Consider the following 144,179-nt stretch of genomic DNA (forward strand, 5'->3'; position numbering starts at 1 on the left):
CTGCACACAGTACTCCAGGTGTGGTCTCACCAAGGCCCTGTACAACTGTAGTAAGACATCCTTGCTCCTGTACTCAAATCCTCTTGCAATGAAGGCCAACATACCATTTGCCTTCCTAACTGCTTGCTGCTCCTGCATGTTTGCTTTCAGTGACTGGTGTACAAGGACTCCCAGGTCCCTTTGTACGTCAACATTTCCCAATCTATCACCATTTAAATAATACTCTGCCTTTCTGTTTTTCCTACTGGTAGCATAGTGGTTAGGTCACTGGACTAATAATCCAGAGGCCTGGACGAATAATCCGGAGATATGAGTTCAAATCCCACCACGGCAGCTGGGGAAATTAAATGCAGTTAATTAAATAAATCTGGAATAAAAAGCTAGTATCTGAAATAGCGACCATGAAACTACCTGATTGTCATAAAAACGCATCTGGTTCACGAATGTCCTTACCCGGTCTGGCCTATATGTGACTCCAGACCCACAGCAATGTGGTTGACTCTTAACTGCCCTCTGAAATTGCCTAGCAAGTCCCTCAGTTGTAAAAAACCGCTACAAGAAAAGTAAGACGGACCACCTGGCATCGATCTCAGCACTGGCTATGGACATGACAATGGCACACCCAGACCAGTCAACCCATAGAAACATAGAAGATAGGAGCAGGAGTAGGCCATTCGGCCCTTCGAGCCTGCTCCGCCATTCAATGTGATCATGGCTGATCATCCAAATTCAGTACCCTGTCCCTGCCTTTTCCCCATATCCCTTGATCCCTTTAGCCTCAAGAAATATATCCAACTCTTCCTTGAATATATTTAATGAACTAGCCTCCACCGCCCTCTGTGGCAGAGAATTCCACAGGTTCACCACTCTCTGGGTGAAGAAATTCCTCCTCATTTCAGTCCTAAATGGCTTACCCCTTATCCTTAGACTATGACCCCTGGTTCTGGACTCCCCGGCCATCAGAAACATCCTTCCTGCATCTAGTCTGTCCAGACCTGACAGAATTTTATAGGTTTCGATGAGATCCCCTCTCAATCTTCTAAACTCCAGTGAGTATAAGCCCAATCGACACAATCTCTCCTCATACGTCATTCCTGCCATCCCAGGTATCAGCCTGGTGAATCTTCGCTGCACTCCCTCCATGGCAAGAATGTCCTTCCTCAGGTAAGGTGACCAAAACTGCACACAATACTCAAGGTGTGGTCTCACCAAGGCCCTGTACAACTGTAGCAAGACATCCTTGTTCCTGTACTCGAACCCTCTTGCTACGAAGGCCAACATACCATTTGCCTTCTTAACCGCCTGCTGCACCTGCACAAGGACACCCAGGTCTCTTTGCACTTCCCCTTCTCCCAATCTATTGCCATTCAAATAATAATCTGCCTTCCTGTTTTTGCCACCAAAGTGGATAACCTCACATTTATCCACATTATAGCGCATTTGCCATGTTTCTGCCCAATCACCCAACCTGTCCAAATCGTACTGGAGTTTCCCGACATCCTCCTCGCAGCTTACCCTCCTGCCCAGCTTTGTGTCGTCTGCAAATTTGGAGATATTACATCCAATTCCCTCGTCCAGATCATTAATATATATTGTGAACAGCTGGGGTCCTAGGACCGATCCTTGCGGTACCCCACTAGTGACTGCCTGCCACTCGGAAAACGACCCATTTATTCCAACTCTTTGCTTTCTGTCCGCCAACCAGTTCTCTATCCAAGTCAATACCTTGCCCCCAATCCCATGTGCCTTAATTTTGCACGCTAATCTCTTATGTGGGACCTTATCGAAAGCCTTCTGAAAGTCCAAATACACCACATCCACTGGTTCTCCCTTATCTATTTTACCAGTTACATCCTCAAAAAATTCCAGTAGATTAGTCAAGCATGATTTACCTTTTGTAAATCCATGTTGACTTTGTCCGATCCTGTCACTGCTTTCCAAGTGCTCTGCTATTACATCTTTTATAATGGACTCTAACATTTTCCCCACTACCAATGTCAGGCTTACCGGTCTATAATTCCCCGCTTTTTCTCTACCACCTTTTTTGAATAGTGGGGTAACATTAGCTACCCTCCAATCCATGGGTACCATTCCAGAGTCTATCGAGTTCTGGAAGATGACCAGTAATGCATCTACTATCTCTAGGGCCACTTCCTTAAGTACCATGGGATGTAGACCATCAGGCCCTGGGGATTTATCGGCCTTCAGTCCCATCAATTTTCCTAACACCATTTTCCTACAAATACTGATTTCTTTCAGTTCCTCTCTTTCATCAGACCCTATGTTCCCGGCATCTCTGGGAGGTTATTTGTGTCCTCCTTTGTGAAGACAGAACCAAAGTATGTATTTAGTTGGTCTGCCATTTCCTTGTTTCCCATTATAAATTCCCCTGATTCTGACTGTTAAGGGACCTACGCTTGACTTCACCAATCTTTTTCTCTTCACATATCTATAAAAGCTTTTACAGTCAGTTTTTATGTTCCCAGCTAGCTTACTCTCATATTCTATTTTCCCTTTCTTAATAAATCCCTTTGCCCTCCTTTGTTGACTCCTAAACTGCTCCCAATCCTCAGGATTATTGCTTTTTCCAGCCAATTTATATGTCCTCTCCTTGGATCTTATGCTATCCCTAATTTCCCTTGTTAGCCACAGTTGAGTCACCTTTTTTGTCTTATTTTTATGCCAAACTGGGATGAACAAATTCTGTACCTCATCCATTCGGTCTTTGAATGTTTGCCATTGCCTATCCACCGTCAACCCTTTGAGCGCCATTCCCCAATCAATCCTACCCAACTCGCTCCTCAGACCATCGTAGTTTCCTTTATTTAAATTGAGGACCCTTGTCTCTGAGTCAACTACTTCATTCTCCATCTTAATGAAGAATTCGATCATATTATGATCGCTCCGACCCAAGGGGCCTCGTACAACAAGATTGCTAATTAATCCTTTCTCGTTACATAATACCCAGTCTAAGATGGCCTGATCTCTGGTTGGTTCCTCGACATATTGGTCCAGGAAACCATCCCGTAAACACTCCAGGAATTCCTCCTCCGCAGTATTGTTACTAATTTGGTTGGCCCAATCTATATGTAGATTAAAGTCACCCATGATGACTGCTGTGCCCTTATTGCACGCTTCTTTAATTTCCCTTTTAATGCCATCCCCAACCTCCACCTTACTGTTTGGAGGTCTATATACCACTCCCACTAATGTTTTTTTCCCCTTAGTATTTCTCAATTCTACCCATACAAATTCCACATCATCAGAGCTAATATCCTTCATTACAATTGTATTAATCCCTTCTTTAACCAGTAATGCTACCCCACCTCCCTGCAAAGTCCTCCTCGCCAACATCTGGGGGCTTGTGCCAAAATTGGGAGAGCTGTCCCACAAACTAGTCAAGCAACAGCCTGACATAGTCATACTCACAGAATCATACGTTTCAGCCAATGTCCCAAACTCCTCCCTCACCATCTCTGGGTATCTCCTGTCCCACCGGCAGGACAGACCCACCAGGAGTTGCGGCACAGTGGTACACAGTCGGGAAGGAGTGGGAATCCTCAACATTGACTCCGGACCCCATGAAGTCTCATGGCTTCAGGTCAAACATAGGCAAGAAAACTTCCTGCTGATTACCACCTACTACCCTCCCTCAGCTGTTGAATCAGTACTCTGCCATGTTGAGGAGCACTGAGAGTAGCAAGGGCACAGAATGTACTCTGGGTGGGGGATTTCAATGTCCATCACCAAGAGTGGCTCGGTAGCACCGCTACTGATGGAGCTGGCTGAGTCCGGAAGGACATAGCTGCCAGTCTGGGCCTGCGACAGGTAGTGAGAGAACCAACATGAGGGAAAAACTTACTTGGCCTTGTCCTCACCAATCTACCTGTTGCAGATGCATCTGTCCATGACAGCATTGGTAGCAGTGACCACCACACAGTCATTGTGGAGACGAAGTCCCGTCTTCACACTGAAGTCACCCTCCATCGTGTTGTGTGGCACTACCACCATGCTAAATGGGATAGATTCAGAACAGATCTAGCAGCTCAACACTGAGCATCCATGAGGCATTGTGGGCCATCAGCAGCAGCAGAATTGTATTCCAGCACAATCTGTAACCTCATGGCCCGGCATAGCCCTCACTCTACCATTACCATCAAACCAGGGGACCAACCCTGGTTCAATAAGGATTGTAGAAGAGCATGCCAGGAGCAGCACCAGGTGTACCTAAAAATGCAGTGCCAACCTGGGGAAGCTGCAACACAGGACTACATGCATGCTAAAAAGTGGAAGCAGCATGCTATAGACAGGGCAAAGCAATCCCACAATCAACGGATCAGATCAAAGCTCTGCAGTCCTGCCACATCCAGTCGTGAATGGTGGTGGACCATTAAACAACTAACGAGAGGAGAAGGCTCCATGAATATCCCCATCCTCAATGATGGTGGAGCCCAGCACGTGAGTGCAAAAGACAAAGCTGAAGCGTTTGCAACCATCTTGAGCCAGGAGTGCCGAGTGGATGATCCATATCGGCTTCCTCATGAGGTCCTCACCACCACAGAAGCCAGTCTTCAGCCAATTTGATTCACTCCATGTGATATCAAGAAATGGCTGCGCGCACTGGATACAGCAAAGGCTGTGGGCCTCGACAACATCCCGCTTGTCGTGCTGAAGACTTGTGCTCCAGAATTAGCCGTGCCTCGAGCCAAGCTGTTCCAGTACAGCTATAACACTGGCATCTATCCGTCAATGTGGAAAACTGCCCAAGTGTGTCCTGTCCACAAAAAGCAGGACAAATCCAATCTGGCCAATTACCACCCCATCAGTCTACTCTCAATCATCAGCAAAGTGATGGAAGGTGTCGTCGACAGAGCTATCAAGAGGCACTTACTCACCAATAACCTGCTCACTGATGCCCAGTTTGGGTTCCGCCAAACATGGAAAAAAGGAGCTGAATTCCAGAGTTGCGGTGAGAGTGACTGCCCTTGACATCAAGGCAGCATTTGACTGAGTGTGGCATCAAGGAGCCCTAGTAAATCTGAAGTCAATGGGAATCGGTGAGAAAACTCTCCACTGGCTGGAGTGATATCTAGCACAAAGGAAGCTGGTTGTGGTGGTTGGAAGTCAATCATTACAGCCCCAGGACATCGCTGCAGGAGTTCCTCAGGGCAGTGTCCTAGGCCCAACCATCTTCAGCAGCTTCATCAATGACCTTCCCTCCATCATAAGGTCAGAAGTGGGGATGTTTGCTGATGACTGCACAGTGTTCAGTGCCATTCGCAGTAGCATCGCCGAATCTTCCACCATCAACATCCTGGGGGTCACCATTGACCAGAAACTTAACTGGACTAGCCACATAAATACTGTGACAACAAGAACAGGTCAGAGGCTGGGTGTTCTGCAGTGAGTATCTCACCTCCTGACTCCTCAAAGCCTTTCCACCATCTACAAGGCACATGTCAGGAGTGTGATGGAATACTCTCCACTTGCCTGGATGAGTGCAGCTCCAACAACACTCAAGAAGCTCGACACCATCCAAGACAAAGCAGCCCGCTTGATTGGCACCCCATCCACCACCTTAAACATTCACTCCCTCCACCACCAGCGCACCGTGGCTGCAGTGTGTACCATCTACAAGATGCACTGCAGCAACTCGCCAAGGCTTCTTCGGCAGCACCTCCCAAACCCACGACCTCTTCCACCTAGAAGGACAAGGGCAGCAGGTGCATGGGAACACCACCACCTCCATGTTCCCCTCCAAGTCACACACCATCCTGACTTGGAAGTATATCGGCCGTTCCTTCATCATCACTGGGTCAAAATCCTGGAACTCCCTACCTAACAGCACTGTGGGAGTACCTTCACCACATGGACTGCAGTGATTCAAGAAGGCGGCTCACCACCACCTTTTCAAGGGCAACTAGGGATGGGCAATAAATGCTGGCCTTGCCAACGGCGCCCACATCCCATGAACGAATAAAAAAAAACATTTTTAGACATTCCTGACAGATGTGGTGAGGCATTATATATGTGCAAGTGTTGTTATTTTTCATTAATGTTGCGGTGGATGTTTCCAGTCACTGCCTCCAAAAGAAAGAAAGAAAGACTTGCATTTATATAGTGCCTTTTCGACCTCTGGATTTCCCAAGTGCTTTGCAGCCAATTAAGTACTTTTGAAGCGTAGTCGCCATTGTAATATAGGAAACGCGACAGCCAATTTGCACACAGCAAGGTCCCACAAACAGCAATGTGATAATGAGCAGTTAATGTGTGTTTCAGTGATGTTGATTGAAGGATAAATATTGTCCAGAACATCAGGGACAACTCCGCTGCCCTTCATCGAAATAGTACTGTGGAATCTTTCACATCCACTTGAGAGAGCAGACAGGGCCTTGGTTTAACATCTCATCTGAAAGACAGCACTCTCTCAGTACTGCCCTGGAGTGTCAGCCTAGATTTTTGTACTACCAGTCTCTGGAGTGGGACATGAACCCACAACCTTCTAACTCAGAGGCGAGAGTGCTACCAACTGAGCCATGGCTAACAAGACTGAAAAGCAATGATCCTACACTGATTCTGGTACAGGAGATGCAGATATATCAGGTTTAGTCAACGATCAAAATGGTGTGTCCAATGCAGTTCACCAGTTTTCTGAGCAGTCGCCTACCTGGGAGAACAACAGCAGCAACTGGCATTTATATAGCGTCTTTAATGCAGTATAACAGCCCTTAGTGCTTCACAGGAGTGTTATGAAACAAAATTTGACACCGAGGCACATACTAGGACAGGTGACCAAAACCTTGGTTAAAGAGGTAGGTTTTAAGGGGTATCTTAAAGGAGGAGAGGTTTGGGCAACACTCGATAAAAGGGCAGATACACAAGAGCTTATACAGAAGTTCATGAATCAACCCGCCACCATGCGCTGTTCCCAAATGTCGGGTCTGTCAACGCTGAGCAGACCTGACACGCAGCAGCGGGGGAGGCAATTCAGGTCATTATGACCTTGTTAACAGACCATTAAGAACTATTTTGAGCTCACCTTCAGAATTTACCAGGTTACCCACGGGGTCCACGCTACTCGGGGATCATGTCAGGTAAGCAGGTCGGGAGTTGTATGAACATGGAATCATCCCTTTATGTGACAGCTGCAAATGTGCTATAAAAGCTCCCATCTCACAGCTGTTCACTTTCCAAGCTCAGAAGCTGCTGCTTACTGCATTTGTAAGACAGATTGAGCTTTATGCAGGTTGCAAGTGTTTGGAGTAAACTCTCTATCCAGTGTCACCTCATTGGAACAACCTCTCTCACCATTGACAGATCGCTTCTGTCATCTCAGGTTCACCTGCCATCTATTACATCAGCATTGGTACCCTTGAAACCATCTCACCTTGATCCTAAGAATCCCACCACGATCAGCCCCAACACCAGCAGCACCAGGCACACCAGCAGCACCAACAACAACACCAACCTTCTCCACTATCAATTGATGCTGCACAGGACAGAGGACATCAGCAACCGACAACATTGCTGCCTGGGACGCCAGGGATGGCCTCACCATGGTCACATTTACTTCACTTGACGCTGTACACCCTGACTGTCACATGATGTGCCAGGTTGGCACCACCCCACACCAACACCATAAAGCATTCCTACAATGCCCAAGCCATTCCTTTCACACTCATCGCCATTGCGGGGGGTACCGTTATGTCTCACCATTCACTGCAACTCACTAAGCCACTTCCAAAGGTGCACACAGATCTGTCCAAGAATGCAAAGTGTTGAAAATAAAGGTTTCAATGCTTGATAGCACATTAACAGAAACTTCACATGAACATTGGCTAAACACCCAAGTGCCTACCCTTGTGTGTTGTTAGTTGGTATGATTGGACTATGATGAGGGCGAGTGTGAGGGGTGGCTAGTGAGATGGGGAAGTGATAATGTAGCTAGAGAGGGATGGGTGAGTTGGTGTGAGTAAGGATGTGCAGGAGTAGGGTAGGGAAGGCAGAATGATGGGGATGTGATGAGTGGCACAGCAGGATGAGGTTGAGTGTGGCTTTGCAGTAACGTTTCGTGATCTACTGAGATCATTGAAAGTTTTGCACCACTGCAGCCTGGTCCTTCTGATGACATCCCTGCTCATGTCCTCCTGTGCAATGTGCAACCAGGCTGCATTGGTCTCCTGGGGAGGTCCCTTCCACCCATGGGAAGGGAAGAGAACCTCCCTTTGTGCTGTAACTCCCTCCATAAGCATATGGAGGGAGTCATGGGAGAGCCTGGGTGCAGCCATGCACCTCTATGCGGTGCTTGTCAGTGTTTGCAGTACCTCAGTGCTGTAGAACACTGACAGCATAACTATCAAACTCAATTTGTGCATGGTCCCTTTAAGGAAACCGGCTGATGATGCATCATCAAATGACATCATCAGACCCTTCTATTGGCCGGCAAACACACTGGGCGGTAAAACAAGTCCAATCAGAGCAAAATAATTTTGGACAGTGGGCTGGAGCCAGCAGTGAGGTCGGGACCCACCACCGACGTTGCCTGCCATGGACCCTGGTCGCCTAAGTCTGTAGCCTTTGTGGCAATATTGTGCAGTACAGAACATAGTTTTATAATTTTGCTGACTTTTACTGCCCATGTTGCAAGTCCCCCCTCCCTTACCCTGACCAATTCATGCATACTAGAAAAACTGGCTCATATAACTTCACTTCCAATCTGCCATCGCCTCCTTCTGCAGTAAGAAATAACCCATGCCGTGCAGCAAAGAACTCTTCGCTTCTGTCAATCCTAATACTATTTCAAAATCTAGTCCTCCATTCAGCTGACTAACTTGAACTTGGAGCTCAATGCTCCATTTCATTAACATCCCTCCTTCCCCCTGTAATTCTGCACAAGTCGTTCATGATTTAACCAAGGCCTTAACAAGGAAAAGTATTTTTTTTCCTTCATTTATCTCTTCAAATACATTTTTGATTGGAAGTGCGAAATACATAAGTGCTTTGTGCTGATATTTCACCACTGTTTATGAGAATCTACTTTTTTTGTTAAAATAACAAACCGAGAAATATAACCTGGGATGAAGTTCAACGTGTCCTCTGATGGCATTTCAATTTTCTCATGAACATGTATTTTGAAACTGCTTGGTCGATTATGTGACTTTCCACCATCAAAAGCATGTTCCCTTTCAGTGATGGGACAAAGTCCAAAATCATCAACAGCATTTCTGTTTATTTGTGTTCAAAGTAACTTTAAAACATTGGGATGATAATGACCGAATTTTGCTTGTGGCATAATGTAATACCTGGGTACGGATCCCAACATTCGTACAATAGAGCCATTGTCCAAGACAAGTTTATATATTTACTATAATGTAGATTGCCAGACAGGTCACAGGTTCAGAGTAATTGCATTTTGCTTTGCAAATAGGGACCCTAGAGACCGCAGAATGGCACCACATTAATCTACATACCTGCCAACATTTCTCCAAGAAAATCCTGGAAGGCCTACTTTATGTGTATTAAAGTCATCAAAAAATATATTAAGATGTTATATTCCTTTAGTCAAGAACTAATTGGTCAAACACTCCAGTATTTGCCTTACTCTTTAACTCATTGTACAACAGGTTTATAATTCACACTGAATGGAGTTACCACGGGTAGATACCTTGTCAGCTAGCACTGGGTATTTATTACAGAGAATTGTTCATTTGATTATTTGTATCTGCAGATATTTTTTTGTAAGTTGTTGTGTTCTTCAGATTACTGTTAGGGATGTCAGTACTGTAGACTGCAATACTTTCCCACTGCAGACACCAGTAACAGCATCAGACACTCCCAGGCCAGCCATAACAAAGCCAGCCAGTAAAGATCCCTCTACTCTGTTCAACCACGTGTCTATATTTTCATTTCCCACAGCAGCCATGCTTTTAGCCTCTCAGGGTGAGATTGTCTATTAGTCTGCATTCGGAAGATTTTGCTCTGTCTTCACAAAGAAGAACATTGAGACATGACTAAGCATATTTCGCATTTAACCCTTGCAACCAACAAAGAGAGGGGATTTTCATTGAGTCAGCTTAGCCTGGATTAGAAGAGAGGTTCCAGAGGCAAAGTAGTGTGCTATCCCACTGCACCAGCCACAGGTTATACTTTCATGAACTGCAGAAGTGAAGAAAAGGTTGGACTTCCAACTTGGAGAGTTGGTAGGTATAGTGGGGCCTAAACCCAACATCGTTGAGCCTGATTTTCACCAGTAAAACGAGTGCAGTGCTAACCCATGTAGCAGGGCAAAGGTCCTCGCTCTATCCACATGGGCAATCGGGCCGCTGCTAAATTGGTCGGGGCCTTTACTTCGACATCCCTGGCGGTTGCCTGCAATGTGCACAGCCCTCATTTCAATATCAAAAAATAGCTCCAATGACCATTTCAGCCCCGGACTCTGAAAAGCATTTCGGCTAGTTGGATCTTGCAGTGCAGAAACTCTGACTAATATTTCTGGGTCTTGAGCTGCCTAACCAGCTGGAGTCTGCTGAAGGCCACTTAAAACAACTGCGGGCTGCTGCCAACTCGCTGATTACCTCCTCCCCCCACCCGCCCCCCCAGTATATATTAGTTTATTTCTTTAAAATATGTTTGCAATATACATCAAAGCTCTTATTTATGGGAACTGCTGGCAGCTGCCTTGTTGGATTTGTACAATTGTAATGATTTGAAGTGTCTTTGATAGGTGTCAATTAGATTAGAGCAGAGGCCAATCAGGCACCATCAGACAAGTTACCTTCACCAGTAGTTCAGTGAAGGAAGTTTCCAAAGAAGACTAATCGAAATGGTATCTGAAGCTTACCTTTAGTACCTGGAGGTTTTTACCGATCAAGAATTAAATTAAAATGTATGTTATTTTTCCAATAGCCTATATCTGGATGTTTGCAGCCATTACCTCATTTTTTGGAGTGCTGCAGTGCCCTGAGATTACATGGGATGGCATCAATAGACGCCAGTTTAATCCTGCCAATTTAAGCACTGAGCGGAGTAGTCCCTGCAAATAAAGTTTTATTACAATATACTGCCCTCCCGGTGAGCCATACTTTAACACCTTTCCTCTCACTGGAGAACTAGTGAGCCATTACTTCAAAGTCCAACTTTTTTGCCTTTTAGTGCAAAAGTAGCAAAAAGACACACTAATTGCTCGAAAACAGATCGAAGAGCCACAAAAGTGTATTTATGAGTCTATCTCCACTAATCACTAGTCAACACAATGTGCTTGGTCTACCTTTCTCAGTAATCAGCCAATTAGAATACTAGCACGGGCTAATCAGGATTACTATGGGGAAACAGTCCAGACCATATCTCAGTTATTGGTGCATTTGCATTCATTTTTTTCTCCAAAAACTCTACAATTTGTTTTTATTGTGTTAAAGTCTTCATCCTAAGAGATAGGTTCTTTAGCGAATTAAAGGGGAAGGGGTGGATATTCCTCAGGGGTTCCACCCACCTTCCAGCAGAAGACCAGTAGAACCTGCTGGTCAATGCCAGAGTCCCATTGTGCCGGGTCGCTGCTATTTCCAGAAGTTCTTATGGGGTCTCGTAAGGGGCAGAACCTTCATCAACCCCCTTATTTGGGCACACATATCAAAGGGAGCGGGCCCAAGGCTGGGAGTTCCCACATCCTCGGCCTACAGTGGACCCAGCATAGTATCAATACCCAGTACGCCAAAGGAAATGAGGTGTACCAGCTTCCAATCCCAGTGCAAGTGGGCCCTGATGTGGGGTGTCGAGGGTGGGATCAAAGCCTGAACCCCGAAGATGAGGGGAGGATTTCTTCAAAACGCTAGAGTAGCCCCTTACAAAGGGGGCCACGGGGGGTGGGGGGAGGGGGGGGGGAACACAGATTCTGTTTTGCACCCCGTCTCCAAGCCATTTACACTGTAACTTTCTGGTAGGGAGGGCACTCTAGATATAACCCCAAGCACCAAAGGCCCACTTTGTGTGGCCCTGCCCACTGACCCCATCGATTTCAGTGCATTTTTGGGCCCAAAGTTATTGTGTTGCTCACTTTAAAGAACATATAATAGAATCAGTTCAGAGGTGAAGACTTCTGAAAATAGTTTAATCAGTTGCCTTTCTGACCATCCATTTCTGTTCACTTCCAACCAAGGCAACTGCCTGTAAATCTTTTTTTAGAAAGGCATGAATATTTTTGTTGGGAGAGAAAGGGGCACAAAACAAACAACAGGGAAGGGGGCTTGTGCAACTAAACTGCTACAAAGGGAAGGTTTCTCGCCTGCATATTGCCAAAGTTGGTGATGCAATAGCGGAGATGATGAACCAGGAAGTGAGAGCGAAGAGGGCTGTCCTCCATTCCAGAGAAGGGTACCCTCTTCAAACAGAACTGACACAGCAATCCTGACAGACAGGACCTGCATGAGCCAGAGACCCTGGGGCCCAGGACAGAGGCAAATGGCCCTGAAGACAGCTGCCAAGATAAGAACGTAGAAAAACCTCCTATGATAAGTAGCTGCTCCAGGTATGCATTCAACAAACATTTCCATCATAAAACTGACGCTAATTTCTAAGTTGCTTCTGATCCATCTAAAGCATTGATACAACCTTATTCAGTGCAGCCCTGCCATGAGATTAACAGCCAATTTAACGCTTACCATGCAGGCTATAATTCAGCATAGCACAACTACAAGCTGCTCACCATCACTATACTTGCAATGTGTGCCATACTGTATTGCAGACTTTGCCCCCGCACCACCCACCAACCCTGGCACCCGAGGCATGCCTACAACATGCCAATTGTGGGGCTCAATGATATCCCCGATGGGCAAAGTGGACCTTGTCACAGCAGCACCCTGCTTCTGTCCTGTGGTAGCAGACCAATGTTATCAGCCACGGTTTCAGAAGGTAACCTCTCTCCCCCAGGGCCCACCCCTGTCCACTTTCTTTTGATGTACTTATAAAAACATGTCTTCCTACCCTTTATGTTAACTGCCAGGCTTTTTTTTGCCATTCTTTCAGCTCTTCTACTCCTGCTTTCTGAAAAGTTTCAAGGAAACATGTTAAAATGCTTTTGAAATTTAACCCCAAATATTCATGCCATGAAAGTCTGTAAAGAGCTATTGTACTATTGTTTTAATAGACTGAAGATGCATTCTAGCTTTGAGCATGGCCAGATCTAAATATGGGCAGTCTCAATACAATTCCCAGAGCATGGTCCCACAGCACTAAACTAACCCAAATTTAGCATGTTCATTTGGAGCCCTCACAATGATTGATGTGGGAAATGGAAAACATTGTCACACAGGTGCAGTAAAGTAGTGCTCTTCTGAGATTGTGGCTGGGACAAATTAGAATTAGCTTTACTCAGCATCTAAATATATGTATCTCTGCTATGTCTAACTTGAAAATACCTCATGCTGTCACTAGGTGCCTGAAATAGGAAATTTTCCACTTTCCAGCACTGATACTTTTAACTTGAGTGCAAAATTCCCAAAAAGTTTTTTTAAAAACAGATGTTCTATTACCTAGACTTCACAAAACCCATTTTGTCATGGTGAGTATAGTATTGGAACTTTAAGACACTGAACATTTGATTTATAGTCTACTCCAGGAGTGAAGAACTTATGCTGAGTAAATTAATTTGTATATATCTTTATTGTGTAACTGATAACGACTTGGAAATACTGCAGTATTTTATAATATTGTTCTGGGCACTTTTTTTTCTACTCTCCTTACTGTAGATTATATTGGTTTTCATATCTTACATCACTCTCATTAGTAGATCCCAACTATCCATAGCCCTGAGATCTAGATGAGCTTTCAGTAACATGCACGGAATAACAATTAATTACATTTAGGTCTTCAACTTATCCTGTGCCTTCATGGGATAGCTGTTGTCTTCACCGAGCAAATACAGCATCAGACCTTATTTCAAGTTTGAGACCAGTAAGAGATCTCTGTGCTCCTCCAATTCTGGATCATCCTCGATTTCCATCACTCCACCGTTGGTGGCCGTGCCTTCATCTCCCTCAGCCCTAAGTTCTGGAATTCACTCCATATCCCTTTCCGCCACTCTACCTCTCTCTCCTCCTTCAAGACTCTCCTTAAAACCAACTCTTTGACCAAGCCTGTCCTAATATCACCTTACGTGGCTCAGTGTCAGATTGTGTCTGATAACGCTCCTGTGAAGCGTCTTGGGGCGTTTTACTACATTAAAGGCGCTATATAAATGCAAGTTGTTATTGTCGTGAATTTATTTAACAAAAGACAAGCGAGCAAATCAGTAACAGTCAGATAACTATTTTCAGCTGGAACTTTCGTGAGTGTTCTCCCAATCTCCCACCATAATTCCAGCGGAGATCAGTGGTAACCCTGGAGAAATGGAGTGAACAGGTTTTTATACCATTTGGGCAGGATTTATGCTGATCTCCCGCTAAAGTTACAGCCTGGGATCGGGAGAAGTCCACGGAAATTCTCCCCTATATATTTACAGTAGAAATCCTTCCACCTTAGTCCTCAAGTGGAAAAACAATCAAAAGTACTAAACTAATCCTTTGAAAATAACTCTCATATGACACAGTGGTGCTACTGTGGGAGTCTGTATTAATCTGAACTACCTCTCAGAGCCATTCCTCTCCAAGAAATCTTCAGATTGACTCTTTGATGCAGACAGTATGGGGTCAATTTTAACTCGGCGAAAATGGCAGTAACCATTTGCCATTTCCAATTAATTCAATTATAACACATTAAGCTATTTCGGGCAGTGATGGATCAGACTTTTCGTGTTACATGCGTATCCCACAGAATCACTGTTACATTTAGAGATTCTACGACACTTAAATAATCTTGTCGTGAAAGTTATTTCTAATTGTGAGCAGCAGAGATCCGGGGAGCATTGGGGTTGCCTCTTGGCCACAGCTGTCCAATTAGAATTAGCACCTTAAATTATTTCTTCTTTTTGAGAGGACGCTTTCACTTAATGTGACAGCTGCTTTCAAATCTGGATTAGTCCAAATGTAATACTTGTTCCCTTTATTGGATTCAAGTTATTATTGTTACTATAACTGACAATACCAATCAGCTCATTGGAGGCTTTAGACATTATATCAATATAAACGCTACCGGTTTCTTCAGAATTTCGCTAACAGAAACAACATTCCATTCAATTAACAAGCTGAATGATGTCAGAACACAAATTCCGTTATGAAAGATTTGGTCTCTCACTCAATGATTCACCCACGTGAACGCTAGATGCAGTTTTCCCACTGACTTTCCCGGTCGTTTCGGTCGTGAAGTCGGCAAGCGGCTTGTTAATGAGGCCTGGCAGAGCCTGCCAGCCAGCTGCCGCTCCCGGGCGGGCTGGCCGCTCGCTTTACCGAGCCCGTGTTCGTTTATTCGTTAGTCCAGGTGGGCGGGTTTAAAATCTATCAGCGCTTGCAGCGTCGGTTTTTCCAAGTTGGTCTTTCTAGGTATTTAAAGCATATTCCCCACGTGTGGGCGCACAAACAGTAAAAAAATAAATTTGTTATTCTACATTCCACTATTTGAATAACTCAGCTCTAAGAATTGGGACTGTTTTACTAGTCCCTTAGAGCTGAGCCATTAAATTGACTCACTGCGACCCTAAATATGTAGTTTGGGTAAAAAAAAACATTTTAACGGTGAAGCTAGCTCTAGTATTAGGTATTTTCAGTGTAAATTACTTGCCCCCTTTCTGTTCCCATTACTTTCATTCTTCTCACAGAAATTCTTGGTTGAAGGCCTTCTCATTGAATCAACACTCCAGTGATGAGGAGGTGAGGCAGGCATTCAATGATAGGCAGGGTCATCTCCACAGAGCTGCCCCTCGGGCAGTATTGATTTGAAGTTTTGGTTATGGAGTGACAGGGCTGTTGTTAGATTTTTACTCACGTTTTAAAGCTTTCGCTGGTGGTGCTTGCTTTGATACTTCTAGCTTACTTAGAATTCATTCAGAGTGCTGAATCATGACCAAATCGGTTAATGGACTACCCTGATACTATCCAGGGAACGGGTGAGAGGCTGGCTTGAACCTGAGATTCCCTGTTGCTGAGCTCCCACCCCCAGCCGTAGCTATCTGATGGTCTAATGAGATGCTGAGCAGAGGTTGTGAGCTCACTGTAAGGCAGGGAGGAAAACCATCCCAGCCATCTGCTGCAGATCATCATCCACATTCTCTGTAGCCAGGGGCTGACATTTCTTAAGCTTCCACTCAGGGAGCTTAAGAAATGTCAGGTTCCCCCTTTCATCCTCTGGTTTCTTTGTGCTCTGTGTCTCACCATGTGCTTATACTTCCTGATCAATGAGTGCGTTGTTGGACAGCACATTTCCCAGATGTTTGAACTGGATTACAATGGTCAGGTCCGTGCTGTTAGTTTTCTGGATGCCGAGCTGTTTTCCAGAGGCCGCAGCTCTTCACTGTTTCTAGGAATCTGTCAGTGATCAGCTGGGCATCTTTGCTGGTGTGCACAGCTGCAAAGAACAATTCATGGGCAAGGCCTTCCATTGCCATGGTGGATGCATGCTGATCAACTCACCGGGTGTAGAGAAGTGAGTAGACCAGCCTCCTTTAAGACCACTTATGGCATTGTTGAAAATGGCAGTAATAAATCAAGCAAGTAGTGAAATCCTGAAAGTCTCCAGATATAGTTTTACAAGTTTATATCTTACAGTCTCCTCTGAAAGGAACTACTGACAACATTAAACAAAAATGTCCAGAGCAAGAAAAGGCCACATGGCCTATCAGGCCTACTCCATCCTGAGCCCATGTATGATTATTGTGTCATGAACTGTCTCCACTCATCACCACCAGCCATTGATCTCCTACTTTAACACTAAAGGGCTAATTTTCCAAATATGTGTAACCAATGGGGAGCCTTGCCTGCTGCTCATGGCCATGGGGAAAATCTACCCCTTGATTATAAAAAATTGTGGGTGGTGTGCCATGTCTGGCTGGAGGATGAGCTACCCCACCAGTGGTGTGCATTCGGAAAATCAGCTGTTAAGTTCCTCCCCATAGTTCCAGCGTCTTTTAATAAAAACCCTCAATCCTCTATAACCCTTAATTCTCCTTCTCAACAGATATTAATCCAGCTCCTTATTGAAGACGTCAACTGACCCTGAAACAATTACCCTCTCTGGCATGTTCCACATGTCCACTATTTTATGGAAAAATCTAACCTTGTTCAAAGCTTTTGAATTTTGTGCACATGTCCAGTGCTTATCCACCAACTTAAATAGCTCACTTGCTTCAACCATATCTATACCATTATTTTAAAGACCCGTATTATGTTTTCCCTCGGTCTTGTTTTCTTCACAAAAGTAAGTACCAGGGCAGAACAGTATAAATCAGGCAGTGCACTTTACAGCAAAACTTTATGGATTAAAGAGTTAATTATTACATAGGCCAAAATTACAAATTGAACTCCCTCTCGCATTCAGTCGATGGCTATTAATAAAATGTGGCGCTCAGTCACAAGATAGGTCAAGTTGCATTATGTAAAATTAATTTTAAAACAAGGTTCTAAAGACATTTTTAAAACACAACTTGTAAAGACATTTTTGAAATAATAAATGTGGTAAAACGTACAAGACTCTGCTTCCTATCAGGATGGAGTGCCATATATTGTAAAACTCTGCAAGAAGCATAATATTTTTAATTACCTTGGCAGTCCAACTGTTCTAGTGTAAATAATGCCAGATTGATAGTAAAAATGTTCTCAGCTTGAAAACAAAACTTAAATGTATATAATTAGAGCTGTTGCAAAGTGTACAATATAGACCTTTTATAGTAATATTTCCTAATTAGTAAGATCCTCACAGTTAGCTGCTTAACCAGGCAATCAGCCATGATCTTAAAAAGATTTACTTGAGCTATTTGGAAATTAATTTCAAAGTAAACACAAGGTAATTTCATGGTTGTTAGAAGTGAATCTGATAAGATATGGCACCTTTAACTCTTATTTAGTTGGGAACCTGTATCAAAGGCAGGGGGAAAAAAGCACATGGAATTCTTAAAAGTAGATAGTCTAAACACTGTAGCATCTCACCACAACAGTCTTTGCTACACCTTGACCTTTGATACAATACATAACATTTATGATTCCCTCGTTAACAAAGGAACCATATAAAATATCCTGCCTGTAACTCCCGCAAGCAGAGGTGTGAAGTAAACCAAGCACCCACCACACTGCCATGAGGATTGTGAAGCTTTCACTTCATACCCAGCAAATTCAAATACATCTGATTTAAATTAACTGCAGGCAGTTCTGATATTTATTCCTGTTAACATGGCAACTGGCTACTGTTTACAGAGAAGCAAATTCGGTTTGGATTTACAGGCGACACCTGCACCCGTAGTATTACTTTATAAGGTGCAATATTGTAAAAGTGGGTATTCTCACATGAAACTAATTGTCATCATTCTTTTCAGGAGCTTGTTAATTTGAATCCAATGGCCCTTGCGCAATGCAGTACTAGTTTTCATCTTTAAAGATTAAATTGATGTACACTTACCACCTCTCATTCATTAGGTTTTGCTGCACCTCATGAAGCCCTCAAAGCCTGTCCACCATCTCCAAGGCTCAAGTCAGGAGTGTGATGGGACACATCCCACTTGCCTGGATGGGTGCAGCCGCAACAACACTCAGGAACTTGATACCATCCCGGACATAGCATTCCACTTGATCCACACCCCGGTCTCTGAACTCCACATCCACTCCCACCACCACCAGCCCACTGTGGCTGCAGGACATACTGCAACAAATCACCAAGCTTATCCAGACCCTGTGAACTCTACCACCGAGAAAGGCAGGAGCAGCAATGTCATGGGAACACCATTATCTCCAGGTTCCCCTCCGACCATCCCGACTTGGACAGATATTGCCGTATCTTCGTCATGGCTGGGGCAAAATCCTGGAGTATCTTACCTAGCACCATTGTGGAAGCACCACCACTACAAGGACCACAGTGGTTCAAGGCGAAGGTCCACCGCCACCTTTTCAGGACAACTAGGGATGGGCAGTATGTGTGATCTTGCCAGCACCACCCACATCCTGAGAACAAATAAGAAAACTTGCTTTGGTCACTTGGTGGACCCTTGCACAGTAGCAAGTGGAAGACAAAACTGGCAGGGCCAGTGCTATTTTGCAGGAGCGCACTTCCTGTCTGCCAGCAGTGGAACAGCACGGAAATTAGCTTATGGATAAGTGCACCAAATCAGAATGCCTTGCAACTAAAAGGGTAAAAAGCCGAAGTAAATACATCTGCGAAAAATTGTAAAGAGCATGTTTTTTTTCTCACAATTTAACTTGTTCCAGTTTAGAAAGAACTCCTTTGTTCTAACTTACCGGAGACAATGGCTCGGAATTTCCTCTGAGCTGCTCCTGCTCCGCTGTAACTTCACCGCAAATTCAGGAGCAGCTCTGTTTTCGAGCGTAAATGGGGTTTTCCATCGCAATTCCATAAATTAGGGCGGCGGAGCCGGAGCAGCTCCAAGGAAATTCTGGGCCAGTAGCCTAGCAATCAGCGTTGGTAATATTAGTGGACGAGCACCTCATGCCCTTGAATAGCATTCCTTTCACTCTGCTGCACGATTGCAGGTACCAACTTGTTTATTTTAAATGGGTGGCGGCTCAGTTAACAAATAGAAGAATGTCATACAAATGCATTAAGCGTTCATCTGCTGATATTGCCAACAGCAATTTCTACTTCATAGGTTTGATGGAGCTCCTGGTTTGGCTCTTGTCCAGCTAAGAAAAAGATTGGTGCTGTAGTGTGCAAGTATAGTGACTGCATTATATTTTCCTTACCATGATTTCTAAAGAGCATCTGATGAAAAGGTCACCCTACATATCAACCTGTGCATGTAGTTATTCAGGACAAGAGCGAAACTTTCGCACTACAGTCAATGGAATCAGAAATGACTAAAGCGACAGGAGCAAATAAAATTGACTTTTGCAAAAGTCAACTCAAAAAATTGTGCAGCTATCAAGGAATAGTGGACACATATGGATATGTGGCACTTGTCAGTGAAATGGTGTAAATGGTACTTGTCAGTGAAATAGAGTAACACTATTAAAACACAGGTACATAGGAACAGGAGTAAGGCCAGCCTGTTCTGCCATTCAATGAGATCACGGCTGATCTGTACCTCAACTCCATCCATCTGCCTTGAGGCACCACATCCTTTTATACTCTCGTCTAGCAAAAATCTATCGATCTCAAATTTAAAATGATTACAACAATCACAACTAACAAGAAGAAAACAGAATCAGACACTGCCACTCCTGTAAGTGTTTCCAAACTCCCGGATGCAAACACTTGAACGGATCTTGCTGAATTCTTGGTGACTTCTAGCAATGCCATGTGCTGAACCTCTGCTTTCACTGACTATTATAGCCCATATCCGCTATAGAAAATGTCTCATCACAGAAGTACTATTAACCAGCTTGATTAAATTAAGAACAAAGTGCTCTGCATGGTATTCCTCCAGCCTCAGTTGCATAGACAGCACACTGATTACTCAGAATAAACAGGCCTTCTTATCAAGTGCCACCTTACCAGCTGGTTTTGATTTTTACAGAAGCACAAAACAAAACACACGTGTCTGTCTATCTCTTTTATGGTGTCTCTAGCATTAAAGTTGTCCCTTTTAGTGAGAAATTGTGAAACACAAATGTATACCACTGGAATAAGAACATAAGAACATTAGAATTTGGAGCAGAAGTAGGCCATACGGCCCCTCAAGCCTGCTCCACCATTCAATATGATCTTTGACCTCAACTTCACTTTCCCGCCTGATCTCCATATCCTTTGAATCTCAACCAACCACTGTTGAAAGTTAATCAAAGCAGTAGTCATATGGATGTCTATATAATGCATAAAAGTGGTCAATTCAAATAGTATTTCATTCTGCAGTTCAAGTGGGCAAAGGAATTACATAAGAAATTAATGAATAACTAGTCAATGTCCCCTGGTAATGCATACAGGGAGTCACAACAAGTGTAGTCTTCAGGTAAAAGGAGGTTTGAGAGTGGGGCACAATTGAAGAAGGGTGCACAGAATAAGATTCTTATTAAGATATAGATCGATATAAATACAAAATACTCGTCCACCTCCTGCGGCGTTGCACACAGGTAGTCAAGATTAAGTTGAATTTTTCAGGTCAAGCAGGGTTAGTGGGGAATAATGGAAACAATGTGGGAGAAGGGAGAGGAGAGAAGGAGGAGGAGAAGGCAAATAGGAGGAGGAGATGAGGAAGAAGAGTGGCTAAGGACAGAGGGGGAGGGAAGAGGTGATGGGAAAGGAAAAGGAAGGGAGGCGGAAGAGGAAGGGAAGAAAGAGAGGAGAGGAGGCAATGGGGAGAGGGAGAGGGGAACAAGAGGGGAGACGAGAGAGCGAGAGGAGCAGTGGGAGAAGACACTGGGAGGGAAGGGAGAAGACATTGAGAGGGGAAGAGATAGGGAGGCAGAGAGACAGGAAGAGGGAAAAGAAAGGAATGCTAAGAAATGGGAATTCAGCCATTGGAGATGGAGAAATAGAGCCAGTGGGGAATGGGGGAAAGTGCAGTGGGTGAAAATGCAGTCTGGGAGTTTCTGTAAAATGGGAATTGAAGCAGGGTAAGAAAAGTCTGCAAGCAGCAACTGCAGCCAATGGAGTTTGTGATTGACAGCCAATGGATGGTTTGGAACAGGAAATACAGCCAGCGAGGGGGAAAGAAATCAAATTTTGTTCATTGTGGGGTGGGGCTGACATCCTGCTTGTGTGGGGGAGAAGTGAGCCACATCCATGCACGTCATGAAGAGAGGGTCAAAACCTTGCTCAGTGATGAGGGGGTTGGGGGTCCATCATGTAACTTTAGGTGCAACGTCATTGTAATCAATTGTTCTACTAACATTATATTTGCAGGGTCTGCTTCAGGTGCAATACAATCTAGAGATCACTCCACACTTTGTTTATATATTACATAGAATTTACAGCACAGAAACAGGCCATTCAGCCCAACAAGCCTATGCTCCACACGAGCCTCCTCCCACCCGACTTCATCTCACCCTATCACCATATCCTTCTATTCCTTGCTCCCTCATGCACTTATCTAGCTTCCCCTTAAAGGCATCTATTGTATGATAGACATTTGTGTTCAGTCCTCATTTTGAGGTATTACAATATAAAAGTAAGGACAGGTTGTAAGATAATAAGAAATAGGAGCAGGAGTAGGCCATACAGCCCCTCAAGCCTGCTCCGCCATTCAATAAGATCATGAGTGATCTTCTGCCTCAACTCCACTTTCCTGCCCTATCCCCATATCCCTTGATTCCCGTATTTTATTGTGTATTATTACTATTTTTAGTTATGCTGGGAACCATTTTTGCAACTTGGAGTGCAGAGTGGTAGAGTTGGTTGGAGCATTGCAGCTTCTCTCTGGTATGGGCATTGGAGCTGTGGGACGCCAAACTGAGGCACTACAGTGCCACCATTCGTAGTAGTGTGTAATTACAACAGGATGTTTAAGAACCTAAGAAATAGGAGCTGGAGTAGGCCATTCAGCCCCTCGAGCCTGCTCCACCATTAAACAAGATCACAGGTGATCTTCTACCTCAACTGCACCTTCCTGCACTATCCCCATATCCCTTAATTCCCTTAGTTCCCAAAAATTTATCGACCTCTGTCTTGAATATACTCAACGACTGAGGCTCCACAGCCCTCTGGGGTAGAGAATTCCAAAGATTCACCACCCTCTGAGTGAAGAAATTTCTCCTCCTCTCAGTCCTAAATGGCTGACCCCTTATTCTGAGATGGTGACCCCTGGTTCTAGACTCCCCAGCCAGGGGAAACATCCTCCCTGCATCTATCCTGTCAAGCCCTGTAAGAATTTTGTATGTTTCAATGAGATCACCTCTCATTCTTCTAAACTCTAGAGAATGTAGGCCTAGTCTACTCAATCTGTCCTCATAGGACAATCCCCCCATCCCAGGAACCAGTCTGGTGAACCTTTGTTGCACTCCCTCTATGGCAAGTATATCCTTCCTTAGGTAAGGAGACCAAAACTGTACACAACTGTTTGCAGAGGCAGTTTCTATTATAAAGGTGGACGTGGGTAACAATAATAATGGAAATAGTTTTCACAAAAGTGTGACAACATTGTAACGACCGGAAGTACCGTTTTGTAGATGGGGCATGCGCCTAGTAGTATGATTTTAAATACATTATAGGTAGGTCTTGGACTGCATGACCAAGGATGATGTATACTTGCAGTTAAGTGCCAAGCTCAATTTGTAGAATGCTTCTAACAACTGCAGATACCCCAGGACTATATGGAGTAGTTAAAGTAGAATGCACAAGCATCTATTGCACCAAAACAAGTGAACATTTTGTACCTGTTCAAATCTGCACAGAAGTATCAGTACATTGACAAAGTCAACTTTAATATATTGTGCTTTCAATTGGAAACTAAAATAATTCAGTACATATTAAACACAGAACTAGATTGTGTGAGAGCATGCACCATTGTGGAAAAAAACGTGAGGTAATAAACTATTAGGAACTATAAGACAGAAATTACTGTCAGTGATACTATAGTACAAATGCTTCATGTGTTTGATCAAATTGCTTTTTCCACTCTTTAGATGAAGGCAGAAGCCCATTGATTTTAAACTCCTCAGCACTGATGCACTGAGCCACAGATGTCAGGAAGTTCTTAGGTTAGATCCAGGACAGTAGTCAAACTATTAGCTGGTCTTCGAGTTTTGGGATAAGTAGGGGGATATAGAAAGGGTTCCCACTCATGATTGCTGCCTTGTGACATCTGCTGAAAGTGCAAACATGTGGATGCAAAGCTTGAATGTGACAGTTGCTACAATTAGAAATCCCACTGTAACTCATTCTCACATGGGAAATGGTCACTTGGAAATGGAACTGGAGGATTGTTGGTGTCTGAGGGACCACAACCCAACACGAGTTCAGAAACAATAAGGAAAGGAATTTAAAGATACGAAAAAAAAAGAAAAATTTGCAAACCCCTCTAATTAAGTGATGGAAATTAATACATGAAACATGATGTTGCAGATAGTTCCAGGGTTAATTCAACATTGCATCATTGAGGAATCAACACTGAGCAGGTACACCATCCTCATATTGTTATTTCACAGACTTCCTGTATTTGTATCATGGTAACTATTTAATTCATGATGCTTAGAGTGATCGCAATCCATACCATGAAAGTGGCCTCACAGATCGTTAACTATGATGCAGCACAGGGATAAGAACATGAGAACATAAGAAATAGGAATAGGAGCAGGAGTCGGCCATTCAGCCCTTCAAGCCTGCTCTGCCATTCAGTAAGATCATGGCTGATCTTCTACTTCAACTCAACTCCACCTTTCCGCACTATCCCCATATCTCATAAGAACATACTGCACTCTATAATGACCCATAGCATTGATGTCTATTTATTTAGTCAATGTGAGCCTATTGTTAAACTGGAAAGAATCACAAAGGTACTTGAATATAAAAGCAAGGTACTTTAAAAGGGGGAGAAATTCGGTTGGTAGCGCCTCCAATTAGCGCCTAAAGAGGCCGAGAAGTGGGGCGTTAGCCAATTTTCGGCCGGGCGCAGTGAACCCAGCGCCTCGCCCCATATTGAGCATACATTTAGCGCCTGGCGCTAAACTTTGCGCATCGCCAGGACTAGCGCCCCAAACGGGGCTATACCCAATTTCTCCCCTTTGACTTTTCACGGGGCATTAAGTGCTGTAAGAACTATATAATGTACACAAAACTGGGTAAGATAACTGGAGGTAAGGTAAACTCAGCATGCTTAAAATGAGACAAGAGGTGCAAGAGTTTTTTTTCACATAGTAGATTTATTGTTTGAGCTCCCGTCAAAAGATCACTGGCAATCCAATCCTACTGAGTCAATTACCATATTCGCTGTGAAATTAAATCAAACAGGACTGAATAATATAGATTACAATATTAGATTGATATCCTATCTTATTTCTTGATTGTCTTCAGGAGTCAGGCAGAAATTTCACAGACGTTTCTCCTCTTGGAAGATTTACTTGTGAATATTCCTCCTGCTTAATGAAGACAGGTCAAAAGCAGAGTTAAAATAACACACGGAGGCATTAGTCTGGTGGTGTTAAGTGTTCTCACGGGATCAGCAGCAGTCAAAACATACATTTACTTAATTTGGAGAAAATTGCAGATTTTATATGGCCTGCTGCAAATGATACACTTTTTAGGCCAAGTGTTGTTATGTTTGACCTCCAGTTGCATACCATTGCAATGTCATATATCTGAATGCATAATAACCACTGTTGAGTACTAATGTAGCATTATGAAAGCAAGTAACCATGTAAAATGTTTTTAAAACATTTAAGTAAATCATTCAAAAGGTTTCAAGAATTGAGAAGGAACAGAGCCCTGATGTCATGCTACAATTGAAATGTTGAGTATTTGCCTAGAATTTGGAAACTGCACCACTTGTTACCTGTCCTCCACGACCCAATCACAACTTGGTTGCCCATGACTTGAGGCCAGCTTATTCATGGAATAATTTCTGTATCCCACAGCCGACCTTGCAGTATTAACTGGAAAGAGAAAAAGAGAGAGAAAGAGAAAAAGAGAGAAAGAAAGAGAACTAGAGAGAAAGAAAGAAAGAAATCCCCAAGCAGTCACGGCTAATGAATGACATAATGATTATGATATTGTGCAATTGCATTAACCCTTTTATCCAAGATATTAAGGCTTTACCATGAAAAGCACCCAGCCTTAGTTAGATCAGTGGTGGAAGTGCTATACAGAGATAGAGCACTTCTTTAGAGGGTGGGGAGTCAGGCAGTGAGTCACCCCATACCATTCTCACCAGTTGGCTGGATACTGAGCAGAACAACTATAGCTTTCATGTGTGTGACCATGCAGCGAGTGCTGAAGGCTAAAATAAACAGGATAATGCCGTCATTAAAAAGAGAAGCCAAAGTATTATCATATGAACATGTTCAGCATTTGTACAGTAAAATCATCCACAGTCATTTCTATGCGGCAGACTCTAATTGGCCATGGGCTAAGAGTAGATCTTCTGCCCATCTTCGAAAAGGGAGGGGAGGAGTCATGTGTGATGGGAGGAGCCTTTGGGAATTAAATTCTTCCTATTGATAATTTTAATGAAAAAGTCAGCATGAGCACAAAACTGGATTTCTCCCTTTGAGAGAATGACACAGAGATGAGAAATAAAAGAGCTAGAATATCTAAATATATCATACTTATATTATTAAAAATGCATTAAATTTCGCGTAAGTAATTTTCATTTCAAATAAAGATTAATCCGACTGTATTTTACCATTCTGTTGTCTATTCCCATGATTAGTTTGCAGCATTTGAAAGCTCCAGAAATGAAAAAAACATAAAACATCTCTTTTTACACTGCAACAGCAATGATATGTGTGTGGGCCAATGACTGGCAACTATCCCTGAGTTTTGGCACAAAATGCCTATCAACACTGCTTATTATAGCATTATGAACTTACTATCAATGGCATATTAAGACCTGCATGACTAAACAAGCACACAGGCTCAGTCAAGAACACTTCACCATCTGTGTGGCATTCTGTCAATGAAGAATACAAGAAACAGATGCACTCTAATATAGATCAGGACAGAATTATTGAAAAATGTAGATAAATAATAAGCAAATTAAAAAGAGCACCAGCTCAGTCAAAATGTGTAGCTTATTGAGAGGTTTTTTACTAAATCTCGTGACACGGAGTGTAATTCCTTTATAGGAGGAGGATATGAAGTAGGGAGTTTACGGAAAAACAGAACATCAATGAGACACTTGTGAATATATTTAAAAGTGTAACCGGCCTCTTCCCCATTTCCCTGGTTTGGTTGGGTTCCATACTCCTTAAAGGAGGCTTGTGCCTTCATTTGGGTTTATTAGTGGTGGAATCATTAGCATTGCAATCAACACAAACACGCAATTAATTTTTTTCCTTGTAAGTTAGTTAGTTATAAATCAGTCCTCACACTATCTCGACGGGCCGAGATAAGCCAAGACAGGCCAAGTAGCTGCAACTGCGCTCTCCCACCCGTAGACCCTTATTTTCCATGGTGCAGTGGCACATATTCAAGGCTTACTCTTTCAACTGCCACTCCAGCTGGGCTGGAGGTGATTTTTGAAAGGAGGTAAGGCTGATTAAGAAAATTATTTCCCTAATTACTCCATAATAGAATGCAGAATTTAGAACTTTTAAAATAGTCTCATGGGGAAACTTAACTTACACATTTGTTTTAAAATTGAAAGTGAAGATTAACAGTGACTCAGCACCATGGAGGCTAGGATACAAATTCAGGGCTACAATTCCTCACTCAATAAATTTATATTCTTGGCCATGAGGTGGAGAGAGTGAGTAGAGTCCAAGAGATTGACAGTTTTTTGGGGCTTTGCTGGGGATATGTGGAAACGTGATATAAAGAAGTGTACTGAACACAGTAAAGGCTATGGGGCCGAGCCATACTGCTGAATTCCTGTGAACCAGAGCTAGCTGCTCCCCTAGCCAAGCTGTATGACATCTACCCGACAATGTGGACAATCGCCCAGGTATGTCGTATCCATAAAAAAACAGGATAACTTTATCTCAGCCAATTACTGCCCGATCAGTCTCCTCCCAATCGTCAGTAAAGCAATGGAAGAAGTAATCAATTGTGCCATCAAGCAACACATACTCACCAATAACCTGCTCAACAATGCTCAGCTTGGGTTCCACCGGAATCACTGATTCCAGACCTCATCACAGCCTTTGGTCCGGACATGGACGCAAGAACTGAATGCCAGAGGAGAGGTGAGGTTTGCTGCCTTCAACATCAAAGCAGATTTCAACCAAGTATGCCACCAAGGAGCCCCAGCAAAACTGAATTCAATGGGGGTCAAAGGTAAAACCCTCCAGTGGCTGGATTCAATCTCTTACAAAGGATGATGGTTGTGGTTGCTGGAGGCCATTCATCAAACCCACATCCCGAGTGCAAATAAAAAAGTATCATCATGATTGAGAGTCTCCAAACCAACTTACTGAGAAAACCACATAGGTAGAGTTTTGGTTTTCTCAATATGGAGTGCCCATTCCCTCCCTGTAAGGGCACATCCCAGATATCCAAGTCCAGAGAGCCTAAACACAAGTTGGCAACAGCCAAAGTTTAATTAACCCTAATTGGAGCAGTTCTCATTCTCCATAAGAGCTGTGATTGAGCCTGCATTACTAAGCAAGTGCGCCACCTAGCCGCCTACATTTTACTTTCTATGAGTTTCCTCTTTTAAAAAATACTATTCACTATCATTAAACAGGAAATCTAAGCACCACAGAATCATATATGAGCCATATTTACAACAACCAATGGAAAAGATGCTTTTTTCATACATTTAAAAAAAATCATATGTGCATGTTTCTAGATTGTAGGACTGGCTGCATCTTTAACCATGAAATGTGTTTATACTTAAACACTCAATGTGAATTATGAGAAAGGTCTTAATGCCTGTTCAACTCACCCATTTAACAATAGAAAGCTATTGAAAATTACACTGCTGTAAAACAATATACTATTACAGTCTATAGCATTTTAAGTTTTTCTTTCCATTCATGTGACACAGAAATTAGTTTTATGTTCTTTAGAATCAGAAGAATGACATTCAGCCCATCATGCCTTTTTGAAAGAGCTAACCAATTATTCTCACTCCCCTGCTTTTTCCCCCCAGCCATGAAAATGTTTCCTTTTCACATATATATCCAGTTTCCTTTTCAAAGCTACTATTGAATCTGCTTCCACCATCCTTTCAAGCAGTGAGTTCCAGATCATAACAACTCGTTGCGTAAAAAATTGTCTTCCCATCTAGGTTCTTTTGACAATTGTCTTAAATTTATGTCCTCTGTTTACCGACACTCCTGTCAGTGGAAATAGTCTCTCCTCATTTACTCTATCGAAACCCTTCACAGTTTTGAACACCTCTATTAAATCTCCCCTTAGCCTTCCTTGCTCTAAGGAGAACTGTAATGTATATATAGAATGTATATACCTTTAAGGGGGAACTACTTTTTACAGCTCATGTATACTGCAGTACCGGCAGTGACCACACCTGTATATAGCACTGAGTAGTAATCTGTACAGTTCAGTTCCAGAGTGAGCCACGTTGAGTAAACACCTGTTGTACCGTTCTCCTGCAGTCTTGTGTCTTATTACTGACGGACACAACATTGGCGACGAGAAAAATTCGATCCTACCTGCAACTCTGCATCACCTCCCAGGGATTCGTTCCTGGAGACCAGAAGATTGGAGGTCAAGGCCAGAGACACGGGCTTCGACCACGGGCAACCGCCCAGTCATCCATCAGAGCAGCAGAGACTCAAGAATTGCGGGGGAGGCTGTTGAGAGCCAGGCTTGGCTTTCCAGTTGCGGTGGTCCAGCAAAACGGGCTGGCAACAGGTAGTGCGCAGACCCTTCCCGGACAGCGGCGGGCTAGAGCCCGACCGAGCGGCACAGCAAAGGGCCGAGCAGCGTCGACGGGGGAGAGAGAGAGAGGGCAGAGCACACAGGGCGCAGCCGGTGTTCAGGGGCTGAGCAGCGTGGAGGAGAGAGAGAGACGCGCAGAAACCCGCGAGGCGCCGCCGTTGCCACGAGGACCGCCGAGAGCGGCGTTGGCAGCAGCGTAGGAAGGCCCGCGGAAAAACTCATTGGCAGCAGCGGGGGAGGAAGGAAAGCACGGGAGACGCCATTTTAAACCACACCCAAAATGCCGAAGAGTGGCAGTATCACCGCATTTGACAATGGAGTCGGAGATTGGACGACATATGTCGAACGAATAGAGGTATACTGCAAGGCAAATGAGGTGCCAGATGACAAGAAAGCGCTGGTATTGTTAAACTTAATGGGTGCAAAGACGTATGGTTTATTACGAAATCTAGTAACCCCAGCGAAGCCAGTGGAAAAGAGTTTTGGAGACATAGTGACGGTACTACAGGAACATTTAAACCCCACACCGCTGCTGATAGCAGAAAGATTCAAGTTTCACAAACAGAACCAGCATAAGGATGAAAGCAATGCTGAATATTTAACAGAACTGCGCAAACTATCGAAACACTGCCAGTTTGGAACGGGACTGGCAGATACCTTAAGGGACAAGTTTGTGTGTGGGCTTCAAAGTGAAGGAACCCAGAAACGGCTTTTATCTGAAAAGGACCTTACGCTGGACAAGGCTTTCAGCATTGCGGTATCATATGAAGCAGCAGCACGGGGCGCTGCAGAGATACAACAGAGACCGCAAGAATATGGCACAAACGAAATGTCATACAGAACAGAGAAGTGCTATCGCTGCGGCAGAACAACACACAACCACAATGATTGCTGGTTCAAAGACAAAGTGTGCAGACAGTGTGGAAAAGTAGGACACATAGCACGAGTCTGCAGGTCGGGAAAGAAAACCAGCAATAAGAAATCTCCAAAAGAAAAGTACAAGAAGGTACATAAGGTGATGGAGAATAGTTCAGATGAACAAAAGAGTGATACCGACTCCGAAAGCAGGGAGCTGAGTTGTCTGAAACTACATAATGTGATCAAAACGGAGGATCACCGAACCATTTGGGTCACTCTCAAGAAAGGTAAAAATGGAATTGGACACAGGATCAGCCCTAACAGTCATAAACCGACGGGACTATGAGCGGCTATTCCCACACATACCCTTGAGAGACACAAAAATTATTTTGAAGACGTACACGGGGCAAAAAGTCTACCCCAAAGGAAAAATAAGGGTGACCGTTATATATAACGGTAAGGAAACACCAAAACTAGACCTGTATGTATTGCAGGATGGAGGACCACCATTACTGGGACGTGAATGGATCCGGAAAATACAACTGGATTGGCATTCCATACAAGCACTGACTGTGGCTGCCAAAAAGGATGACGACGTCACACCTGGGCGACTGTCAAAGATCCTAACCGACGTGCAAGAAGTGTTCCAGCAAGGACTCGGAACACTAAAAGGCATGACAGCAACAATTAAAATCAAAGAAAATGCAAGCCCAAAATTTTTTAAGGCCAGACCGGTACCTTATGCGATCCGCCCAGCCGTCGAAGCAGAGCTGGAGAGTTTGGAATGTTCAGGAGTACTGTCCAAGGTAGACTGGAGCGAGTGGGCTATGCCCATCGTCCCTGTGATGAAAAAGTCGTTGAGCAGCATGCCTGGGGAACCAAGGAAGGTTCGCATCTGTGGGGACTTTAAGGTAACAGTGAACCCAGTCCTTCACACCGTACAATATCCACTTCCGCGGATTGAAGATATTTTCGCCTCGCTATCTGGAGGGAAACGCTTCACTAAGATTGATCTGGCCCAGGCGTATCTGCAAATGGAGGTAGAAGAAGCATCAAAAAATACCTCACAATCAACACCCATAAAGGTCTCTACCAATACAACCGGCTGGTATTCGGGGTAGCATCAGCTCTGGCTATTTGACAAAGGGCAATGGAACAAGTCCTGCACGGGATCCCAGGGACCCAGTGTTATTTGGACGACATCCTGGTCATGGGCGAAAATGACAGTGATCACCTCGCCAACCTGGAGCAGGTGCTCACTAGATTGAAGGCAATAAAGGCTATGTACAATGACAACATTCCGCTGCAGCATAAGGTGGACAATTTCCTGTTCGCCTACCGGAATGCGACACATGCAGTCACCAACCAGGCCCCAGCCATGATGTTCTTTAACCGAAGGTTAAGATCTCGCCTGGATTTGCTCAGACCAAATGTACGAAGAGATGTTGAGAGTAAGCAATTCCAGCACATCCATGAAAAGCCAACAAGGAGCTTCAATGTAGGGCAACCAGTCTTGGCCCGCGACTACCGAACAGAGAAATGGCAGCCAGGAACGATATGCACACGGCAGGGCCCACTAATGTACACAGTGGACGTTGGGGAGAACATCGTGAGACGCCATGCTGACCAGATCCTAGAGTCACAGGAACAAGTCAACCCCATGTCTCGCCCATACGTACCTGGTGAGGAACCCGACGTACAGGTCGCATCTACCTCAGAAATAGTAGCATCGGAAGCTGATGACCCAACCGACGACAGGGTGCCAGAATCGCCTCCGCACCAAGAGCGAGACACTCGGGAAAGGCGTTATCCAGAAAGGATCAGGAAGCCTCCCCAAAGACTGAATATATAAATGGACTATTTTCAGATAACGTTGTATGTTAAAAGTGTTAATTGTAATTAGTTTGATATTTAATTGTTAAATGAGTGTTATGGTACTGTTAATCTAAAAGGGGAGGAATTGTAATGCATATATAGAATGTATATACCTTTAAGGGGGGAACTACTTTTTACAGCTCATGTATACTGCAGTACCGGCAGTGACCACACTTGTATATAGCACTGAGTAGTAATCTGTACAGTTCAGTTCCAGAGTGAGCCACGTTGAGTAAACTCCTGTTGTACCGTTCTCCTGCAGTCTTGTGTCTTATTACTGACGGACACAACAAGAACAGTCTCAATTTCTTGAGTCTCTCCACATAACTGAATTCCCTCATCCCCAATATCATTCTTGTAAATCTCTTCTGCAACCTCTCCAAGACTTGACATCCTTTAATTGTCAGATGTTAAGGATGATATTGTCTATTGTACCTCCCATGGCAAAAACCTCAGTGCATCGACAACATGATTTATTCAATCTTAAACAAGTTTGAGGCTGAACCAGACTGTTCGTAACCTTGGTGACCTATTTGACCCTGAGCTGAGCTTCTGGCCCCTATCTTCTCCATGACTAAGACCGCCTACTTCAACCTCCATAACATCACCCATCTCCGCTCTTGCCTCAGCTCATCTGCTGCTGAAACCCTCATCCATGCCTTTGTTACCTCTGGCCTCGACTATTCCAATGCACTTCTGGCCATCCGGCCACCTTGCACCCTCCGTAAACCTGACCTCATCCATAAACCTGCTGCCTGTATTAATCTCGCACCAAGTCCCGTTCACCCATCACCCCTGTGCTCACTGACCTGCATTGGCTCCCAGTCCAGCAAAGCCTCGATTTTAAATTTCTCATCCTTGTTTTTAAATCCCTCCATGGCCTTGCCGCTCCCTACCACTGTAACCTCCTCCAGACCTACAACCCTCCGAGATCTCTGCGCTCCTCCAATTGTGGCCTCTCGCGCATCCCCGATTTTCTTTGCTCCACCATTGGCAGCGTTCAGCATTCAGATGCCTAAACTCTAACATTCCCTCCCTAAACCTCTCTGTCTCTTTAACCCTCTCCCCTCATTTAAGACGTTCCTTAAAACCTACCTCTTTGACCACCTGTCCTAATAGCTCCTTATATGACTCGGTGTCAAATTTTGTTTGATAATCAATCCTGTGAAGCGCCTTGGGGAGTTTTACTATGTTAAAGGTGCTATATAAATGCAAGTTGTTGTTGTTTGTTCAAGATCCTCCTGATAGAAAATGTTGATAAGTGGTTATCTGTAAAAACTTAATTTTATCAGTTCTAGATCAGATATTCTACAACACTTTGTTAAAAATACTTCAAAAGGGCTTTGAGAAGACTCTTTAAAGGCCTTTGATTTGAATCCCTGTAACTACAAATCCCAATAGAAGTGCAAAGCATTTTGGCAGTAAAACCTGACATGAACTTCAGAAAGACGTGGCGTAACTGGCAGAGTGAAAGACAAAGCCATTGAGGCTTGCAGTGAGAGTGACCGTTTTTCCACTAAGTACCTTACTGGCAGCCGCACTGCGCTGGCCAAGAGTAGAAACATGTGTGACCTCTAAGCCCTACGTGAGAGTACAAACAACTCCTCACTCTCCAGTGAGTCGCTGACCCACTGGATAACTGGTGTCCTCTGAGGTTCTTTCCTATAGATAATTTAACCCTTTGCATGCCAAATGTACTTTGCCGCTTACAAACTGCACGTTCTCTTACAACGACAGCTGAACTTCTTAAATGTTTTTGTACTGCTCACTGTAAAGGAAAAGCAAGCTGAAGAGGCCATAGAGTATTTCTTCATTCGAAGGATTCGCTGAATAAACCAAAAAAGATTGCTGTTTTTTTTAATTTTAGCGCAAAATATTACTTCATTAAGCCTTGGCAGACTTTACAAACAATTTCTTTTAAAGAAGGCTTTAACCATCGCGGCAGGTATGTTTGATATTAATTGATTGTATCCGATCTTGTGACTTTATCTGGGTAAGCATTCCCATTGCAAATCAATTAATCAGCCATTATTACAGATGTGATACTCACAATGACCTGTGTTGACAATGATATTCATGCTCTGCTTCTGACTCATATGAGGTAATTTCCTAGCTAAACGTTTGTTCCGAGCTGATGGAAACCTGATCTTGGCTGACATCATGTTTGGTTAATTGCCAATTGACTGCAAAATTAATACATTTTTATTATCTTATAATTGTGATTTTTTTTTAAATCAAGGGTCATATGCTGTTGCTGCAATCTGGGGACGTATAGGAACATTTGCTATTTCCTGTGTTCCTATGTTAAGTGCATTAACTACGTTAAGGTCGCTATATAAATGCAAGTTGTTGTTGTTGGGAGCCCAACACACATTCAGCAGGTGTGGAATGCAGAGGTATTTGGAGGGGCAGAGACAGCTACTGGGCACATCTTGGTGTTGAACAGCAAAGGTTTACCAACTTGGAGGGCCAAAGTAAAATAATTTTACCTAAATTTACAAATTCAGAAAGTTTATACCTAAAGAATATTTCTACAATTTTATACGCTTCATTTAATATACATTCGGCACTTGCACAGAATTGCTCATGCAGTTATAAATTTAAAATGTGGTTGAACATTTTCATGCAACATCAAACAGCTATTTGTTTCTCACTGGTACATTAATTGTTCTGCATTCCTATGTTCCTGTAAGCACTCTGAGGCGAGGTAAGCTAACTAAGTGCCACTTAATGGCCATTTCTGGTAAGTAATATTCCCTTGAGATTAAACTGAACATGCCACAGCCCAATTCACATGTGACTCAAACTGTACCAGTGAGAGGAGCTTTTCACTTCCTTTCCCTGTGCCGCATTCAAAGCCCGTTCCCAGCAGGGAAAGGTAGTGACTAAGGGTATGGTCCAAAAAACCTTTACCACCTACTGTTATCTTTCTTTTAAATGCAACTATTAGGTGGGGTTGTGGGGTGGGGATGGTGAGGCATCTTGAATATTCACAGAACTGCCCGAAAAGTTCATTGTGACTTTAGACATCCCTCCCCACCCACAGTGCAGAAGTAGAGTAACAATATAAAATGTTATAAGCAATATATCAAATGGCAATAAATGCAAAATCCTTAGAGGGTGTTCCTAGGAAAGACACGAGCTATGATAACAAAATGCCAACCTCTCATTCAAAGTGCCTGAGTTTAAAGCTCCACCTCAGTTGACGTTCCAATTTGAATTGCATTACGGAGTACGTTTTACCAGTTTTCGGCTGGACTGCTAGATGTGTTATTACATCTCACGGGGAGCAGAGGAGAGAAGTCAACAGGACCAGACCCTGAAAAAATGCATTTCTGAAGCTACCTGGTATCAATTGAATCTTAGAAAACTATTAAAGAGACCTAGATAGTCATTAGGAAATGAACAATAAAATTTTTATGCTTGTCGCAAAGTTAGAATAAACCATATGCCTCACATGTTCAATCAGTTACTTGCCCCAGTGATAGCTATGTTATTGTATTTGTTTTTACTGTTGCACTAACATTGATCCAGAGCAGATAATATTTGGAGGGAGCTGTGCACAAGTCATTCCACTGTGCCTGATTTTTAGCACAGCATTCTTCCGTTATCAGAGTGCACCGGAGCTGAATTGCTCTGGTGTGACCAGCATCAGGTAACACAGGATATAAACTTCAAGATGCAAAGTTGCCTTATTCCAGGAATGCAATACAAGTTGACTGCCCACCAGTGCCCACTCTGTTAGCCAATAGTTTCTTCAGGATGCAATAATCATTGGGGAAGATTTCCTTTGGTCACTATTGATAAATGACATTGGAAACATAGTGGGGAAGTTTCCTACATTTGCCAATTCAAGAGAAATAGTAAATGTATCCGGAAATAAAGCTTGCGTTTTCACTACGAATAGTGATCGCATCCACCAATAAACGAGAAGGCATGTGTGTGTTGGAGTTTTACAGCATTAGTGGTTAATTTGAAATGAGGTTAATTCCAGTGAGTTGATGGACACGGGAGTGATTAAACTCTTTATCCACGTCCACCTTCGAGTTCATTGTTGGCAGGAGTGCAAATAAGAATTGGAGCAGGTTTTTATGGACCAAATGGCCTTTTCTCATTTTTCGCTTCCTGATGTGGTTAAATCTCCCGCCATTGCATAAATGTGCTGCACATCTGTGCAATTGCCTTTCCTCAACTCCTCCCCCAACCCCTCAATTCCAATCCACTCTGGGATTGACGAGTGTGCAGCAGTAAAAAAACAAGTTCACCACAGGAACAATGAAAATATATACAGTATATATACACATACAGTGACATTACTACTTCCTGGTAATATTATAGACACTAAAGGGACAAAATTTGGCTCAGTAGTGCCCGTTTTCTAGGTGCTACAAGACCCCTTAAGTTTCCAAAATGGTGTCCGCAGCACGCCGCACACTTCTGATGCGAAGTGCTCCGGATGCCATATTGGTAAAGGGGTTAGTGTGCACACACTTAACGTCTGCTGCAAGTATGCAGAACATGACATCAATCAGTGTGCAATGCTGATTTGATGCCAGCACTGCCATTTTAGAGCTCCACGCTCCAGCCTACGCCCTCTCTTAACCTCGCACAGCTGAACACGACGTTCAGCAGCATGAAGGACCCCCCATCAGAGTTATTTAAAGGGATCATTAGCTACTTACAGGTTAGTTGCTGGTTGATTTCTTCTGGCCGCTGCTGCAATTCTACATGTGTTTGGTGCTTTTCATAGTTGTTTCAAGTTTCAAAAGTCTACAGGGAGTGGTGCAGCAAATGCTGAAGTACTTTTTGCTGATTTCAAGGCTTCTGCACAAACCAGTTGCTCCCAGACATGGGTGCACTAGTAGGCCTTCCTCTTGGAATCGAGCATGACTGGGAGAATGAGCAGAGGCCACACAGAGCAGGACAAGCTGCTAGAAGAGGGAGGAGGAGGAGGAGAAGGGCTCTCAGCAGGAGGCCATATCCATCCAGGGTGTTCAGGGAGCATTTCTCCTACCTGAACTCCAACGACGACCAATGTTTGGGATGTCCGCGCTTCACTAAGGAGGTTGACACGGAAATCTGCCAACTGCTGCAGCCACAACTCCAACCTCAGAGCAGGACAAGGACTGCATTGCCAGTGGCTGTCAAGGTGACCGTGACGATGGACTTTTATGCGTCTGGCTCCTTCCAGGCTGCTGCTGGAGATATTGGCAACATCTCGCAGTTTGCAGTGCACTGTTGCATAAGGGAAGTCACTGAGGCTCCCTATGCAAGGAGAGAGATAACTTCATTTGATTCCCTCTTGCCAGAGATAAGCAAGTGGAATGAGCACGAGAGTTTGCAAGGATTGCAGGCTTCCCCATGGTGCAGGGCACCATTGACTGCACGTACATTGCTTTGCATGTACCTCATGTCAACTCTGCCATGTACCTGAACTGAAAGGGATTCCACTCAACATGGAGTTGGTGTGTGACCACAGCAGTGCATCATGCAGGTCAATGTCCAGTATCCTGGTGGCAGTCATGATGCCTTCATTCTGTGGCAGTCCTCTGTGCCAGCTGTATTTCAGCCACCACGGCAAAGCAAAGGGTGGCTTCTGGGCGACAGCTATCCGCTGACAACATGGCTCATGACTCCGGTTCGCAACTCATGCACATGTGTGCAGCATGCAGACAATGAGAGCCATGCTGCCACAAGAAATCTGATAGGGCACACCACTGGCATCCTGAAACAACAATTCCGCTGCCTGGACCGCGCTGGAGGAGCCCTACAGTACCCGGCTGAGTGGATCTCAACATTTGTGGTGGTATGCTGTATGCTGAACAACCTTGCCATCGTGAGGGAACAGCCCTTGCCACCACCTATCAAGTGAGAAGCTGAGGAGCAGGAGGACAAGGAGGACGTGGCAGAGGAGGATGAGGAAGAGGAAGGGAGGCTGCAACCTAAACAGCCCCTTTCTGCCCGGGCTGTACGTGAAGAACTAATTCAAGTGAGATACCAGTGACCACAACCCCAATTCCCCATTCACCAACAGTCCCACACTCCTTACCTTCCCTCTGTCACTGACCATCGCATCGTCCTCTTGGCCACAATGCAAAAATAAAAGCCAACACAAAATACACATTACAATCCAAATTTATAAATTAAATCATGCCATATTGCATAAAATTTAACTAATCACCCTTGTGTATTCCCTTAATGCCTGTCTTCCATATGCCTTTGCCTGTCCTAGTGCTTCAACGAAGTGGTACCCCAGTGGCTGCAGCATGCTGGTGGAAGGCTGCTGACTTTCAGTGGAGAAGACTGCAGATGGCCTTGGAGGGCGACCTCGAGCAGCTCTGGGCCTAGAAGGCCCGGCTTCAGACGGCACCATCTCGGCCTGGGCTGCAGCAGTCTGGGCTGGCTTGCTAACAGGCAACAGTAAGGGCACTGGCGGAGTGACAGGGGAGGGAGCACGAATGCTGCCATCCTGAGAGAGGACAACAGGTTTGTGCTCCATGGAACCACTGCCACTTCCCCAGGGCGGTGCCTCAGCAATCCTAGTAATCTGTTGGAGGACAGATTGCATGACTGCTGTGACACCCTGAAAGCCCCTTTGAACACTGGTATCCACAACCATGATGGCAGCAGTCTGAGCTTCCACTGCAGCACTCAGACATTGGGTGGCGGCTGCTTCTGCTGCAATGGAAGCTGAAACATCGGCCATCAGACGCTGCATCATGGTTGGTTCCACAAGTGCATTGATGGAGTTGGCCACCAGTTCCATGCCGGAAAGGATGGGCTCCAACGTCTACACAAAGCCCTGTGCCAAGTTGATGGTGGACTGCTCCATGCTCCTTGACATTGAACGCTGACTTTCTGGCAGGCTTCCCAATGCACCAAGCATTTCATTGTGCATACACGTCAGCCTTTTTCTGTAGCCTAGCCCATCGAAGTCCTCATCTGAGTCCTCTGCAGCAGAACCCGTGGCGAGCTGGCACCTGCGCTATCCTTGCCGCCTGCCCTGGCTGCAGCGCACTTGTGCCCGGTGTCTCACCATGTACAGATCCCGCCTCTATGCTATCCTCTAAGATACGCGCAATGTCAGTATCTGAGCTGATGGCTGCGAGTGTGAAATCGAGTGATGATGCATCTTCAGCATTACTATCTTCCTGCTCTTCCACCACTGTCTGGTCAGGTTGCAGTTCTTGGGTATCTGAAAGGAAAAAGGGACAAGGGTTGAGTTATGGTGAGGGGAGAGGAGAAAGTAAGAAGTGCGTGCTTACACCATCTGCAGCTTGTAAGTCAGAAGAGAGTTAGGGATGAGGGGGAAGTGGGATGTGAGAGGAAGATTAGGTATGAGGATACGTCATCTTCAATGCTGCGGCAACTGTTCTTACTGCCTTCTCATCGTGTGACTGGAGGACCTCCTGCCCCCTGAGGATACAGGACATCTCTCCTCCTTTCCACCTGCTCCACCAAGACCTTCAGTGCAGCGTCCGAAAACCTTAGAGCCCGCTCTCCCATGGTCAGCCATTCTTCACTCTTTCCCAGGTCAGATTTAGTTGCAGAACAACTCCCAGCACCTGCTCCAGCCATAAAGCACCTCCCTTTTAAAAGGTGCAGGCTAGCTTTAACTAGTGCAAGTTACGAATGATATTGGGCCCCCTGCTGATATGTGCAGCCAATGAACGCGCAGTTAGCACTGGCTGCGCACAGAAATCATCATAATGAGCAGGCAGCACAAAGGTCTGCCTGCATTACACTGAACGAGCGCAGGTTAATCGCGCATCGTGATTCCCGCGCCCATTTTCGGGGAGCTATCCAATTTAACCCTCATGCTCTATAAATTTGCAGTAATTATTTCCTAATCATTAACCCTTCAATTTGGATGTTATCACACATCAGTTGTAGATGAATTTACACAAGGACTAGAGGACTCGTTCCATGATCGGGTACTCCCCGGGAGTGGCAGTGTTCACAGGGATTGCAGGTCAGGGAATAATAGGTCCGCGATTCCCTGAGCTGTACTCCTTGTCAGCATTCCTCGTATGAGCATCTGAAAGCAGAATCCATTCTTATCGCTCCACAGTGAAATAAAACGTTCAGCATTCTTTGCTGGAAAATTGATATTGATACCAGTCATAGTAACTGCTGGCTTAACTAAGTGCTTGTAGGATGCCCTAATCAGAAAAATGAGCAAGATCTAAACACTTGTTATCAAGTGCAGAGAAAAGTTTTGAAAGCAATAACGATACTGGCTTTGATTCCTCTTTAATATTAATAGCGGAAATAAGTCATGTTTGTTTATCATCTTTCCTTTTTTTCCATCCTTTGGCCTTTGCACGCTGCTTGATTGAGAGTCCAGTGCTCTGCCCTAACCCTTTACCCTTCTCATGTTTTACACTGGTCGAGTTCAGCTTGGGCTACGCTGATCACCATTTGCTTGTATAATACTGCAGCACAGCAGTGCAGAATTAGGAGCGCCCCTGCTGCCAAGTCTGTAAATAGAAAAGTGAGCAACAGTCACGAAAATTCCACCCCTGTCCCCCTTTTGTGGAAATCATTCAACAAGTAGGAAAAATATGATGAGAAGTAAAGTGAACACTGACATGCAAATATTATAAAATGATAATCTACTGTTGCAAACTTTCGCAGGAAACTTTGTTTGTCTTTTGGAATGCACGCTACAATCTGACAAATATTGTACTCTATTTACTCTTCAAACAAATGAAAGTAAAAGATGCAGGTTAGTTGGTTAACGGCACATAACAACACAAAGACATGTGCTGGCTACGTTGTGTTCGTACCAGAAATTTCTGATCGCAAAGGGCATGCGCATAGTTTTATTTTTCTTCTTTCAGTTGTCTAAGGGATTAAAATGGGACTCGGGCTCCGTGTGGGTTTCATTATCATCGCAGGACTCCTGACCAGTGAGGTACACACACCACAAGCAGATGGCCTCACCGCAGGTCTCAAATTGCAGAAACCTGGTTCAGAACAACTCGATTTCCAGGAGAGCTGCACACAGCCACAACAGCACGGGCGGCATATTCTGTTGCCCCGCAGCTTATGAGTGGCATTTCCTGCGAGAGTGTAATCGGGCTGTTACGCCCATTTAAGCACCTATTTTGCCGATGTCTATTTACACCCAAATTTCCTGCCAACCTCATTAGTATGCGCCGGAACGTAAAAATGGATGTAAACAAGCGGAAATTGGCATGGACGATCGGCGCCAGAGAAAAGCGCTGAACTCACACCCTATACTGCATCTTTCAGTATGAAAATTAAACTATCGTTCACGCACATTAGGCACAGTGCGGTAGCGTTTCAGCCGGTTTTCTCGCCACAATTTGCCTCAAATCGGCGTCACCCGCGCAAAAGATCGCGGAATTTTAAGCGCAAATTACAATCGGCACGAATCAAGTCTCTGCGATCTTCTGCACTAGTTTAAGAAACATCGCACTAGAAGCCAACCCTGCCCACAAAACTGGCCACGCCCCCCCAGATCAAATAAATCACCAGTGGTCAGGCTCCACTAAATGGCGCTTGTTTGCAGGCCTTCGAGGAGGCTCGAAAAGGAAGCTGGTTCTTCTGGGCGCAAGGTCGCTAATAGGCACGTTTCAAAAGTTTTTGGCTGCATTTTTTAAAATGTTCTAAGAAATGGACTACTCTACCCTAATATAACTAGTAAATAGTCTTGTACATTATTTAAAAGTAATTTTCAGTCATTAAAAATAGGGTTACTCACTGGTGGTGGATCGACACTGTGGTTAAAATGCTTATTTTTTGTGTCATAAACCCATTTCAGCCGTATTAACCAAACTGCACCCAGTTACCTCTCTTAAATACATAAATATATTAAAGGAATACTTTTGAAAGCAATTTCTTTTAAAGACGCTGCCCGATTGAGCTGGTTCAAGGCAGATTGTGCGTTTGGCGATATGCAAGTGAGTTTGAGCAGAAACTCAAGAGAGAGAAAAAAACACTTCTCAAAACGGGCTCAACTTTAGGTGCAAATTTGCGCCCAGATCACTGACAGCACCCAAAAGGAAACGTTACCCCAGTATGTTTAAGAACATGCAATCGTGGAAGCTGTTCAATTTTTAATCTGGCTTATACTGATGCCATAAAAATGTATTCAAAGAAATAGAAAATACAGAGCCGGTCTCAGTGAGGATCAATTTTTTTTTTTTAATCGCTCCATAAATCGCAATAAAACACCAGAAAAAAATGACATTTTTCCTGCTTTGCCAAAAAATTCTGGGTTTAATTTTACATCCGCTTTGAACCAGTGTGATTGCGGGAAAGTTGCGTGTACTGCTCTTTAGCCTGGCGCCAACGTTCCCACTAGGCTACACAGCCGTGTGGCTGCGCTGCTGCCTGGAGGTCCCGCGCAGCCCGGGACCCGCTTTTCAAACGTGAGATTTCGCGCCTTTGCACAAAATTTGAATTGGCCGCACAGCCCGTTAAAGGGACCTTGCACCCGAAAAACATTAGGGGGAACATTGCCTGGCGGCGAAGCCATTACAATGAGCTGCGATGTGTTTGCGCACAGGCATCAATAGAAGAACATGAAAGAGCAGGGAATTTCGGGTGCTGCGTAATTAAGTGCGTAACACACTTGCGCCTGAGTTTCCTCAATCTTTTACACTAGGTTTTTGCCTTTCACATGTCTTTGGGCACAAGTATGCTGGAAATTCCAGCCCACCATCTCAACAGCTGAGGGTTCAAAAGAGTTTCACTCTTTGTTTTGACTGGAGCTGGATGGTGACAGAATAATTTTCAGACCTTAAAATCGCTGGGCTGGGCGTGCCAATTTATAACAAATCCATAACATAGAGCACAAAAGGAGGCCATTCAGCGCATCATGTCTGTGTCGGTTCTTTGCCAGAACTAATCCCACTGCCCCACTTTCCTGACATAACCCTATATCTTCCTCTGCTTCAAATATTCAACCACTTTTCCCTTACAAGACGCAATGACCTCGCATTCCCCCTGTGGCAAAGCATCGCCTGCTCCAATGACTCTCCGTGTAACGGCATTGCTTCGAACCTCACTCCTTGAATGACAGTCTTAAATTGATAGCCCCTTGTCACAGACTCACAACCAATGGAAATAATGTAAAAACCTTTATTAAATCTAATCTTAGCCCTCCATGCGCCAGTGGAAACAGTCCTAATGATGTTTAGTTAATCTCTAATAAAAATCAACAAAGCAAATCTTACATGAGAACATTCCCAGCATCTAATGCCAGTTGTTTTCCTATGTGTGTTATTTTATAAGAACAGAAGAGCATAAGAAATAAGAGCAGGAGTCGGCCATTTGGCCCCTTGAGCCTGCTCCGCCATTCAATAAGATCATGGCTGATCATCGACCTCAACTCCACTTTCCCACCCGATCTCCATATCCCTTGATTCCCCTAGAGTCCAAAAATCTATCTGTCTCAGCCTTGAATATACTCAACGACTCAGCATCCACAGCCCTCTGGGGCAGAGAATTCCAAAGATTCACAGCCCGTTGAGTGAAGAAATTCCTCCTCGTCTCAGGCTTAAATGGCCTACTCCTTATCCTGAGACTATGCCCCCTAGTTCTAGACACTCCAGTCAGGGGGAAACAACCTCTCAGCATTTACCCTGTCAATCAGAATCTTGTATGTTTCAATAAGATCACCTCTCATTCTTCTAAACTCTATGTTCTTCTCATGATATCTTGTCTCTGCACACAGAGGGAATATTTTCAAGCAGTGGTCACTTCTGCCACTCGGTTTAGCAAGGACGCATCTTCTCCCTATGTGCACATTTTTCAGGCAATAATAAAACGTTCCCAGGTAAATCAGCAAAATGATCTCCATGTCTTGGAAATCCAAGTTCAATTCAACATTCTCAAGATTGGCTTACTTACCAGAGAGATTGATACTACTTCCCATGACTATAGCACTTGTAAACGATTCTATTGTGGACGTTCTATAATTAGTGCCATCAGTTCTTGGCCTTGTTATTGCACATTTGTCTTTTTACAGGACACTGGGTAATAGAAACTTAGATTTAAAGAGCAGAGCAATCAAAACATCCAAATGACTTCATGTGGAGCTGCACCCTCCCCATCATATTAACATTACTTCACTATTATCCCAGGCAAATTAAACCGATACTGTATGCAGCAACACTCAGACTGTGACTGCTTTGTGCACAACGACCCATCTTCACCTTGGCATGCTGACATCCTGACATTGGGATTTATAGAAAAAGAATCACTGATGCGCAAAACTCAAGTCATCTACATTGCAATGAACTTCAAGGAAAAACTGTCTTTTTGGTTACCAAAAAGGTGGCAGTTGTTAATAAGTAGCATTCGACTCGAAAGCGCAGTGGTCCTCGCTATCCTCTTTACATAGTGGTGCAGAGGCCCTTTGTCCCAGTACTATGATGTTCCCATTTCCGCCAGTCATAGGGTCAAGTGGAGAATCTGTACTACTGAGCACATCCATAGAATTTTCCCATCATTTACCAGTGTTAGGAAGGAGGACGCTGCACTGTATCTACGCCTATGCTGAAGAGTGGTAGAGGCAGGGATTTGATAACATTTCTGCCCTGCCATCTTCCTTTTTCACGGCAACATTTGATCCAAGCACCACACAGAAAAGATCAATAGAAAGTGGTCAGAGAGTGGTTAGAATGTGGAACTCGCTACCACAAGGAGTGGTTGAGGCAAATAGCATAGATGCATTTAAGGGGAAGCAAGATAAACACATGAGGGAGAAAGGAATAGAGCGTTATGCTGATAGGGTTCGATGAAGTAGGGTAGGAGCTGGATCGTGTGGAGCATAAACATCAGCACAGACCAGTTGGGCTGAATGGCCTGTTTCTGTGCTGTACATTCGACGTGATTCTATGTAGAAAGCTATTCACATGTTTCAAAACAGCAAATGTGCTCTTTGTTCTCAAAAATGATGTTTGTACAATATATCCCCTGAAGATAGTCATCGTCAAAGACTCATGGTCTAGTTGTGTACATTAATGCTTTTACACAGACACCAGCTGGCCCCTTCGTTCACTCCTCCTCCGTCCATAGGGTGAGGTATTCCGGCTCATTAATAGCTTTGTGGGCAGCTACTCCTTAGCGAGATGGTTGGGGAGTGTGAGCTGTTAACATTTCCACCCACAAGCACTTCTCCCTCCATCCCTTGACAAGCTGAATGAAACTCACCCTCCAGCATTGAGGATCTGACTTTCTTTGGGTTAAAATTTTGTTTCAAAAGTCTAATTTTTGGGTATTTGTTATGCTGATTCTCAAATGCCACCATTTGGAATTCCATTCCATGGATCATGCAAACGTACCATCAACTTAAGGCCACATACCCTCCTTAACTAGACTACTGGAGATTAGATACATCCTCTGCCGGAAGATAGAATGCCAGCTAGTGATTCAATTAAATGACTTCAACCATCCCCATTTCTCATTACTGGATTGATTAGTTCCTGTGCACAAATATGCATGTTACAGGATATGCCATAAGTTCTTCACCTACACAGAAGCATCATTTTGTCACCATGTTATCATCAGACAGCTATTATTTTTTCCATAGTGATTAACAATGATTGGCAGCTACAATTGTCATTATTATACCCAGTCACATGCAATAATAACTCATTTTCCCATCCAAGAACATCAGCACAATAACCATTTCCTTTCCATTGACTTCCATTGGGGGAAAGGGCGGGGGAGTGGGACTAGCTGAAGCGCTCTTGCAGAGAGCCAGCATGGGCTCGATGGGCTGAATGGCCTCCTTCTGTGCTGTAACCATTCTATGATTCTATGATTCAATCGAACAAGTGCAAGAACAGACTGCCAACTCGCTGTCGCCCATCCCACACTATCCACATGGAGCCTCTGCTGGTGACTTATTCACAAGTATTCACAGATTGAAGTCCCACAATAATATGAAAGCATTGTGATTTGTTCTGATTCTATCAGTGGTGTCGTTTCCTGCTCATTTGACTATCAGATACTTATAAACAAGATCACTGGTTTATGGTGACTGAATAAGTCAATTTTCATTTTTATCATAAGGGATTCTGGTCTTTTGGGGATCTCCTTCAGTAATTGCCTCTGTTTATAATTTGGCCCAGTGGTTTTTATTACATGGTTTTGTGGAATTTTCCAGGATTATCACCAGATCATATTCAGTGATTTCATGCATTTTTCTTTGAAATTTGCAAATCATTGGCTTTGATTATAACAAAGAGCAAAACAGTCTAATCAGATTGAATTCCTGGTAGGTAAATATTCTTTTCTAGTCTTCTTCTTTCCCTTCCGTGCCCTAGCGGCACAGGAACATATGGATATATGACAATGACGGATTGGAAAAGACCCATTGGACCATCCAGCCTGCCCACACAACTGCGATGCCTTGTGCATCATGATACAGACACCCCCCACTCCACTCAAAAGCCATGTGATCTCCTGGGAGAGGCATAAATCTGATCAAAACCCGGGCCCATTAGGGGGGGAAAAAGCTGCAAAATTCCTCTCTGGCCCCGACACAAGGCAACCCATTTCTTCCATCGCTTCTACATCCAACAGACTGCGCTCTGGGTTGTTCCTATAATGGAGACCCCTTTTTCATTTGACCGATTTATTAGCCTGACCTCGGGTGGGGAGGGGAGGACCAGCTAGATGCTTATGGAGGGAAAGGTGGGTGGGGTTGTCACACCACTCCTATCGGACGTGGGTACCCAGTATTCAGAGATCATAACTCACGTCTCCTTCTCCAGAAGGTGAATAAAGTTATGTTTGAAGGATCAGATGCCCTGTGTCTTGAAATGAACAGCAACTTTGAAGAAGAAAAAATTTGAATTGAAGGTAGATGTGGATTTATTCCCAGGCCTTTAATTAACACATCACCTAAAAAAAAAATCACAATACTCTATTTACACCCTATGTGAAAATGAATGGGAATTCCTGTGTTGAATGAGTTCATGAGGAAACACAGAAAGATATCCTGATTTTAATCTGGGTTTAAATTCACTCTTTGTACATCTAATGAAAGCATTTCCACCCTGGCTCCCTTCCACTGGGCTGAATCGCTCGTGAGTCAGAGCCTGAGCTGCAATTAAATCACGGTGACCCAGTAACATTCAACTTGGTTTTTCAACCAGCCCTTTTTATATTAAGAATAATATTATTTCCTGTCCGCACCTTGTCACCTGCACTGTAAAATGTACCCAACAGTAGGGAGATGAGCCTGAATTGTGGATCAGATTGAATATTCAGCTTTATAAAATAACTCCTGATTTTCACTTGACCCTTGTGATAATATTGGTAGCTGGAGGGTGATATCCAGGAACGGACTTGTCAGTGTTGCACTGACACACACGTGATTGATGGCCAGGATATCGTTCGGAGTTTTCTCATGAGCTCATTCAATAGAAGAACTTCCAGTCATTTGTACACAGGGTGTAAATAGGATATTTAACATTGCCTCATCTTTCGATTAGGCACTTTACAGCCTTCTGGACTCAACATCGAGTTCAACAATTTCAGACCATAACCTCGGCCCCTATCTTTTTTTCCATTTTTTCTCTCTCTCTCACATGGCAGCTGTCGATCATTCTGCCAGTGCCATTTACACTTCATCTAGAGTCATCTTCTGTTTCTTAACTTGTCCCATTACCATCTCCTTTGGCCTTGCACCATCATCCCTTTTGTCATTTAATCTCTCCTGCCTTCCACCCTATCACAGACCTTCCCTTTTGTTCTTTCCTCCCCTCCCCCCTTTCCCTGCCCCTACACTTGCTTAAAAACCTGTTCCATCTCCAGCTTTTCCAGTTCTGACGAAGGGTCATCGACCTGAAACGTTAACTCTGTTTCTCTCTCCACAGATGCTGCCTGACCTGCTGAGTATTTCCAGTATTTTCTGTTTTTATTTCAGATTTCCATCATCTGCAGTATTTTGCTTTTGTATTTAACATTGCCTGTTGCACTCATGATTGGTATTCAGTATCTGAATTGCTTGACAGTTCTGGCTCTCCCATAACTACAGGGATCCCTGTATTTTGAATGAACATTGAAAAGAAGGAAAATTGATCATTTGCATAAGAGAAAGACTTGTTGGTGTTCCATTAACAGCCCGTTACCAGTTTGAGGTTGATGGCCCAAGAATGTGTTTAATCCAAGCCTCTGCAAAAGTCTCAATTTAACCAGCATGGCTTTGCCATTTCTCAGACGCTATCTCGGCCTGACATTACAGAATGAATATTAATTGTACCATTGAAGTGCACAGCAACAGAGACCATTCAGGAGGCTAAACTATTTCACTTCAGACTCTCGGCATTAATCACACAGTGGAAAACCATCTGACAGCTATCTGACAATATTCCATTCACATATGGGAGATGAAAAAATTCCAGTGAATGTGCTACCCAGTTATACATATAATGTATGTAAACAAATAGTGTACAAGGTCATAACATTTGGTGTTAAATTTATGACTTTGGGGTTGCAGGAAATAATCCCAGAAAGCAGTTCACTTTTACACCAATCTCCAGGAAAACAACATCAAAATACTGCATGGGAATGCTAAGAAACCGCGTTTTACAAGTACTTCTTTAGTTTTGTTAATTGTGCCAGCTCTTTTGAATTTAGGAAGAACGGATGTAAGACAGGGACCCAATGTCTGACTCAACAAAGGACTTGAAGCGATCCAACTCTCAAAGTCCTGAGCACTGCTTCCCTTCCCAAAAACTTTCAATATCATTTAACATTGTACTGAACTTTCTCCCCAAACAAAAAACAGTCTGGAAATTACATCAGTTCACAGTCCGAGAATTTATACCTAACTGACGTACATAAAATCAAAATAACAATACTCTTTGATAAACAGATTTTTATATTTTTTTCGGTCAGCCAGGTATCTGACACAAGTGGAAACTTATCAATGTGGCTAAGCATCTCCAAACCAAACTTCTAGGAAATCCATTTGCCCAATATGGAATGCACACTTTCTCCCTATGAACCCCACTGCCCTAAGCCCAGACAGTGTAAGCTTAGGTTGGCAAGAGCCTCGTTTCGAGGTTTGGGATGTGGTTTCTCCAACACCCCCACCCCACCCTCAACTGTGTGCAGGATATTGTTGGGAGTTTAACCTGATAAAACTGCCCAGCTTACGAGCACAGAGCTTGCTACTGCTTGTCCAGCTAGGGCAACCCTACCCATGTGGGCATTCGTTCTCAGGATTATTTGGAGTCGAGAAGGAAAAATTCCAGCCGCCAGTAACAGGTCTACTTGTCTATCTCACATTAATAAGCCAGGATGGCTCGTCAATCAACAGCAGCTGCCTGGCCTAGGTACTGGATAACTGAATATGCCAAATGATCTATTTGGTTCCAATCTCTTACTGCCAAGTGTATTCTCCTCAGGAGGATAGTCACTATGATTTTATTTCTCGGATACTGCATTTCAAAGAAAAAGGAGCCGGGGCAATTTAAAATTCTCAAAATGTCTTTATAGCTGGAAATCTTAATGTATAACAGAGCGAAAATGTCTGAATTTTGTAAATAAATCTCTTTTATTAAAAAGAATAACTGAGCTGTTGAAGTTCACGTAAAAAACATTGGAAACTTTTTTTTCCCAAAATTCAAAACAGCAAAAACTTCCAGATGAGGCACACAACTACCTCTTAGGTTGTAATCACCTATGTATCTTTCCATTGTTCTTTCACAGAGGTTGAGTTTATTCTAAAGTTAGTTTGGGTTCTGCTAGGCCGCTGCTGATCTATCCTGAGAGGCAGAATCATCTTGACTTCCATTAAGACTGCCCGTGGCCAGTGTGCAATGGTGCACAAAGCAGGGCAACAGAATCTGAAAGTGTCAACTCTGCAATGGTCTTCAATGTTAATCTGCAATGGGCTTCAATGTTAACCTCCAACAGGCTTCAATGTTAATCTCCAACAGGCTTCAATGTTAACCTCCAACAGGCTTCAATGTTAATCTCCAACAAGTTTCAATGTTAATCTCCAACAGGCTTCAATGTTAATCTCCAATGGGCTTCAATGTTAATCTCCAATAGGCTTCAATGTTAATCTCCAATGGGCTTCAATGCTAATCCACAATGGGCTTCAATGTTAATCTCCAATGGGCTTCAATGTTAATCTGCAATGGGCTTCAGTGTTAATCCGCAATGGGCTTCAATGTTAATCTCCAATGGGCTTCAATGTTAATCCACAATGGGCTTCAGTGTTAATCTCCAATGGGCTTCAGTGTTAATCTCCAATGGGCTTCAATGTTAATCTCCAATGGGCTACAATCTTAATCTCCAATGGGCTTCAATGTTAATCTCCTATGGGCTTCAATCTTAATCTCCAATGGGCTTCAATCTTAATCTCCAATGGGCTACAATGTTAATTTGCAATGGGCTTCAATCTTAATCTCCAATGGGCTACAATGTTAATTTGCAATGGGCTTCAATGTTAATCTGAAATGTGCTTCAATGTTAATCTCCAATGGGCTTCAACGTTAATCTCCAATGGGCTTCAACGTTAATCTCCAATGGGCTTCAATGTTAATCTGCAATGGGCTTCAATGTTAATCTCCAATGGGCTTCAATATTAATCTCCAAGGTGCTTCAATGTTAATCTGAAATGGGCTTCAATGTTAATCTGCAATGGGCTTCAATGTTACTCTTCAATGGGCTTCAATGTTACTCTCCAATGGGCTTCAATGTTAATTTCCAATGGGCTTCAATGTTAATCTGCAATGGGCTTCAGTGCTAATCTCCAATGGGCTTCAATGTTAATCTCCAATTGACCTTCAATATTAATCTCCAATTGACCTTCAATGTTAATCTCCAATGGGCTTCAATGTTAATCTCCAATGGGCTTCAATGTTAATTTGCAATGGGCTTCAATGTTAATCTGCAATGGGCTTCAATGTTAATTTGCAATGGGCTTCAATGTTAATCTGCAATGGGCTTCAATGTTAATTTGCAATGGGCTTCAATGTTAATCTCCAATAGGCTTCAATGTTAATCTGCAATGGGTTTCAATATTAATCTGCAATGGGCTTCAATGTTAATCTGCAATGGGATTCAATGTTAATCTACAATGGGCTTCAATGTTAATCTCCAATGGGTTTCAATGTTAATCTCCATTGGGCTTCAATGTTAATCTCCAATAGGCTTCAATGTTAATCTGTTATGGACTTCATTGTTAATCTGCAATGGGCTTCAATGTTATTTTCCAATGTGCTTCAATGTTAATCTGCAATGGGCTTCAATGTTGATCTCAAACGGGCTTCAATGTTAATTTCCAATGGGCTTTAATGTTAATCTGCAAGGGGCTGCAATGTTAACCTCCATTGGGCTTCAATGTTAACCTGCAATGGGCTTCAATGTTAATCTCCAATCGGCTTCAATGTTAACCTGCAATGGGCTTCGATATTAATTTCCAATGGTCTTTAATGTTATTCTGCAATGGGCTTCAATGTTAATCTCCAATGGGCTTCAACATTAATCTCCAAATGGCTTCAATGTTGATCTCCAATGGGCTTCAGTGTTAATCTCCAAATTGTTTCAACTTTAATCTCCAATGGGCTTCAATGTTAATCTGCAATGGGCTTCAATGTTAATCTGCAATGGGCTTCAATGTTAATCTCCAATGGGCTTCAATATTAATCTCCAATGGGCTTCAATGTTAATCTCCAATGGGCTTCAATGTTAATCTCCAATGGGCTTCAATATTAATCTCCAATGGGCTTCAATGTTGATCTCCAATGGGCTTCAGTGTTAATCTCCAAATTGTTTCAACTTTAATCTCCAATGGGCTTCAATGTTAATCTCCAATGGGCTTCAATATTAATCTCCAATGGGCTTCAATGTTAATCTGCAATGGGCTTCAATGTTAATCTCCAGTGGGCTTCAATATTAATCTGCAATGGGCTTCAATGTTAATCTGCAATGGGCTTCAATGTTACTCTTCAATGGGCTTCAATGTTAATCTCCAATGGGCTTCAATGTTGGGCTTCAATGTTAATCTCCAATGGGCTTCAATGTTAATCTGCAATAGGCCTCAATGTTAATTTCCAATGGGCTTCAATGTTAATCTGCAATGGGCTTCAATGCTAATCTCCAATGGGCTTCAGTGCTAATCTCCAATGGGCTTCAATGTTAATCTCCAATGGGCTTCAATGTTAATCTCCAATGGGCTTCAAGATTAATCTCCAACCAGCTTCAATGTTAATCTCCAAATGGGCTTCAATGTTAATCTCCAACGGGCTTCAATGTTAATCTCCAATGGACTTCGATGTTAATCTGCAATGGGCTTCAATGTTAACCTCCAATAGGTTTCAATTTTAATCTCCAATGGGGTTCAATGTTAATCTGCAATGGGCTTCAATGTTAACCTCCAATAAGTTTCAATTTTCATCTCCAATGGGCTTCAATGTTAATCTCCAATGGGCTTCATTGTTACTCTGCAATGGACTTCGATGTTAATCTCCAACGGGCTTCAATGTTAATCTCCAACGGGCTTCAATGTTAATCTGCAATGGGCTTCAATGTTAACCTCCAATAGGTTTCAATTTTAATCTCCAATGGCTTCAATTTTAATCATTCTGTTTTGACAGCATGTCCTTGCTCTCCCTGATGCTGAGGTCACTGTTGTCCTCTTGTGGAACTAGCTTGGGCAAATCAGAAACCATGGTGGGGGACTTTAACTCGCAGCGGGTTTCCGGCAGGAAACTGCGTTTGCAAGTTAAATTCACGTCCTCGCCAGAATGTGGCTACAGTGATTTGGACTTCCGAGCCTCATTAGCATGCTTCCAATTGGCTTCCTGCTCGGAATAGGTGGAAAGTGGACGGCAAGCAGTTGTTGGCTAACAGACCACCAGGGGACGGAGGTTTCCGGAGGAGTCTCACAGTAGAAAAGAGGGGAGGAGTCTGGGACAGGGGTTGCCTAAATTTTCCTTGTGTGGCCCAATGGAGCATTCCTGCTCCTCCTTGCTCTACAAAGGAAAGTAAAAAAACTTACCTAGAATGGTCTCTTCTGCTTTCGATCCTCTTCTGACAGGCCTTTGTCTGGTGAGGAAAGCCGGAGCGGCTTCCCTGCTCAAGCCAGAGTTAAAATTGCAACGGTGGAAGTATATAATATAAATGCAGTAATTCAATGAGCTGTATTATTTGACTAATCACTGGACCCCGATCTGCATATTTAAAGAAGGTCCCCCCAGCTCCAGACAAAGCATTGCTATAATGGTGGGATCCGGGTGGGATATCGGCAGGTGAGTCACCCAACGGATTTTAGCTGCTTACTCACCCAGGCAGCTACCGTTAAATCCACCCCCAAATATCAGTTCATATTAGAAGTTTCCTAAATGTTTTCTGTTGCTGGTATTTTTAATTTTTTTATTTAAACGGAGCCAAATCTTTCCTTTGTTTGTAGAATTTACCTTACAAACCTGTCAACAACAGCAGTCCTGACCTCAGCAGTAGTGCCGTAAAGTAATCAAGGCCACACAGCAACCTTCAGAGCCACCAATAACCACCTAAGGATGCCCCGACAGCAGTTGTGCTACACATGGCAGTAATATATTATAAAAAGGATATAGAGGCACTGGAGAGGGTGCAGAGAAGATTTACAAGGATGATACCAGAAATGCAAGGGTATATATATCAGGAAAGGATGAACAGGCTGGGTCTCTTTTCTCTTGAAAAAAGAAGGCTGAGGGGTGACCCAATGGAGGTCTATAAAATTATGAAAGGTGTTGCTGGAGTAGATACAGAGAGAATGTTTCCACTTGTGGGGAAGAGCATAACTAGAGGCCATCAATATAAGATAGTCACCAAGAAATCCAATAGGGAATTCAGAAGAAACTTCTTTACCCAAAGAGTGGTGAGAATGTGGAACTCGCTACCACAGGGAGTGGTTGAAGGGAATAGTATGGATGCATTTAAGGGGAGGCTAGATAAGCATATTGTACAGGGCCTTGGTGAGACCACACCTTGAGTATTGTGTGCAGTTTTGGTCGCCTTATCTGAGGAAGGATGTTCTTGCCATGGAAGGAGTTCAGCGAAGATTCACTAGGCTGATACCTGGGATGGCAGGAATGACGTATGAGGAGAGATTGGGTTGATTGGGCTTGTACTCGCTGGAGTTTAGAAGAATGAGAGGGGATCTCATTGAAACTTATAAAATTCTGACAGGACTGGACAGACTAGATGCAGGAAGGATGTTCCCGATGGTCGGGGAGTCCAGAACCAGGGGTCACAGTCTAAGGATAAGGGGTAGGCCATTTAGGACAGAAATGAGAAGGAGTTTCTTCACCCAGAGAGTGGTGAACCTGTGGAATTCTCTACCACAGAAGGCAGTAGAGGCCAATACATTAAATATATTCAAGAAGGAGTTGGATATATTTCTTAAGGCTAAAGGGATCAAGGGATATGGGGAGAAAGCAGGGACAGGGTACTGAATTTGGATGATCAGCCATGATCGTATTGAAGGGCGGAGCATGCTCGAGGGGCTGAATGGCCTACTCCTGCTCCTATCTTCTATGTTTCTATGTTTCTATATGAGGGAGAAGGGAATAGAGGGTTATGCTGATAGATTTAAATGAGGAAAGATGGGAGGAGGCTCGAGTGGAGCATAAACGCCGGCATGGACTAGTTGGGCCGAATGGCCTGTTTTTGCGCTGTATATCCTATGTAATCCTATGTAATCTAAACAGGGAGGTTGGTTACAGACTGCCATTTTGTTTGTCTATACAGTACAGTAATGCAGCTTTCCTCTTACTCAGCCATCCAGGGTCCCCTAACCATAAAACAAATACCAAAATTGTGACTCCAATGATATTATTCCAATGCTGTGGAATCCGCCCTGCATTATAAACAGATGATTTACACAGGCACTGGGTTATAATGCAGAACCACTTACGGAAATATTGGGGGTGATTTTGACTTTGTGCAATAGTTTAAAATAGGCAATAGCGGATCAGCCGCCCAGTGTACCTCTCCCCCGATTTTCATTTCCATTAACTTCAATGGAAATAAACAGCCGGAGGGATGTAAAGCGGGCTGTTGATTCATTATCCCCCCATTTTGCAACATCGCACGAAGTCAAAATCTTCCTCATTATGTAATACAAGTTCAATGATCTGTATTGTTTGGCTAGTTTTATAAAAAGTGGTATGATGCATTGGCAAATGATCATCCGAAAGTCACCATTCATAATCTTAGCCTATTTCTGTCAATGACAGCTTGAATCTAATTAGTTTTGTGTAACTTACAGCTCACGGTGGGTTGTCTATAGATTTTCAACACAAAATCGCACCACCATTTTGATTTTTCAATACACTCAGTGCCAAAGTCAATTAGCATTGATCTTTTTTCATCGAAAGCTGCTTGGAGCTAACTGCCAGAAGGTGTCATTTGAGTTTGCATAGTGATGTGTGTCGACCCAGCCAATTAAATAATACTCTAATATTTAGATATGAACAAACATGTTTCCTTGGTACTGAATTTAATTAAAATTTCTAGAACCACCTTATGACCAATTGTCAAGGACAATGATAGGCCTATATCCCATCTCACATCAAATCACGCTCATCTATCACACTGTCCTCGCTGATCGATATTGGCTCCCGCTCCCCCAACGCTTCCAATTCAAAATTATCACCCTTGTGTTTAAAGCCCTTCACAGCCTTGCCCCTCCCTATCTTTGTAACCTGCTCCAGCCCTATAATCCCTTCCCAGAACTCTCCATTCCTCTGACTCTGGCCTCTGTGGATCCCGCACTCCCTGTGCACTATCGCCAGCGGCCGTGCCTTCAGCCACCTGGGCCCCACACTCTGGAATTCCATCCATAAACCCCTCCACCTCTCCACCTCTTACACTATGGAGGTTATTCTTATTATCTGCCATTATTTGCCTCTTTTAGCTCTGTAACTGTTTCTGCACTAAAGGCACAATCATTATTGATCTTCAATAATCTAGAATGCAGCTTCTGCTGCTAACAATGCGTAAAGTAATATTGGGCTTGATGTCTTTTGATGCAGATCACAGGAATTAAGATTACATCATCCAAAACCTCCGTTTTTACTTGCTAAGAAAATCTCCTCAGAATAATGAACAAATTTAATCAACATTTCTGGTAACAAGTAACAGTTAACAATATTTTTCTGATTTTATTGTTTTTTAGAAAGCCTGGCCCTTCAACATCCGCTTTAATTATTATTTGAGAAATGTTGCTGCAGCAAAAGCTTTCTATGAGAACACATTTACAATTTTGCTAAAAGTAACAATCAGATGAGGTCTTCCAGCTTTGTTTACGACCTCTGGCCTCACAACTAAATATGCATAATTATTTTTTATCTGGATGTTCCCTTACTTCAGTAAGTATCAATAGTTCATATTGTTTTGTCTAGGTAATTTGGAGACGTTCCCTTGGCAATCACTATGTGGCAATGTATCAAATTGGTAACCGATATGAGGTATACTTCCCTAGAAAAAGACTGAAGATGGCGTTTGCAAGCAGCATCTGAAGTGTGGCCGAGTGGAACTTCTACCCGCTTTTACGGCCTGGCTGTGAGTCCATCCCAAATCTTGGAGATAGGGTCATTTCAATATGAGAGGCAGGTACCCACACCTGTCGATGCGCAACAGGGGGCACCCGCCCAATGGCAACATCAGAATCTTGAAGCCGCACCCTGCCACTTCAAGAGGGGGCGTCACAGGCCAAAGACCTGAATGACTGCCAAAGCTCTCAACTAGTTTGCACGCCAGTAGGTCTACACCCTCAAGCCACAGCTCCTCTGATTCCACTGAGCCAGATGAATGTTCAAAATGCTGCTGTGGGGCCAACTTGCAGCACAGAATGGTACCTACCCCTGCTCTCAGCAGAAGTAGATATGGCTGGGTATATCAGAAGCATATCTCGCATCATTCCTGGGGTAGCCCAGGCATGCCTGCAGACATGCCCCAAACTGCTGCCAGGATGTAAGTTTAACAGGCAGAAGAACTGTTCCTACCCCCCCCTCCCACCCCATACCCCCCACTCCCTCCAAACCACCCCGATCGGGATTTGTTTGACCTTTGTTAATGGGTGGAAATCTGACAGATCAGGATTCTGCCACGTTTTCCGATCGCTTACTGCCAGAATGCTTCCTTTTTAGCACAAGTCTTTGCGCAATTTCTAGGCTACAGGGTTTAAACCTTAATAACATTATTTTTTTGTTTAATATTGAACAACAACGTACCCCAAAGCAAGTTTAATATAAGAAGATTACTATTGTGACCAGAGAAAATCTTTATTCGTGAGCTCTTCTGTTTCTTTAGGTTGGAGATTTACCTCCAAATAACAATTTTTTTCAAAGAACTGAAAATGGGTAATTTTATAGCAGATCTTTAAGCAGAGGAACTTTCCACATCAATAAATATGTTGATGAATCAGATCCAAGGGTGAATTTTCTCAGGCGCTGATGTGGCAAATTGTTGAAGTTTAGCTATGTGAGACCACCACCTAGGCAGAGGTGGGATTTGATTTGGACGTCATTTACATAGGATGACATAGGATTCCATCGGATATACGGCACAGAAATAAGCCACTCGGCCCAACCAGTCCATGCCGGCCTTTATGCTCCACTCGAGCCTCCTCCCATTTTTCCTCATCTAAATCTATCAGCATAACCCTCTATTCCCTTCTCCCTCAACCCTCTATTCCCTTCTCCCTCATATTGCTTGTCTAGCCTCCCCTTAAATGTATCTATACTATTCGCTTCAACCACTCCCTGTGGTAGCGAGTTCCACATTCTCACCACTCTTTGGGTAAAGAAGTTTCTTCTGAATTCCCTACTAGATTTCTTGGTGACTATCTTATATTGATGGCCTCTAGTTATGCTCTTCCCCACAAATGAAAACATTCTCTCTGTATCCACTCTATCAAAACCTTTCATAATTTTAAAGACCTCTATTAGGTCACCCCTCAGCCTTCTTTTTTCAAGAGAAAAGAGACCCAGCCTGTTCATCCTTTCCTGATATGTATACCCTCGCATTTCTGGTATCACCCTTGTAAATCTTCTCTGCACCCTCTCCAGTGCCTCTGTATCCTTTTTATAATATGGCGACCAGAACTGCACGCAGTACTCTAAGTGTGGTCTAACCAAGGTTCGATACAGGTTTAGCATAACTTCCCTACTTTTCAATTCTATCCCTCGAGAAATAAACCCGCGTGCTTGGTTTGCTTTTTTTATGGCCTTGTTAACCTATGGTGCAACTTTTAGTGATTTGTGTATTTGTACTCCGAGATCCCTTTGTTCCTCTACCCCACCTAGACTCGCAACCTCCAAGTGATAAGTGACCTCCCTATTCTTTCTACCAAAATGTAATACCTCACATTTATCTGTTAAACTTCCTTTGCCAATTATTTGCCCATTCTGCAAGTTTATTAATGTCCTCCTGTAACTTGTTACAGTCCTCCTCAGTATTGACTATTCCCCCCAATTTGGTATCATCCGCAAATTTAGAAATTGTATTTTTGATTCCAAGGTCTAAATTGTTAATGTAAATTGTGAACAGCAGTGGTCCCAGCACTGATCCTTGTGGAACACCACTACCCACCTTCTGCCACTGTGAATAGCTACCCTTTACTCCTACCCTCTGCTTTCTGTCCTGAAGCCAGCCAGCAATCCATTCTGCTACTTGTCCCCTGACTCCGCATTCTCTGACCTTATTCATTAGTCTATTATGGGGTACCTTATCGAAGGCCTTTTGAAAATCTAGGTAAATTACATCCACTGCATTACCATTGTCTACTCTCTGTTACCTCTTCAAAAAATTCAATAAGGTTGGTCAAGCAAGATTTTCCCTTTTGAAATCCATGCTGACTATTCATTATTATACTTTTGGTTTCTAGATGTTCTTCTATTCCCTCCTTTAGTAGGGATTCCATTATTTTTCCTACCACCGATGTTAAGCTGACTGGTCTATAATTCCCTGGATATGTTCTAACCCCCTTCTTAAATAGCTGTCCGCCAGTCCTCTGGCATTACACCTTTTTCTAACGAATTATTAAATATGTGTAGTAATGCCTCTGCTATCTCTTCCCTAAATTCTTTTAAAATGCGTGGATGCAATCCAACCGGACCAGGGGTTTTATCCTCTTTAAGTTTGATTAGTTTATTTAATATATCCTCTTTTTTATTTTAAATGCACTTATCTCATTACTCATATCATCATCCAATGTCTGTCCACCTGTTCTATCTCCCTGATAAATACCGAAGCAAAATAATGATTTAATATTTCTGCCATCTCCCTATCGTTACCTGTGGTATTGTCCTGTCCATCCCTTAATGGCCCAATTCCCATCCCAACCATCCATTTTTATTGATGCACCTGTAAAATATTTTACTATTTTGTTTTATATTCCTTGGTAATTTAATTTCATAGTTCCTCTTTGCCTTCCTAATTGTTTTTTTGACTTCTCTCCTAACCCCTTCATATTCTCTCTTATCATGCTCTCCTCTGCTGTCTATGTACTTAATATACGCCTCTTTCCTTACCCTCAATTGTTCCCTTATGTCTTTATTCATCCATGGTGTCTCATTGGTGTTTAGTTTGTTCTTTCCTTTTAGCGGAATATATTTTTCCTGAACTCTGTTGAACACCGTTTTAAATGTTTCCCATTGTCATTTTACATTGTTGTTTGCCAACATTGTTGCCCATTTTATCTTCCCAAGTTCTATTCTCAGCCCCTCAAAATCAGCTTTTCTCCAATCTATTAACCTGTTTTTTGTCATACTTATGTCCTTCTCTATTATCATCTTAAAGCGTATTATATTATGGTCACTACTGCCTATATGTTCCCCTATTTTTACTTCTCTTATCTGCTCTGGCTCATTCCCCATAAATAGATCCAATAGCGAATCCTCCCTTTCCTATGCTCGCTTTTCCTGTTTTGTTTATATTTAGACTGCTTACATTTCTTGTAGATCCCTCCCCCCTTCTTACTAGTTTAAAGCCTTTGCCATCTCCCTATTTACCCTTTCTGCTAGGACACGGGTCTCATCCCGGTTCAGGTGCAGCCCGTCCCATCGGTACAGCACCTTCCTGTCCCAGAACTGGTGCCAGTGTCCCATGAAAAGGAACCCCTCTTACTCACAACAGCCTTTTAGCCACGTGTTAATTCTCCTGATCTATCTGCTTCTATGCCAATTTATACGTGGCTCGGGCAATAATCCAGAGATTATTACCCTCAAGGTCCTGCTTTGTAATTTAGAGCCTAACTCCTGAAACTCTTTCAGCAGGGCCTCCTCCCTGTTCCTACCTGTGTCGTTTGTTCCAACATGGACCACGACAACTGGATTTACCCTCTCTCTTTCCAAGTTCCTCTCCAGCCAGGGTAAGGGATATCTCACCGCGGCTGAAGGGCTGGTGTGGGATTCTTGTTCTTGGCTGCAGAGGACGCTATCTACCCCCCTAATTATAGAATCCCCTATTACTACCACATTTCTATTCTGCTCTTCCCCCCCTTGGACAGCCTTGGTCTGCATTGTGGCTGTCCTCCCCGCAGTCTTTCTCCTTGTCCTCACAGGTAGTGAGCACTTCGTTCCTGTTGGACAGGATCAGTGTCTGCAGGACCTCTTTCTCAACCTCTCCTAAATCCCCGCTACCTGTCTCCCTAACAGTCACCCCTCCCATTCCTGAACCTGTGCTTTCCTCTGGGGTGTGACTGTATTCTGGATAGAACTGTCCAGAAATTCCTCCCCCTCCCTTATGTGTCGGAGTGTCTCCAATTCGCACTCCAGCTCAATGACTCTGAGCCGGAGAGATTCGAGATGGAGACATCTCCTGCAGACGTGTTGCTTGGGACAGTCTCGCCATCCACAAACTCCCACATATTGCAGTCCAGACACACAACCTGCCCTGCCATATCTTAGGTATGAAGGCAGACTTGGTTAAAGTGGACTGGGAAAATATATTACAGGGTAAGACTGTAGAAAAGCAGTGGCAAATATTTAAGGAGATATTTCATAACTCTCAGCAAAGATATATTCCAGTGAGAAAGAAAGACTCTAAGAGAAGGGTGAACCATCCATGGCTAACTAAGGAAGTAAAGGATGGTATCAAATTGAAAACAAAGGCATACAATGTTGCGAAGAATAGTGGAAGGCCAGAGGATTGGGAAATTTTTTAAAACCAGCAAAGGACAACTGAAAAAGTGATAAAGAGGGAGAAGATAGCTTATGAGAGTAAGCGAGCAAGAAATATCAAAACAGACAGTAAGAGCATCTACAGGTGTATAAAAAGGAAGAGAGTAGCTAAAGTAAATGTTGTTCCCCTAGAGGATGAGTCTGGGGAATTAATAATGGGAAACAGGGAAATGGCAGAGATTTTGAACAAATATTTTGTACAGTATCGGCCTTCATGGTAGAAGACACTAAAAGCATCCCAATAATGGATAATCAAGGTGCTATTGAGATGGGGGGGACTTAAAACAATCACTATCACTAGAGAAAAAGTACTAGGCTAACTAATGAGACTAAAGGTGAACAAGTCCCCTGGACCCGATGGCCTGCATCCTAAAGTCTTAAAAGAGGTGGATGCATGGGTTGTAATCTACCAAAATTCCCTGGATTCTGGAGCGGTCCCAGCAGACTGGAAAATCACAAATGTAACGCCCCTATTTAAGAAAGGAGGGAGACAGAAAGCAGGCAACAATAGATCAGTTAGCCTAACATCTGTCATTGGGAAAATGCTGGAGTCCATCATTAAGGAAGTGGTAGCAGGATATTTAGAAAATCATAATATAGTCAAGCAGAGTCAGCATAGTTTTATGAAAGGGAAATCATGTTTGACATTTTGCTGGAGTTCTTTGAGGATGTAACAAGCAGGATCGATAAAGGGGAACTAGTAGATGTCGTGTATTTGGATTCCCAGAAGGCATTCAATAAGGTGCCACATAGAAGGTTACTGCAGAAGATAAGAGCTTATGGGGTTGGGGGTAATATATTAGCATGGATAGAGGATTGGTTAACTAACAGAAAGCAGAGAGTCGAGATAAATAGGTCATTTTCTGGTTGGCAAACGATAACTAGTGGGGTGCTACAGGGATCGGTGCTGGGGTCCCAACTATTTACAATCTACATTAATGACTTGGATGAAGGGACCGAGTGTAATGTAGCCAAATTTGCTGATGATACAAAGATAGGTGGGAAAGCAAAATTGTGTGGAGGATGCAAAGAATCTCCAAAGGGATATAGACAGGCTAAGTGAGTTGGCAAAAATCTGGCAGATGGAGTATAATGTGGGAAAATGCGAGGTTATCCACTTCGGTAGGAAAAATAAAAAAGCAAATTATTATTTAAATGGGGAGAAATTACAAAATGCTGAGGTACAGAGGGATCTGGGGGTCCTTGTACATGAATCACAAAAAGTTAGCATGCAGGTACAGCAAGTAATTAGGAAGGCAAATGGAATGTTGGCCTTTATTGCAAAGGGAATGGAGTATAAAAGTAGGGAAGTCCTGTTACAACTGTACAGGGCATTGGTGAGACCACACCTGGAGTACTGCGTACAGTTTTGGTCTCCTTATTTAAGGAATGATATACTTGCATTGGAGGCAGTTTAGAGAAGGTTCACGAGGTTGATTCCGGAGATGAAGGGGTTGTCTTATGAAGAAAGGTTGAGCAGGTTGGGCCTATACTCATTGGAGTTTAGAAGAATGAGAGGGGATCTTATTGAAACAAATAAGATTCTGAAGGGGCTTGACAGGGTAGATGCAGAGAGGATGTTTCCCCTCATGGGGGAATCTAGAACTAGGGCGCATAATTTCAGGGCACCCATTTAAAATGGAAATGAGGAGGAATTTCTTCTCTCAGAGGGTCGTGAATCTTTGGAATTTTCTTCCCCAGAGAGCTGTGGAGGCTGGGTCATTGAATATATTTAAGGTGGAGATAGACAGATTTTTGAACGATAAGGGAGTCAAGGGTTATGGGGAGCGGGCAGGGAAGTGGAGTTGAGGCCAAGATCAGATCAGCCATGATCTTATTGAATGGTGGAGCAGGCTCGAGGGGCCAAATGGCCTACTCCTGCTCCTACGTCTTATGTTCTTATCTTAGACTAGCCTTATTTTATTTATTTAATTAGTTAGAGTCTTTATTCAATGATTATATATAGTTATATTAAATAGTTTAACTATTTAAGCTATAAATTGAATACAGTACGTTATAGTTTCCCACTCCTAGTTTAAACCACTGTCCTAGGTTAGAGAGAAAAAAAAACCTTAATACTCACCAACCAATCACCTACCTGCTGTACTGTGACGTCACTCTTCGTTTTTTTGGCGGGGGGGAAATGGTCGACGGTTCGGCTGCTGCTGGTGTCTCTAATTTACTTGGGACTGACCGTGTCACCACTGCACTGAAGCCCCTGAAGTTTTCCTCTGAATGCCCGAATGTTACTGTTGCTGATCGGCTTCCACATCTGTCCAAGTGTGTGGTGTGAAGACGTTATGGGACTCGAGCAGTTTGTCCCAACCCATGACCTCACCAGACTGGCCTAGAAAGAAGGAAAGCTGAAATGTCAAGTTTCCATTGAGATAGAAAATTTCAGGAGTCTTTTCCAAGTGACAAGGACTGTTTATTTTAGGAATAAATAAATATTGGCATAGTACACTAAACAAAAAGTAATTCCATACTTCCCTTTCTCTTTTATCAAGTGATAGCCAATGTAACTCAGCGCACTCTGTGCTGATTTATTGGTACTCATTGTCACTCACCCCTAAAGTACTGTTTTGCTTTGTGAGGACATTGAACAGAGTATGTGGGCCACATTCCAGAGGATATCTATCAGGAGACATCAGGCCATTCTTCTTCCACCAAGTCCTTTTCAGATGAAGGGATTATGTAGTCCCAGATTGCCTGGTGACCCTAATCCTTCAAATTCCGTTGGCCTTCTCCTCCTAAATAAAGGAGGAGAAACAACAGATGATCATCCTATATGACTACATCTCTAGACATGACAGAAAGTCTCTGAAGCAAATATTCAATGGATAGCATTCCTCCAAAATCACTCCTTTCTCCTCTCCGACATCCTCTATGTTTCTGGTGATAAATCCTTCCAAAAAAAGTTCTGAATTGCCTTCCAACAGAAGAGGAGCCTTCATACTAAGTATTCAGAGCTCCATAGTGTGTAAGGTTCTTCCTCTCCTTCCCTTCTTATCTCAGGACTCACCCCTCAAGTGCTTTGAAGCACCAGATAAAATTGTCAAGTAATCTCATTCATTACTTCAGATGCAGGGACAGGGAGCCAGACATCGGGGGGGGGGGGGGAGACGGACATCGGCGGAGGAGTTGGTGATCGGGGGTCAGTGATTGGGGAGGTTGGACATCAAGGGGTGCCCAATCATGTGGATGGAAGCAGGTTAGCATGGGGGCCCGGGTGGAAGCACTCCTGCTCCACAAGTAGTACTGGAGAAGCAGTTACCTGTTCCAGCAAGCCGTTCTCACCTCCCTTCAGCTGTCGGGTTTCCCAAGGCCTGGGAAACCTGGCCAGCCAGCGTTAAATCTGGAACAGAGGTAAAGGGCTGAATTTTGACCCAAAAAAACGGGTGGGTTGGGGTCAGGTGAGATGTTAAAACTTTTAAAATCTCAAACCCAACCCCAACCCACCTCCATCCTGCCCACTTCCAGGTTTAATGGAGGCGGGACAGGGGGCAGGCAGCCAACCTGTTCCCAGGCGACGATTGGCAATTAATTATTTTAATGAGGCTGGCAGCCACCGGTTTATCCTGCTCTTCAGGTTTAACCCTGACCGGCCGGGTTTCCCAGGCCTCAGGAAACCCGGCAGCTGAAGGGAGGCAAGGACAGTTTTGGGGAGAAGGTAAGTGCTTCCTCCTGGCTCCCCCAAGCATCCCCCACAATCAGACCCCCACCCATACACCCTTCCCTCCTCCCCACCCCCGGGGTCGGCGATTGGACCTACCTGGTCCTGTGGCCTCCTCCGGAGTGCTCCCCGCTTGACTGGAAGCCAAGCCTGTCAATCAGGCTGACTTCTGGGCGGGGAACCTGTCAAAGCAAAACTACACACATTGTGGAGTCAAGGAAACCCGAATGTCCGGGTTTCCCGACAGAAACTCAGCACCGACAACCCCCTTCCCCCTCCCCCTCCCCCTCCCCCTCCCCTGCTTACGCAGCCCGCCCCTGTCAGGATTCAGCCCAAAATCTTAGGCAGGCTCATTACAATATGACCAGCACGCCTCTGGAGAGCAGGTTAGTTGCCCGTTCCCCAACCCACCTCCATTAAAACCGCAAGTGGGTGCGTTGGGGTCGGGTTTCCCATTTAAAAATTTTTAACCCCACCCCCACACGCCTCCCCTCCCCCTACCCATCCTTGGGGGTTAAAATTCCCCCCATTATCTCACCTTCTCAGCCTTGTCTGGGCAAACAGAGTTCAGTCGTGGATTACTTCTCCAGATGTGTGCACAGCACACTAACATTGGCAAAATAATGGTGTCAAGTATTGACCACCAGCCAGTTTCTTATTAATAGAAGTCCAGTACCAGGCAATAGCATCATTTTAGATACACACGTTTTTATACAAAGTTAATTAAATTTAATATTTTAATATCATTTTATTTTATTTTTTCTTAGAAACAGTCATTTAACAGGAATCCACATTGGAGCAAAATATGTTCTGATAAGTTTTTTAGACCAGTTGTAAGTGATAGGTTATGTATTGAGTTTATCTTAAGTTTGACTTTACACGGTGAATTTCCATACCGTTTATGCCGTACTTCCAGGGTTTCTGCCCTCTGGCCGAAGTTACAGCAGACAAACGGGGAGAGTCCCCACAGAAATTCACCCCCTGTGTCCCACCAGAGTGTTAAAGCAACTGCTGGGCTAGTGTGCACTGTAATCATCCAGTGCGATACTGAGCCACAAAAGTCTCTGCTTATTTCACTGGTCTGTGCTGAGCTGGCTGGTCTTAACCAGAGCAGCGTTTAGGGGGCTACGATTCGTCTGGCGAGGGAGGGGGAAAAATGAGTCAGGACATTGGGTGAGGACAAACTCAGGCTGGGCTGTACTGCCCTCACCCCCCCTCTCTCCATGGACCAGTGGCCTGCCAAAGCATTCACTGTCTGGCCTCACACATGAAGAATGGCTGCTTGGGTGAGGTTCTGGAAGCCAGCCAGCACCTGTGGAGCCAGAATCCCAGCAGGAGTTAGTGCCTCAGAAAACTGAGGGGGGAGAAAAGCGTGTTCAATTAATCACAGATTGATATCCGGATTGGAATCAGAAATAACTGTTTATCACAGCCAATTTGATTTTCATAAAGTTGCGATACAATCCAACAATCATTTTTATTTTATTGTTTCAGGGAGAAAGAAAGAGTAGGATTTATATGTGCCTTACCATGTCCTCAGGGCACCTCAAAGCTCGACATAACCAATAAATTACATTTTGTATTCCATTTATTAGTGTTATATAGGCAAACACGGCAGCCAATTTGCACACAGCAAGTTCCTACGAACAGCAAATATGATGAATAATCAGTTGAAGTCACTTATCTGAAATGCGGCATCTTCAGTTATTTGCATCTCATTATATGTTGGGTGCTAAGACTAGCACGAGCTGTTCCTTGGGAAACATATGCCAACAGCTCCCTCTACACTCATAATCTGGAATTTATCTCAGTATACAAACACCAAACACTAAGCAGCCAATTTAATTATTTTTGGACAAAGAATTACACACATTTAGAAATCGATCAAAGCAAAAACAGTGGAAATCATGAAGCAAGACACAGATAAGGTAAATCAGCAATGTTTTTAAATAATGAAATTGGCTCTTACACAATCAACTTTTCATCATGGACATCATAGTAAGCAAGCAGTGGGGGCGGTCTGGAGCAAAAAGTCATTTTCAGGGAAGCTACGGATAAATCACAGAATCACAGAATCACAGAAACCCCACAGTGCAGATAGAGGCCATTCGGCCCATCGAGCCTGCACCGACACATATCCCACCCGATCCCCATAACCCCTACACCAACACATATCCCACTCTATCCCCGTAACCCCACGTATTTAATCCCCCTAACACTAAGGGTCGATTTATCATAGCCAATCAACCTAACCCGCACATCTTTGGACTGTGGGAGGAAACCAGAGCACCCGGAGGAAACCCACGCAAACACGGGGAGAATGTGCAAACTCCACACAGACAATTTTATTTATAACTGTTGATAGCGGGGGTAGCATTACCCAGAGTATTATTATTGTAGAAGATTATATGCACTATGTGTTATCTTATGCATACCTTTACATTAGGAACATGACCATCATCAAGAATGAGGATTGCTGTGGCCCAGTACATGGTGCTTTCCAAAATTTTGTTGCTTTGCAATATATTGAACTTTGTCCTAATGTCGGAACAAAACCACAGCTGATTTTAAAGTTTTTAGTTGAAAATTGGAGAATCATGAGTAACTATAATCCAATCATACAAAACAATATTCTCTAAAAACATTAGGAACAGGAATAAGTTGTTAGACTCATTGAGGGGAATTTTAACCCCCAAAAATGGCTGGGTTTGGGTCAGGTGGGAAGTAAAAATGTAAAAAAAAATCTCAAACACGAATCCAACCCGTCTCGAACCCTCCCACTTATGGTTTTAACAGAAGCGGGACAGACAGACAACCAACCCGCTCCCAGGAAGTGGGTCGCTCATTTAAATATTTTAATGAGACTGTGTGCCTCAGATTTTATCTGTGTTTTAGGCTTAACGCTGGTCAGACGGGTTTCACGGGCCCCAGGAAACCCAGCAGCTAAACAGAGACAGGACTTCTGCATGGAAGAGGTAAGTGCTTTTCCAGCACTGCTTGTGAGCCGGGAGGAACAGGAGTGCTTCCCCCCCCCTAGCAATTGGACACCCCCCACCCCCTCCGCGATCACCGACACCCCCCCACCCCCTCCGCGATCACCGACCGCCCCCCCCACCCCCGTGATCACTGACGCCCCCCCCCCCCCCACCACCTCCCCGTGATCAGTACTCTCCCCCACGATCACCAGCAGTCAGGGACAAGGAACAGAGTTTATGGTGGTGGCCAAAAAACAACGATAAAACGTATTATTACTTCTGGACTATCTCAGACACAGCATGTATAATAGCGTAGGTTTTGGTTCACAGGAGAGTTGAGGCTTGATTTTAACATCAGGCATCAAACAGGCGGGCAGTGGGCGGAATGCCCGCCTCTTCCTGCTGGCAGGTGGCCCAAGCCATAATTATGTATGTTTAATTGTATAACTAATTTATACTTGTCATCGTAACCTTAAACTGAGATGCAAGGCAGTGTGGTGATAGTGGGTAGGAATTTTACAACGTTTTTTGTAAACCATTTTGCTGATGCAGTAATATAGTTTTTGTAAAGAGCTGTGACCTGTTAGAGATTAAATAAAGCCACTGATGTCAACTATATGCTTCAAAAAAATAGCAACTCATGATCAAATCTCAATATTTATAAGAGTTTGTCTCATGATTTTTGAGACAGTGGGGTTGGCATTACTGTAACAGACCTTTCACGATCCGTCTGGCTTTCAAAGGCAGCAGTGGGACAAACCTATACTGTAAATCTAGTAGCCTGAGGGAACCAGTTTTGGTCCAAATTCTTGGTACAGCCACTGAAGGAAATCAAGTGTGCAAATTCAATAGCCTGGATCAACCACAGAGAGAAAACTGTCGCGTCTTTCCTGGAGCTTGAAATATCTGTTTGAGGCCCAGAAGGATTCATCATGGCAAAGACGAACATTAGAGTAAACAATCAGTGGGGGAGTCTAGAGCGTTAAGTCAAGTTTAGAGAATGTAGGGATAAAGAAAGGACAGACATCTTTGTTTATAATTGTTAATAGCAGGGATATTAACTGGGGTATGGCTAGGCCCTATTTTAAAGAAAAAGTCTTGCATTTCTATAGCGCCTTCCACAACCTCAGGACGTCCTAAAGCACTTTACAGCCAATGAAGTACTTTTGAAGCGTAGCCACTGTTGTAATGTAGGAAACGCAGCAGCCTATTTGCGCACAGCAAGCTGTCACAAACAGCAACGTTTGTATAAGATTATTATATGCAGTGCCTGTTATCTAATATAGTCTTTTCATTGGGAACATTGGCCCAGACCTTGCTGTCAAAACAGCGGCGAGGCTAATGGAACTCACCGTTATTTCTGCACAAATACGACAGCAACTTCAGGCGAGAAGCAGATGCGTGGTTAAACGAGGGAATCCAAATGTTGCTGCCCGAGATGTGCCACTCCACCGTTAGCTTCGCAGAAACGGCATCTCGCTGCCTGCCTCACCATTGAAATGCATTGAACGGCGTGAAGTTGCTGTATTTGTGCGGTAGATTCGCACTAAGTTCACCCCAGAAAGTTAAGTCTTGTCATTTCAAGTCTAAGTACACTTTTAATGACGTGATAAGTGTTAATTGCTGCCAATCAACCTCTCTGGCACTGAAACTTAACTATTACAAGAGTGAAGTCTCATTTCTTCAGGTTTTAATTGTTGTTGGAGATTTTGAAAACATAGGGAGAAAAATTGGGTTGAATTGCGCCTCTCATTAGCACCCCCGGGGGGCACTAACGGGGCGTAAATCCCCTAGCGCCCGGGCACGGCGCCGCTAATGCCTCCTGCGAAATTCAGTGGGAGGTTAGCGGAGGCAGTAGCCGGTAGCGCCCCGCAGCGCTGCGCCGCTGGCAATGATGTCATCGCCGTGTGCAGCGCCCCGCTCGCACCCCGGCCGCAACCTTGGGTTGCGCCCCCTGACCTATCGCCGGACGATATGTCCGACAGGGTCAGGGTGGCATTTTTGCAGCCACGGCGGTGCTACTTAAAGGGCAGGTGTCAGACAGCCTTTTTTTTTGGCCGACTGCCAGCACCTGCCCCCTTTTTTCTTCGGGGTGCTGGCACGATCGCTCAGCCCGGCACTCCTCTTGAGTGCTGGGCTGTTTTCACAGCACCACGCTCCCCGGTGGACCGTCAGGGCTCCGGTGCATGCTGCGCTAGGCCCCTCCCCTTTAATCAGGAGAGAGAGGCTTGCAATACTGCAGCGCTATCTGCTGACACTCATGGCGCTGTTGCACGTAGCGCCGCAAATTTCATTGATAGCGCTCCAGGAAGGAGGTGGAGCGCTTCCAGTAGCGCCCCGCCTCCTGCTTGGGGCACTACTACTGACTTTACGGCGCTGGGGCGCTAACTTTTTTGGGGCGCTAAAACTAGCGCCCAGGCAACGTTAGCGCCCCAACAGGAGCGCCATCTAATTTTTCCCCCATAAAATTTAAAGGTGGAAAAATTGGGTGTTGCCCATTTTGGGGCACTAATATCGGCCGGTCGCAATGTTTAGCGCCCAGCACTAATTATCGCCCCTGACTGCAAAATTTGCCTCTATCGCCCCTGGAGGTGATTTGAGCGCTAAATCAGGCGCTACACACCTCTCTTAAGGCGCTAACGTCGCGGAGCGAGGCGCTACCTCAGAATTCTACCGAAGCTCAGGCGATGTCCGTTACCATGGAAGCCAGACAGACTGGCGCCATCCAGTTTTTAAAAGCGGGGGGGGGGGGGGCCATCTTGCTAGCCAGCCACACCCTGCTCATTGCACCCTTGAATCTCGGCCTGGAGACACCGCCAAAAAAATTGTGTTGGAACCACTAACGGATAGACCCAGGGAAAGAGCTCGGCACTTAGAAACCTCAAAAGTGGTGCTGACGGCCAAAACTCCTCAGGACAGCGTTAAATCTTTCCAGACGTCTCTCCTCCTCTCAACCTGCATGTACCAAAAATTTTGTCGACAAGAAAAGGCAGGAAGCACCCACCTTTAAATAGTGCTCCCCCAGCCCCTTCCTGCCTTGAAAACGTTCCCCCCTACCTGTCGTTCCTAGCGGCAGGCGCTAAGGCAGGAGGTACGACTCAACATCCGGTCCAGGGCGCTGCACGCTTGACTGACGTCACGATCTGCGGGCACAGGAAATCGTGGCGGTAGTGTTTAGCGCCGCCGCAAAACGACTGGTCAATTTTGCAAGCGGCACTAAAATCACCACGCTCGGGCGCTAAGTTCCTGGCGCCCCATTAGCGCCTCTGGGGGATGCTAACGGGAGGCGCTAACCAACCGAATTTTTCCCCCAAGATCTTTAAAAAAAAGTTTACTTTCCTTTCCGTCTCTTTTTCTCTATCTCTTAATCCAATCTTTCTTTCCCTCTCGTTATTTCTTTCTCTATACTGATTTGGCATTGAATTCACCCACTCTAATGTACACTTCCTTCGCAGTCCTTGCACTGTTAATTTCACAATCCTTCAATCTGATTGGTTAAGGAGATACATAATTGATTGTCCTGTTCACTCAGGTCCCAGATGCTTGTTTTCCCTCGCTGCGACGTTATCAGCTCACACTTGTTGCCACGCAAAGGTTTTAGGGCTAAAAATTCGGGGGCTTAACACCACCCGTTACCAGCAAAATGTTGCATCAAGAGGGCAGGCGCCACTCTTTCGCCAGCTGGTGGCGGGTCCGTGGCATCCTCCATTTTCCCAGACCCAGCAGCGCTGCTGGTAAAATCCATTGCCCTGCAAATTGAAATGAGGGAGAGGTGACGTCAGTCGATGTACAACACTGACTTAGCATCACCACGGCAAACTTGTATCTTTGCGCTGAGTTCAGCGCTGGGTCCTAAGCTCGCCATGTAAGCCTAGCGTGCAGCAGACTGACAGAAGTGCTGCCAGCACCTCTTAAAGGGACACACACATCTTTCAGGTAAGTTAGCTTTTAAGCTTTTGGACTGGATTTTTTTGATTTTAGTAAAGTAGTGGCTTGCTGAAATACATGTTAAAAGTTTTTTTAAGTGTGCAGGGAGTGCTGCTGGATGCTTGCAAGGCCTTGGATGGTAAAGGAAGGCCTCTGAGAAGACAGAAAATGTTGCAAATGCTCAGCAGGTCAGGAAACATCCTTGGAGAGAGAAGCAGAGTTCACGTCTCAGGTCAAGATGCTGCCTGACCTGCTGAGTATTTCCAGCATTTTATGCTGTCATTTCAGATTTACAGCATCTGCTTGCAGAGGGTAGAGGAAGAAACAGAAGAGGAAGAAACAGAAGAGGTGGAAACAGAAGAGGAGGAAGGATGCAACTCAGACAGCCCCTTTCTGGCTGGGATATCGGGATAGAATCATCTGCCTGCGGTACCAGTGACCACATCCCCAATTCCCCTTTCAAAATTCGTCCCACACCTTACCTTCCCTCTGTTACCGACCATCACAGCATCTTGTTGGCCATGATGCTGAAATAAAAGGCACCACAAAGCAACCTTTCCAATCCAATTTTATACATCTATCCATCCAATATGACATCAAGAAATCAACTCATCGCCCTTATGCATTCCCTTAGTGACTGTCTTGTGTGTGCCTTTGCCTATCCTGCTGATGTCATGCCGTGCTACCCCAATGGCTGCAGCATGGCTGGTGGAAGGCTGCTGGCTTTCAGTGGGGGACACTGCAATTGGTCTTGCCAGTCAACCTTGAGGAGCTGGTGGCTGGGAGTGTCAAATCGAGTGATGGTGTTTCTTCTTTTTCTTCACTCTCCTCTCCCTCTTCTTAACCAACCACTGGCTGGGCAGGCTGCATTTCCTGGGTGTGTGAAATGAGGAAGGCGCAAGGGTAGAGTTGTGGTGAGGGGAGGGTGGGAAAGCAAGAAGAGCGTGCCAGAAGAAGGATAATGTATGAGGATACCACCATCTTGTATCCTTCCAGCCCCGCTGCTGGTCAAGGACTCAGCCATGCCCCTGCCAAGAATGGCCATTACCGTTTCCTCCATGGGAGTGAGGTGAGGCTAGGAATGGGAGGTGTGCCTCATGATTAGTACAGATTGTTGGTAGGTGAGTGATTTGGGGGTGGGGTGGAGTCATGCATTGAGCAGTGTGTGAGGCTAGTGGTGCAGTTGGTAGGAGACGGCTTTTGAAGATGCATTCACTGACCTTGACCAGTGGTCTGAGGTCATGAAGCTTCTTTGGGCACTGGAGCCAGGTGGTGGGGGCGACACTGCTGGCAGTGACAGCCTTAGTGACGTACTCCCGCATCATTCTTTCTGGAGGGCCTCCTGGCCCCTATGTTGCAGTGTTGAGCCCCTGCACAAAGCTGGAGTGCTGCGTGTGAGAACCAGAGGCTGTTGGAAGCTGGAACGCCCCTTCTGGATGGCAACTTCGACTCCCATGCCTACACTAGTGCCACCAGGAGGGCATTACACAGTAGGGTAGTGCTGGGCTAAAAACCCGAGGCCGTGGTGACACCGGCAACTCTCGTGGCAGCCAGGAACTTTTAGTCCTTAAAAACCTAAAAGTGCAAGGGGAAGTCTAACTAATGACAGACGCCATTAGATGCCTTGCGACAGCAAATTATGGCCCATTAATGTTATCAGATACTTTAGGTAGCAGTAGCAGTAGGGATAGAACTGAAAATTTTAGTTCGGTCTTGAACATCGTAGGTTTTGCCTATTGAACTTGACGTGAACCAGTTAAGCTTGTTCAAACGTAGCCAGTCAACTATTTTCCTCCACCTGGAACCATTTGGATCCATCCATGTGGGACTCTGTTTCAGGAGCAGCCTCAGGGCCTGAGTACGTATAATTTCTAGCTGCTTTAAGTAGTTAGGAGCTGCACTGCGGAGGCATTTCTTTAGTCAGCCATTTGGTTAAAGATCTATTTTTCCTTATGGTAACACAATTCATATATTTTTTATATTCGTTCTTGGGATGTGGGCATCGCTGGCAAGGCCAGCATTTATTGCCCATCCCTAGTTGCCCTTGAGAAGGTGGTGGTGAGCCACCTTCTTGAACCGCTGCAGTCCGTGTGGTGAAGGTACTTCCACAGTGCTGTTAGGGATGGAGTTCCAGGATTTTCACCCAGCGATGATGAGTGAACGTCGATACATTTCCAAGTCAGGATGGTGTGTGACTTGGAGGGGAACTTGCAGGTGGTGGTGTTCCCATGCGCCTGCTGCCCTCATCCTTCTAGGTGGTAGAGGTCGCGGGTTTGAGAGGTACTGCCAAAAAAGCTTTGGCGAATTGCTGCAGTGCATCTTGTAGATGGTACACACTGTAGCCACGGTACGCCAGTGGTGCAGGGAGTAAATGTTTAAGGTGGTGGATGGGGTGCCAATCAAGCGGAAATTAAATGCACATATTAAATACATCCTTGCATTGAGAAAACATCATTGCATTCTTGCATATGATGTAATTGCAGCAAAAATACATACGAACATACAAATTAGGAGCAGGAGTAGGCCACTCGGCCCCTCGAGCCTGCTCCGCCATTCAATAAGACCATGGCTGATCTGATTACTCCACATTCCCGCCTACCCCCGATAACCTTTCACCCCCTTGCTTATCAAGAATCTATCGACCTCTGCCTTAAAAATATTCAAAGACTCTGCTTCCACCGCCCTCTGAGGAAGAGAGTTCCAAAGACTCACAACATTCTGTGAGAAAAAATTTCTCCTCACCTCTGTCTTAAATGGGCGACCCCTTATTTTTAAACAGTGACCCCTAATTCTAGATTCTCCCACAAGAGGAAACATCCTCTCCACATCCACCCTGTCAAGACCCCTCAGGATCTTAATGTTTCAATCAAGTCACCTCTTACTCTTCTAAACTCCAGCAGATACAAGCTTAGCCTAAAATGTGGACAATTGATATGCACTGTCCATGTCTGTGAGGATATTCCTGTAATTTCATTGGCCTAGAAATTTGATGGCTTTGCACCCATTTTTCAGGGGGCTAAATGGGCGCATAAGCTTCCAACATGGCGGGCAGAAAGCGTACGCTCATTACGAGCCAGACTGTGCCACCCGCCATATTGGTGTAGGCACAGAAACTAGATGTCCAGGGCCCATGCCTGAGATAGTCATTACTCCCTTTGCAAATTCAAATAAGGGGCTTAATGCCTGTTTAAGGCCACCTCCGGAATATTGGTTTGCCCTGAGGCAGCCAGTACCAGCAGCATTCAGGTAAACCAGGCCTGCTGGCGACCTGAAAATGTTGGTACTTAAACGCCACCACCAAAACAGTAATTTTGTTAAAAGGATTTACCTGAACGAGGAGCCAGCAGAAGCAGGAGAGATTCTACCAACCCCACATTAAAACCACGGGCCGATACCGGTCACCACTCACCTCCGCCCTCCGACCTCTACCGCTCGCCGACCTTTACCCCAATCACGGCATCTGCCTCCCCACCCCCCCGATCACTGCTACCCCTCCCTCGCGGTCACCGCTACTCTCCCTCCTCGATACTGCTAGCCTTTCGGATTTCTAGGCCATTATCTTAGCTTTTTTCTTAAGATGCTGCTACAATTAATCGGTTCGTACCTTGCTTGACATGGCCATCAGACCTAAATGAGACAACAACAACAACTTGTATTTATATAGCGCCTTTAACGTAATAGAATGTCCCAAGGCGCTGCACAGGAGTATTATAAGACAAAAAATTGACACTGAGCTGTTGTGTATGTAATATGTGTGCTACTTTGAACCTATGGACAGGACTGCACTACTTGTAGGGCGTAGTGATACACAGTACCACTCCTGGCCATAGGGGTATAAATAGTACTGTGGGTACTGATCTCCCCTCAGTTCCCGCCTGTGGGCATGAAGTAAAGACCTACGTATAGTCCCTACCTCCAACCAGTAAAGACCTGTTTTATTGTTACTGATTAAGTCTGAGTATTAATTACTTGAACAACTCACAGATTTAACACTGGCGACGAGTCTGATTCGGACCCTGCGGCAGTCACTCCACGGCAGCTTCGTCCACAGCCAGGACGTTGCAGAGAGGTTTCCACCCTCTCCACCCCACTGGAAGACATCCTGACCTCGGAGCCTCCATCGGCGACCGTCAGCTTCTTCTCCAGCTTGGTGGTGGGTAAGCCGTTGTCTGAGCCGGGCAGCGACGCGACAGGCAGTCGACCGCGTTGGCCGCACGAACGGGGCTGGGGGAGCTGGAGGAATAGGGCACGAAGCCGCAGCGAGAGGCACGGCAGTAATGCAGCTACGGTCACCGGAGCTCAGTGCACACAAATTGGGTGTGAGTTCTGGCAAATGTTATCGTTGTGGAAAGACAACGCATGATCAGAACCAGTGTTGGTTTAAAAACCAAGAATGTAGAACTTGTGGTAGGCTTGGACATATAGCTAGAGTATGCAGGTCAGGGAAGAAGACCAGCAACAAGAAGTCACCGCAAGGAAAATACGCAAAGGTACACAAGGTGACCGAACAGGAGTCCGATTCAGACGCTAGCAGTAATGAACTGGCTAGCTTAAGCTGTAATGAACTGGCTAGCTTAAGAGTACTCAACGCTGGTAAGGGTGCAGACCTCCAGACAATTTGGGTCACTCTTCAGAATGAAGGAGTCCAAGTAAAACTGGAATTGGACACTGGATCGGCATTGACGGTCATAAATAAGAAAGATTACAGAAAGTTATTCCAACATATTCCCCTACAGGATACGGGGATTATATTGAAAACATACACGGGGCAAAGAGTGTACCCCATCGGGAAAATAGAGGTTGCAGTGGTCCACAAGGGCGAAGACAGTCAAATAATGGACTTATATGTGATATCTGAAGGAGGTTCTCCACTACTAGGACGGGAGTGGATTAGGAAAATGAATATGGACTGGCATTTCCTACAAACAATAACGAGTGAGAACTCGGTGAAGATAGTCGGCCCAGACTCTGGAACGAATGATGGTAAGCCCAACTCAGGTGCAAAAGACAAAGTTTCAGCACAGAATTCCACTGAGCAACAACAACATAGTTTAACTGTGGATTCTGAGTCTGGCAAGTCTACTGATGTGCCCATTTCTGAGGGACATCGGGCTCGAACTCAACTCCATTTCAAACTACAACAGCAATTACAACAAATGCTTCGCCGTTTTGAGCAAGAGTTGAATGCAACGAAAGAGTTCTTTGATATAGAGTTGGAGAATCTGGAAAGACAACAGAAGCAGCTGATGGAGAAAATGGAGCAGGAGCACACAAAACGTCTGATGTCAGAGGAGTTAACGGTCAGCCAACTCCTGCATATGCTGAAGGACAGGACTCTGAAATGGGAAAAACTTGAACACGAACTTCAATATTCAAACGAAAGGGGTTCGGAGCTCTCAAAGGTTATTGGAAGAGCTGAGGTGGCAACACAGACTGAGATGACTGCAACAGAGCAGCCCTTGGATGCCAAAAGTACGCTGACTCACATCAACGTAGAACAACAGACCGCTGAAACAGCTGCTCCGGTAGAGGGATTGAATAGTCCGATCAATCAATCTCCAAAAGAAGTTGAAGTAGTAAAATCTCAAATGAGGTCATTAGTAAACGACTTGCTGAAAGCCCAGAAAAAGCTGGATGAAGAGGTACGCATGAAGAAGTCTCTTCAGGAAAGATGTCTGGACTTGGAACAAAAGCTGGCTAACGCCCAGCTGGGTATGGAGGAAATAGAAGACCCTCTCGCTGGCCTAGATCAGGACGACACCGAATATTACTATGTCCTGTCCTGCCCAACTTGTAACTTCGACTCCCACCATACAGAAATCATGGAGGAGCACCGAAAGTCTACGGAACATCGGGAGAAGGTGGCTCTACTACGGAAAAAGGAGGAAGAGAAGGAGGAACTGCGCATGCAGCTGGCAGCTGACAGTGGAGCCCAGAGAGTCTCCAAGAAGCAGAAAAGGAAAAGTCGAAACAGAAGATGACCCATCTGAACCATTATTACCTCTACCAGATCACACACGTGGTCCCTCCGAACGGAGCCAATTCAGTTCGGAAGTTCAAACTGTTAAATCCATGGAAGGACTATTGAATGAGTCACTCCAGCAACGTGAACCGACTACACCACAGAGATTGAATCTGTGAACTGTTTTCCGCAGAGACTGAATCTGTGATCTGTTTTGACATGAAGTTATCTATGTATCTATGTTATTCTGTTATGTAAACCTGAAGTTATATATGTATATATGTTATTACGTTATGTTAAATGGGGAGATGACTGTAAAGCTAGGAAGGGAGGAATGTTGTGTATGTAATATGTGTGCTACTTTGAACCTATGGACAGGACTGCACTACTTGTAGGGCGTAGTGATACGCAGTACCACTCCTGGCCATAGGGGTATAAATAGTACTGTGGGTACTGATCTCCCCTCAGTTCCCGCCTGTGGGCATGAAGTAAAGACCTACGTATAGTCCCTACCTCCAACCAGTAAAGACCTGTTTTATTGTTACTGATTAAGTCTGAGTATTAATTACTTGAACAACTCACAGATTTAACATGAGCCACATAAGAAATTAGGGCAGGTGACCAAAAGCTTGGTCAAAGAGGTACGTTTTAAGGAGCATCTTAAAGGAGGAAAGAGAGGTAAAGAGGCGGAGAGGTTTAGGGAATTCCAGAGCTTAGGACCTAGGCAGCTGAAGGCACGGCCACCGATGGTTGAGCAATTATAATCAGGGATGCTCAAGAGGGCAGAATTTGAGGAGCGCAGAAGTCTCGAGGAGTTGTGGGGCTGAAGGAAAATACAGAGATAGGGTGGGGTGAGGCCATGGAGGGATTTGAAAACAAGGATGAAAATTTTGAAATCAAGACGTTGCTTAACCGGGAGCCAATGTAGGTCAGCGAGCACAGGGGGTGATGGGTGAATGGGACTTGGTGCAAGTCAGGACACGGGCAGCCGAGTTTTGGATGACCTCAAGTTTACGTAGGGTAGAATGTGGGAGGCCAGCCAGGAGTGCATTGGAATAGTCAAGTCTAGAGGTAACAAAGGCATGGATGAGGGTTTCAGCAGCGGATGAGCTGAGGCAAGGGCAGAGACGGGCGATGTTACGGAGGTGGAAATAGACAGTCTTAGTTATGCTGCGGATATGTGATCGGAAGCTCATCTCGGGGTCAAATACGACACCGAGGTTGCGAACAGTGTGGTTCAGCCTTCAACAGATGCTAGGGAGTGGGATGGAGTCAGTGGCTAGGGAACGGAGTTTGTGGCTCCGGGGCAGCACGGTGGCATAGTGGTTAGCACTGTTGCCTCACAGCGCCAGGGACCCGGGTTCGAATCCAGCCTCGGGCGACTGTCTGTGTGTGAAATTTCTGCTCATCCAGTACTGGATGACAATGATAGAATCTGTAACAAACTGTGCAAAGGAGCTAGAAGGTAATGCAAAAAACACTGGTCTTAGTAAATATTTGAAGAATTTGGCTGTATTGGACCAGAATATTTGGTAAATTTCCATTGGAAAATAAAAGTGATGTAACAGCATTAGGTGATCTGGAGTATACATTTTAACAAGAACTAACATGATGTTTTGCATTAATATTGTCTTGATGTGAAGAAATGGCAATATGTTGTGCGTGCCAGTGATAAATATGAAACCACTTCTATGTTGTAATCTGGCCTGGCTGTTCCTACTCTAGTCTAACTTGCGCCAGACTTCAAGATTAAAATGTAGTCACGACGCACAGTAATAATAGCAGTGAGGGATGGGTTGAGTCAATCAACAACAAAACAGCTTGTTTTCAGTCAACTCAACCACCCAAAGCTCGGTTATTATGTTTGTATTTTTGCTGTGAATGGAAGAAAGCTGTAAGAGCTGTTACCATTTAGTAGGTGCCCTAATAAAAGCTGTTTGTAATGCGAGACACATCACTAAACACATCAAAGTTTGGTTTTGGCTGATATTAAAATTTGTTTGGCTTTCCTGCTTGACCTTTCTGCTCATAGACACTAAAAATTTGCTTTGGAAAATAAAACCGAACATATAATCTGTTGGAAATCGGCCAATATAAACGTATTCTTTTCGGTAGTTGTTTAACAACAACATCAACGTGCATTTATATAGTGTCTTTAACATAGTAAAACATCCCCCAAGGCGCTTCACTGCAGCGTTATCAAACATGATTTGACACGAGCCACATGAGGAGACATTAGGGCAGGAGCTTGGTCAAAGAGGTAAGGAGCGTCTTAAAGGAGATGGGGTTTAGGGAGGGAATTCCAGAGATTAGGGCCCAGGCAGCTGAAGGCACGGCCGCCAATGCAGGAGCGATGAAAATCGGGGATGTGCCAGAGGCCAGAATTGGCGGAGTGCAGAGATCTCGGAGGGTTGTAGGTCTGGAGGAGGTTACAGAGATAAGGAGGGGTGAGGCCATGGAAGGATTTGAAATCAAGGATGAGAAATTTCTACTATCGTTAGGTAAGACTCTTTTACAGAAAGAAAGAGCAAATTATTGGATAATAGACACAAAATGGAATACAATTCAACTTTAGCAGGGCAGCAAAACAGGTAATACAGGGTAGTTGATCGGCCGCCCATCATACACGCTACGCGATTTTTCTTTCCTGTAAGTGTGACACTTATTTCCTGTACCACTTTGCTCATCACTCTTTGTTGATAATACCCCAATTGTTATAGAAAAAAAACTGTACCCTCCATGATTCACTGTGAGCAAACGCCATGGAAGATCTGGTAGTATATGAATAAAAATAAAATTTTCATACCTATGCAAGATTACAGCCATTTTGCTGCATATTCAGAGAAATTAATAGAGGAATTATTGTCAAGGTGAGCACTCTCCTGCTACCAGGAGGCTCCATTGTAACTAGGTACATACTTACAATTACAGAAACCTTGTCAAAATAATTTGGTGAAACATTGAGACTCGGCTCAAAAAACAAATGTGTGCAATAAAAATAAGAGCTTGTGGTTTGGTTTTGAGGGGTTTAGCAAACAGGCCATTATGGTAAAGCTGAGCCCTTTGCAAAGGAGAAGCGCGCCACCTGCTACAGCTTGAAAGAGATATTTGCAACAGCTTTCAACGCATTTCCAACACATTCTACCAGAAACCTGATGTACCCTGTGTGGGCAACTCTCTGTCCTTCTGGGTTCATGATGTACAGACATGTGCAAACAATACTCACCCATGCTCAAAAAAATGGCTTATTAGATTGCGCTTTAGAGTTCATCCCATTAGGGCCGCCATGCGTCCAGTTTTTGGACTGAGAATCTTTTTTTTTCCAAACAGGTGGCGTGGAAATTTCTAAAATGTAAACCAGATACACCACAGCCTGCTTTTTAAAATTGATGCCCCGATTTTTCGCTTTCCCTCTGCGTCTCTTAATGTTGGAGGGATTCATGCTTAAGGTTATTACGGGTTTTATTGAATTTTCAACATCGGCCTAAACAAACATTAGAGGTCAAGCCCAGGTCCTGCAGTTTGGTGAAGGATGGCAACCTGACATCCAGTTAATGCTCGCCGGTCATATAAATGAAATCAGTACGCACTGAGACGCACTTTGCACTTAGTGTCAGGAAACGGGAGGAATTAGGTGCAAATGGACCCAGTAAAGCAACCATTCCTCCTGCTGTAATTGTACTTTAAATCTTTCATTTTCATAAGGTGCTTCTTTGTGTTAAAAGCAGGAGAAAAGGTATGAGCAAGCAGAGGTGCCATTACGCTCTTGTTGTCCATAAAATGCACTGCCGTTTGTTCATCTCCACTCTGCATGGGCAAACCAGGGATGAATAATCAAGCAGGGTGGCCATGGGAACATTACAAAAAAAGTTTGTACGTGGAGGAAGTGATATTTTAAATTGTGCCTGTACGCACAGCAAATGGCCAAATATTAGCCCCCAGGGTGAACTTTGAAAGATGATGCGGGCTCTAGTAAGCTGCAGTTTCTGGAAAGTGGGTGAATATGTGTGTCCACATTCATGTGGCAGCAGATTCTCCGTTTACAGGGCAGTTACTGATTTACTTTTGTAGCACGTTAACAGCTGTTGCCAATTAACTGAGGCCATATAAACATTGTGATGTTGCTTTGAAACAACCGAGTTGTGGAGCAAACTGAGCTTCGCCATGGCACAGGCTTACGTGCGCTCTACAGCAAGATAACTCTATTTGTGGCTGTACACACAGCCTGTCACAGCTGAATGCAACTCCACCACTCAGAATGCATGTGGCAAATCCAGCTGTTAAGCTGCGTCTTGTAATGTGCCACCCTGTGCACAACCTCGCGATTAAATGCAAAGCTTCACATTGACATTTTCAGCTGCCGCCTCACCGTGTGTGTAAACACACAGCGTAGTAATTTGTAGCAGAAGAGTTTAATTCAACCAGCAGGACACAAATTGAATCCCTGCTGGTTGTGCAGCCAGGATAGAAGACTGATCCCATCTGGTTCCCTTTGAAAGCTCTTTTTATACTTGTTTTTTTTGTGAGGGTTTGAATACTTTAACTTTCTTCCCAGGGAATGCGTCACCTAGGAGAATGTGGACATGTGCTCTGCTCCCAGGTTTCTGCCATTGTCACTTTGAGTTGATTACTTCCAGGAGCACAACTAGGGCCGAGGGATGACTAGTACGATAGCAAAATACCGCGGATGCTGGAAATCCGAAATAACAACAGAAAATGCTGGAAAAACTCAGCAGGCCAGGCAACATCCGTGGAGAGAAAATAGAGTCAACGTAAATCTAGAGCCGTCTTTTGTCTCCACTAGTCCTACCACCATCTCGTCTCATTTTGAATACCTCTTAATGTCTCTTCTTCTCTTTTGTTCTCTCCCAGCCTGGCCTCTTAATCCATTTCATTTCCTGTGCTTCTTTAGTCTTGACAAAGGGGTTTTCACCCGAAACGTTGACTCTATTTTCTCTCCACGGATGTTGCCTGGCCTGCTGAATTTTTCCAGCATTTTCTGTTGTTATTTCTGAGGGATGACTATCCTGTTGATTTTTCTTTCCCCCAACTGGAGACAGCTGAAGTGCTTTCACCTCTGCTTCGCACTCGAATACACCTCTGTCCTAGGTGCAAAGCAGAGGTAAAATGGGTGGAGATCCACTATGTCGAGGTTCCACCCCCTTTGGCGCCTCGTGCGTCTTTTCCAGGGGTATCTCCGAATGGGAGCAGATAGCTTCCGTCTGGATTAGTGTTCTGGGTGTCCATCTGGCAGTGGCCCAAAGTTTGAAGCGTTCACTGAAAGCAGGCCTTGGAAGCGGCGCCCCACCCTCTCAGATTGGAGAATCTAAAAGGGGGCTGCCAGCAACCCTCCTTGCATCTCCACATAAGCAAGTACTTCCTCTTCAGAGCCAACAAGAAGGATGAGTGGGGCTGGAGGATTTCTGGTCCGCTGTTTTTGGTCAGCAGTACAAAATCCCTGACGCTGGAGGCCAATCCATCTGCTACAAGCCTCTTGGGCCAGCAGTAGCAGTCCACTTTCATACCCCACTTTTGGGCATACACTGAGGGCACATTGCAACTAAGCTATTGACCTGAACCTGGAAACATGGGCAGGTACAGGTCCATTCAGGTACACTGCACTTTGGGTGTGCTCTGCCTGACTTGTGTGCGCATGCGGAGGGAAGATGGAAGATTGGCATCTTCCCACACCAGCATAGCTGAAATCAGCAACTCAGCAATGTTGGGGAATTGAACCTATATCCCTCCACCACTGTGACACCATGGCCTGGATTTCCCTCCACTATCCCACCCCAAATTGGGTCAGATAACAGTGGGGAAAATCAGGTGGTAAGTCCTACCAACTCAGCCTTAATTTTCCATCCCTCAACCCTGCTGGGACTATCACTAGCCGCCCCTTCCCACCCACTGCATGCAAATACTAATGGGGAACCGGGGTGTGAGTTCCTGCTCCCCCCCTCCCACTGTTGAACATTATTAGTGGTCCCTGGGATAGTGGTGAGTAAGGTCCAAAGGTTTCCTGATGGAAGAAGGGGATCTATTGCCATCACCTCTCTCTCCGTGCCACCTGATGGCCTCGGTTTTGGCCAAGGCCTTCGATTAAAGATCTGTTGCAGTCTTTGAGACACTTCTGCCCCCTTCAAGTGGCCTCCTTCTTCTTGTGCTGCAGTGACAAGACCATCCAGAATCACCTCAGGACCACAGGCGGGCGGGCTCCCGCTTGCCGATAGGAATCCTGTCGCGAGTCCGCCAATGAATGTATAATAATCCCCAGTGCAGGAAACTGAGCTGGGGTCATGACGAAAGGAGGGCAGCAGGAGAAAGTCCCACCCCAGCCCTGTAGGGGGTGAGAAAAGGAAAATCCAGCCCTCTGTGCCTGTACTCCAATGTACCGTGAACCATACAGCAGGATTTGGGCACTCAGAATGGTGAATGGTGCCAAGTTACCGATTTTCTACTCCTGGCGCATGCCAGTAGCGTGGCATCACAAAACTCCGCACTGCCAGACCGTGAATTTCCTTCCATTCATGTTAGGGGGCTGGCATGGAGTCTTTGCCCCCTAACTGCTCTGTAGGTTGGGGAACTAGAGATGACTGGCACGTCAGAAACCTGAACTTCATGCATATTCAGTTTACATTTTTCAGACTTTGATGCTTAAATCCCTAAAATCCCAAAGTTATTTGTAAAAATTTGTAGAAATTTCTGGTGGGGTTACACAGCCAGTAGCGTAATGATTCCAGCTCTGACTTGCCAACCAGATGGTCGCATGTTTGAATCCCAGTGCTGCTTTCACTCAATCCACCTGCCACAGCTGGGTTGAGTTTTGCTCCTGGTATTTACTTGCTATGTTTAAACTGCAAAGCCGTGTAAAAGTGGCATTATAAAGAGAGTTCTCTCCTCTTAACGGAGAGGAAGATTTTCAAAACACGAAATCTAAGATTGGTGTTACCAGGGTTTCATCTTCCTGATGTCGCCAATTCTATCAAAATTGGTCAGCAGTGGCATGCCACTTTATTTTTGAACATATTAACCTGGAGCACTCCATGCCGTACACTTTAATCCACAAAAGATGGTATATCATAAGAACATAAGAAAGCATGGAAGTAGAAAAGGTCATTCAGCCCAGCAAGCCCACTCCCTCCATGTATGACCCATCACAACAACAACTTGTATTTATATAGCGCCTTAAACATAGTAAAACGTCTCAAGGCGCTGCACAGGAGCATTATCAAACAAAAATTTGTCACCGAACCACATATGGAGATATTAGGAGAGATGACCAAAAACTTGGTCAAAGAGGTAGGTTTTAAGGAGCGTTTAAAGGAGGAGAGAGATGTAGCGAGGCAGAAAGGTTTAAGGAGGGAATTCCAGAGTTTAGGGCGTAGGCAGTTGAAGGCACGGCCGCCAATGGTGGAGCGATTAAAGTCGGGGATGTGCAAGAGGCCAGAATTGGAGGAGCGCAGAGATCTCGGATGGTTATAGGCAATGTTCCTACTAATTTGTTTTGGGCCGCGCGGCCCCTTAAGGGGCTGCACGGCCCATTCAAAATGCCGCATATGTGCGGTTTTTCCCTTTAAAAGCCGGTGAGCTGGCTGCGCAGGACCTCCAGAGCGCTGTGCAACCACGCAGCTTACAGGGAACATTAGTTGTAGGGCCGGAGGAGGTTACAGATTTAGGGAGGGGCGAGGCCATGGAGGGATTTGAAAACAAGGATGAGGATTTTAAAATTGAGGCGTTGCCGGGCCGGGGGCCAGTGTAGGTCAGCGAGCACAGGGGTGATGGGTGAACGGGACTTGGTGCGAGTTAGGACACGGGCAGCCGAGTTTTGAATGAGCTCAAGTTGCTGGAGGGTGACAATTGGGAGGCCGGCCTGGCGTGCGTTGAAATAGTCAAGTCTAGGGTTAAAAATGGCATGGATGAGGGTTTCAACAGCAGATGAGCTAAGGCAGGGGGTGGAGTCGGCCGATGTTACGGAGGTGGAAGTAGGCGGTCTTTGTGATGGCGCGGATATGTGGTCGGAAACTCATCAAATACAACACCAAGGTTGCGAACAGTCTGGTTCAGCCTCAGACAGTTGCCAGGGAGAGGGATGGAGTCGGTGGCTAGGGAACGGAGTCTGTGGAAGGGACCGAAAACAATGGCTTCAGTCTAGAGACCACGGAGGGGTTGAGAGAAGTGTTGGTGAAGTTAGCGCTGGGTGTCGTCAGCGTACATGTGGAACCTGACGCTGTGTTTTCGGATGGTGTCGCCGAGGGGCAACATGTAGATGAAAAATAGGAGGGGGCCAAGGATAGATCCTCAGGGGACACCAGAGGTAACGATGCGGGAGTGGGAAGAGAAGCCATCATGCACTGTACTCAAACTATTTAATTTCCTAAGCAAAACTCTATGATATCATCCGTTCCTACTATTCAAGCTGGGTTTCATGTTCTACATAGACAACCTCCCCTCCCCCAACACCACAAATACCATCACATCTCAAGGAATATTTAATGAAGTCAATGGGAAATAAATTGAGCTGGGTGTATAACAAGCTGATCTGGAACACCCAATGATTATTTATCCAGCTCTTTTATGGGGGAATTGATTGGCTGGTGCAGTATCACTTACTTTCACTGGGAGGCTGTTCCATAAATCCAGTGTTCTGTGTAAAATAGGTTTCTTAAGAACTCTAGTCTTGCTTGAGACATAGTAATTTTAAACTTCTTTCCTGTGATTCTGAATTCATAGTTTAAATCCAAGAGCCTCATCAATGCCTCTCAGAATTTGAAGGAGATGGATCATACCCTCAGCAACCTTCTTTTCTCCAAGTTCAGCTTTGCAAATCTTCCCTCATAAATCACGTCTCTTTCTTCTCTGTCCCTTCTCCATTGCGCCAACCTTCATTTGAACGTAGGAAGCCCAACATTGCACACAATATGCCAATTGTAGTCTCACCAATGATCTACATGAGGTTAGGGAAACTTGTTTCAACTTATGTAATCAAGATGTGTCCTGGTACTTGACTAGCTTTAATAAATACAAATTGTAGTTGTTGTTTTTGTTGTAGTTTTGTTGATGAAAGTTTCACATTGAATGATCACTATTCAGTTTCACATTGAATGATCACTATTCAGAGCCAAATTCTTATTGTTCTTCAATTTTTCTTTTGGACACCTTTTTTACCATCTACACATTTGCTGATTGCTCTTTTAATATGCAGTACCTTATGCTTATCTGCATTAAAATCTATCTGCCTGAGCCATCTGCTTAATTGGTCTGGGGCTCTTCAAAAGCTCTTCATCTCCCCTGTGTATGTTGCACAGCCAAGTCGTTTGGTATTACTGTAACATCAAATTTATAATGTAATGATGTGGCGGAGCCACCAGGGGGACTCTGATCTAATGTACATAATTATCTTTAACAAATTATTAGCTACAGAATGAATCTGTATCTTTGTTCATATCATTGCATGTACATAGCGCGGACCCTTTAAGAATGAGACCAAACGCGATGACGTCATCACGTTGATCACGTGATCCTCCAGCAGCGGGAAAACGAGATGACGTCATGACGTCAGGCTGGGGAGCCGCCCTAGCCAGTCCTCGTGGAGCCAGCAAAGAGTACAGACCTGTAATGTAGTTCTCCTGTGTTTTCGTTTTAAACTCTGTTGATTAGTATTAAACATCGTTTGTTTGATAGACTGACTCAACCTCAGTCCTTTAGTTAGGAATCTAGCCATTCCTACAATGATAAGATTTACTATCCTTTAATGCAGAGTGAGCTCTTCAGCGCAGCCCAGACTGAGTTTCTTTAAATGATCATCACTTTTTATTTTATTACCAAGCCAGTGCTCAATCCAACCAATTAATTTTCCATTGATTCCATTGCTCATAACCTTCTCTGAAAGTTGCACATGTTGAATTTCCTGTCTCCTGCAAATTGGACAATGCTCATTATCCACCAGATTTGGTTTAAACTCCATGCAGATTACTCCATATGGCTGTATAATTCTCTGAAGCATTTACTCCACTACAGATAGAATAAATACACTACAACTCATAGCTCCTTGCCCCGCTCAATTTTTGAATCTTGGGCTAACATTTGCTATTCAATAAGGTACCACACAAGAGAGTGTTAGCAAAAGTGAAAGCACACAGAATTGGAGGCAACATTTTGACATTGGTTGGGAATTGGTTAGCAGGTAGGAAACAAAGAATACAATTTACAGTGGTGTCGCCCAGGGATCTGCACTGAGGGCTCAGCTCTTCACTACATCTAAGTCATTGATAAGTAAAGAAATAGAGAGCTGTATATCCAATTTATTGACGACATGAAGTTAGGTGGCACAGTAAGTAGTATAGATGGGAGCAGAAAGTTGCGAAGGGACATTGATAGATTAAGTGAGTGGGCAAAACTGTGGAAGATGGAGTTCAATGTGGGGAAGTGTGAAGTCATCCACTTTAGACCTAAGAAACATCGATCAGAATATTTTCTAACTGGTGAGAAGCTAGGAACGGTGGAGGAGCAGATAGTTTATGGAGTCCATGTACAAAAATCCCTAAAAACCAGTGGACGGGTCCAAAAAGATAATTTGAAAAGCTAAAGGAATGTTAGTATTTATTTCAAGGGGCTGAAATACAAAGGGATGAAAGTTATGCCACTGTTGTATAAAGCTCTGGTTAGACCACATCTGGAGTACTGCGGTCAGTTCTGGGCACCGCACCTCAGGAAAAACGTTAAATTAAGAGGACAGGTTGCATAGACTAGCCTTGTATGCCCCTGAATGTAAAATATTAAGGGGTGAACTAATTGAGGTGTCTAAGATGATTAAAGGATTTGATAGGGAGATCAAGAAAAACTATTTCCTCTGGTAGGGGAGCCCAGAACAAGGGGGCATAACCTTAAAATGAGAGCTAGCCCTTGCAGGGATGACGTCAGAAAGCACTTCTTCACATAAAGGGTAGTAAAAACCTGGAACTCTCCCCTCCAAAAACCTGTTGAGGCTAGGTCTATTGAAAATTTAAAAACTGAGATTGATAGATTTTTGTTAGGTAAGGATATTAAGGGATATGGAATTAAGCTACGTAAATGGAGTTAAGATACAGATCAGCCATGATCTAATTGAATGGTGGAACAGGTTCAAAGGGCTGAGTGGCCTATTCCTATTCCTATGTTCCTATCCTCCAGCCTTCAGGTACAGCTCCTGTAGTGATGGAGCTGCAAAAAAATGTATAAAGCTTCACGTATTTCCTCCTTTGCATATTCTTTCGGGTATGCTTTCTGGGCATGTACCTTGTAAACATTTATCACAAGAACAAGATGAAGAAGGCCTTATACTGATTTGAACTTGTCCTTCTAGAATACCAGCCTTACAGTCTTCCCATTACAGCATCGAGCTATTACTTTAATAAGTCTCTGTCCTGGACTCAGCCAGCCTTCTTAGTAACCCATTCATCTATTGATCATCTTCTGTATAAAGAAATACTTCCTGCTCCTAAATTTGTTCATCACAACTCTGACTCTGTTTGGCCTGTCCTGTTGCCATGGCATAAAGAATCATAAAGATTACAGCACAGCAGGAGACTATTTGGCCGATTGTACCTATGCTGGAGCAAGCTTTCTACATTAGTCCCACTTCTCTGTCTTTTCTCCTTTTATAGGTTTCCTTTTCAAATACTTCTCCAGAATGCACAAGAGTCTTTGCTACAATAGGCATTTGAGGTAAAGCAATCCTTGCTTTAATCATTCTCTGTGTGAAAATCATTGATTTTAACTTCCCTCCTTATTTTTGCCATGAAAACTCTTGAGTCTATAGCCCCTTCTTACTGACTCATCAACCAGTGAAGCCACCTTTCACTATTGCCTACTGAAAAACTCTCATCATTTTGAAAAACCTTTGCCTTCTCAGTTCCGGTGAATAAAATCTCCAACCGGATCTGGGCGCCCACAGCTGTGCTCACTTGGCCGGCTAAAATGGCACTGGTGTCCTAATGAAGACGTAGGACCCTAACTTGGATGTAGTAGGAAACTAGATGAGTACATGAGGGAAAAGGGAATAGAAATATCTGCTGAGAGGCAGGGGTGAGGCAGATGGAATGTGGCATACAAGCACCAGCACAGACTAACTGGGCCAATTGCAATGTTTCTGTGCAGCGTATTCTATGTAATTCTATTAATGAGGCTCCCGCCTGCGAGGCGGGCACCTCAGCCGCCTCAACAAAAGGCCTCAGTTAAGGTGTCGGCAGGTGGGACTAGAGAGGGAGTGATTTTAACTGCACGGCCACCATGTTCCCATTGGACAGGGGTGGGTAAAATCGCCCCCATTATGTCGGGGGGGGGGGGGGGGGCAGTCCGACTATACTGGATTGGGTGGAGTGAGTGTTTTATTTGCATGCAGGATCCTCGACGAGAAACACCTGAATGTAAGCAAAGCATTCTGATGACAATGCCCTTTGAAGCCTAATTTAGTGTTAACTGATAGAATCTCACCTGCAAACAGACTGAATTGTAATTTGCATTCTCGTTAAAATGAAAAAAAAACTGTTTCTCTTTGTCATTCAAGAAAGATTACGTTCTTCTGGTTTCATGATCTGCAGTTTTATGTCATTACATGATAATTGATCTTGAAACAATTTAACCAATCAAACATTAATTCTAATTGTACCATAAAATATGTGTGCTGTGTGCCTGGCATTGAGTAAATCTGAAACAGCTGATCATTTGACTCCAGCCTGGAAACGATGTCACATTGAACACACTCCTGTAAATAATTACATTGTTGGCAGTAAAACTTAAGCTTGGTGGTAGGTCTAGGAGGTTAAAGCAGAAGCTCTCAAGGCCTTTATTGCTCTTTATTTCAAGCTTTTATTTTGCTTTATTACTTCTTTTCCAGCCTGCACCAAGTACATCACGCCTCACTGCTGGCGTGCCTGGGGCATTCTAGGTTGCAAATAGGGTAAAATTCATAGGCATAGGCCAACAATAGTATGGATTGCTCCAATGAAAAGCAGCGATGCTGCCATGTGCGAGATGACACTGGATCCTCAGCCTGTAGGGGAAGAGGTTCCTGCTGGAGGCCAAAGCCTGGGTTTTCCAATCAACATTATTTTAACCGCATCACAAAGCCAATTTCTTCCAGAAGATACATTTCCCATTGGGGACTTTGACCTGTTTGATATAGGAATGAACAGAAAACCTTCCAGGGGTTTGTCCCCACACCACTCGAGGCAGCAGAGTATTGCTAGCAGAGGCTGTTCAATCCTCTAATGAGATGTGTACGTGGACTAAGTGGCAACAAATCCCCTGGACTTGACGACCTGCATCCTAGGGTTTTAAAAGAGGAAACTGCAGAGATAGTGGATGCACTGGTATTAATCTTCCAGAATTCCCTAGATTCTAGAACAGTCCCCAAGGATGGGAATGGTAGCAAACATAACCCTGCTATTTAAGAAATGAGGAAGAGAAAAAACAGGGATAGGCCAGTTAGCCTGACATCAGTAGTAGGCAAAATGCTAGAATCTATTATTAGGGACGTGGTATCAGGGCACTTAGAAAATCGTAATATGATTCAGCAGATTCAACATGGTTTTATGAAAGGGAAATCGTGTTTGACAAATCTGTTAGAGTTTTTTGAAGATATAACTAGTAGGATGGATAAGGGGGAACCAGTGGATGTAGTGTATTTGGATTTTCAAAAAGCATTCAATAAGGTGCCACACAAGAGGTTATTACACAAAATTAGGACTCATGGGATTGAGGGTAATAGATTAGCATGGATTAAGGATTGGTTAATGGACAGAAAACAGAGAGTAGGAATAAACAGGACTTTTTCAGGTTGGCAGGCTGTAACTAGTGGGGTACCTCAAGGATCAGTGCTTGGGCCTCAGCTATTTACAATCTATAGTAATGACTTAGATGAAGGGACTGAGTGTAGCGTATCCAAGTTTGCTGATGATACAACAACAACAACGTGTATTTGTATAGCACCTTTAACGTAGTAAAACGGAGTGCAACAAAGGTTCACTAGACTGGTTCCTGGGATGAGGGGATTGCCCTATGAGGAGAGATTGAGCAGACTAGGCCTATATTCCCTTGAGTTTAGAAGAATGAGAGGTGATCTCATTGAAACATATAAAATTCTTAATAGGCTTGACAGGGCTAATGCTGAGAAAATGTTTCCCCTGGCTGGGGAATCTAGAACACGTGGTCACAGTCTCAGACTAAGGGGTCGGCCATTTAGGACTGAGTTGTGGATGAAATTACTTCACTCAGAGGGTTGTGAATCTTTGGAATTCCCTACCCTAGAGAGCTGTGGATGCTCAGTCGTTGAGTGTATTCAAGACAGAGGTCGATAGATTTTTGGGAATTAAGGGATATGGGGACAGTGTGGAAAGGTGGAGTTGAGGTAGTAGATTAGCCATGATCTTATTGAATGGTGGAGCAGGCTCGAAGGGCCAATTGGCCTATTCCTGCTCCTATTTCTTATCTTCTTATGAGGACCATGGGATATAACTTAGATTACGCAGAGACACATAGGGGGCAATTTCCAACACTAGCGCAAACTCTGGTGGGCGGTGGTTGGGGCACCTGCCCGCCTGCCCGTTAGCTCCAGTAGGAGGCCCAAGCCTTTTGTATGGTGGGGCCTTATCTACATAATGACGGTGAAGTGCCAAGGTTCAACAATCGCTGACAGGTCAGGGACTCTGACAGGTCCTCCGTGAGGCTTAGCCAGAGGTGCACGCTTAAAGACAGGGTGGGGGGGAGGTGGTCATGGAAGGATCGTCAGAAGGCTGGAAGTTTTTTGTGCGTCCATGAGGAGTAGTGTTGTACCTCCTGGCCTCCACAAAAATCATTTAGAAAACTGACTCATGCTGTTTCCGAATCGACCAGTAAGCACACAAAAATCGCTCCCCATAGTTTGGATTTTTCTGACTGGCAGGATCAGTCCTGTATACAAGGGGCAGGAAATCAAATGGAAATCCATTTTGCCAATGCCCTCTCAATTTGAGCTATCCACTATCATGAGGCTAGCCTAGTATGCTCTCACAAGAGCTTGGTTATAATATGTTAATGAACGTAAATGACCCCTCTCCTGATTGGCCAGCTGTTTAGGATACGTTCACATTCTGTGTACTGGTCTCCTATCTCGAGTGGGTATAAAAGGAAACTACATTATCAAAACAACTCTTAATGAGGCTCAGGATTTTTGCAGTGCATCTTTTTAAATTTTAATGTTGTCAGTGGCTTTTTAGTGCATTTTGTTTTTTTTTAGCTTCAGGACATGTTGGGAACATTGATGTAAAAATAAAAATAGGCAAATTAGCAGAAAGATGACTGTAATCGAGTCATTACAAGGGTTCAACAAAGCAGGAAGATCATAAAGAAGAATGGATCCAAAAAGCAGTTCTTAAAATATAAGCTTTCAGTGCAATTCAGTGAGTGACAGAGCATCTCACTGCAAGCATCTAACAGAATCTGCGCTGGTTAGAAAGTCACTGTAAGATTAATTCTCTTACGGCATTCCACATACAGTAATTCATTGCTAAATTGGCACAAGATCAAAGAGATGCCAGAGAGATCAGCTGGCACCAGAGCTGGATTGCCTGCAATGACCATAATGTCACCAAACCTACCTGGCAATAGCCAAGGAGAGCTGCCCCCTCCAGGAGAGGCTGGTGCTAGTCTCTGGGCCAGTGGCAGAAGGCCTGCTGATGCCCATTTTGGAAAGCGAGAGCCCAGTAGCCCAGCCAGGCCATTCAGGAGAGACGTTAGGAAACATTTCTTCACACAAAGGTTAGTAGAAATGTGGAACTCTCTCCCACAAAAAGCAGTAGATGTTAGCTCAGTTAATAATTTAAAAAATCAATAGATTTTTGCTCGCCAAGGGTATAAAATGATATGGAACCAAGGCGAGTGGATGGAGTTAGGATACAGATCAGCTAGGCGGACCAGGCTCAAGGGGTTGAATGGCCTACTCCTGTTCCTATGTTCCTATCTCTCCCTTCCATTAGATCTCAGGCCTTCATCTTTTAAGGCCTTGCCCAATCTGAGGCCTATAAACCCAGCATCTTTATAACTTCTTATGCCCTTGTAAATGATCCCACCTCTTCAAGGGCCGCAGCATCAATTCCCACGGCAGCACTGGCAGAATGTTCCTCTTCAGCAGTGCCAGGCTGTCTTTTGGCCGACAACCCCCCTGCATGCCAGGTGAGGCCCGAACAAGGAAATTCCACCTTGCCAAGAGGTGGAGAAACCAGCCCTTATCTCAATTCTCTCAGGTCTCTCCTCGTAGCTAAAGCGTCCCACTCCTCCATCACCCTGATGAATCTATACCATTTGCCTACCTTTCACCCTGAAATTACACAAGGGTTCTACCAGTCTGGGGTGGGAACCAGCTGTCTGCCCAGAAGAGCAGCTGAAATTCAAGATGGCGGTCTCCATGCCTGAGACACCCGACTGATTTTAACTGCACGCCCGTCCTGTTTCCACCAGGCAGGTGGAGTTAAAATTGTCCCTTATGTCTCTATTTATAAAAATCCAAAATGTTACTGCAACTTTTTTTATGGTTTAATGTTCCTACACTTGCACTTTCAGAGAATTTGAACCCCTCGGTCTCTCTTCATCCACACCCTTCAGTATCTTTCCATTGAATGTGCAGTCCCATTTCTTGTGTTACCTCTCAAAATGTATTCGCTCACGATTTGCCACATTAAATTGCTTCTGCCATCTGTCTGCCCATACCACTAACCTCTTCATGGACTCTTAGAAGGTAAATTTAACCTAACCCACCGAATAGGGAAACCATGGGAATCAGGTGCAATGCCGGTTTTACACCTCTCCCAATGTTACTCTCCATTGAACCCAGCGTTGCACCAGATCCCGTCAGTTTCCATATGAACATAGGAATGGGAGGAGGTCATTCAGCCCCTCAAGCCTGCTCCACCATTCAATGAAATCATGGCTGATCTACGACCTAACTCCATATACCCGCTTTTGCCCAAATCCCTTAATACCTTTGGTTAACAAATAGCTATCAATCTCAGATTTAAAATTAACAATTGATCTAGCATCAATTGTCCTTTGCGGAAGAGAGTTCCAAACTTCTACCACCCTTTGTGTGTAGAAGTGTTTCCTACTTTCACTCCTGAAAGGTCTGGCTCTAATTTTTAGACTATGCCCCCTAGTCCTAGAATCCCCAACCAGCGGAAATAGTTTCTCTCTATCTACCCTATCTGTTTCCCTTAATGTCTTGAAAACTTCCATCAAATCATCCCTTAACCTTCTAAATTCTAGGGAATACAACCCTGATTTGTGTAATCTTTCCTCGTAACTTAATCCTTGGAGTCCAGGTATCATTCTGGTAAAGCTACGCTGCGCTCCCTCCAAGGCCAATAGATCCTTCCTAAGGTGTGGTGCCCAGAACTGCTCACAGTACTCCAGGTGTGGTCTAACCAGGATTTTATATAGCTGCAGCATAACTTCTACCCCCTTGTATTCTAGTCCTCTAGATATAAAGGCCAGCATTCTATTAGCCTTTTTGATTATTTTCTGTACCTGTTCATGACAGTAACTAGTGGTGTTCCGCAGGTGTCAGTGCTGGGACCCCAACTCTTTACAATCTATATTAACGATTTGGAGGAAGGGACCGAGTGCAACATATCCAAGTTTGCCGACGATACAAAGATGGGAGGGAAAGCAGTGAGTGAGGAGGATATAAAAAACCTGCAAAAGGACATAGTGAGTGAGTGGGCAGAGATTTGGCAGATGCAATATAATGTTGGAAAGTGTGAGGTTATGCACTTTGGCAGAAAAAAATCAAAGAGCAAGTTATTATCTAAATGGAGAGAAACTGCAAAGTGCTACAGTACAAAGGGATCTGGGGGTCCTGGTGCATGAAACACAGAAAGTTAGTATGCAGGTACAGCAGGTGATCAGGAAGGCCAATGGAATCTTGGTTTTTATTGCAAGGGGGATGGAGTATAAAAACAGGGAAGTCTTGCTGCAGTTATACAGGGTATTGGTGAGGCCACACCTGGAATACTGTGTGCAGTTTTGGTTTCCATATTTAAGAAAAGATATACCTGCTCTCGAGGCAGTTCAGAGAAGGTTCACTCGGTTGATTCCGGAGATGAGGGGGTTGACGTATGAGGAAAGGTTGAGTAGGTTGGGATTCTACTCATTGGAGTTCAGAAGAATGAGAGGCGATCTTATCGAAACATATAAGATTGTGAGGGGGCTTGATCGGGTGGATGCGGTGAGGATGTTTCCACTGATGGGTGAGACTAGAACTAGGGGGCATAATCTAAGAATAAGGGGCTGCCCTTTCAAAACTGAGATGAGGAGAAACTTCTTCACTCAGAGGGTAGTAAACCTATGGAATTTGCTGCCCCAGAGAGCTGTGGAAGCTGCAACATTAAATAAATTTAAAATGGAGATAGACAGTTTCCTAGCAGATAAGGGAATTAGGGGTTACGAGGAGAGGGCAGGGAAGTGGACGTGAGTCTAGATTCGGATCAGCCATGATCCTATTGAATGGCAGAGCAGGCCCGAGGGGTCGTATGGCCTACTCCTGCTCCTACTTCTTATGTTCTTATGTTTGTTCTTATGACATTTTAATGATCTATGTACCTGGACCCCCAAGCCTCTTTGGACATCCACAGTGTTTCACCATTTAGAATGTACCCTGTTCTATCCTTTTTAGGTCCAAAGTGGATGACCTCACATTTGCTTACATTGAAATCCATTTGCCACAGTTTTGCCCATTCACTTAATCTATCAATATCCCTTTGTAATTTTATGCTTTCATCTACACTGCCTAAAATGCTGCCTATCTTTGTGTCATTGGCAAATTTGGATATATGACTTTCTATGTCATCATCTAAGTCGTTAATAAATACTGTGAATAGTTGAGGCCCCAACACAGATCCTTAGTTAACAGTCTCTTATATGGGACTTTATCAAATGCCTTCTGGAAATCCATATAAATAACATCCATAGACATTCTCCTATCCATTACTTAAGTCATCTCTTCAAAAATTTAATCAGGTTCGTCAGGCATGCCCTACCTTTCACAAATCCATGCAGGCTCTCTCTGATCAACTGAAATTTTTTGAGGTGTTCAGTCACCCTACACTTAATTATAGACCCTAGCAATTTCCTGACAACAGATGTTAGGCTAACTGGTCTATAATTCCCTAGTTTCCCTCTCTCGCCATTCTTAAATAGCGGAGTGACACACGCAATTTTCCAATCTAAAGGAATGGTTCCTGAATCGAGAGAACTTTGGAAGATTATAGTTAGGGCATCTGCTCTGTGCTCACCTACTTCCTTTAAAACCCTGGGATGGAAACCATCTGGTCCTGGTGATTTGTCACTCTTTAGTGCCATTATTTTCTTCATTACTGTTACTTTACTTACGTTAATTTTATTAAGTCCTTGTCCCTGATTCAATATTAGTTTCCTTGGAATTTCCAGCATGCTATCCTCTTCTTCTACTGTAAATACTGACGCAAAGTAATTATTCAACATGTCCGCCATTTCCTTATCATTGACATTATTACCGTTATCAGTTTTCAAGGGGCCAAAATTGCTCCTGACTACCCTCTTTTTCCTAATATAATTGTAAAAAATGTTGTATTGATTTTGATATCCCTTGCAAATTTCTTTTCATACTCCCTTTTTGTAGTTCTTACTATCTATTTTGTGACCTTTTGCCATTCTGTGTATCTTTCCCATTCACCTGGATCTGTGCTTTTTTTTGCATGCTTGTGTGCTTTCTCTTTTCGTTTTATGCTGTCTCTTACCTCTTTAGTCATCCATGGCTTTTTTTTTTGGCAAGAAGAGCTCTTGCCCCTCAGGGGTATAAACTGGTTCTGTATCACATTAACTTCTTTATTGAACATCTCCCACTGATCTTCTCTCATTTTATCCATTAACAGATTTGTCCAGTTTACTGTGGATAGACTCTGCCTCAACCTGTTGAGGTTGGCCTTACCTAAATCTAGAATCTTAGTAGCTGTTTTACATTTCTCCCTTTCAAACACTACTGGATCTAGATGGATGGTATAGTAATCTCGGATGTAATGCTTAAGTTATCCACCAGAGGGAGACAAATATAAAGGGTTCATTTACCAGTGTTTTAAGGTAATGTCCTGCTACACAAGTATTTAGGTAATGTGGCCTTGTGGGTATGACATCATAGGATCATCCATCTTGGATGCATCGTGCAGTAGAATTAGAAGTGCATGCCTGTAGCTTGTAAGAGCTCTGTTCTCTCCTTATTCTTTGTAAATTAAAAGTAAAGTTTTGAGTTCCTGAAGTCTCACTTATATCAATTAATTGGACCTTACTACTCGGATATAGCATTTGGCGATGAGGATTAACAGATATCAACTTGAAGAAGGGAAAATACAAGATCACTGCAGCTGAATCATGGCTACTCGAGTAGGAAAGATTTCTGCTTTTGATGTTCGGACTCAAACTTGGGGAGAGTACTGTGAGTTGCTGACGCATTTCTTTGTAGCAAATGATATTGTCGATGTTGGAAAAAGGAGAGCTATTTTGCTAACTTCGGTGGGAAGTCTGACATATAGTTTATTGAAAAACTTATGCAGTCCTGTAAAGCCTGGAGATAAATCATTTACTGGATTAGTGGACTTGCTAAAGGAACATTTCAATCCCAGACCGAGTGAGATTGTACAGCGTTTCAAATTTAATTCATGGAACAGGATACCGGGAGAAACTGTGTTGGATTATGTAGTGGTGTTGAGAAAACTGGCACATGATTGCAATTATGGGAACAGTTTGAAGGACATGCTGAGAGATAGGCTGGTTTGCGGAATAATGGATGCTTGAATGCAGAGGAGATTATTGTCCGAGACTGGGCTTACGTATGAAAAAGCATTGGAACTTGCTCAATTAATAGAGACAGCGAACCGAGATGTAAAAGAAATACAAGATTGCGACTGGTCTACTACAAAGCAAGTTGCAGGTCAGACGCTGGTGCACAAGTTAAATATGAGTCGTACACCACAACGTGCGCATTTAAAGGCATGTTATAGATGCAATGGAGATCACCTGGCAAGGGAATGCAGGTTTCTGGAGGAAAAGTGCCACAAGTGTGGGAAAAAAGGACACATAAAACGTGCATGTAGAGCAAAAGCTACCCTGGAGGTATACAAACCTAAAGGGGGAGAAAAGCAAAACCTAGTAAGAGAAGTGAAAAAACAGGGAGCACATCATATCAGTGGAGAAGCTGAGAAAGAAGACGATGTGTTCATAATGCATAGTATGGTAGAAGACATTCCAAAAGTGGATCCTATCACTTTGCAACTGATAGTAAATGACACTAAGGTCAACTTTGAGGTGGATACTGGATGTGGTGTTACCATAATGAACAGTGAAGAGTATTCAAAATTGTGGAACCGTGCAAAAGTTCCAGAGTTAAAGTCTTGCTCTATGAAGCTTAAAACCTATACCGGTGAACGAGTGACAACCTTGGGTACAGCTATTGTAACTGTGAAACACAGGGACACCGTGGAACAGCTACCTGTAGTTGTAGTATCGGGTTCTGGACCAAATTTGTTAGGTCAGGGCTGGATACGAGAACTTAAATTGGATTGGGGAGCAATAAATCAAATGGAGAGAGGCAAACAGTTGTCTTTGCAAGAAGTGTTGATTGAACATGAGAATGTGTTCAAGGAAGAACTTGGAACATTTAATGGCCCCCCAGCTAAGATTTATGTAGACAAGGAGGCACTGCCAAGATTTTTTAAACAACGACCTGTGCCTTATGCCATGAAACCGAAGGTAGAGGCTGAGCTTGATCGTCTGTTGCGGGAGAACATTCTGGAACCCGTGAAATGTTCAGAATGGGCAGCTCCAATTGTACCTGTTTTAAAACCGGACAATTCGGTAAGAATCTGTGGAGATTATAAATTGACTGTAAATAGGGTGGCCAAAGCTAAATGAGGAGATAGAAAATCTTGTCAAGACATGCAGCACTTGTCAACAACACAGGAAGGCACCGGCAGCGGCTCCACTCCACCCCTGGGAGTGGCCGGATAAACCATGGAGGAGATTACATGTAGATTATGTGGGTCCATTCATGGGAAAGATGTTCCTCATAATCATTGATGCACATTTCAAATGGATGGATGTGTATCCTGTAAATTCTGCTTCATCTACTGTTACTATAGACTGCCTGCGTAGGAGTTTTAGTCATCAAGGGATACCGGAGATCGTAGTAAGTGACAATGCCACGTGTTTTGTGAGTACAGAAACAAAAGAGTTCATGAGAAACAATGGCATAGTACACGTGACTTCAGCTCCATATCATCCATCTTCAAATGGACTTGCGGAGAGAGCCGTACAAACATTTAAGGAGATGATGAAAAAAAGTGCGGAAGGGAGTTTGACAGCAAAGGTGTCACGAGTTCTGTTCAGTTACAGAATAACACCTCAATCTACCACAGGACTCTCTCCTGCTGAGTTATTGTTGGGACGTCGACTACGCTCCACTCTTGACCTGGTTCACCCAGATCTAAAAAGGAAGGTGGAAAACTGACAAATCAAACAAAAGGAGAACCATGACAGAAGGACAAAGAGCCACAGTTTTGGAGTAGGAGATGCGGTCCTTAGCAGAAATTTCAGTTATGGTCCAAAATGGATTCCTGGTGTCATAGACTCAATGACCGGTCCAGTTTCATAAAAGGTCATGTTGGGAACTGGTCAGGTTGTACGCAGACATGTGGATCAGATACTGACCAGACAACGGGAAATCGAACTGGAGGTTCCAGAGGAAATGTTGGAGGACAAGTTGGTCCCCAGTTGTCCAAATGCTTTGGTGGTCCCACCACCACGAACAGAGACAGTTATACCTGGACCCCTTAATCAAGAGGAAACCATCATAGCAGAGTCAAATACTCTGAGTACTGCTCAGGAGCAGCAGGTGGCTTTACCACAACCAAGCAGGGACTTGACTGTAAGACGTTCAACAAGGTCGGGAACGAGAAAGGATTAATTAGCAATCTTGTTGTAAGAGGCCCCTTGGGTCGGAGCGATCATAATATGATCGAATTCTTCATTAAGATGGAGAATGAAGTAGTTGACTCAGAGACTAGGGTCCTCAATTTAAATAAAGGAAACTATGATGGTCTGAGGAGCGAGTTGGGTAGGATTGATTGGGGAATGGCACTCAAAGGCTTGACGGTGGATAGGCAATGGCAAACATTCAAAGACCGAATGGATGAACTACAGAATTTGTTCATCCCAGTTTGGCATAAAAATAAAACAAAAAAGGTGACCCAACCGTGGCTAACAAGGGAAATTAGGGATAGCATAAGGTCCAAGGAGAGGGCATATAAATTGGCCAGAAAAAGCAATAATCCTGAGGATTGGGAGCATTTTAGGATTCAACAAAGGAGGACAAAGGGATTAATTAAGAAAGGGAAAATAGAATATGAGAGTAAGCTTGCAGAGAACATAAAAACTGACTGTAAAAGCTTTTATAGATATGTGAAGAGAAAAAGATTGGTGAAGTCAAGCGTAGGTCCCTTGCAGTCAGAATCGGGGGAATTTATAATGGGGAACAAAGAAATGGCAGACCAACTAAATACATATTTTGGTCCTGTCTTCACAAAGGAGGACACAAATAACCTCCCAGAGATGCCGGGGAACATAGGGTCTGATGAAAGGGTGGAACTGAAAGAAATCAGTATTTGTAGGGAAATGGTGTTAGGAAAATTGATGGGACTGAAGGCCGATAAATCCCCAGGGCCTGATAATCTACATCCCAGGGTACTTAAGGAAGTGGCCCTAGAAATAGTAGATGCATTGCTGGTCATCTTCCAGAACTCGATAGACTCTGGAACGGTACCCATGGATTGGCGGGTAGCTAATGTTACCCCACTATTCAAAAAAGGTGGTAGAGAAAAGGCGGGGAATTATAGACCAGTAAGCTTGACATCGGTAGTGGGGAAAATGCTAGAGTCCATTATAAAAGATGTAATAGCAGAGCACTTGGAAAGCAGTGACTGGATCGGACAAAGTCAACATGGATTTACAAAAGGTAAATCATGCTTGACTAATCTACTGGAATTTTTTGAGGATGTAACTGGTAAAATAGATAAGGGAGAACCAGTGGATGTGGTGTATTTGGACTTTCAGAAGGCTTTCGATAAGGTCCTGCATAAGAGATTAGCATGCAAAATTAAGGCACATGGGATTGGGGGCAAGGTATTGACTTGGATAGAGAACTGGTTGGCGGACAGAAAGCAAAGAATTGGAATAAAGGGGTCGTTTTCCGAGTGGCAGGCAGTGACTAGTGGGGTACCGCAAGGATCGGTCCTAGGACCCCAGCTGTTCACAATATATATTAATGATCCGGACGAGGGAATTGGATGTAATATCTCCAAATTTGCAGACGACACAAAGCTGGGGGGGAGGGTATGCTGTGAGGAGGATGTCGTGAAACTCCAGCATGATTTGGACAGGCTGGGTGATTGGGCAGAAACATGGCAAATGCACTATAATGTGGATAAATGTGAGGTTATCCACTTTGGTGGCAAAAACAGGAAGGCAGATTATTATTTGAATGGTAATAGATTGGGAGAAGGGGAAGTGCAAAGAGACCTGGGTGTTCTTGTACACCAGTCGCTGAAGGTAAGCATGCAGGTGCAGCAGGCGGTTAAGAAGGCAAATGGTATGTTGGCCTTCGTAGCAAGAGGGTTCGAGTACAAGAACAAGGATGTCTTGCTGCAGTTGTACAGGGCCTTGGTGAGACCACACCTTGAGTATTGTGTGCAGTTTTGGTCGCCTTACCTGAGGAAGGACGTTCTTGCCATGGAAGGAGTGCAGCGAAGATTCACCAGGCTGATACCTGGGATGGCAGGAATGACGTATGAGGAGAGATTGTGTCGATTGGGCTTATACTCACTGGAGTTTAGAAGATTGAGAGGGGATCTCATCGAAACCTATAAAATTCTGTCAGGCCTGGGCAGACTAGATGCAGGAAGGATGTTTCTGATGGCCGGGGAGTCCAGAACCAGGGGTCATAGTCTAAGGATAAGGGGTAAGCCATTTAGGACTGAAATGAGGAGGAATTTCTTCACCCAGAGAATGGTGAACCTGTGGAATTCTCTGCCACTGAGGGCGGTGGAGGCCAGTTCATTAAGTATATTCAAGAAAGAGTTGGATATATTTCTTAAGGCTAAAGGGATCAAGGGATATGGGGAGAAAGCAGGGACCGGGTACTGAATTTGGATGATCAGCCATGATCTCATTGAATGGCGGAGCAGGTTTGAAGGGCCGAATGGCCTACTCCTGCTCCTATCTTCTATGTATCTATGTATCTATGTCTCACAAGCCACCAGAGCGATTGATCACAACCTGCTAGATTGTTCAGGATGGACTAGCGTTAAAGGAGTTTCCTTATGGACTTTTTAAGAACGTTGTTAAGAATTGTTGTAACTTAAGAGGGGGGGATATAGTAATCTCGGATGTAATGCTTAAGTTATCCACCAGAGGGAGACAAATATAAAGGGTTCATTTACCAGTGTTTTAAGGTAATGTCCTGCTACACAAGTATTTAGGTAATGTGGCCTTGTGGGTATGACATCATAGGATATCCATCTTGGATGCATCGTGCAGTAGAATTAGAAGTGCATGCCTGTAGCTTGTAAGAGCTCTGTTCTCTCCTTATTCTGTGTAAATTAAAAGTAAAGTTTTGAGTTCCTGAAGTCTCACTTATATCAATTAATTGGACCTTACTACTCGGATATAACAGATGGATTTGGCTAAAAATGCCCCCCTAATGTTTTACAGTTCTCCTCACTGCTTTGCCAAACCGCCCACTTTTTGTCATCAGCAGATTATGATATTGTGATCCATATGCCTAAGTCTGAATCATCAATATATATATATAATAATGAGAACAAAAATTGACCCAACACTCACCCCTGTGCTATGCCACTTATCACCTTTCTTCAATTTGAGCAACACCTTTTCACCCTAATCCTTTATTTCCTGTCCATCAATCAACTTTCTATCCATGCTAATACATATCTTGTTATACCATTCGCCTACATTTATGCAACAAACCACCTGCGAGATACCTTATTGAAGTTCTTCTGGGAACCCATGTAATATGCATTCACTGCAATTCGGCACGTCTACAAAAAAAACTCTTAACTTTGTTAAATGCCTTTAACAAACCCATGCTGGTTGTGCTTGATTAAACCTTGCACTTATTAAAACTTACCAACTTTATTTCCGATTATGAACTTTAGTTTATCCATTTGATCCATCACTCCCTTTTTGAGGTGTGGCATTGGCAACCTATCAGTGGGCCAGCTGAATTTGCATATCTAAGTAGATGCAAGCTTTCAAGTTTGGTTGTTGTAGAAGTCACTCTCTCATATCACGTTTTGCATCCAGAAAGAATTCTGTCCTTGATTAGACTTTCCTCTTATGCCTCACAGTTACATGTTCCAGCTAAGCTGTAACGACTTGCTGCAACTAATTCTGCCAACTGTTGAATATTTTCAAGGACCATTCTTACCGATTTCCATTGATAAATTCCCCAATTTATTTCCGGACCACCCAGGAAAGAAATTCAAAATTTCCCCAGCCTTCACTTACAGTTCCAATTTGCAATGCACTGAGTGACTGTATTATATGGAGCAGAATCATTTGCATGCTTTCACTGTTGCCATGGAGGCTTTGCAGTCCCAGGTCGAATGATACCAACTGCAACTTATTTAGATAATGGCTGCAGAGATTCCGAGACTTCATGTATTACAATACTATGTTGAGAGTGATCAGTGAGTGTCATGAGGAGAGGTCCTCCAGCAATGGCATAGAATATCACAAGAGCAGTTAATTACCATTCAAGTCAGCTCCAGTTCTGTGCGATTGCTTTACTCTTTACAAGTAACAGTACATGCTACATCTAAAGGCAGTGAACCTATAACATACAGCAGTGAAGCCCATGGTAATGATACAGGGCCATCTGCCAGCCTTCTAGTTTGCCGGTTTGCTGTGGAGCCATGTACCAATGTCTCTTCTTCAATCAGGGGAGCACTTCTAATTGCGCACATTGAGAACCAACACAAAGCAATTCAATACATAAAAAAGATAAACATGGAAGCACAACATAAACACCTATATCTTGTAGTCTTTCATTGTCCAGAAAAGGAACCGTCAGTTGTGTAAGAGCCAAAAATAGAGGCTGACTCCGGATGTTAACGTGGATGTTGGAATGATCACTGTAAAACAAAGGTTAAGGGCAGTGGTGACATTCACTGCCATTGGTGGAGCACAGAAGATGACTGAGCTTTGGTTGCACCCAATTTCACACTTCTGTCACAGATTGTCTGGTGAGGCTAAGCCTCCTGAGGCACTGTTCCATGCCAAGGTAGCTGAGTCTGTTGCAGTGCACCAGCTGTCTGCTGTATTACATACTCTGAACTATCCACCTCCCATGCCTTCTGCATTTGATGGCTGCCTTTTTCTCCTGCTCCACATGAATGTCAATGGTCACTCCCAAAAACTCCCCCTACTATTCATTTCTTAACTACTGTGGTGATACTTCAAAATCTTCCCCTTTGTTAGAGGTAACACATACTGCATGATATACCTATCAATTCATCCAATGAAAAGCGACGAGTTAAGAAAGTAACTATAGGTTTTTATTGGCTAAATAACAGAGCCCACCCTCGTGGGTGATCGGATACAACAAGGAGGAATGCCAGCCAGTCGACTACCTTTATACCTGGGCAGGTAGGTGGAGTCATGGGCGGAGTCAGCAGTGGTCAGCCCAGGTATAGCAGCGTGACAAGAGGCGACCTCGTATAGTGATACAACAGTGTGAACAGTGATAACCATAGAGTAACGATATAACAGTGATAACTATAGTGTAACGATAGTGAACGATAAAAGTGGTTTACCACATTCACCCCTTGTTTAGATTTGAGTCCGGCGGGGTGAAGTGTACTACCAGTTCTGGTATGTCAGTCTGTCCGGAGGCCTCGTAAGCCTTTCTGATCGTCGCAGCGGCGGTGTTGCATTATCCGTTGTTAATGCTGGTGTCTGCGTGGTCGGCGAAGGCTCGTGGGGTTCCGGCATGCCGTCTACCTGGTCTGGAATTGGGGGGGTGGTGGGGGGGGTGAAGGTGGTGTCTCCGGAGTGCCCGAGGGTGCGAGGTCTCGTAAGGAGACTGTGTCCTCCCGCCCATCTGGGTATGCCACATAGGCGTACTGGGGGTTGGCGTGCAGGAGGTCCACCCTCTCGACCAGGGGGTCCGTTTTATGGGCCCTCACGTGCTTTCGCAGCAAGACGGGCCCCGGAGAGGTCAGCCAGGTTGGTAGCGTGGTTCCCGTAGTCGACTTCCTGGGGAAAGCAAACATTCGTTCATGGGGGGTGGCGTTGATGGCAGTGCAAAGTAGTGACCGGGTGGAATGCAGCGCTGCCGGGAGGACTTCCTGCCAGCGGGAGGTTGGGAGGCCCTTAGACTTTAAGGCTAAGAGGACGGCCTTCCATACCGTCGCGTTCTCTCTTTCTACCTGGCCGTTCCCTCGGGGGTTGTAGCTGGTGGTCCTGCTTGCAGCAATACCTCTCGCTAGTAGGAACTGACGGAGTTCCTCGCTCATGAAGGAGGAGCCCCGGTCACTATGTATATAGTTTGGGAACCCGAACAAGGCGAAGAGGTCGTTCAGGCATTTAATGACCGTGGTACTGGTCATGTCTGGGCAGGGGAAGGCAAAGGGGAAACGGGAGTACTCATCAACAATGTTGAGGAAGTACACATTACGGTCAGAGGACGGGAGGGGCCCCTTAAAGTCGATGCTCAGGCACTCGAAGGGGCGGGTGGCCTTGATCAGGCTTGCTCTGTCCGGCCTAAAGAAGTGCGGTTTGCACTCGGCACAGGTCTGGCAGTTCCTGGTCATGGTCCTGACCTCCTCGATGGAGTAGGGCAGGTTGCGGGCCTTAATGAAGTGGTAAAGTCTGGTGACCCCGGGGTGGCAGAGGTCGTTGTGGAGGGTCTGAAGTCTATCACTTTGCGCGCTGGCGCATGTAATTCGTGACAGAGCATCGGGGGGTTCGTTCAGCTTACCTGGCCGGTACAAGATATCATAATCGTAGGTGGAGAGCTCGATTCTCCACCTCAAGATCTTGTCATTCTTGATTTTGCCCCTCAGCTTGTTATTAAACATAAAAGCAACCGAACGTTGGTCGGTAAGGAGGGTAAATCGTTTGCCTGCCAGGTAGTGCCTCCAGCATCGTACCGCCTCCACAATCGCCTGGGCCTCCTTCTCGACCGACGAGTGTCGGATCTCAGGGCCCTGTAGGGTCTTTGAGAAGAAGGCCACCGGTCTCCCCTCCTGGTTAAGGGTGGCGGCTAGGGCGAAGTCGGATGCATCGCTCTCGACTTGGAAGGGGATGGACTCATCCACTGCGTGCATAGTGGCCTTGGCAATGTCTCCCTTAATGAGGGAGAAGGCTGCGCACGCTTCCTCCGTAAGGGGGAAGGATGTGGACTTCATGAGGGGTCTGGCTTTGTCCGCATAATTGGGCACCCATTGGGCATAGTAGGCGAATAGCCCCAGGGTCCTCTTCAGTGCCTTTGGACAGTGGGGGAGGGGTAGCTCCATGGGGGGGCGCATTCTTTCGGGGTCGGGGCCGATGACTCCGTTCTCTACTACACAGCCGAGGATGGCAAGGCGCGAGGTGTTAAACACACATTTATCCTTATTGTAGGTGAGGTTCAGCCGTTGGGCCGTACGGAGGAATCTCTCCAGATTAACATCGTGGTCCTGCCGGTCGCGGCCGCAGATGGTGACGTTATCTAGATAGGGGAACGTGGCGTGCAGCCCGTTCTGGTCAACCATCCGGTCCATCTCCCTTTGGAAGACCGAAACCCCGTTGGTGACGCCGAAGGGAACCCTAAGGAAGTGGTAGAGGCGGCCGTTCACCTCGAAGGCTGTATACTGGCGGTCCTCAGGGCGGATAGGGAGTTGGTGATAGGCCGACTTAAGGTCAATGGTGGAGAATACCCGGTACTGCGCAATCTGATTGACCATATCAGATATGCGGGGAAGGGGGTATGCGTCCAGCTGGGTGTACCTGTTTATGGTCTGGCTGTAGTCGATGACCAGGCGGTTTTTATTGCCGGTCTTAACGACCACGACCTGGGCACGCCAGGGGCTGGTGCTCCCCTCGATGATGCCCTCCTTCAGGAGACGCTGCACCTCAGAGCTAATGAAAGCTCTGTCCCCGGCGCTGTACCGCCTGCTCTTGGTAGCGACGGGTTTGCAGTCGGGGGTGAGGTTAGCGAACAGGGAAGGTGGCGGGACCTTGAGGGTGGATAGGCCGCAGGTGTTACGCGGTGGGTGGTTTAAAATCTGCTGGTTGTCGACTGTGAGTGGGGGGAGGGGTCCGCCGTATGCTAGCGTGACGCTTTGGAGGTGGGATTGGAAGTCTAGGCCTAGTAGGACGGCAGCGCATAGCTGGGGCAGGACGAGGAGTTTAAAATTTTTATACTCCGTACCCTTAACCGACAGGGTCACAACACAGTAGCCGCTGATGTCTGTGGCGTGTGACCTCGATGCCATCGAGATCCGGTTGCGCGTTGGCAGGACAGGGAGGGAGTAGTGGCTCACCGTGTCTGGATGGATGAAGCTCTCCGTGCTTCCGCTGTCGAACAGGCAGGTCGTGGCGTGGCCGTTTACTTTGATGTCCATCATCGACTTGGACAGGTGATGCAGGCGGGCCTGGTCCAGTGTGACGGAGGCTAGTGTATAGCTGAGCGAGTTGTTGTAGTCTGCGGTTGAGGCGGTAGTCGGGTCTAGAGGCACGGTGGCGGTCGGGCGTGGTGGGTAAAATGGCGTCTCCCATGAGGTTGGACAAAATGGCGGAGAAGATGGCTGCCCCCATAACTCACATGAGGCACTGCTGGTGTCGGTTGCCTGTATCAAAGATGGCCGCCCCCATGACTCACATGTGGGGATGCTGGCCTCTGTTGCCTTGAAGGAAGATGGCCGCCCCCACAGCTCGCATGAGGCACTGCTGGCCTCTGATGATCCACCTCCGCAGGCCTTAGCGAAGTGGCCTTTCTTCATGCAGTTTGAGCAGGTAGAGTTCCTGGCTGGGCAGCGCGACCTCGGGTGTTTCGCCTGGCCGCAGAAGAAGCAGCCGGTGGCCCGATCGCGGGGGTCCGATGTCGGAGCCGGTACCGGGGGTGGCGGTCTCGATCGGGTCCGGGACGCCGACGCTGAGGTAGGTCCCAGGGAGGTTGCTGCGGGGGGTATCGCGGTCGGGGTCGGTCCCAAGTCCCAGGGTCGCGAGTTACAGTACCTTGAGTATGCCTCGAGGTCCCGATGGGCCACCTCTAGAGAGAGAGCGAGGGCTGCAGCTTTGTCCAGGTCGAGGTCCCTTGCTTCCAGTAGTCTTTGCCGTGAGTAGTCGGACCGCAGGCCTTTCACGAAGGCATCGCGGACATTGTCTTCAGTATTTTCTGCCGCCGTTACCGCTTTAAAGTTACAGTCTCTGCCGAGTGCTTGTAGCACCCGTAAAAATTCCTCCACGGGCTCTCCTGGCTGTTGCGGGCGGGATCTTAGGAGGTGTCTGGCATACATGGAATTTACCGGGGTTTGGTACTGTCTTTTCAGCCGGTTGATGGCGTCCTCGTATGTTTTAAGGTCCCAGATGAGTGCGAATACTTTAGGGCTCACTTGGGCGTTCAGAACTCTTAGCATGGATTTCTGAGGCACGCCGGATTCTCCCAGGTAGGCTTCGAAGCAGCTCAGCCAGTGTTCGAAGTCGAGGGCTGAGTTTGCTGCCTGTGGGTTTAGATCCCGGTACGGTGGTCTGAGGGCTCGCAGCCAGGCCGGCTGCTGTGGCTGTTGTAGCTGGGCGTCTGGCTGGTCGCTTGGCTGGTCGTTTGACTGCTCAGGTGTCGACATTTTAAAATTTAGCCAATAAAATTGATATACCTATCAATTCATCCAATGAAAAGCGACGAGTTAAGAAAGTAACTGTAGGTTTTTATTGGCTAAATAACAGAGCCCACCCTCGTGGGTGATCGGATACAACAAGGAGGAATGCCAGCCAGTCGACTACCTTTATACCTGGGCAGGTAGGTGAAGTCATGGGCGGAGTCAGCAGTGGTCAGCCCAGGTATAGCAGCGTGACAAGAGGCGACCTCGTATAGTGATACAACAGTGTGAACAGTGATAACCATAGAGTAACGATATAACAGTGATAACTATAGTGTAACGATAGTGAACGATAAAAGTGGTTTACCACACTACATTATTGTAAAATATTACCTAGACACTTTTCCATTTGACTGCACTGCAAATTCATCATTAATGACCTTAACAAGCCCCTATAACAAGCCAAAAATAATTTCTTTTTTTCATCAATGTTCATGAATCCATTTTTGATGGGGTAGAAATCCATCGCTCAGGAAAAATAAAGACACTTTCTACTGCTATTACACTCCATTTTGTTAAAATTAGCCAGAAGGAGAAAATATGTCTTTATTCTCAATGGCAATACTAATGACATTTAAGAACTAACTCAAAAAGTTAATAAGGAGATATTCTCACTTGGAACATATATAACATCTTACCAATTAATATTGGAATGAATTCCAGGCATTCTTATACAATTGCAGAAGACTTTCCTAACTTGCTCGTGCCTGTGGTTCTCATGAGTTATGAGCTATGTTACGTTTATAAAAGATCTGCCATAACTAAGCATCACCATGTCACGCAATCCATGTGCACTTGTGTTTAATAAAGAGACGGAGTGCTAAAGGGCTTTGTTTTTTGAACTCGCTCTACCATTTCAGATTTACTATGCCAGTTGGAGTAAGGGGAAGTTTAGCAGATGTTCCAGCTTGCCGGCCAAACACGGAACAGCTTTGGCGATGGCCGTAGACCACCCGAGCTGAAGGAGGCAGCGTGCGGATGAGGGGCCTGTAGGGAGGTGAGCGGGGAGGCGGGGGTGGGGTGGGGGGGGGTGCGGGGGGCGGAGGATTGGGGGGCTAATCAGCCAGAACACTGTAGTGGATTCCTCTTGCCGTTTTTCCGTTTGCTAGCCAGGAAAATGACGCCAAGTGCGAAGTGACAAGAACAGGCTCTCACTCCAATACAATGCTGAATTCCCCAGCGACACATTAAGCATGAACCACTTTGCAGAAACAAACCACTACAAAATAAATCACTTTTTCTAGTTAGTGCTACTACACTTTTTTTTCCCCAGTTAAAGGTTTTATTTTCAATACTTGCAAGAAAAATAAATATGTAACAGACATCACAAAAGTGAAGAATACATCAAACTGTATCTGAAGGGAATATTAAGACCACAGTTAATATCAATAACAGCCAGTACAATGCAGATACTGCCACATGGCAATACAAGTTAAAACCGTACACCTGGCTATCCACAGCAAACAAGCTAGCCAAAGGCCCTGTGCCTGAATTGAGTCATATAAACATTATCCTGCTGGTTCATACCTCTAACACATCGGTTCAGCTCCGGTCAGTAACCAAATTGATCAACGAGTGTTTGCCTCGTAGCCCGTGAGGCTAGAGGAACACTAAAAAAAACTTGCAATTATTCCCTCGCAGTCAATCACCTCCACATCAAAGAAAAAAAATTCTGCAGCCCAAAATCTCACACAGTTTTCAGTCGGTCTCCAGTGTCAAGTCGGAGAAAGTAGCGTGTCTGGCTCGAAGGTGAGGGCAGAATCCGTTTCTGTTGGTCTTCCTAACCAAAATCGATCCCCCAGATTTCCCAGCGCAATTTGGCCCTTCCCGTGAACCACCTGCTGAGCCCCCGTGCACCTAACTAAAATACACGCGGGCCAGTGGCACAGAGCCCCCGAATCTCATGTGAGCGAAGTTAGAATGAGTGCTGTAAGGCGCTGTTGATGCCAAGATCAGCTGAGACTGACAGAACCAAGAGAGTTTCTGAGCCCGAAGACTGCTATTATTTGAGTAGCAATTACTGCAACGTTTCAGCGTATTTTTGTGGCATTCAGTCTGGACAGTCTTGGAGTTGTACCTGAGGGAGCGTGAGACCACAGGGAGATTTTGAGCCCATCCACCCGCAGTGAGGGTTTCTCAGGAGCTAATATAACATTCCCGATGGAGGAGGAGCAGAAGAGGATGGAGAAAAGGAGAGTAAAACAACCTTTAAGAAGGATGTAGTCCACTCGATATTAACCCCTACACCCCCCAATCCTCCCTGGCAAAGAATATACAGGAAAAGGAAGTCCTGTGAAGACCTTAGTGAGAAGCTGTGTATTAGAAAAGTGCACTTCACCAAAGAGACAATAGGGGAGCTATGCCAGCTATTGCATGAGGACCTCCAGCCGCGCTCAGTCACCTGGATTGCTATGTCTGTGAATATGAAGGTCACAAACGCGCTCAACTGTTATGACACAGGGTCATTTCAGACAGCCAATGGAAAGCTCTGTAATATTAGCCAGGGTGTCATACAGGCATGCATTCATCAAGTGGCTGATGTGGTTTTCAAGTGAGCCGAGGAATTCTTCCTTGGCATTGCAGCAAGGCAGCAGCTAGATAAAGCCATACAGTTTTGTGTTGTTGCTGGTCCAGGATGCAATCGATGGCCTTGTGAGCTGTGACAGTTAGCCTTCTCAATTTCTTTAATGGAAAAGGATTTCACACCTTAAATTTTTTTTAAATTCCGTCTCAGGATATGGGTGTCGCTGGCAAGGCCAGCATTTATTGCCTATCTCTAGTTGCCCTTGAGAAGGTGGCGTGGGCCTTCTTCTTGAACCGCCCTGTCCATGTAGTAAAGGTACTCCCACAATGCTGTTAGAGAGGGAGTTCCAGGATTTGCACCCAGCAATGATGACGGAACGGTGATATATGTCCAAGTCAGGATGGTGTGTGACTTGGAGGGGAACTTGGCGGTGATGGTGTTCCCATGCACCTGTTGCTCTTGTCCTTCTAGGTGGCAGAGATCGTGGTTTGGGAGGTGCTGCCGAAGAAGCCTTGGCAACTTCCTGAAGTGCATCTTGTACATACTGCAGCCATGGTGTGCCGGTGGTGAACGAACTGGATGTTTAAGCAATGAATGTACAGAATGTGTTTGACAACATTCAAAGAATCCTACAAGCAAACGTGAGATGGTCTGGAAGTTATTACAATGCATTCATCGTTCAGAATTCACCACTCCCTCAGCTCTTGAAAGAGGAAAATCATGTGGGTAACATGGCGTATCCGTTGCTCCCATGGATAATGACACCCCACTAAGAATGGCCTGAACAGCAGCAGAGTACTGCTAATAATGAGGCACATGTCTGCAAGAGTTGTCACTGAGAGGACCGGGGCTCTACAGAATGTACCAGCCCATACATCCAAAGTAGTTGTAGCCTACTGTGCTCTACACAACTTCACCATTCAGGACACCGGGGGAGATGATCCAAACTGCTTTGGGGGCAGAATGACATTAGGAGAGCAGCAGGACAACCTTCATTCCAAGCACTTCTCAATGACTGCTGCAAGGGACACCCATGGTTCGCTTCTCCTCTAAGAAGGTTTGAAGGACGCTCTCACTGAAATTATGAGCTCTTCTCTTCCTCCTTGCACTGCCCTTGTCCCTTCTTTGACTGTGCAAGAGCCTTCAGTTGGGAAACATTTTTGAAAATTGAGACAAAATCACACATGAGCCATCCAGGGCAGCTACCTGAGAGTGATCCAAACACCTTCCTACCTAACACTTCCAGGCTTCTGCAAGCTTCAGCCAGACTTTGTTTTTGAAAGGTTGCACACAAATTTCCAAGAACCCCCAGCACAGTGCTCCTGTTTTACACGGGATTTACACTGGAGAGCCTCCAATGGATACGCAAATGAGCTGACCCATGAAATTCTGGTGGATTTGACTCTACAAAGCATTGGAAGGTTCAGACCCATTAGCACAAATCTGGGGCAGCTCACCATGTGGAATTTTGATTGGTGACTGCGTCTTGGACAGACTTGGGCTTTATAGAGAGTTGAGTGCATAGTGCACCTTTAACGTCATAAAATGCCCCAAAGAGCTTTGCAAGGGTGTTAACCGAGACACATAAGGAGATATTAGGACAGGTGACCAAAAGCTTGGTCGAAGGAGCGTCTTAAAGGAGGAGAGAGAGGTAGAGAGGCGGATGTAATGATCAATAACATGTCATTCTATAGTGGACACTAGGTGGAGCCGTAGAGCTGTATATAGCTGTATGTATATAATAAGACTACACTACCCAGCTGTATGTATATTAAGACTACATTACCCATGAGGCACTAGGCTACCCACAAGGCAGCAGTCAAGATGGAAGCCTCTACAGATACTGTACCAGTCCACATGTGCTGAATAAAGTAACTAGCAAAAGCTAGCTGTGTTCATAATAAGAATGTCTATTTATTAATGAACATAAGAGGGGAGTGGATTAATGAGGGAATTCCAGAGCTTAGGGCCTAGGCGGCTGAAGGCACGGTCACCAATGGTGGAGAGAAGAACATCAAGGATGCACAAGAGGCCAGAATTGGAGGATGTTACAAAGATAGAGAGGGGCAAGGGCATGGAGGGATTTGCAAACAAGGATGAGGAGCTTAAAATCAGGGGAAAAGAAGGGTTTGACAGAGAGAGGAAACTAAGTAGCAATTGTTCCCTGACTTCCTTGCTCTCACCTCCCTTTCACTGTGGCTCACTTCTGCACATACATGAAAACTGGTGGGCTTTCTTATATGAGCACTACGTACTCTTGCTGTTTCAGTAATATATATTCTACTTCTCTGGGTATGTGAAATCATTTGAAAATGAGCAGCCAACAGTAAATGTCTCCATTTCCATCAAACCTGAACCTTTGCCGCATCCCCAGTCCAAATCCAAAGTGATGTAATAAAATTCACAGCTGGGGCAAATGTTTCAATTCTGAACAGCTATTATTAACCAAACATGTGTTCCTTTGCTTAGTTACATTCTGATTTCAGCCAGCAATTATTCTGCTCCAGGGCAGGGCTTTTTATGCACCCTAGCCTTTACAGAGCACGTCACTGCCATCCTGCCAGCCATTTCACACTTCAGCAGTGCACCAATGCCAAAGCATTGTGTGTATACAAACAGCTATAGTCGGAACAAATGAACACAGATCTGTAATTTAACGAAGAATTACTACTGTTCAAGTGATGCCATCTGCCGTTTCATCAATATTGGCCGTCACATCATGCTGGAATACCACTAGGGGTTAAAGTACATCTTATTACGTAAAGTTCAACAACTATTATAATGCACAAAGCCAACCATTTACAATGTATTGATAAAAGAAGCATATTGCACACGTTCTTCTGTGTGCGTAAAAGAGCATAGAGTAACTTCATTTAGATCTTGAGATATATCTTGGAGTGTGTCACAAGACAGTAACACATTGAGGGGTTCAAATTGCTTTCTAACCCGTCAGGATGAAGAGCGAGCAGTTGATTGATGCCATCTCTACTTAAAGAGAGGTTGCTGCCTTGTACTCAGTCATGTACAAATTTGATTTCACCCGCTGCGATACTGCGCTGTTATTTGACCCGCAAAGAGATTGGAGGAGAAACTCAACAAACTTTCGCCCATTTTTCGGGGGTAAAATCATCATCGGCCTGCGAATTTCGGTCGTGTTCACCCACGCCTGATGTACCCCAGAAGTGCACCGGTTGCCATACTGGATCAGGCGACTTTTAATGGTCCAAGGCGGCCACCTGACAGCATGAATATATTACAATTAGGGTCTTGTACCGGTTTGAGGCCCCTTTTGCCAAATTGCACTTTGGGAACACTGGATATGTTCATTCTTAAACCAACAGTCGAGAAGGATTACTAAAGGGAAACTCAGCTGCATTCAGGTAAATCTCTGTTTAGTCTTTCTAGACTGCTCGTCGCCTTTTAGGCCTTTTATTGGCTGCCAAGGCAGTTGTAACTGAGCTTGAAAGTTTTGGAGTGAATTGTTGGAGCTGAACGGACTATTTCTGTGGAAGGTATCCGGGGAGCAAAGTGTTATACTCTATGGTTATATGGGTGTGTTTGCAGCACAATTGGCTGCTGTGTTTCCTACATTACAACAGTGACTACACTTCAAAAGTACTTTGGCTGTAAAGCGCTTTGGGGGGTCCTGAGATCATGAAAGGCGCTATATAAATGCAAGTCTTTCTTCCTTTATTTCTGTTGCTTGGTCTGGCATTGGAGATGGAGGAGGAGCAAGTGAAGCACGTCAAAGTGCAGAGACCGGCTGCGGCTGGGAGGAGAGGGTGGAGGAGGCCTTACACCAGGCGTGTCTAAAGGAACAGATCATCTTGCTCGGACTTAACTGAGGGACCATGTGTCCGATGGCTCCAGAGAGACAGTGACAGAGCTTTGTCACCTGTAGCAGTGATATTGCTCTGTAATTTGCCCTGTACTGATATTGCTCTGTCATTTGTCCTGTAGTGATATTGCTCTGTGATTTGCCCTGTACTGATATTGCTCTGTGATTTGCCCTGTAGTGATATTGCTCTGTGATTTGTCCTGTAGTGATATTGCTCTGTGATTTGTCCTGTAGTGATATTGCTCTGTGATTTGTCCTGTAGTGATATTGCTCTGTGATTTGCCCTGTACTGATATTGCTCTCTCATTTGCCTTGTAGTGATATTGCTCTGATTTGTCCTGTAGTGATATTGCTCTGTGATTTGTCCTGTAGTGATATTGCTCTGTGATTTGCCCTGTACTGATATTGCTCTGTGATTTGTCCTGTGGTGATATTGCTCTGTGATTTGTCCTGTAGTGATATTGCTCTGTGATTTGCCCTGTACTGATATTGCTCTGTGATTTGTCCTGTGGTGATATTGCTCTGTGATTTGTCCTGTAGTGATATTGCTCTGTGATTTGTCCTGTAGTGATATTGCTCTGTGATTTGTCCTGTAGTGATATTGCTCTGTGATTTGTCCTGTAGTGATATTGCTCTGTGATTTGTCCTGTAGTGATATTGCTCTGTGATTTGTCCTGTAGTGATATTGCTCTGTGATTTGTCCTGTAGTGATATTGCTCTGTTATTTGTCCTGTAGTGATATTGCTCTGTGATTTGTCCTGTAGTGATATTGCTCTGTGATTTGTCCTGTAGTGATATTGCTCTGTGATTTGCCCTGTACTGATATTGCTCTGTGATTTGTCCTGTAGTGATATTGCTCTGTGATTTGTCCTGTAGTGGTATTGCTCTGTGATTTGTCCTGTAGTGATATTGCTCTGTGATTTGCCCTGTACTGATATTGCTCTCTCATTTGCCTTGTAGTGATACTGCTCTGATTTGTCCTGTAGTGATATTGCTCTGTGATTTGCCCTGTAGTGATATTGCTCTGTGATTTGCCCTGTAGTGATATTGCTCTGTGATTTGTCCTGTAGTGATATTGCTCGGTGATTTGACCTGTAGTGATATTGAACTGTGATTTCTCCTGTAGTGATATTGTTCTCCAATTTTTTGCTTTAGTGATATTGCTCTGTGACTTATCCTGTAGTGATATTGCTCTGTGATTTGTCCTGTAGTGATATTGCTCTGTGATTTGTCTTGTAGTGATGTTGCTCTGTGATTTTACCTGTAGTGATATTGCTCTGTGATTTTACCTGTAGTGATATTGCTCTGTGATTTTACCTGTAGTGATATTGCTCTGTGTTTGTCCTTTAGTGATATTGTTCTGTGATTTGTCCTGTAGTGATATTACTCTCTCTTTTGTCCTGTAGTGATATTGCTCGGTGATTTGTCCTGTCGTGATATTGCTCTGTGATTTTACCTGTAGTTATTTTGCTCTGTGATATTGTTCTGTGATTTGTCCTGTAGTGATATTACTCTCTCTTTTGTCCTGTAGTGATATTGTTCTGTGATTTGTCCTGTAGTGATATTACGCTCTGTTTTGTCCTGTAGTGATACTGCTCTGTGACTTATCCTTTAGTGATATTGCTCTGTGATTTGTCCTGTAGTGATATTGCTCTGTGATTTGTCCTGTAGTGATATTGCTCTGTGATTTGTCCTGTAGTGATATTGCTCTGATTTCTCCTGTAGTGATATTGCTCTGTGTTTGTCCTGTAGTGATATTGCTCTGTGATTTGTCCTGTAGTGATATTGCTCTGTGATTTGTCCTGTAGTGATATTGCTCTGTGATTTGTCCTGTAGTGATATTTAGCCTCTGGAGCTGTGCCAACTCCACGGGTCGGTCCAGATCCAGGTGGGCCGGCTTAAGACGGTCCACGGAAATGTAGTCCGGCTTACCGCCAACATCCACTATGAGAGTCTTGTCCCCGGTTTCCATGACGCGGAATGGTCCCTCGTAGGGTGGCTGAAGAGGTCCCCGGTGGGCGTCGTGGCGGACGAAAACGTACTCCTCCTCACGAAGGTCGAGCGGAATGTGGGACTGCGGGAGGCCGTGCTGCGACGTGGGCACCGGCGCGAATACCTTGATGTTGTCCAGAAGGTCGGACCGCTGACGGGCTGTGGACCAAGGTTCCGTTGCGTTGGGGACGAAATCCCCGGGAACCCATAGCGGCTGTCCATAGACGAGTTCAGCGGATGAGGACTGGAGGTCCTCCTTGGGAGCAGTCCTGAGTCCCAGCATGACCCACGGGAGTCTGTCGATCCAGCTGTCGTCCCGGAGGCTGGCCCGGAGCGCGGCCTTCATGGAGCGATGAAACCTTTCGCACAGCCCATTAGCCTGAGGGTGGTATGCTGTGGTGCGGTGGAGTCTCAACCCGAGGCCTCGGGCGACAGCGTTCCAGAGCTCTGACGTGAACTGGGGCCCCCGGTCGGAGGAAATGTCAGATGGGGCGCCGAACCGGGCGACCCAAGTGCTGATGAACGCCCGAGCCACGTCGGCGGCCGTCGTTGAAGACAGTGGGACGGCTTCCGGCCATTGGGTGGTTCTGTCGACTATTGTGAGGAGGTGGGTGAACCCATGGGAGGGCGGCCGGGGCCCCACCAGGTCCACGTTAACGTGGTCGAACCGCCTCTCAGGCATCGCGAAAGGCGCCAACGGGGCCTTAGTATGGTGATGTACTTTCCAGCGTTGGCATACTACGCAGGTGCTGGCCCAGTCGCGAACGTCTTTCCTGAGCCCGTGCCAGACGAACTTAGCCACCACCAGCTTCTGTGACGGCTTCCTGCCCGGGTGGGAAAGATTATAGACGGCGTCGAAAACTTGCCATCTCCACCCTTCGGGCATGACGCGACGTGGCTGCCCAACGGAGACGTCGCACAGGAGTGTGGTGCCGGCAGTGTCGAACGCGACGTCCGCCAGTTGAAGGCCCGTGACCGCCATCCTGTAGGCCTGGATGTCCGGGTCGGAGGCCTGGTCGGCCGCCATGTGGGTGTGGTTGATGCCGAGGTGTACGGCGCTGGCGATGGCTCGGGAGAGGCAGTCGGCGACGGGGTTGTCTTTCCCAGCCACATGCTGGATGTCCGTTGTAAACTCCGAGATGAAGGCCAACTGGCGTTGCTGACGGGCCGACCAAGGCTCGGAGGCTTTGGCCATGGCAAAGGTCAATGGCTTGTGGTCCACGAACGCCGTGAACGGGTGGCCCTCCAGCAGGAAACAGAAGTGTCGGACGGCGAGGCAGAGGCCGAGAAGCTCGCGATCAAAGATGCTGTACTTCCGCTCGTTGGGGCGGAGCTGCCGGATGAAGAAGGCGAGCGGCTGCCAGGTGCCATTGACCCACTGTTCGTGGACGGCGCCGACCGCATAGTCCGAGGCGTCGGTGGTGAGAGCTATCGGCGCATCAGGTAATGGATGCGCCAGCATGGTCGCGTTAGCCAGGGCCCTTTTCGTGTCCGTGAAAGAACTGGCCATCTCATCGGACCAGTCGACGGCGAGTTTGTCGGGCTTGCCTTTGAGGGCCTCGTAAAGGGGCCGCATAAGCTGGGCTGCTCGGGGGACGAAACGATGGTAAAAGTTCACCATGCCCAAAAGCTCCTGCAGGGCCTTCACGGTGAGGGGTCGTGGGAAGTCCATCACGGCCTCCACTTTTGATGGCAGTGGCACCGCCCCATCCTTCGTGATGCGGTGCCCGAGAAAGTCGATTGAGGACAGCCCGAACTGGCACTTGGTCGGGTTGACGATTAGGCCGTGTTGGCTGCGTCGTTCGAAGAGAGTCCGGAGGTGGGACACATGCTCCATCCTGGAGGCGCTGGCGATGAGGATGTCGTCCAGGTATACGAACAGGAATGTCAGGTCCCGTAACACGGTGTCCATTAGGCGTTGAAAAGCCTGTGCGGCGTTTTTGAGGCCGAATGGCATGCGGAGAAATTCGAATAGCCCGAACGGGGTGATCACCGCGGTTTTCGGGACATCCTGCGGCCGGACAGGGACCTGGTGGTAACCCCGGACAAGGTCCACTTTCGAGAATATCACTTTCCCGGCCAGGCGGGCGGAAAAGACCAGGAGAGCACCGAGGCGGCAGTATAAAAGGAGGAGCGAGGCGAGGCCCGACCAGATCGGACCAGGAGAGCACCGAGGCGGCAGTATGAAAGGAGGAGCGAGGCGAGGCCCAACCAGATCGGACCAGGAGAGCACCGAGGCGGCAGTATAAAAGGAGGAGCGAGGCGAGGCTTACTAACTCAGCAGCGGGGAGAGAGGTCAAAAGTAATCAGAGTGTGACGTCACCAGGGGGCAGGTAAGTGATTGGTTGGTGAGTATTTCTCTTTTTTAAACTTTAACTCTGTGGTTTATAGTTGCTAAGGTCTTTTCTGGTGTAGCGGGGACTGTTGGTAAACCATACAAGCGCCTTAGAGTTTATCTTTAATTGGTGATAGTGAACTAAATTTGTTGTGTATGTCCCTTTAAGGGAATAACTGGTCTCAGACTGCAGTACCGGCAGTGACCATTCCTGTATAAAAGGCCCTGGCAGGCTTCTGTAGTTTCAGTTTCCAGATTGTCTCCATTCAGTAAAGACTTGTTAAACCAACTCCTGCATTCTGTGTCTCCATTAACACACGGATTTAATACTGGCGACGAGGAAGAAACGAACTTACCTGCAACTCGGCAGCACCTCAGACGACGTTATTGAAGGTCGAAGCCAGAAAAGAAAAAAAAAAATCCAAAGAAACTCGAGAAACGGGCGTCGACCGTGGGCAACCGCCCTCCAAATCATCGGATTGAAAACTTGCAGGGGAGACTGTCAAGAGCCGGGCTTGGTTCCCCAGTCTGTGGTTTCCCAGCTAATCGGGCTGGTGGCAGGTAGTGCACTGATCCTTCCTGGGCTGCGGCGGGCTAGAGGTCGATCGGGTGGCTCTGCAACGGGGCCGGGCAGCGAGTCAGGAAGCAAAGAGAGAGAGAGAGGGTGGAGCACATAGGGCGCGGCCGGTGCTTCGCAGCCGGGCAGCGCTCGGACCTAAGAAGAGGGAGGGAAGTGTCCCAGAGGGTCCGCTCCACGACGGGAACGGTTAAAAATAAAAATACCGCGGAGAGCGGCGTTGACAGCAGCGGCAGCGGCGGGAAAGCGCGGGAGGCGCCATCTTAACTCGGCAGGGAAGAAGGAAAAGCACGGGAGGCGCCATTTTGATCCATCGGGGACGAAGGAAAAGCGCGGGAGACGCCATCTTAGGTTTTCAAGATGCCAAAGACTGGCGCTATCACTGCCTTCGATAATGCAATAGAAGGCTGGATCACGTATGTGGAAATAGTCGAGGTATATTGCGAGGCAAACGAAATAGCCGAGGAGAAAAAGGCATCGGTATTGCTAAATTTAATGGGCGCAAGAACGTATGGCCTATTGCGGGACCTGATTACTCCAGCCAAACCGAAGGCGAAGAGTTTTAACGAAATTGTTGCTATCCTACAGGAACACCTAAATCCTACACCGCTGCTGATAGCAGAAAGATTTAAATTCCACAGGAGAAATCAGCATAAAAATGAGAGCAATGCTGATTACCTTACGGAACTACGCAAGCTATCAAAGCACTGCCAGTTCGGAGCAGGACTGGCAGATACCTTACGGGACAAATTTGTCTGTGGACTCCTGAGTGAAGGAACCCAGAAGAGGTTACTCTCAGAGAAAGAGCTGATGCTAGATAAGGCTTTCAGCGTGGCAGTATCGTACGAAGCAGCAGCAAGGGGAGCTGCGGAAATACAACAAAAGCCACAGGAATACGGCACCCACAAAATGACACGGGGATTTGCAAAATGTTATCGCTGCGGCAGAACAAACCATGACCAGAAGGACTGCTGGTCCAAAGACAAAATATGCAGGCAATGCGGAAAGATGGGACACATTGCACGAGTTTGCAGGTCTGAGAAGAAGACCAACGACAATAAAAAGGCTACTAAGGAACCGTACAGGAAAGTACAAAAGATGACGGACAGTAGTTCTGAAGACCAGATGAGCGATAGTGAATCCGGGAACAAGAGACTAAGCTGTCTCAAACTTCACAACGTAATCACAAAAGAGGATCACCGAACCATTTGGGTCACCCTCACGATAGCAGGGTCTCAAGTCAAAATGGAATTGGATACAGGATCAGCTCTAACCGTCATGAATCGACGAGACTACGAGCGGCTATTCTCACACATACCCTTGAGAGAGACATCCATTATCTTGAGGACGTATACGGGGCAAAAAGTATACCCCAGAGGAAAAATAAGGGTGCCTGTCAAATACAACGGCAAGAAAATACGGAAATTGTGTCTCTACATTCTGCAAGATGATGGACCACCGTTATTGGGACGTGAATGGATCAGAAAGATAAGTTTAGACTGGCACTCCATTCAGGCACTGATGGTGGCTGGTAAAAAGGATGACGACGTCACTCCTGGACGATTGTCAACAATCTTAGCTGACGCCAAAGAGGTATTTCAACAAGAACTGGGCACTCTTAAAGGCGTAACCGCCTCGATAAAAATAGAGGAGAATGCAATTCCCAAGTTTTTCAAAGCAAGACCGGTACCATATGCAATTCGCCCAGCCGTCGAGGCAGAGATGGAGAATCTGGAGAATGCAGACGTGTTATCTAAGGTAGACTGGAGCGAGTGGGAGACACCCATCGTTCCTGTCATGAAGAAAACGTTAAACAATAAGTCTGAGGAGCCAAGGAAGGTTCGCATCTGTGGGGACTTCAAGGTGACAGTGAACCCAGTCCTTCACACAGTACAATATCCTCTTCCAAGGATAGAAGATATCTTCGCCTCACTATCCGGAGGGAAGCGTTTTACAAAAATTGACCTAGCGCAAGCATATTTGCAGATGGAGGTTGAAGAATCCTCTAGGAAGTATCTCACGATAAACACTCACAAAGGTCTTTACCAGTATAATCGACTGGTATTCGGAGTAGCATCAGCTCCGGCGATATGGCAAAGAGCGATGGAACAAGTCCTGCAAGGGATTCCGAGGACTCAGTGTTACTTGGACGACATCCTAGTGACAGGTGAAGATGACAGTGAACACCTTGCCAACCTAGAGCAGGTGCTCACTAGACTTGGTGAACATGGGCTATGAGCCAACCGCCCCAAGTGCGAGTTTTTAAAGAAACAGATATTGTATTGTGGCCACGTGATTGATGAAAAGGGGTTGCATAAGTCCCCTGACAAAATTGAAGCGGTAGTTAAGGCTCCAGCGCCTGAAAATGTGTCACAACTGAGGTCATTCCTCGGATTGGTGAATTACTACCTTAAGTTTTTGCCGAATTTGTCCACAATTCTGCATCCACTGAACGCCCTACTACGAACGGGAGTAGCATGGAAATGGAGCAATGAATGTAAGTGGGCCTTTCAGAAGAGTAAGGACCTAATCACTTCAAGAGAAGTATTGGCTCACTACAACCCATCACTACCGATAAGACTGGCGTGTGATGCGTCTCCCTACGGCATTGGGGCGGTACTGTCACGTAAATTCCTTGATGGTTCTGAGAGGCCGATAGCTTTTGCGTCACGCTCGTTAACTTCAGCCGAGCGTAACTACGCCCAGATTGACAGAGAGGCCCTCAGCCTGGTGTGGGGGGTGAAGAAGTTCAATCACTACCTGCACGGTCAGAAATTTACTCTACTAACTGATCATCCACCTCTCGTCTCCATTTTCAACCCTCAGAAGGGCGTACCGATAATGACGGCACAACGGCTACAGAGGTGGTCCCTTTTCCTAGGGGCACACCAATATGACATCGAGTACAAAGGAACTAAACAGCATGGGAATGCTGATGGATTGTTGCACCTACCGTTGCTGACGGTGGAAGAAGAACTGGCAGTGGCTCCAGTGGAGTTATTCCACTCGACTATTGTCGAATGTCTCCCTGTGACGAATGCAAACATAGAAAAGGAAACACAAAATGACCCGACACTCTCCTGGGTCTATGATTTAACGGTGAAGGGATGGCCAGCACATGGCGAACCACAGCTGCCAGCATTCTCGCCGAGAAGAGAACAGCTGTCAGTGTGCAGAGGAACCTTGATGTGTGGATCCAGAGTAGTAATTCCACCCAAATTGAAGGATAGAGTGCTCAATGAGCTTCATGAGGGTCATCTGGGAGGGGTAAAAATGAAGAACTTAGCCAGAGCGTTTGTGTGGTGGCCGGGAATCGATAGAGAAATCGAAGAGATGACCAAGAGCTGTACAGGATGCCAGAAGGTCCAAAACGCCCCACCACAAGCCCCTCTACATCCATGGGAGTGGCCCTCATCTCCATGGCAAAGGGTGCACATTGATTTTGCTGGTCCCTTTATGGACTCGATGTTTTTAATTGCGGTGGATGCACATTCAAAGTGGCCAGAGGTAATAAAAATGTCCTCAACCACCACAGAAAAAACTATCACAGTCTTACAAACCATATTCGCCAGGAATGGGCTGCCTGAACAGATTTGCTCTGACAATGGACCACAGTTTGTGTCTGAAGAGTTCCGGAGGTTCTTAAAGAACAATGGTGTTAAGCATTACACATCCGCCCCATATCATCCAGCCACTAATGGATTGGCCGAGAGGTTTGTTCAAACATTCAAGAAGGCTATCAAGGCAATGTGTAATGAAGATATACCCCTACAACACAAGGTGGATAACTTCTTGTTTGCCTACCGGAATGCGACACATGCGGTTACCAACCAAACTCCAGCCATGATGTTCTTCAATCGAAGACTACGATGCCGCTTGGATTTGGTTAAGCCAAACGTCAGAAGAGATGCGGAGAACAGGCAGTTTCAGAATATGAATGAAAGGCCGACCAGGAGTTTTAAGATAGGTCAACCAGTTTGGGCCCGGGACTACCGCACAGAGAAATGGCAGCCAGGAACGATCTGTACACGGCAAGGACCTCTAATGTATACCGTGGACGTTGGAGAAAGCATTGTAAGATGCCATGCTGACCAGATTCTAGAGTCACTGGAAAACCTCAACTCCACACCACGATCTGATACACCTGGTGATGAAACCGAAGTACCAATTGCATCTACCGCAGAATCGGTGATATTGGAAGCAGACGAACCAAACAACGACATTGATCCCAACTCAACCTTGCCAGAAGAACCTGATATCCCAAAGAGGCGTTATCCAGACAGAATCAGGAAGCCTCCTCAAAGACTGAACTTATAATTGCTTAACTTCAACTAATGTATCTAGCAACCGTAATTGTAATTGTAATTAGTTATTATTTAGTTGTTAAATGAATGTTATGTACTGTTTATCTAAAAGGGGAGGAATTGTTGTGTATGTCCCTTTAAGGGAATAACTGGTCTCAGACTGCAGTACCGGCAGTGACCATTCCTGTATAAAAGGCCCTGGCAGGCTTCTGTAGTTTCAGTTTCCAGATTGTCTCCATTCAGTAAAGACTTGTTAAACCAACTCCTGCATTCCGTGTCTGCATTAACACATGGATTTAATAAATTTAAATTAATTAAAGGGTAAGTCATGCCAGGAGAGCCCAGCCCCGTGTTATGCTCCTCTTGCTCTATGTGGGAATTCAGGGACACTGCCGGTGTCCCTGATGACCATGTGTGCCAGAAATGCATCCAGCTGAGGCTACTAGCAGACCGCATTGCGGCGCTGGAGCTGCGGATGGATGGGCTTTGGAGCATTCACGATGCTGAGAGGGTCGTGGATAACATGTTTGATGAGGTGGTCACACCGCAGGTAAGGGCTGCGCAGGCAGAAGGGAAATGGGTGACCATCAGGCAGAGCAGTAGAGGCAGGCAGGTAGTGCAGGGGACCCCTGTGGCCATCCCCCTCTCAAACAGGTATACCGATTTGGATACAGTTGAGGGGGATGACTTACCAGAGGAAGGCAGCAGCAGCCAACTTCCCGGCACCAGGGGTGCTTCTGCTGCTCAGGAATGGAGGAAAAAGAGTGGGAGAGCAATAGTGGTAGGGGATTCTATCGTAAGGGGAACAGATAGGTGTTTCTGTGGCCGTAGACGTGACTCCAGGATGGTTTGTTGCCTCCCTGGTGCCAGGGTCAAGGATGTCACTGAACGGCTGCAGGGCATTCTGAAGGGGGAGGGTGAACAGTCAGATGTCGTGGTTCACATTGGGACCAATGACATGGGTAGGAAGAGGGATGAGGTCCTGCAGCAAGAATTTAGGGAGCTTGGTAGCAGATTAAAGAGCAGGACCTCAAAGGTTGTAATCTCTGGATTACTCCTGGTGCCATGTGCTAGAGAGTATAGGAATAGGAGGATAGAGCAGATGAATGCGTGGCTAATGAGTTGGTGCAGGAGGGAGGGCTTTAGTTTCCTGGATCACTGGGCCTGCTTCTGGGGAAGGTGGGACTTGTACAAGTCGGACGGGTTGCACCTGAACCAGAGCGGGACAAATATCCTTGCGGGGAGGTTTGCTAGCACTGTTCGGGGGGGTTTAAACTAAAATGGCAGGGGGTTGGGAACCTGAGCAGGGAGACAGAGGAAAGGGAAACAGGGATAAAAGCAAAAGATAGGAAGGAGAAAAGCAAAAGTGGCAGTCCGAGAAATCAACGGTTTAAATCAAACGTGGCCACAGTAAATAATAATTCTAATAGGTCTAAGAGCATTAAAAAAACAAGCCTGAAGGCTTTGTGTCTTAATGCGAGGAGCATTTGTAATAAGGTGGACGAATTGGCTGCGCAAATAGAGGTAAACGAATATAATTTGGTTGGGATTACGGAAACGTGGCTCAAGGATGGCCAAGACTGGGAACTCAACATCCAGGGGTATTCAATATTCAGGAAAGATAGGCAAAAAGGAAAGGGAGGTGGGGTAGCATTACTGGTTAAAGAAGGGATTAATACAATTGTAATGAAGGATATTAGCTCTGATGATGTGGAATCTGTATGGGTAGAATTGAGAAATACTAAGGGGAAAAAAACATTAGTGGGAGTGGTATATAGACCTCCCAACAGTAAGGCGGAGGTTGGGGATGGCATGAAAAGGGAAATTAAAGAAACGTGCAATAAGGGCACAGCAGTCATCATGGGTGACTTTAATCTACATATAGATTGGGCCAACCAAATTAGTAACAATACTGCGGAGGAGGAATTCCTGGAGTGTTTACAGGATGGTTTCCTGGACCAATATGTCGAGGAACCAACCAGAGATCAGGCCATCTTAGACTGGGTATTATGTAACGAGAAAGGATTAATTAGCAATCTTGTTGTACGAGGCCCCTTGGGTCTGAGCGATCATAATATGATCGAATTCTTCATTAAGATGGAGAATGAAGTAGTTGACTCAGAGACTAGGGTCCTCAATTTAAATAAAGGAAACTACGATGGTCTGAGGAGCGAGTTGGGTAGGATTGATTGGGGAATGGCACTCAAAGGGTTGACGGTGGATAGGCAATGGCAAACATTCAAAGACCGAATGGATGAGCTACAGAATTTGTTCATCCCAGTTTGGCATAAAAATAAAACAAAAAAGGTGACTCAACCGTGGCTAACAAGGGAAATTAAGGATAGCATAAGATCCAAGGAGACGATATATTAATTGGCCAGAAAAAGCAATAATCCTGAGGATTGGGAGCAGTTTAGGATTCAACAAAGGAGGACAAAGGGATTAATTAAGAAAGGGAAAATAGAATATGAGAGTAAGCTTCCAGGGAACATAAAAACTGACTGTAAAAGCTTTTATAGATATGTGAAGAGAAAAAGATTGGTGAAGTCAAGCGTAGGTCCCTTGCAGTCAGAATCAGGGGAATTTATAATGGGAAACAAAGAAATGGCAGACCAACTAAATTCATACTTTGGTTCTGTCTTCACAAAGGAGGACACAAATAACCTCCCAGAGATGCCGGGGAACATAGGGCCTGATGAAAGGGTGGAACTGGAAGAAATCAGTATTTGTAGGGAAATGGTGTTAGGAAAATTGATGGGACTGAAGGCCGATAAATCCCCAGGGCCTGATAATCTACATCCCAGGGTACTTAAGGAAGTGGCCCTAGAAATAGTAGATGCATTGCTGGTCATCTTCCAGAACTCGATAGACTCTGGAACAGTACCCATGGATTGGAGGGTAGCTAATGTTATCCCACTATTCAAAAAAGGTGGTAGAGAAAAAGCGGGGAATTATAGACCAGTAAGCCTGACATCGGTAGTGGGGAAAATGCTAGAATCTATCATAAAAGATGTAATAGCAGAGCACTTGGTAAGCAGTGACAGGATCGGACAAAGTCAACATGGATTTACAAAAGGTAAATCATGCTTGACTAATCTACTGGAATTTTTTGAGGATGTAACTGGTAAAATAGATAAGGGAGAACCAGTGGATGTGGTGTATTTGGACTTTCAGAAGGCTTTCGATAAGGTCCCACATAAGAGATTAGCGTGCAAAATTAAGGCACATGGGATTGGGGGCAAGGTATTGACTTGGATAGAGAACTGGTTGGCGGACAGAAGGCAGAGAGTTGGAATAAACGGGTTGTTTTCCGAGTGGCAGGCAGTCACTAGTGGGGTACCGCAAGGATCGGTCCTAGGACCCCAGCTGTTCACAATATATATTAATGATCTGGACAAGGGAATTGGATGTAATATCTCCAAATTTGCAGACGACACAAAGCTGGGTGGGAGGGTAAGCTGTGAGGAGGATGTCGAGAAACTCCAGTACGATTTGGACAGATTGGGTGATTGGGCAGAAACATGGCAAATGTACTATAATGTGGATAAATGTGAGGTTATCCACTTTGGTGGCAAAAACAGGAAGGCAGATTATTATTTGAATGGCAATAGATTGGGAAAAGGGGAAGTGCAAAGAGACCTGGGTGTTCTTGTGCACCAGTCGCTGAAGGTAAGCATGCAGGTGCAGCAGGCGGTTAAGAAGGCAAATGGTATGTTGGCCTTCGTAGCAAGAGGGTTCAAGTACAGGAACAAGGATGTCTTGCTACAGCTGTACAGGGCCTTGGTGAGACCGCACCTTGAGTATTGTGTGCAGTTTTGGTCGCCTTACCTGAGGAAGGATGTCCTTGCCTTGGAAGGAGTACAGCGAAGATTCACCAGGCTGATACCTGGGATGGCAGGAATGGCGTATGAGGAGAGATTGTGTTGATTGGGCTTATACTCACTGGAGTTTAGAAGATTGAGAGGGGATCTCACCGAAACCTATAAAATTCTGTCAGGCCTGGACAGACTAGATGCAGGAAGGATGTTTCTGATGGCCGGGGAGTCCAGAACAAGGGGTCATAGTCTAAGGATAAGGGGTAAGCCATTTAGGACTGAAATGAGGAGGAATTTCTTCACCGAGAGACTGGTGAACCTGTGGAATTCTCTGCCACAGAGGGCAGTGGAGGCCAGTTCATTAAATATATTCAAAAAGGAGTTGGATATATTTCTTAAGGCTAAAGCGATCAAGGGATATGGGGAGAAGGCAGGGACAGGGTGCTGAATTTGGATGATCAGCCATGATCTCATTGAATGGCGGAACAGGCTCGAAGGGCCAAATGGCCTACTCCTGCTCCTATCTTCTATGTTTCTATGTTTCTATGTGTGGAATCGGATAGCGGTCGGGGGTCGTCGCGTCGTTGAGGCGCCGGTAATCTCTGTACGGGCACCACCCGCCACCTGGTTTCGGGGCGATGTGGAGGGGCGAAGCCCACGGACTGTTCGACCGGCGGATGAAGCCGAGGCGCTCCATGGTGTCGAACTCGGCTTTGGCGATGGCGAGCTTCCCCAGGTCGAGGCGCCAAGCACGGGCGTAGACGGGCAGACCGGTGGTCGAGATGTGGTGTTCTACCCCGTGTTTGGTGGCGGCGGACGAGAACGTGGGCTTCATGAGGTCCGGGAACTGGGCGAGGAGGCGGGAAAACTCATCGGAGGCCGAGAGTGCGCTGGACAACTGCGTCATGCTGGACCCGCTGAGGGAACATGGGAGCGAGCTGAAGGTTTCCGTGTTGATGAGACGTCGGTTCTTGACGTCCACCAAAAGGCCATTGGCGCAGAGGAAGTCAGCCCCGAGAAGGGGGGTGGACACTTTTGCTGTGACAAAGTCCCAGGTGAACCGCTGCCCGCCAAAACAAAGCGCCACGTTCCGTTTCCCGAAGGTGCGGATGGAACTGTCGTTGGCGGCTTCGAGGACGGGGCCGTGGTTCCCCCCTTGAATGTCTATGGCTGACGCGGGCAGGACGCTCACCTGGGCGCCCGTGTCGCAAAGGAAACGACGTCCGGAGTCGGTGTCTGTAATAAACAACAAACTGCCTGAACGGCCGACAGCCATAGCAGCTGACGAGTGGTCTTTAGTTTGTTTTGACGCGGGAAAACTGCACGGGGGCCGACACTTCCTGGCTTTGGGGCCGAACTGCGCATGGTAGAAGCAGAGGCTTGAGGGTTGCCGCTGTTTGGCTGTAGCAGTGGGGGCAGGGCTCCACGTGGCCGCGCAGTACTGTTGCCCGGCGGAGAAAAATTTGTCGGCCTCCTTGGCCAGGTCGCGGAAATCGGTAGTGGAAGAGTTGGCTAAAGCCGACCATACCTGACCTGGCAGCTGTTGAAGGAACAGTTCCTTGAAGAGGAAGTACGGCGTGTGTGTGCCCAGGAGGGCCAGCATGTGGTCCATCAGCTCCGAGGGCTTGGAGTCGCCAAGCCCGGGTAGAGAGAGAAGCCAGCGTGCGCGTTCGGCTTCGGTGAGTCCGAAAGTTTGTAAGAGGTGCGCCTTCAGTGTATCGTATTTGTTGAGCTCCGATGGGTTTTCGAGCAGGTTCACGACTCCGGCCGCGGTGTAGCTGCCGAGAGCAGAGACGACGTAGTAGTACCTCGTGTCGTCCACGGTGATGGCCCGGAGTGCAAATTGAGCCTCGGCCTGGGCGAACCAAGCGGCAGCCTGTTGTTCCCAAAACTCGGGTAATTTGATGGAAACGGCGTTCGTCGCCATTTCAGATGAGGTCTTTGGAATCGTCCAAAAGAGCAGCGGGGTCACCAATGTTGGAGTCGATAGAAAACAACAGGCTGAGACTTTTGTTTCAGCAAAGGCAAAACGTGTCTTACTTTAATCACTCTCCACGAGGTCTGAAGGGCTCAGCCCCGTGCAGGGGCTATGACGTCATCACGCAACCGACGTCATGACGTCATCACGCTACCGATGCTCTTAAAGGGACCCTGCACCGATAACCCAACCCAGCATGTACATATCACAACATTGCTATACATAGTGAATTGTGTTTAGGTACATATAACAGCATTGGCTATACATTGTGTTATTGTCCCTATGTAGTCTCCGCCACATACGTCCCCCCAGAATTCACTAGCACTGGCAATGTCAGTCGTTGGGGGGCCGGATCACACAGCCGGAACGGCTCCTCAGTTCCGGGGCGGGGACCGGGGGGTTCGTCGGAGGGACCTCGGGCGCTCGGTGGTGGACTGAGGGTGCGGAAACCGGAGGTCGGCCCCGCCTCGCGGGCTGTGCCAACTCCACGGGTCGGTCCAGATCCAGGTGGGCCGGCTTAAGACGGTCCACGGAAATGTAGTCCGGCTTACCACTGACATCCACTACGAAGGTCTTGTCCCCGGTTTCCAGGACGCGGAATGGTCCCTCGTAGGGTGGCTGAAGAGGTCCCCGGTGGGCGTTGTGGCGGACGAAAATGTACTCCGCCTCACGAAGGTCGAGCGGAACGTGGGACTGCGGGAGGCCATGCTGCGACGTGGGCACCGGCGCGAATACCTTGGCGTTGTCCAGAAGGTCGGACCGCTGACGGGCTGCGGACCAAGGTTCCGTTGCGTTGGGGACGAAATCCCCAGGAACCCGTAGCGGCTGGCCGTAGACGAGCTCGGCGGACGAGGACTGGAGTTCCTCCTTGGGAGCGGTCCTGAGTCCCAGCATGACCCACGGGAGTCTGTCGATCCAGCTGTCGTCCCACAGGCTGGCCCGGAGCGCGGCCTTCATGGAGCGATGAAACCATTCGCACAGCCCGTTAGCCTGAGGATGGTATGCTGTGGTGCAGTGGAGTCTCAACCCGAGGCCTCGGGCGACAGTGTTCCAGAGCTCTGACGTGAACTGGGGCCCCCGGTCGGAGGAAATGTCAGATGGGGCGCCGAACCGGGTGGCCCAAGTGCTGATGAACACCCAAGCCACATCGGCGGCCGTCGTTGAAGACAGCGGGCCGGCTTCCGGCCATCGGGTGGTTCTGTCGACCATTGTGAGGAGGTGGGTGAACCCGCGGGAGGGCGGCAGGGGCCCCACCAGGTCCACGTTAATGTGGTCGAACCGCCTCTTGGGCACCGCGAAAGGCGCCAACGGGGCCTTAGTATGGTGATGTACTTTCGAGCGTTGGCATACCACGCAGGTGCTGGCCCAGTCGCGAACGTCTTTCCTGAGCCCGTGCCGGTCTGAAGGGCTCAGCCCCGTGCAGGGGCTATGACATCATCACGCAACCGACGTCATGACGTCATCACGCTACCGACGCTCCTAAAGGGACCCTGCACCGATAACCCAACCCAGCATGTACATATCACAACATTGCTATACATAGTGAATTGTGTTTAGGTACATACAATAGCATTGGCTATACATTGCGTTATTGTCCCTATGTGGTCTCCGCCACACTGTAGTGATATTGCTCTGAGATTTGTCCTGTAGTGATATTGCTCTGAGATTTGTCCTTTAGTGATATTGCTCTGATTTGTCTGTAGTGATATTGCTCTGTGATTTATCCTGCAGTGATATTGCTCTTTATGATTTTTCCTGTAGTGATAATGACTCTGATTTTTCCTGAAGCGATATTGCTCTATGATTTGTTGTGTAGTGTAATTGCTCTGATTTCTGCTGTAGTGATATTGCTCTGAGATTTGTCCTGTAGTGAAATTGCTCTCTGATTTGTCCTGTAGTGATATTGCTCTGAGATTTGTCCTGTAGTGAAATTGCTCTGTGATTTGCCCTGTAGTGATATTGCTCTGTGATTTGCCCTGCAGTGATATTGCTCTGTGATTTGTCCTGTAGTGATATTGCTCTGTGATTTGCCCTGTAGTGATATTGCTCTGTGATTTGTCCTGTAGTGATATTGCTCTGTGATTTGTCCTGTAGTGATATTGCTCTGTGATTTGTCCTGTAGTGATATTGCCCTGAATTGTCCTGTAGTGAAATTGCTCTGTGATTTGTCTTGTAGTGATATTGCTCTGTGATTTGTCCTGTAGTGATATTGCTCTGTGATTTGTCCTGTAGTGATATTGCTCTGTGATTTGCCCTGTAGTGATATTGCTCTGTGATTTGACCTGTAGTGATATTGCTCTGTGATTTGCCCTGTAGTGATATTGCTCTGTGATTTGCCCTGTAGTGATATTGCTCTGTGATTTGCCCTGTAGTGATATTGCTCTGTGATTTGCCCTGTAGTGATATTGCTCTGTGATTTGCCCTGTAGTGATATTGCTCTGTGATTTGCCCTGTAGTGATATTGCTCTGTGATTTGCCCTGTAGTGATATTGCTCTGTGTTTGTCCTGTAGTGATATTGCTCTGTGATTTGTCCTGTAGTGATATTGCTCTGTGATTTGTCCTGTAGTGATATTGCTCTGTGTTTGTCCTGTAGTGATATTGCTCTGTGATTTGTCCTGTAGTGATATTGCTATGTGATTTGCCCTGTAGTGATATTGCTCTGTGATTTGTCCTGTAGTGATATTGCTCTGTGATTTGTCCTGTAGTGATATTGCTCTGTGATTTGTCCTGTAGTGATATTGCTCTGTGATTTGTCCTGTAGTGATATTGCTCTGTGATTTGTCCTGTAGTGATATTGCTCTGTGATTTATCCTGTAGTGATATTGCTCTGTGATTTGCCCTGTAGTGATATTGGTCTGTGATTTGTCCTGTAGTGATATTGATCTGTGTTTGCCCTGTAATGATATTGCTCTGTGATTTGCCCTGTAGTGATATTGCTCTGTGATTTGTCCTTTACTGATATTGCTCTGTGATTTGTCCTGTAGTGATATTGCTCTGTGATTTGCCCTGTAGTGATATTGCTCTGTGATTTGTCCTGTACTGATATTGCTCTGTGATTTGCCCTGTAGTGATATTGCTCTGTGATTTGCCCTGTAGTGATATTGCTCTGAATTGTCCTGTAGTGAAATTGCTCTGTGATTTGTCCTGTAGTGATATTGCTCTGTGATTTGCCCTGTAGTGATATTGCTCTGTGATTTGTCCTGTAGTGATATTGCTCTGTGATTTGTCCTGTAGTGATATTGCTCTGTGATTTGTCCTGTAGTGATATTGCTCTGTGATTTGCCCTGTAGTGATATTGCTCTGTGATTTGACCTGTAGTGAAATTGCTCTGTGATTTGTCCTGTAGTGATATTGCTCTGAATTGTCCTGTAGTGATATTGCTCTGTGATTTGCCCTGTAGTGATATTGCTCTGTGATTTGCCCTGTAGTGATATTGCTCTGTGATTTGCCCTGTAGTGATATTGCTCTGTGATTTGTCCTGTAGTGATATTGCTCTGTGATTTGCCCTGTAGTGATATTGCTCTGTGATTTGTCCTGTAGTGATATTGCTCTGTGATTTGTCCTGTAGTGATATTGCTCTGTGATTTGCCCTGTAGTGATATTGCTCTGTGATTTGTCCTGTAGTGATATTGCTCTGTGTTTGTCCTGTAGTGATATTGCTCTGTGATTTGTCCTGTAGTGATATTGCTCTGTGATTTGTCCTGTAGTGATATTGCTATGTGATTTGCCCTGTAGTGATATTGCTCTGTGATTTGTCCTGTAGTGATATTGCTCTGTGATTTGTCCTGTAGTGAAATTGCTCTGTGATTTGTCCTGTAGTGATATTGCTCTGAATTGTCCTGTAGTGATATTGCTCTGTGATTTGCCCTGTAGTGATATTGCTCTGTGATTTGTCCTATACTGATATTGCTCTGTGATTTGTCCTGTAGTGATATTGCTCTGTGATTTGCCCTGTAGTGATATTGCTCTGTGATTTGCCCTGTAGTGATTTTGCTCTGTGATTTGCCCTGTAGTGATATTGCTCTGTGATTTGCCCTGTAGTGATATTGCTCTGTGTTTGTCCTGTAGTGATATTGCTCTGTGATTTGCCCTGTAGTGATATTGCTCTGTGATTTGTCCTGTAGTGATATTGCTCTGTGATTTGCCCTGTAGTGATTTTGCTCTGTGTTTGTCCTGTAGTGATATTGCTCTGTGATTTGCCCTGTAGTGATATTGCTCTGTGTTTGTCCTGTAGTGATATTGCTCTGTGATTTGCCCTGTAGTGATATTGCTCTGTGATTTGTCCTGTAGTGATATTGCTCTGTGATTGCCCTGTAGTGATATTGCTCTGTGATTTGCCCTGTAGTGATATTGCTCTGTGATTTGTCCTGTAGTGATTTTGTACTTTCAGCTCCACTCTAAGCAGAGATTTCTTTTGCTGTTCAAAAGTCAGCATTTTCCATTTTGCTTTTTTAAACAAATCCAATAATTTTTTTACGCTCACATTCTGAATAAGAGCAACAGCTCTTTATTATTGCACTCAGCAATAACCAATAGGCAGTTCCTGGAATCCAGTTGCTCAGACAATCCTGGAACTTCTCTTCAAATCATCCCAGCATCATAGAAAAGTTTGCAGCAGCCCACGGGTCTACCCGAAACGTGCTGATTGTCTGTTTTAGAAATAGCAGTAAAATACAAGGTTGCCTCTAAGCAATGTGTCTCACCTGAAAAAGCCGTGTAATATCCTTTTTCCCGCTACTTGATTGGTAATCCACCTAACCTTCCATTAAAAGCCATATTTGTCTAACATTCAGATACCACTCTGAACACTGCGGGACACAAGGGCGACTACATGCAGCAGTCTTTGTACACTTCCAAAAAATTGCTGTATTGTATTTTTAATATTGGCAGTGAAAGTTAAAATGTTGGGCTTCAGATAATGGTGACGTGCCTACAATCTTCGTGTTAGTGACACAATTTAAATGCTTTTTTAAGATATCTTTTCAATCGCAAGAGACAGTTGTCGCAAGGAACAGTGGGGAAAGTAGCAAACATTCTGCCTCACTTTCCAGGTTCATGCTATTTACAAGCTGTTTTATCCTGGCTGTCCCCTCACTTTTCCCATGGAACACTTCACTTCCTGTTGCTTCTGCCTCTAAAATGCTCCCTGAGAGTTTGTTTTAACGTATTTACAAAACTTATGAATTCAAAGTTAAACTGAAAAGAAGGATACATATTTCATCCTTTTATCTAGATGAACAATCAAGCTGCTTGAAACAAAATAATCACACCCAATCATTGCCACTCGTCCCAAAGCTCAGTGGGTAGAGGGGCACATGCCATGCCATGTACTTCACCCAATGCAATTTTCTTTGGATGTAAAACGTACTCCACTTACTAGTGTATGGAAAAGAGCCAAAGACCATTAGCCTGCTGTCTGGATAATAATCTATTTGGAGAAAAAAAGCTATGTAATTCTGTTAAGCATTTAAAACGAATAAATATAAACTGAGAACATTTGTACTTAAACGTTTCATTGGATTTTATAACCATTGGATTTAATTCTATGGCAAAATAAACGTACACAGTGTTCCTTCCCCAAAATGCAGAAGGTTCAGCAAAGTGATTGCCTGCCTCCCCTCAGCAACTTTATTTACGCGGCTGGAGTTCTTGAATTGTTACAACGACAAATAGCTACTTCGAAGAATATTTTTGGACCATTAAGTTCACTAGCCTCAGGTCACAGCTGGATTGTATCCAATGTGTTTCTAATCCACCATTTAGTTTATGGGCTTTTTAAGGTAATTTAAATGAATACATTTTTATGTGGCATGGACTGTATGAGATAGAAAACAGAAGGGCTTGTGTGATGTCCCAGTGGTGCAGCTGCCCACTGTTTTATCTGCGAGGGCTGTGGCCATGGCGGCAGTGGGATGAAGCGTTCTGTTCAATGTGCTGGTCTGAAGTCGCTCGCAGGGTCTCTCACCATCTATTTAAATTAACAGAAAGAAAGAGCTTGCATTTATCATAGAATCATAGAAAGTTACAGCACGGAAGGAGGCCATTTCGGCCCATTGTGTCCGCACCAGCCAACAAAGAGCTATCCAGCCTAATCCCACTTCCCAGCTCTTGGTCCGTAGCCCTGCAGGTTACAGCATCCCAAGTGCACATCCAAGTATTTTTTAAATGTGGTTAGGGTTTAGCACCTTTCACAACCAATGAATTACTTTTGAAGTGTGGTCACTGGTTGTTTTGTAGGTAAAAGCTGGCAGCCAATTGGCACACAGCAAGATCCCACAAAGAGCAATGAGATGAATGACCAGTTAATCTGTTTTTGGTGGTGTTGGTTGAGGGATAAATTTTAACCTCTCCTGCTCTTCAAGTAGCGCTACTTTCGCATTCACCTGAACAGGCAGGTCCTCGGTTTAACATCCCATCCCGTAGACAGCAGCTCCAACCAGGCTGCACTCTCTCACCGCTGCATTGAACAGTCAGCCTGGACACAATGGTTAAACCCTGGAGTGGAGCTTGAGCCCATGTCCTTCTGACACTTGGGTGGGATTTTAACTGGGAGTGGATTTTGGACCTGCCCAAGTCAGGTGGGCTCCTTGGCTGCCCAGAAAAAGGGCCCAGTTAAGGTGGCAATCGAACAGGAACGGGGCAGTAAATTTCCTGGGGCAATTTTAATTGCGCGGCTGTATCATTCCCGTCAGGCAGGGCGGATTAAAACTGCCCCCTTGATTGTCTGGTCACGTGCCCAGTCTCGGTTAAAATAATATCCTCATCAGTGTAATCCAACGGGTCTGGAGACTAAAACCATTGCATACATACATCGGCCCTGAATTTCCCTGGGGTTCCCCCAATCTGCTGCCTTAAATTCAGCGGAAGCTCGGTGAAAACCCTAGAGAAAAAGCGTAAACAACCGTTTATAGCCGTTTGCACTGTTTCTTCAGGGGATCTGCTGGTCTTCTACCGGACAATCCCCACGGAAGTAACAGGCGATCATACCCAACTGCGACCTGGTTATCGCATAACTGCATCTCCAACAAGCTCGATATCTTCACCAGATTTGTACAGAGGTCAGTGCTCACAAAAATTCTCTTCTGTAAAGAATGTAGAAAATGTCTTGGAAGCCTTTGAACAAAGGAAAGCAGCATGAATATGATGATTGCAAACCAATGTTTACAGGGAAAACTCATTGCAAATAGGATATATTGAGTAGTATACCACGTGCGTGGTGTGGGTTCCCGGGTGCTTTACAGATCTCCCATGGCTCCAACCATTTTTCTGTAAACTCGTGCCACCAACAAAAACGGCCACATTTTGCTTACAACTGTTGAGTTGAAAACACCAGGGTGGCAGAGGACTAACACCAGCGTTACCATTTTTCTCACTGGCCCCAGCTTTCTTCCAGGATTGTGTTCTCTCCTTGCAAGAATAAACGGAGACATTTTTGAAGTACATTACATATTATAGCGCAGAAACAGGCAATTCGTCCCAACTGCTCTTTGGCTGTGTTGTTGCTCCGCGCGAGCCTCCTCCCACTCCAATGACCTCTTCCCACCCTTCCCCCCACCCCGCATCTCTCTATTCCCTTCTCCCTCCCATCCATGGTATCAGCTTCAGCCACTGCACGTGGCACTGAGTTCCACATTCTCACCATTCTGTGTGTAAAGAAACTCCTCCTAAATTCTTCATTTGATCAATTTATTACTTGTTGCTCTCCAACCAAAACAACAAGAATGGGTAATATTTACACAGATTACATAGGATATACGGCACAGAAATAGGCTATTCGGCCCAACCAGTCCACGTCAGCGTTTATGCTCCACTCGAGCCTCCTCCCGTCTTTCCTCATCTAACTCTAGCAGCATAACCCTCGATTCCCTTCTCCCTCATATGCTTATCCAGCCTCCCCTTAAATGCTTCAATACTATTCGCTTCAACCACTCCCTGTGGCAGCGAGTTCCACATTCTCACCACTCTCTGTGTAAAGAAGTTTCTTCTGAATTCCCTATTGGATTTCTTGGTGACTATCTTACATTGATGGCCCCTAGTTTTGCTCTTCCCCACAAGTGGACTACCTCTTTCATAGTGAGCTCTTATCTAATTCTATTTCCACCAAACAAAGAAATCATGTAGTTGTCTGAGGCAGTGCACGATCTTCAAGCAACGCAGTGACATAATGGCGGTGCACCTGATGCATCCCCTTTATAATGTGTATTCCTCCCCGTAGCAAGTGGCCAAACCAGCTGCCGGATAGTCAGCACTGTCGCTCTGACTGGACGCCTGATTCCACCGAGCTGTTATTTTAGTATCAGCCTTCTTTTATAGCAGCTGCAAATCACCAATGAAACATTTGCAAATCATAATGCAAAAAAATAAATTGCACGCAAGGAACGCAACAAAAACATGTGGTACAAATCGAACACATGTGGGTCCAGAGGTGAATCATGAAAAATAAATCGCTCATGAAACAAGACAAAATAAGTCTTGCAATGGTTTATTTTTCCAACCCACTGGGGGCCAGCATGTATATTTTCTATTTTTACTATGGGAGCTATTAAGAATCATTAGACACGGCAATGCTGGTTCCTCCGATGGCTCAGTGGGTTTATGCAGTGATTGGGAGAGTCACACCAGCTCTAAAGGTGCGCCCACCTCAGTCTGTGCCAGAGTCAACTGATCTCCGCCGGGTCAGTGGATAGAAGGGCTGCACTTGGCCTCAGCACCCTTAGATTAGGGATGGGAAATCTGATCCGAGAGTCCTGCTCCTGACCACTCCCAGTCACCGATGCTAAAAGTGCACGTGTGCGGACATCAGAGGAGGGTAGGATCAGGCTGAGCGTGGACGCAGTCAAGTAGTTTGTTGGCACTGACGCTTAAAAAAATGGTGGCTTGGATAAGGTGCCCGAGGATGAACTGCGCACCATGGAACCAAACTGCACCAAGGAATCAATGGGCTGATGCAGGTAGGAACAAAACTTTTTTTTAAAATCATTTTTGGTGCTTATATAGAATAATAGATGATGGGACTGAGTCGCTTAACAAGAAAATCAACCACCACATGGTGTTGGGGTCAAGGCCCTTAAGACTAAAGGCAGATGCGGTATGCAGAATTAGTGGGTCATTTTTCCATTTATTTCCAATCCTCGCTGTGCTTATTTATGTTGCACTACCGACTAACTTTACAAGGTTGTTTACACCTCAAAGACCAAAGTGTAATGGGTTTATCCTTGGGGGAGTTCTCATTATGGCAGGGTCAGCATTTTAAACGGGGCCTATCGCTGGGTGGACAACGCACCCGCCTGTTTCAGGTGACAGGCCTCTTTTAATTTGGAAATAAGGGGTCCTCAGACCCCCCGATTGCTATTTTAGGTAGGGGCTGGTCAGAGCCGGCCCAGCGCAAGCTTCGATCAGTTCCACTGGCGATGGAAGAGGAGAGGCCCGGTGAAGGCAAGTCTTGAATTATTTTTGTGGGCCTCGGAGGAGCAGGAGTGCAGCTCCCTGGGCACACAGAAAGAATCTGGGCCACCCCCACCCTCAGCGACTGCCGCCCGCTCTCCTTTGGCCAAATCTGCGGAGCTATGTCGGGACGCCCGTTGGCGCCCTGCAGCTCGCCGTGTGAACGTAAATGAGGCCGAAGCTACAAAATTGCAGTGGGCCCCATTGCCGCCCAATAGTCAAAATAGGCCCCACTGCATGATATCAGACTGCTGCCGTGACGTGCTAACCGTAGAATTCTAAAGCTTGATTTCCAGTGTAATTCACACTAATAGATTGAGCAAAAAGAGAGTTAAAGTTCACAGCTTAACATGTGTAAAAGTAAACTGCTTAAAAAAATGTCAGGCAGGAAAAGTGCTTAAATCAGCAAAGCAGTTTTAAGCAAACAGGCTGCATTGAAAACATTTCACTGGACAAGTGTAAAACAATACTCTGTTTGCACAGTTTAAATCCAATGATCCAAAGTTAATTTGACCTCCCTCCATGTTCGCAGGGCACCTCAGTACCACAACTTACTGGCCCGTATTATATTGCAGCCCCATGCATACATTGTGTTCTACATGTGAGACACAGCACCAGCAGAGGTTCAAATAAGGCCACTTGACAAAGTGCCAGCACAGGGTTGGCACTGCGTGTTGTACTTTTGTTCTCTGCAGAGAATGGAGCAAACATTTGTACCATTTGATGATGCAATACAGTTCAGCAGCACTTTCAATCGGAACTTTCAGGTGTTGAGTAACTGGGACACTAGATTAAAGTTTTGAAACAAGGGTAAACAGTGGGTACAGTAGCCTGTTTAAAGGTTTAAAGGTGCTATTTTCAATCCGCTTTCTATCACATTTGCTTCTCAACTGAAAGCATCCAGCCCATGTAAGGGAATCAACGGATATGGGGATAGGGCAGGAAGGTGGAGTTGAGGTAGAAGATCAGCCATGATCTTGACTGGCACAGCAGGCTCGAGGGGCCGAATGGCCTAATCCTGGTCCTATTTCTTATGTGCTTATGCAAGATTCCAACAGCAAGGCTGATTCATCTCCAGGCCATTTGACTGCAGCCAGGAGAGTTACGGTGGCAGGGCAGAAGTCCTGTTGCAGCACTGCTGCATTGCCCTGGCGAGTAGTGATGGGCCACCTCTGTGGGATGGTGATCCCCCCGGCAGCCTGCTCTGCGTTTTTTCAGGAACACCTAACCCCGGAAGGTGGGTTGAGGTCATAGCGGCGTGAGGACAGCAGACTGAAGCCCTTCCCCAACCAACCTCTGGTGGTGAACATGCCCCACAGGCAAATCCACTAATTGGCCTCAAAATATTATTATATAAGAGCATTTACAAAGTATTACAAATTATTTACAGCACAGAAACAAGCCTTTCCACCCAGCAGGGCCATGCCAGTGTTTATGCTCCACACGAGCCTCCTCCCACCCTTCTTCATCTTAGCTGATCGGCATATCCCTGTATTCCTTTCTCCCTCGTGTTAATCTAGCTTTCCCTTGAATCCATCTCTGGTGGATCTCAACTACTCCCTGTGGTAGCGAGTTCCACATTCCAACCACTCTCTGTGAAAAGAAGTTTCCCCTGAATTCCCTATTGGATTTATTAGTGATTGTCATATAGTTATAGTTCTGGTCTCCCCCCACAAGGGGAAACATCTTCTCTACGTCTACCCTATCAAACCCTTTCATAATCTTGAAGACCTCTATCAGGTCACCCCTCAGTCTGCTCTTTTCTAGAGAAAAGAGCGCCAGCCTGTTCAATCTTTCCTGATAGGTATAACCGCTCAGTTCTGGTATCAGGTTCTCTGCAGATTTTGTTATCCTAAATGGACTGGCCAGCTAAACACATCTCCACATCAAGAGCAGACAGCTTTCCCCAAGACAGTCCCTTTACACAGATTAGGAAAGGAGCATTAAGATGCAACCTCTTGTTATATGATACATCATTCCTTATATGACACAATGCTACTGTTGTTATGAAACAGACAATCCTCTGCCTTGCTGTGAGTAAAATATATATATATATATGCACCAGACATGGCCAGCATTTATTGCCCATCCCTAATTACCCTTGAGAAGGTGGTGGTGAGCCGTATTCTTGAACCACTGCAGTCCGTGTGGTGAAGGTACTCCCACAGTGCTGTTCGGGAGGGAGTTCCAGGATTTTGACTCAGCGACGATGAAGGATCAGCAATATACTTCTAAGTCAGGGTGGTGTGTGACTTGGAGGGGAACTTGGAGGTGGTGCTATTCCCATGCGCCTGCTGCCCTTGTCCTTCTAGGTGGAAGAGGTTGCGGGTTTGGGAGGTGCTGCCGAAGAAGCCTTGGCAAGTTGCTGCAGTGCATCTTGTAGATGGTACACACTGCAGCCATGGTACGCCGGTGGTGGAGGGAGTGAATGTTTAACGTGGTAGATGGGGTGCCAATCAAGCGGGCTGCTTTGTCCTGGAGCTTCTTGAGTGTTGTTGGAGCTGCACTCATCCAGGCAAGTGGAGAATATTCCACCACACTCCTTACTTGTGCCTTGTAGATGGTGGAAAGGCTTTGGGGAGTCAGGAGGTGAGAAACTCACCACAGAATACCTCGCATCTGACTTGCTCTTGTTGCCACAATATTTATGTAGCTGGTCCAGTTAAGTTTCTGGTCAATGGTGACCCCCAGGATGTTGGTGGTGGGGAATTTGGCGATGGTAATGCCGTTGAATGTCAAGGGGCGGTGGTTAGACTCTCGCTTGTTGGAGATAGTCATTGCCTGGCACTTCTGTGGCGCAAATGTTACCTGCCACTTATCAGCCCAAGCCTGAACGTCGTCCAGGTCTTGTTGCATGTGGGCATGGACTGCTTCATTATCTGAGGAGTTGTGAATGGGACTGAACACTGTGCGATCATCAGCGAACATCCCCACTTCTGACCTTATGTTGGAGGGAAGGTCATTGATGAAGCAGCTGAAGATGGTTGGGCCTAGGACACTTCCCTAGACATATGCACCAGACATAATGGAGAGTTCAGAAAACACTGATGTGGCAAGCAATGATATTCTGAATAATTATGTCAGCGATTTAAAGAACAAGCAAAGTAACAGACCTGAGAAATCAATCTGGGACCTTTGCCATTGTTCATAACTTTTGCAAGGGTATAGTGAATAAAATCTGCAAATGCTAGCAATTTGCAAGGCTCACATGCATGAAGGCAGAGTTAGTTCTTTTAAGTAACTGGGCCAATAGGTAGCAGATACAATTCAAAATATTTTGTACAGGAGCAAGGAAATAATGGAATATAGCATGCTGACCATAGAAGTGAGGTTATAAAGGACAATGTTTAACAGTTCAAAAAAAGGCAAAAACGCTACAGGGTTTCATTAGCAGGAGGATCAAGTAGAAACGTACACAGGTTGTGTTGTAAACTCAT

This window comes from Somniosus microcephalus, chromosome 21 (genome assembly GCF_052327205.1).
Source record: "Somniosus microcephalus isolate GS21.2 chromosome 21, FLI_Smic_1.0, whole genome shotgun sequence".
Taxonomy (NCBI): domain Eukaryota; kingdom Metazoa; phylum Chordata; class Chondrichthyes; order Squaliformes; family Somniosidae; genus Somniosus; species Somniosus microcephalus.